The sequence below is a fragment of the Canis aureus genome, unplaced genomic scaffold (assembly GCF_053574225.1).
Source record: "Canis aureus isolate CA01 unplaced genomic scaffold, VMU_Caureus_v.1.0 NW_027326424.1_RagTag, whole genome shotgun sequence".
NCBI lineage: Eukaryota > Metazoa > Chordata > Mammalia > Carnivora > Canidae > Canis > Canis aureus.
The window spans coordinates 108,791-252,969 of record NW_027554415.1 but is presented as its reverse complement, the minus strand read 5'-3'; the positions used below and the strand labels follow the sequence as shown (position 1 = coordinate 252,969).

Here is a 144,179-nt window from a genome sequence, read left to right as displayed (position 1 = left end):
TAGGTGGAGATTTTTTTTTTCTGCTATGTAGACTGGTGCTAAAACTCTAAAAATGCAGAGCGATGACAAATGCACAGAATGTAGTGACTTTAGTACTTTCGACTGTATTGTGAGAGAAGGAAGTATGCGTTCACGTTTAGTACATTATGCTTCAAGATAAAATGGTTGCTTTGGTGTCAACAGATGGTTGTTTAATATGTATTTGTATGGAGCCATCTATGTTCCCATGTCCCCCTTGATAACAATAAGAAAATATTTGCTAGTTTTTTTCTCTAGCCCAAGAATAATTTAAATCAGTTGATAACCTCCCTTCCATCACTCTTTCACTCAGCTTCTTTTGTAGTTGACCAAGGAATTAACTTTATGTACCAGTGTTAACAGAACTAAAAATGTCAACATTTACAGATCCATATCCACACACGCACACACAATACATATGCACATTCATGACAGTATGCACATATATACAACATCATGGAATTCCATTTTGAGAGATCAAAATTTTAATTACGATAATAATAAAGAATTTATAGTTATGCAATCCAATAAGCTCTAAAATGTTCAATTTAAAAAATACTGCATAAAACTTTTGCTTCCAGGTAGGATGGAGTGAGAAGCTTATAAACCATGAGAACACAAAAAAAATCTACACAAAATGTAAAAAATAAACAATTTAAAGGCATCAGCACTGCTGAAACAACAGGCCTAGGATTCCAAAGAGGAGAAAACCCTGAAGAAGTGAGGGAAGAATTTGCAGCTGATTTTGTTGATTCTGGGCTGTGGTAAGAACCCAGACTGCCTAGGTAGAAGGCCACTGCTAGAGGTTAGGGAAGCCAGCCGAAAGCTGAGGAGTCTTGAGAGCCATATGTATAGATCTGTATACCACCGATTCTTTAATAACCAGCAGAATGCTATGCCTCTAAACACAAAAATCAATAATATTTATAGGTCCACAAGACTGTTTCTCTATATATCATGTTTGATGCCAATGACAAAATATAGACTTGAGAGATCTTAAACAGACAACCCATTATCCCATGATGACATCTGTCAATTCAGAAGCTGCAAGGTCTAGAGGCAAACAGCTAAGCTAAAACCCCTGAAATGCACCACAGGTTTTTGGCAGTCTTGCAATACTAGGAAGAAAAAACATTTTTAAAATATTGGCATTTAAGATCTGCCAAGAGGAAGGCCCCACATGAACACACGGGGCCAGGATTTGTCCTGTGGACCAAATCCAGCCTGCCTCTATTTTCTGTATGGTCCAGAAATGAAGACCAATTTATATACTTTTAAATGGTTGCCAAAAAAAAAAAAAATAATCAAAAGAACAGTATTTTGAAATTCAAATCCTGAAAGTATACAAAACTCAAATTCTCTGTTCATAAACAAAGCTCCATCAAAATACATCCATGTCCTTTAATTATATATTGATTTGTCTGCTTTTGCATAATGAGTAGTTACAAAGAGACTGGATAACCTGCAAAGCCTAAAATATAGGCTACCTACCCTTTATAGAAAATGCTTGCTGACCTGCAAATAGACTGTTAGTTGAAAACCTTGGGCAAACATCCTAAGCACAGGAACAAACCAGAGATAAATCGGGTCCTACCAAAACTCAGCCCAACCTCCTATTGGCTTAACTCCAGATTGGACTAAGTAATTAGCCTCCACTCTATCTCACTGGCATAAAAAGTATAAACCTTTGCTGGAGAAAGATATTATCATCTTGAGCCTCCATATAATTTTTTTATACACATTTTACACACATCCCAGCATTCAGAAAATTACTCTACTTTGTTTGGTCTGAGTGGAACATATAAAGAAACCTCACTTAATTGGCTAGCTCAACAGCAGTCCATTAACATCCAACATTTAAACACACAATTTTAACCTATGTCTTAAAGAAACGAAAAATAAAACAGAAGTAACAGTATTACATAAAAGCAATTTTCTTGGCAAGAAAACTTAAAATATGTGTCTGGAATAATAGTATTCTAACTAACTAGATGTTAATTTCCATTGTATAACATTCCAGTAATATACGGAATAAAATCTAGGAGTTATTTATTTTGTAGAAAATGAAAACAAATAGTAATTGACTGGTTATAAATCATTCTGAACTACAAGACTATATTGCAGGGCTTGTTTTTCAATGACATGTGCTCCTCAGACACTGGCATCATATTTTAGGTATTTATCATCCTAAGAAGACAGACAAGTGCGGATGTGGGAAAAACTGATAACATTGGAATATTAAAATTATGCAACGTCTTATGCCTACATCTCTCCCAGAATTTTAAAGTTTGATTTTAACAGCTTTTTCTAATAAAAAGAATAACTCAAAGGAACAAGACAGCTGAGAAGTTCAATGTGTCACAGCACTGCAAATCGTTACATTCATTTTAATTAGGATATACTAAGGTTTTTACAGCTGCGGCAAAAGTGAATTGTAACTTCCATATATAACAGATCAGGCCATTTTAATTTATAACTGATCACAATCTGCAGCATACGTCTTACTGGTGTCAAGGAAATATATAGCCTAATGGTGATCAAAAGTCCAGGTCACAGAATTTTATGGGCTTCAACCACAAGCAGTCATACTATTCTACAGAAAGCATACAGATATAGCTATAAATATAAAATTTAATATAGACAGTGGTTAAAAACTGGATATTTATGCATTCAAATATGTACATATAAACTGTACACTATAATTCTTAATTGAACTCTTTACAACTAGCTTGTGAACAGTTACAGAAATGAACGATGTTATCAAAATATTATCTGATAAAGCCAGAACTATTGTTACAAAGGACTTTTAGAATTAGAGACTTATAAAAAGTTGACTTTTCAAAAACTTTTTTAAAAGTTTAAACTCTCATCACTTTCTCCACTTTTAAGAGCTTCTCAATGATAGATGCCTGTGAACAGGGCTCTAATAGGTTGAGGAGATAAAGGCTTGATTGTAGTCAAATAATAAATCAAAGGAGAGTATGCTATTTATCATTTTAGCTAAATTTTAAGTGTTCTTTAACATTAAACTCAACATCTTTAAAAATTACAAGTGTCATCTGTAACAGACTTCATCTAATTTACTAATATCAGTGCAAGGTTTACACCCATCTAACCCCCAACATTGTTCAAAAACATTCTTCACATACATGAAAACAGTCAGTTTCTAAGCAAGTTAGTATTACTACACTAGAAACTAGAAAATACTAAGGATATCCCAGGACATTCATGCAACTGGTTATTTAATTCAAATATTTGATTAAAGGAAAGTAGCCATATGTATAGATCTGTATACCACCGATTCTTTAATAACCAGCAGAATGCTATGCCTCTAAACACAAAAATCAATAATATTTATAGGTCCACAAGACTGTTTCTCTATATATCATGTTTGATGCCAATGAAAAGATAAGAGTCCTCAGAGAGACATATTGCAAACAAAAAGTCCTTAGAAGGTGGTGGAAAGTCAGGCCAGGAGTCACATAGAACCAACAGAGATGACAGAGATGTGATATCCGGCAGTTTCCTCAGAAAGAGAAAGGAAAACCACATGGCACTGCTGAAAAGCCGCGTTAATTCTCTCTCCTCTCTAAGCATTAAATAATACACCTTTAAAATTGTCTCAACTACATGATTGCTCCTGTCGGTGAGACCCTCCTTTAAGAAACACAAACATGCTCAAAGCGCAACGCAGAAACATCATAGAAACTTAATGACCTACCATTCTCTTTGCACTCTTCTGGAGGTTTAGCCTTTTTCGCAAGTCGAGGATCCAGCCATGATGTTGTCTTTGTGTTATGGCTGAAAAGAAAAGAGATCACTCTGAACAGACACATACTGAAAGGAATCAAGTTTATTCCTTAAAAAAAAAGGGGGGGGGGCTGTTAGTCCAACAAAATTGCAATCGATACACTTAATTTGCTTACTGGTTCTAAGTAGCCCTGAAGGAGGTGTAAGAGTAATTGTGCAAGGCAGCTGTAAATTTGGCAACCTCAGCTCCCTGTCCTCAAAGCAGCTATTTTTATTAAAATCAACTAGAATGTTGCCAAGTTCACCTCATTGAAAATGCAGAACTCATCCAGAGCAAAAGGAATTTATTACAAATACTGGATTCTCCACTTGGAAGAGCACAGTTCGCAGGCTCTGATACTGTTTCCTCACTTTTGCAAAATGATTATTTTCATCTTAAACCTACCCTTTTCATAAACAGTTGTTTTGTTACTCTTTAACTACAGAGCTGGCAGAGGCAGTATAAAAGTGATGGAAATTACAGCATGTTCCCGGGATGCCTACATTTTCTCAAAAAGTGATTAATAGCAATTTCATTAACCCATATTTAGCTGTGTTGCATCTAAATTTTTTTAATCCAGTTAGGCAGGCATAGGATACAAATGCCTGTATTCTAGTGTTTCTAGAATGGAATTTCTGGGAATTAATAATAATTTAAATAACATTTGTGCTTTGGAAAAAAATATCTTCTGGAAAGCCTTTAGTCAGGAATTTTAAAAACAGAGATGTTCTTACAACAGTGTGTCTTAAAGAGGCCCTGGAATCACCTGCATTGGAGTCACCTGGAGATTAACAGTGCATATTCTGGGTCTTCACAGAACTACTGAATCAGAATCTTTGAGGTTGAGCCACAAAATCTCCATCATTGGCAAGCACTCCAGGTGATTTTTATGCACATTATAATTTGAGAACCACTCACAAGCTCAAAACTGCTCTTTGGAGCTAAAGTCTTTACTGTGTACAGCTGTCTCAAGTGATCCCCTCTACCAATGGACAAATTATCAAGGATGTGACATTTGTGAGGGCTTCAGAAAAAGAATGAACAAAGTCACAGGTGTGGAAAAGTGTGAGACATACAGGGAAGAGTCAAGAGGCCAATAAATGGAACATGAAAGGGAACAGTAGAAAATAGTTTAGAAATATAAATTAAAGCCAGATAATAGGGATATTTGAACACAGCTGTAAGAAAGTCAAATGATAAAGATGAAAGTCAAATGATAAAAATTTCACATATATTTTCTCTTTCTTCCTTGAAATTTAACTATGTTTTATTGTATCACAGACACAAGTATTAGCTAGATAACCTGACAGGCAAATCTCCACTTAGAGCAAAGGTCAAAAAATTCTTCCAGGCAGCATATTTAATAGCAAACTTATAGAGACCAGGTGCCTATCTAATGAAGAAAATTTTAAGGTAGGAAAGAGGAAAGATAAAGACAAGCTGGGAGTGGGCAAGCAAGTCCAGGTGTTAAAGCACATGGTGTTTTCTGGACGATGATCCTGTCTATTGTAGAGCCATCTCTGATTTGAAAACCGAGAGACATTAAGATTCTTGGGTCATGAAGTCTCTGCTCCAGAAGATTCCTTTTTATTTCTGAATTTCACTTGTGGTAAAGCGAAAATACTCTTCATCACTTCCTTCACATTTAGGACCTCCGCAATGATTGATGCCTCTAAACAGGGCTCTCATAATTTGATCAGATAAAGGCTGTGAATTTGGTCAAATTGTAAATCGCCAGGAGAGTGTGCTAGCTTCTGTTTACTCCCAATTTGACCTTTGTAAAATCTGATGGTGCTTTATTATTGAGTTTCAGAAGCAAGTACTACAGACACTTTTGTCTCATTCTGCTCCTCATTTGTAGTCATGTCAATATCATCTAGTCTTTTCCTCTGAACTAAAGACACCCATGGAAGGAGATTATGACCACCTCAAATATGTTAGTGAACTGGGTTCAGTGTTTGATGCTCTTATTTTGAAATAGGCAAATTCACTTAAAAAAAATTTTTTTAGGGCAGCCCAGGTGGCTCAGCGGTTTAGCGCCGCCTTCAGCTCAGTGTGTGATCCTGGAGACCCTGGATCGAGTCCCACGTCGGGCTCCCTGCATGGAGCCTGCTTCTCCCTCTGCCTGTGTCTCTGCCTCTCTCTCTGTGTCTCTCATGAATAAATAAATAAAATCTTTAAAAAAATTTTTTTAATAGACGTGACTTCATTACAAAGTGTGCATGCGCATACATGCGCATGTGCATTTGTGTGTAAGGCATGTTCATGTCTGCGTTTTTATGTGTTAGGGAGAAATGTTGGGGAGTGAGCAAGGAAAATTTATTTCCCAACTTTTTAAGTACAACTGCTTCTTCAAAATCCTTCCTTCATTTCGGAAAAAAGTCATTTATTTCTAGGTCTTTTAGACATATTCACAAAAGCAAACACATCTAGGACTAAGAGGTAAGGGGCCATTACTAAGCCATTACAGGGAGTCAAATTACCATTTCCATATCATTCCACCGTTGGTCTCAAATACCGGCTAATTTCATAGAGAACTGTGAGTCTCCTAGCTTTCCTGAGTTTATATAAAGCATTTCATTACAGGATGATTGTTTTTTAGGTTGAACTAGCATTAATGGTATGTCACTTTAATACACTTTGGCAGATGGAGTCTCTTACGGTTAACAGCATTTTTAGCTGATCCTCTGAAATGATTCTTAAAGAAATGTGGGTAGTAGTTAGTCTTAAACATCACATGAAGATACAGTACAGTATTTTTCAATAGTGGTTCTCCCCAGCCTTATAATTTGCATACTTCTCCAGGATTACAAAGGGGATATTTTTAATGCATTGGGAGACAACAACGGACCAAGTGGCTTTTCCATTTCCCTTAAATTATATATTTTTAACCTCGACAATTACCTTTGAAAATAGGATTAAATACTGGACAGGAAACTGTGTACAAAATGGAATCGTTGAGGGATTTTTCACAATCTACATAGCACTTTTCCTCAAGTTTGAGGATGTGATTTCCTTTTACTTCCACTGCTAAAGTAGATTTAAATAAAGCATCAGTTTTCTGGATCTAACCAAATGGTGTGTACACAAACGACAGGAAGGTTAAGAGGCTAATGCTATATGATCTTATATTGATACTAGTTTCTTAAACAGAGACACATACACACATATATGCTGAATTTGCAAAGAAATTTTTTCCCCTAGCTGGAGAATGGAATAAATGTTTTCTAGGAATGCTAAATCATAGTAGTCTACTGCTGTATGTATTCCTATGGATAAAGTTAATGTGATGATCTTGAAAAGTGAGAGATCAAGTGGAGTGAAATCAGTAGCTATTCAGGTTCAATCAATCTCAGATTTAAAAATCTGTATAAAAACCTTAAAAGTGGTTTATCCAAACTCTTCCCCGATGTTAAACTGTATAATGAATCTATCTGGAGGACTGGAAAAAAACAGAAGTGAAATTTCATTTAACTCTGCAATAGTAGTTTAAATTCATAACAGAATGGCCTTGAAGACATGATAGACTGACTTATAATGAATTAGAAATTTCTGTGTGTTTTTTTTTTTGTAAGTTTAACCTTTGCCAAACTGACAAAAGCTGCAGGTTAAATAATAACATCTTATCTTCCTGGGGAAACATTCTGCTCACATAGAAAATGCTTCACTTCGACAGAAAAAGCTGCTGACACTATGGCATACCATTGCAAAGTTATTCTCATTATCTCGTAACATTTCCTGATGGTTGACTCTGTCGGGCTATGCTAGAACCTTCATATGCATCACCTCACTTAATGCTAATGAGCCTCTGTGGCTATAGATTTTTAATTCTGTTTTACGGGAGAAACAAAGGTTCAGAGAAGGTGAGTAACTTGCCCAAGGTTACACAGCTAGTGCGTGAAAGTGAAAGGGCTGGCATTAAACACAGTTACATCTGATTTCCAAGTTCAAGTTTCTTAAGCTCTGAAACCAGAGGCATACTAAACCTAACACTTGTTTTTCATACTGAGTTGCTTTATTTCGCTCCCTCAGAGAATAATCAAAGATCTTTTTCTCAGAGCCTTTGCCAATAGTTTGGAAATAGAGACATTTATCTCCCGTTTGAGGAGAGTAATCACAACAAATTCCTTTGTGTTGAATGCCTTGTACTTAGTAGGTATTATATTAAATTGCAGGCTCATAGAGATGAAAAGGAGGACATTGTGATTGAGGTACCGATAGCATCACTGGAAACATTTTTTTCCTTATAAACTTGAATTTTCCATATCAATGGCTTGATTTTAGAAACTAGGGAACCAAGACTGCCTCAACCTTTTAGGTTATCTTTTCTCTCATCTCCAGTATTGGGTTCTCTGGAACCCTGACAAATATGATGGCCTTTAACTTGCCCTAGATCATGGTAACTTACTAACTTTCTAACTCCATTCTCTTACTCATTGCTTTTGCCTTCAGAGTCAGAGAGGGTCTTGACCAACCATGTAGTTCAAACTCTCATTCCAGATGTTCCAGTTATGTCTGCTTTTTCTGTGTTCATTCAGCCTCTGTTTTTAACATTTTCAATGTTGGACATTTCACTATATAATTACGTAACCCATTCCATTTCTGGGTAGTTCTTAATTATGAGACATTTATTCCTACTGCTGAACAGAAATCTTTGTTCCCTATTACATAAAGCTAATGATACTGGTTTTGGCTTTTGGAACAGAATAGAGTAAGTCTACAGGTTCTTCTGCATGATGCAGCTTTAGATATTTCAAAATTGCTGTCATTATTTTATTCTTAAAATGTAGTGTTAAATAGAATTGAATATGGTGTTGGAGATACGGTTTTATCAGTAATGAAAATGGGACTATTACTTTCTTCTCTGATTTAGATATTATCTAATTATCAAATAAAATTTGAATGACTATGTTGGGTTAGGTAGAAATAATTTATTTTTAATCCAAGTTGTAAGATGAGATTGCCAAAAAGAGTATGATGGTTTTCAAAATTTATGTGCCCCTTTATGATCCATGGACTTTTTTTTAAAGCATCAACTAATTCAAGAAAAAGGTTTCCCCTCTTGTTTTCTGTAAATAATTGCTGATAATTTAAAAAATATTTTATTAGCATCTTGTACTACAAAAGTGGGCTTCCCTTTATAAAGGACCAGTTTAACAGGGTCTCCTGGTAAACAAAAGTTCCTGGACTGTGTGTGAGAGAGAAAAGATGACAGATGAAAGCTAACCTAGAGCTATCAATTAGGTCTTGTTGGTAAGTGCTGGCCTGGAACTGACAGCTATACCTTGGTGTTCTTCTGCCAAACATCAACAATTTCTTAGCACACCAACTTCAGAGAAGGTCTCTCTATGACTGATGATATCAAGAGAAAAAACAGACCACTCTCTGCTGTATCTTTCCTATTGCAGCTTTAGCCTTGCTTCATCTTTTCACCTTCTAGGTAAGAATTACTTAGAAACCCTGTCAGAAAATCATCCCTGCCCTTCAGAGTATTTAATCTATAAAGAACTCTCACTTCCTTGAACCCTCTTAAAAAACATCTCTTGGAAGACCAAATTCTAAGGCTTCCTACTGAGATGTCACACCGTTCCCTGTAGGTGTGAGCTTTCCCTCATTGTGATGAGTCAATGAACCCACATTGGTTCAACGATATGTATGTTCCTGCTGATTTTGGCTGCAAGGTGCTGATATCTTGTTATGGAAGTGACAAGTAAAATGAGAAAGACTACCTAGAATTTTACCAAATGTAAACCTTCCTATAAATTTCTTATGGCCTATGAAACCAGGTATAATAAATCTACACACAATGATACCAATTTGGACACTATATCCTTTAATAAAGGCCCATTTATGCATGTTACCATGAACTGAATGAAAATCATTTTCTGATGGGAATCCTGCTAATGCTTTCTCTAGAGGCTCATTCTTGACATTCCTCAGAACAGAAAGTAGATGACCTTTTGTTCAGGCACCTGTCTTCTGGCACCTCAGTTTTTATAAGAGAATCAATCCTATCTTCCACTCAGCTGATAAAGCATTTAATGCTCCACTTGACTGGCAATAAGGGCACCAGTACATCAGGTACACGTCAGAAGGATGATCTTGGACTTATGGCTGTTCGATATATTTCAAAAGCACAGCACAGACCTGCATCCAATTCAAAACTAAATGCCTCTCCCCCATTTCCTCTTAAAATCATGTGAATCAGACACTTCTGAGCTAATAGTTAAAAAAAAAAAAAAAAAAAAAAAAAAGGAAGAAAGAAGAAGAGGAAGAAAAACCCACCTCTCCCCACTCCCCAGCCTCCTCCAGCTTCTTGACTAATACCTCTGGGCAGTTCACTTCAGAATGGAGCAGATTCCTGAGTGCACAATGGCAAACTGGCAGACAAGTCCCCTGTCACAGAAAGCACAGGCGACGCTTTCTTTGTAAAAAAAAAAAAAAAAACAAAAACCCCCCCCACACACACAGGAAAATACAGAGGCTGGAACAAAAGACAGGGTCCCCGCACAGCGAGACGAGGCATCGCGCGCCCGTCTTGCGCGCGCCTCCGCCCGATCGTCGGAGCGGCCTCGGCATCCGCCGGCGACGACCCCGCGTCCTCCCCGGGCGGGCGGGCTCCGGCTCGGGGGGCAGAGGCCGCGCCGCGGGCAGCCTGGGGCGGGCGCCCCGGGGGTCGGGGCCATTTCAAACTTAGCATATTTGGTCTCAATTAGGTGGAAAATGGAGATAAGGCGGGCGCAGCCCGAGGTCTCGGGGCGCCGTGGCAGGCCGGGGAGCGCCGGCTCAGCAGGTCCCGGGCGCCCGGCCGAGCCCCGCAGCCCCGGGGCCGAGCCGCAGCCCCCCGCGCAGCCCCCCGCCCGGACCCCGGCCCCGGCCCCGGCCCCGGCCCGACCCGACCCGCGGCGCCGAACAAAAGCCCCAGCCTGGCGGGCGGCCCCGCGGGGGGCGCGGCAAGTTGGGGCTCGCTCACCTGGAGCCGGGCGCCCGCGAGGCCCGGGGCCCGCTCGTCCCGCCGCACCTGGCCATGCTCCTCGCTCCGGCTCGCCGCGGACCACCTGTGCCGGCGCGCCCCGTCCTCCCGTCGGCGGCCCCGGGCGCGAGCAGAGCAGCCGCGGCCCGGCCTCCGCGCCCCCCGCACGCGCCCCGGGCTCTGCCTCGTCGAGCCGCGCGCAGCCACCGAACCGCCGCGGACGCTTTTGTTTTCCCTCCTCTCGCAGACGAGGCGCGCGGCGCTCGGCCCGCCCGCCGCAGCCCCCACCTGCAGCCTCCGCGCCGCCCGCCCCGCCGGGGGCCTGCCCATCGCCCCGCGCACCCCGCCCGCCGCGGGCGCCGGCCGCTCGCTCCGGGGCTCCCCCGCTCGGGAGGGGGCGGCCCTCGGCGCGGTCAGGTGACCCCCGGCGGGGCGCGGGGCGCGGGGGGCGCGGGTAGTACACGCGCGGGCACAGTCACGGCACCACGCGGCGAGGGCGCCCGAGCTCCTGCACGCGAAGGCACTCGGGGCCCCCTGTTCGCCCCGGAGAGAAGCTAACACAGGACCACGAGGTGTAATCAAAGTTCTCGGTGTGGATCCCGAGGCCGCTCACTTTCAGAACCGCCCGACTCAACAGTGGCGGCAGCGCTCCCTCCCGGGGTAACGGGCCCCGGGGCGGCCACGAGGGCGGAGGTTAGGGCGACGGGCCCCCCACCCCCACCCCCACCCCCACCCCGGCGGAGGGTCTGTCCCGCGGGGGGCCGCCCGGAGGGGGGCCGAGGGGATGTCTCTGCGGAGATGTCAGTGCGAGAGCAGAAATTTCCGTGCAAACCCCAAGAGCTCCAGAAAGCGGCGCGGGGGGGAGGGGGAGGGAGGCGGGGAGAGAGGAGCGCACCAAACCCCCTCCCTCGAAACGCAGGGAACACTTACCTGCCAGGTATGCGCCCCGACTGCCAGGTGGAAGGAAGCAAGCCCAGGACGCAGACGAGGTCGCGGGGGTGGGGGTCGTCTGAGCCCGGCTGATGCACACCAAGTAATCCACGTTAGGGGGTCCGGAGCCCCTCGCCCCATTCCCCGCACTTTCCACCCGAGGCCAGCCCCGGGCTGCGCGCTCCGGCCGCGCGGAGATGGCGGGAGCTCGCCGCGGGGGTTCCCAAGTGCCGCGTCCCGGAGCTCCAGGGCGCGCAGCCCCGACGCCGCGCCTCGCCTTTCTTTGCTGCGCAACGCCGGCGCGAGCCCGAGGTCCCCGCCGGCATCCCCTCTGCAGGCCCGGACAGCGCCCGGGGCAGCTCGGCCCGCGGCCCGGAGCTCGTAGGTGCGCGGGGCCGGGGAGGCGGAGGGAGAAGCGCGGAGCGGCGGGCGGGCGAGCGGGCGAGCAGCAGCCTCCTCCGGCCCCGGCAGCTCCGCGCTCTGCCCGCCGCCGGGCCATTCGGCCCTTATATACCAGCCCGCCCGGGGGCGTGGCCGGGGCGTGGCCGAGGCGGGTGGGGGCGTGGTCTGGGCGTGGCCTGAGCGGGGCAGCCAGGGAGCCGCACTGCTTCCTGGGAACTGTAGTTCCCTCCACCCCATCCCAGCTAATGCACAACAGCTGTCGGCATGGTTGCCGCTCGCCCTCAACAGCGGTGCCCCCTTGCGCCCTCCCTTCGCAGGGAAGGCTGGGATTCCCGCCTCGCTGTCAACTCCGTTAGATCTAGGCTGGTCCTTGATGCACAAGGTGGGGGACCTCAAGCCCCCTAAACGCCTCCCGCGATGACAAGCCTGGAGTCAGACAAACCGAGCTAGGTTGCAGTCCCAGCCTGCCATGAGCCGCCCGTGTGACCTTCAAGGAAGCGTGTGACCTGCGAGGCTGCAGAAACTGAAGTCTGATCAAGAGCATGGCAGCTCCTCAGATTCTTCATCTGAAGCAAAGGATATTAGAGTTTGCTTCATCTGAAGCAAAGGATATTAGAGTTTGCTTCCATCTGAAGCAAAGGATATTAGAGTTTGCTTCCACCGGACAGAGAGAGCACAAGCAGTATTAACCTCACGTTAGAGACAAAAGCAAAGCTGGGACAGGTGTCCTTACAAGAGAAAAGAAGAGGAAAGGAGACATGCTGAAGAGAAGAACATGTGGAGATGGAGGCAGAGATTGGAGCAGTGCTGTCCCAAGCCAAGGAAAGCCTGTGGCCAGCTAATGCTGCAAGAGGCAACGGAAGATGCTTCCCTAGAGCCTTCAGGCGGGGCATGGCCTTGCTGACACCCTGCTTTTGGATTTCTGGCCTCAGAACCGTGGAAGAATAAATTCCTGCTGTTTTGTCCAGTTGGTGGCAATTTGTCCTAGCAGCCCTAGGAAATGATCATATAACCAACCCCACCTCTCGTCAACCACGTTGCCCACGCATATGGCTTATTTAGCACAAAACGTGGCACTCTGGGCTTGAGTTGTGAGTTCAGTCATTCACACTTTTATTAGACATGCACTCTGCCCCAATGCCACCTCCTGGGGGTTTCCAGAACAACGCCACGAAAATGGTCCTTCCTGAACCTTCCACGTATCCCTCTCTCACTTCTTGCCCTGCTTTCTTTTTCTCTACATCCCTTACTTTTCATTATCGATTCATTTATCTACTTGGATATCATCCAACTGATATCCTTATAGATTCATTTATCTACTTGGATATCATCTGTCTGCCCCATTTGAATATATGCTTCCTAAGGGCAGATGATCGTTCTACTTATTTACCATTAAGACTCCAGCAAGGAGAATGCCTAGCACGTAGGTTCTTTTTTTTTTTAATTTTTTTTTCAATTTTTATTTATTTATGATAGTCACAGAGAGAGAGAGAGAGAGAGAGAGAGAGAGAAGCAGAGACATAGGCAGAGGGAGAAGCAGGCTCCATGCACCGGGAGCCCAACGTGGGATTCGATCCCGGGTCTCCAGGATCGCGCCCTGGGACAAAGGCAGGCGCTAAACCGCTGTGCCACCCAGGGATCCCTAGCACGTAGGTTCTTAAAACTTGTGGGTGGGATGAATAATGCCATAGTCCTTATCTTCAAAAGCAGAGAAAGTTTAGAATGTTCTACAATATTTTAATTCCAGAGCACTGTTGGCAAACAGAAAGGCCTCCTGTACCCTCCCTTCGGGCTACTGTGGACTTTTACACATATCACACTGGTTCCATGAGTTAGAAATCCATCATGATTTGGCTTTGGAAAAAAATGGGATTTTTCTCCGAAGGGAAATTCCTATGCTCCTGTTGGCTAAAGCACATCGCCTAAAATGCCCCTAAATTTTTAATGAGTGACCATGCTTTGTTTTTTGCATCCCCCACTGCTAGCATTTTCTTCAAGACATACAAGTTGCGATGCACAGGGAGTGATGATGTGGGATGCCTCAATACACAGAGGTCATGCTGACTGGAAGGCCAGTGCTCCCCTGGGTAGTCAGTGGCTCCAAGTAGGTGGTTGCCACCAAGGCTTGCCATGTGCCTGGCACACCTGAGGACATTCATGACACTGAAATCACACAGAGAAGATCCAGCTGGACCTCTGCTTTAGGAACTCTTAAGATCCAAGGACCCTCCGTGTAAACAAACTACAGCATTGCTCAACAGGTAGCTGTAGTTCTAATTTAGCCCAGATGAGTGAAGAGGATCTTTAATAACTGGAAAGCTCTGGTCTCTCTGTAAGGTATCAATGAGGCCCTCCCTATTCACTTTTTTTCGAGACATTCGTTCTGCTAGTAACCTCATGGAGTTTTTTTCAGGGCAGGATAGTAAGTAAACAGAAGTCATCAGGGTTTTGATGCAGGGGGGTATTAACAGGAAGGAAAAAATAAAAACTGGAACAACAGGGGAATTTGAAAATTTAAAAAAAAATTGTCCTTCCAAACAAAGCCAAAAATATTATTAGTACATTCATCTGCATTCCTGTGGGATGCTTGCAAGACCAGTTAGGATAGTGGCTCTTGGGACACCTGGGTGGCTCAGCGGTTGAGCGTCTGCCTTGGCTCAGGGCGCGATCCTGGAGTCCCGGGATCAAGTCCCACATCAGGGTCCCTGCTGGGAGCCTGCTTCTCCCTCTGCCTACGTCCCTGCCTCTCTCTCTGAGTCTCTTATGAATAAATAAACAAAATCTTAAAAAAAAAAAAAAAAAAAAAGATGGGGCTCTTTCACTTAAGCTTTCCGTCAAAAATGGCCCATCCCCTATTTTGTTCCTCTGGCCCAAGGACCATGTTAGGAAAGGAACTCTACCATCAAAGGACAGAGAAGACCTCAATGTGACAGAATAAGAAAGCTGATTAAAATGGTTGCAGATTTACACTGCAACTAAATTTAAAAAAGAAAAGAAAAAAGAAAGAAAAGAAAAGGAAGAAAACCAACCACTTGTCAAGTTTTGGTGAAGTATCAAAGAAGAATATCTACAATTATCTAAAAAGGCTATGAATATATCTGAGTGCAGCTGGATTTTCTACACGAACGCCACAGCAACACGTGTGCCTCCAGGCTGACTGCAGAAAAAGCTAACAATCCAGCCAGGCAAGGCAGAGCTTAGCAGATGCAGGAAAAAATGCCACTCTTCCCATTTTTTGCTTTGGAAAACGCAGTTATCTTTCATAAAAATATTTTAAGTTTGGAATGCAATGCCTGTACTGTCATTTTTCAATGAATAAACAACTTTTAAAAGTGCCTCAGCTTTCATTTCAAATACAGTAAATACCAACAAGCACAAACCAACATAGGAAAGTTCTTTGGGCTCTCAAAAGTCTAGCAAACAGGGAGTCCGGAGACTAAAAATGGGAGGACCACAGCTGTCGATGAATATGATTGCATGATTGCAATGAGGAGGAGGGAAAAATAAAATAGATTACCAAAGACAATGGCAAATACCAGCGATTTTATTTTCTTCTCTCGGTTCTTCCTCTACTTCTAATTTTCTGTGACTACGCAGTGCATATCACACGGAGCTTTACTCCAGCTCGTGTGTGCGATACTGTCTCCAAAATGCAAAGAACAATATCTGGAGCCTACCTCGGGCTTAGGTCCACAGTAACGGTTCCTAAAACGAAATTTATTTTCTTCTGGGACGAGGGGGGAGCGACCCAGTTCACAAAAACCGGTAATAGCAATATCAGATCGTTTCGACGAAAATGGGGTTTTTTTGTTGTTGTTGTTTTAGAGCCACAGGAAAAAAGTAGCAAAGTCCTAACACCGTGAACCCAGGCTGGGCGTGGGGGTTTCTACTTCAAAAAGAAGGTGGAGAGCCAAAGGCTGAATTTGTTTACCCTCTGCCGACAGGGAAAATAATCCCAAATAGCCACCGCTCCCGTATCATTAGAAGACGCTGGGAGAATAACTTTAAAAAGAGACCTGCCTGGTCTTTGGTCACCTGGCTCTCCCTGGGTGGCCTTTTTTGAGCAACCAGCTCGGGGACATTGGTGTTTCTGTGGCCGAGGCAAGAAGCTAATGAGCATTCCCAGGGGAGCAGTGAGAAGCAGCATGCGAAAGGCCAAGGTGGTTGGTTCTGAAGAATTTCTGGAACGGGCATCCTGGAATTCCGAAGCTCCAGGGGCCTCTCCAGCTACCGAGTCTCCTCCGTGGAGAACCTCCAGAAGCCCCTTTTGGGAAAGCGCTGCTGTGGACTTGCAAGCAGCCGGGGCATCCAGCCCCGCTTCCCGCAGGCCCAGCGCCCTCCCACCCCACCCCCTGCCCCCGGGGCTCATCCCTGGTCCAGACCCAAGGCACACAGACCCCTTCTGCGGTCCTGGATGACACCTCTCCGGGCTCCTCGGGCAGGTCCACGTGGCTCCTCGGGCTGCATAATTAGCGGGCCTTGGGCCGCCACCCCAAACTGCAGCCCCGGAGCCCCCTCCTACCGGCGCCACTCCTGTCGCCACGCCGCACACATCCCCACCCTTCGTGTCGCCCCCCCCCCGGGGGGGCCCCACCTCGCCAACTGTGGGTCCCCGCACGGCAGCCCCAGAGCCGCCACCGCCACCCTCACACCGACACGTTCCCTAATCCGCTGGCAAACGCAGAGCGAGTCTACAAAGCCCTGCTGTCACCACCTCGGAGCCAAACTTAGTCTCAACCCATTTAGAGACTTTTCAAAGCGACGGTGGGAATAAGGAGAAGGCGAGTGCGGCACCTCCTGCCGATCTCTCATCTGGATTCCGTCCTCTCCAGCTCATTCCCTCTTTCTGCTCCCACCCCCAGCCCCTGCAAAAATCACGACCCCATCACGGGAGAAGGGAAGGTCTTAAGAGGTCCTTTATTTCTCCCTCCTGCCTTGGGGCAGGGCCGTCCTCAAAAGAAACGTGCAAAATCGCCGTCTGTCTCTAAAAGGCTGAGGCCACGGCCAACCCCCTTTTATACACGTACTTGGGGCATGAATGCGGAGTCAAGCTCATACCCCTGCGCTTGACAAGCAACACGAAACACACAGCAAAACACTGTAACTGTCTCCAGGCCAACTGGGGACAGTCCCCTGGGCCACCACGGCCACCCCCCCCCCCCAAGCCAGCGCGAAACCCTCTTCCCATGAGCCTGGAAAAGGCAAGAGTGAACACACCGGTTGATGAGTTTTCCATTGTAAAGAATAGGGACTCGAGAAGCACACCCGTTCTTTGTGTTCGAAAGTTTACTTTCAGCTTCAGCAAGTGAAAGGATTTTTTTTAATATAATAAAAAAAAAAAGTTATATGACTTTAATTAAATGCACTTATTAAAAGGGTGAAATATTTGGAGAGGCTGTTTTTGTGCTGGAGGCACATTTTCCAGCGTGCTGTAGAGCGTCTGCATCCGTCCGCTCGAGGCAATTTTTAATGCACAAATAAATCCGCACCTGACGTGCTGACAGATTCTTATGCCGTGTGGCAGCCAACAAAAGTAAACACAGGGGCAAGTTTTAACCTCTTGTAGTCACAGAGCTTTCCCTGCTGGGCCCGGCTCAGGTGTACAGGACTTGCTGGCAGAGGCCTGGCTTCCAGAGAGGCATCTTCCTGCCCCGGAGCCCGTCCTGTCCCCGGAGACAGGCTGCTCGGGGTGTGGCGGGAGCAGAGGGACGGGAGGCGACCGAGGGAGGGGACGGAGAGGAAGACTGGCAACATGTGGTGCTCCCCTAAACCCTGCGTCCTTTCCATCCTGTTTATCCTGTGGCCCTAAGATCCCTGGGCCGCTGCACAGCAGGCTGGTCAGTGATCCTCCAGCGCCCGCTGCACGTCCTCCTCCGGCCAGCAGCCCTGGCTCTGCATCTGCATCTCCCAGCTTTGCCCAAAATGCAAGAGTCAGGACAGTTACTAGAGAGCTAATGAGGAAACCGGGGCAGTTTCCATACTCTGGAACCCTAACTTATGGAAGCGCCACTTAAAATTAGCATATGGCGAAAGGGATTTCCTGAAATGACACTTCTGTTGCTCTGCTTAGATGGGACGGATGGAGTGACCGTCCCAGGAACCCACACTTTGCCATGACCAGAGGTCTGGGTTGGGCTTGGCCGGCCCGTGCCACGTGGCTCAGCGGGCTCATCGGTCCTGCGTCCCATCTTTGAGCTACTTTGCTCCCCACCAGGGCTTTTAGGACAGTTCCTAGGGAGCTAAAGAGGAACCGCGCAGTTTCCTCATCTGTATAACAGAACTGTCGGGTGAGAGGGTGCGCAGGATGGAGGCCTCTCCCAGTTCCTCAGGCCCTCCATCCCGCCTCTAACCTGGTGGCTGAGCTCAGAGCAGGCCTTCTGCATCTGTAAGTCATCGCTATTGTTACTATAATTTATTGAGTGTTTACTACAAACCATACCCCCACTAAGTGCTCTAATGCATTATCTCATTTTATCTCCGAACCCTCCAGGGTCTGGATCACTAACTCATTCATTATTACCGCCGATCTGAACAGCTTCCTCACTGCTCCTCCTCTCCACGATCTTATCATCCTCATGCTTGTGAGGAAGACCAGGTTTTCCCCCCCTTCCAGTGAATCCGTAACAAAAAACACAAGTACAAAGAAGAAACCACATTAACCTTTAACAATCCTGAGCATTTCTTTTTAAGGATTTATTTTGAGAGAGAGAGAGACCACAAGCAGGAGAAACAGAGGGGGTAGGAGAGAATCTCAAGCAGACTCCGTGCTGAGTGTGGAGCCCAACGCGGGGCTCGATCTCACGACCTTGAGATCACGACCTGAGCTCAAAGCAAGAGTTGGAACATGCCACCCAGGCACCCACTGCCCCCCCCTCCCCAGCACACGTATTTTAAATATAGAGGAGCTCAGCTATGACCGCTGAAAAAATACTGTTTCCTCTGCGGATAAGTTTGGGGATACATTGATTTATTTTTAAAACAATAGAAAGGCTTGGGCACCATGAAATGTGATCAGATAAACACAGAAAATTCCTGCAGTGGGCGGAAGGCTTCATGAAGCAGGTGTCAAGAGATCCAGCTGGACATTAGCAGGCAGATCGTCATGCTGGTGGACATGCATCAACCTCCCGGGTTTGGGGGATGCCCCACTTCATGAAGCAGAGAGCTCGATGCTGCTACTGAGCCGAGGACGTGGGTCCTTCTCTTCCCGGTCTCTCTTGCATCCAGGGCAAGAGCAACAGGTGTAGGCTCCCCTCATCACTCACACCCACGGCCTGACCTTGAGCATGAATCAGTAACACAAAGCAGTGGAAGTCCTGAGAGACCCAGTCCAGTGCGGAGGGTCAGCCTCCTGTGCCTGGCGTCAGTGTCGTAGCCTGTGATGGACATGCCCAGTGGTAGAAGGGACACTGTCATCAGACCAGCCGTGCAGCATCTGAGACCTGTTCCTGGATACAGAGCCTCCAAACCTGGGTTCTCTCCCTTCACGGAGGTGCTGAGCTAATGCAATCTGCTTTTCATAAATGCTCGTTTCGGCTTAACTTAGCCAGAGGTCATCTCTGTTGCTTGCAAGCAAGAACTGTGATGGAGACAGGGTTCTGTGCAAGCATCCTAGCATTGGTACTTGGAAGCGACAACACCGTGTCTCTTAAACTGGGCTTTTTCCTCTTTTTGTGTCTTGCTTTTATTAATTTTAACTTTTCATTGCAATAAAAAAATGCAATAGAAAAAAATGTACATTTCCTGAGAGTACAGCTCACTGAATTTTCGCAAAGTAAACACACCCATGTAACCAGTACTCACGCGGAGAAACCACGATCGCCACCAGCACTCCCCGGGGGCCCGCCTTCCTGTTGTCATCACAACCAAACAAGGACAATCACTACCCTGACTGCTGCCACCGCAGATTGCCCTTGTTTGAACTTTATGCCAATGAAGTAATACGGTGTGTGTAGTCTTAACCTCTCACTCAGCATTTCACTTAGGAGATGCATCTTTCCTGTCGTGTGTAGCTGCAGCTCATTCATTTTCACTGCTGTATACTATTCCACTGAACGACTATACCGCAGTCTATTTACCTATTCTACTTTTTTTCTTAAGATTTTATTTATTTATTCATGAGAGACACACAGGGAGAGAGAGAGAAAGGCAGAGACACAGGCAGAGGGAGAAGCAGGCTCCATGCAGGAAGCCTGATGTGGGACTGGATCCCAGGACCCCAGGATCACGCCCTGGGCCGAAGGAAGGCGCTCAACCGCTGAGCCACCCAGGCATCCCTATGCATTCTACTCCTGACAGACATTTGGGTGCTTTGTAATTTGGGGCTATTTCAGACAAGGCTGCTATGAACATTCTAGTACATATCTTTTCACAGAAAATGTGAACATATTTTTACTGAATTAAAGATCAATGTATATAAAGTGTGTATACACACATATACGTGTGTGTGTGTGAGTGTGTTCCACTTTGGTGAACGCTGTCAAGTAGTTTTCTAAAGTGGCAGAGGGAGAGGTAGAAGCAGGCTCCCCACTGAGCATGGAGCCCAATTCGGGACTCGATTCCAGGACCCCAGAATCATGGCCTGAGCCAAAGGCAGCTGCTTAACCAACTGAGCCACCTGGGCGCCCCTAGAATGATTTTTAATTAAACTTCCAGAACAATTTTTGCCCCCAAGATATAAGACACTGGGGAAGAATGAGATGAGTAAGAATGATGTAGGAAAAAAAAAAATCGTACAGTAACATTTCCCTCTTCCTGAATGATTCCTCTGCAGACGTAGGAGTAAAGTCTTGGTATTTAGCACGCTGCCACTCGGCTTGACCTGGGTTAAGTGACCGCTGACAGGTCATCGTGAAAGTCAAGGGCACAGCTGGAACAAGACTTCTGAACTCACGGCCTTTTGACCCAGCAGCGCAGACTCGCATTCCTGCCAGCACCACTGGCCCCAGGAAACCTGCAGCCGACTGGTATCACCACTTCCCCCTGCATCTGAGAGGAGATGGCTTGCATTTGGCCTGCGATTCCGGGCCTCAACGCCTACGGGGCCAGCAGGAACTTCAATCAGGCCACGAGGGCCAGGCATGGTGGGGATCGGGTCAGGAGTGGCGGGGATTTGAATAAATTGAGAGCGAATGTCCAGTCTTAAAGGAACATTTATTACTCAGCGTGCTGATTTCTGCCATATGGGAAAGAAGACCCCACTGCTGCCAGATTTTCAAGGGAAGCTGGAAAACTGGATTTTTTTTTTTTTTTTTTAGGAGACACTGCAATTTGTAATGTTGGTAACTAACTTTAAAAACACACACGTACACACAAAGCAGCCCTGAACACCATCAGCCCAACAAGACACATCTAGCAATCCGATCTGGGCCGAGAACCAGCTCTGGATGGGACCATCTCTGACTTAGGTGGACTCAGCACAGCACGTTCACAAGGAGTGACCTTCAAGGGGCAGCACAGAGTGACCCGAATGGAAATAACGGACCATGACGGCTCTCCAGAGAGGCACAGAGAAGCACCAAATTCCTTCTCTCTTCTGTGGACGGGCTCCCCCCTTATCCACGACCCTTTCTGTTGCCCTGATTAAGGCCACATTAAACCTAAAACCCCGACCGTCATGAACACCTCGCACAAGGTGCCTCCCACCTGAAGGCCGTGAGCTCTCTGTGCTCTCCCCTCTACATCTGGCAGCGAGGTGTCGTGTAATTACTGCAGGTCGCCGGCTCTGCCCCCGGGCCTCATTGCACTTGGCAGGATCCATCTGAATTGACTACATCTGGTGAAGTTAAGCACAACCCGACAAACAGTTCATCCACGCCAGGAGTCACCGATGAGAAGACATGCGCACTTTCTGCATATCAGACCTACTTGCTCCTTAGCACAACCTCAACCTCAACACTTGGGTGAGTTCCCCCAAGCTGCCAACGACAGTGTTTAGGAAGCAGGTCACTGACCTCTTCTTTTCTATCTCTCCCCTACCCCTCCTGACCGTGGAGCACCTGAGCACCGACACCATCTCCCTGCCTCTGCCCTCCTTCCCTTTCCCCGACGGCCCTCATTAAATGCATCTCTTGCACACACATCCGTTCACCAATTCTAAGAGTGAACAGGTGGAAACGATCTAGCAACAAACGTGGGAATAAATCTGCCTGTTTACTCTCTCCTGGCCTCAGCACCCACCTTCTAGATCTTCGTCAGGCAGGCACACTGTCGGTGCTCAATATATACCCGTCGAACGTCCCGTATAAGTGGCAGAGTCTCACGTGTGCAAACAGCTGCTGTGGAATGACACGAGCACCTTCCAAGGATGCATAATCTCACCACACCCCATAGGCAGGCTGAGACAGGTGTCCCCAGACAAGGGAACAGAGGTACCTGGGCAGCAGGCAGGTGGAGAGGTGAGAGGCAGGGCCTGTTCCAGATCGTAAGCCTCCAAAACCCTACTTCCCGAGTGGCTCTGATGATTATCCAATAAGCTAATAACCTAAGTGCTCAATAAACATTAACGATGTACCAGACCCTTTACATCATGAGCTAAGGGAATTCCTCCAGCAGCCCTATAAGGCTCGACTGAAGAGCCCTAGGAAGGTGAAGAGCTTGCCCAAGGAAATCAATTGAGTTAGTCTCAGAGGTTCTTAAGCAGGGAAATCTGGTGAAACACGGTGTGGGGACATCTCGGGTTGTCACAATTCATGGTAGGCAGGTGGCAGGGATGCTGAATTTCTGCATCCAGCAGGACTTCCCCACCTGAATGCTAACAGCACTTCTCAGGCGAGAAACACTGTTGGGTTTTTTTGTTTTGTTTTGTTTTTTAGCAAAGGCAGAGCCAGTATCTGAACTGGGGCAAGTCGACCTCGAGAGCCCCTGCTGATCTCACTACTTCATTCTGCAGCTTCAAAGACGTTCTTTAAGCCACGTGGCCTACTTCCCCCTGCAATGACTGGTGGCCCCGTGGCCAACATGTTATGGTAACTTCAGCATGTAGAGAACAGATCTTGATCTAGGAGGAAAAGTGCATCTCTCCAACAGAGAAAAGATATTCAAGACGTATTCCGTACGGGGGCTATAGCTCAGAAGGTAGTGCTATGGGGAAGTGCTTTATTTTACTATTATTATTATTTTTTTTTCTTTTTTTAAGATCAAGGCATTGCTGCAAAGGCTGCCGTGTCATAGAAGAGAGAGGAGTAAGAGAATATGAAGCAGACCATGAGTAACACCAAACAACGGTTAGCGATCACATATGTTCCGAGATCGGAATGCCCTGAGAGACTCTTTGTGACTCAAGCGTTCGGAGAAGGCGTCACAAAGAAAGCAGGACTTCAATCAGGCTTCAGAGGTGGAACTGATTCCAATCAGCACAAAAGGAGGAAAGAGAATGAGCAGAACAAAGGCAAGGGTGCAGAAGTGAGAATCAGCGTGCCAGGTTGACGGGCACACAGGAGAGCACACTGGATGAATCGTAGGATTCATTTATTCAGAGCAGAAAGGGGCAGGGGACCGAAAAAGGTGGTTTGCATGGGATTGGGGGAAGATTTCAACTATACCCAAGGAATTCCAATCAGTCTTGTAGGACATAGGAGCCACCAGAGGCCGAGTGCAGGAGAGATGAAAGTGGTCATTTCAGTAGAGGACACACTGGACAAGAGCAGGTGAGGCGAGGGGTCAGTTAGAAGTCCTCCCAATAAACCCACCAGGACCAAGAGCCTCTGTAGGTGGTACCAACAGAAATCAGCCGACGAGCCCTACCAACTCCTCCTGGGTACCCTTTCTGTGCTCAGTTGGACAGGAAACCATGTCGGGAGGCTGAGAGAAAAGAAAGGGTTGAATTTCACTTTTTATTTTATTTTTTAAAAAGATTTTATTTACTTGACAGAGAGAGAGAGAGAGCACAAGTAGACAGAGGGAGAGGGAGCAGCAGACTCCATGCTGGGCAGATGTGGGGCTCGACCCCAGGACCCTGAGATCGTGACCCCAGCCAAAGGCAGACACTTAACGGACTGAGCCACCCAGGTGCCCCCCACTTCTTATTTTATAATCCCATAACCAGAAGAATGATGGCACGACTGCTAATTAAAAACAAAAACCAACAAAAAACACATTGAGGAAGGGGAGTTTAGCTATCGTATCTTCCAGGTAGAAATGTTAAGGGAACAGTAAAAGCTAATTGGAGAGTCACCGCTGTGGTTCAGAGACAATCTCTGATTGTCATTCTCAGATACAAAATGAGAGCTTTCCCATCAGACGGCTTTCGGGAGACCAGCATCCGTGACTTCCATGCTAACCGTGAGGTTGGGGGCTTGAACCTTAACACTATGCTCCTGTTGAGGCCCCTAGCCCTGAATTTAGGCTGGCCCTGAGACTTGCTTTAACCAACATAATGTGTCAGAAGTAATGTTGTGCTGGTTCCAGGCCGAAGTCCTAAGAAGATCCGTTACCCTACTGGAGGGATTATGTGGAGAGACCACGCGGAGAAAGAGAAGCCCTGAAATGATAAAGAAACAGAGAAAGGCCCAGTGTCCCAGGATCCCGGGGTCCCCACCTGAGCTCAGCCCGGGCCCACTCTCCAGCTGAATGAAGCTTCCTGAGTAACCACCACCGACCAGACAAGCCGAAGAACTGCCGGGCCAAGCCCAGCTCAGATTCCAGAATCATTAACAAATAAAAGAGTCGCTGTTGCTGCTTTAAGTCACTAAGGTTTGGGGTGGTTTGTTACGCGGCAATAGATAGCCACACCAGAGTGCCCCGCTGGTGCACGCGAAGCTCCGTGGTGCATGCTTAAGGTGCATGCTTATCGTGAGTGATGCGAAGCGTGAACCTAAACAGCGACACGGAATCACAGCCATCTACAAACTACTGGTGCCCAGGCTTTGCATATACTTGGCACCTGTGTACGCATTTGTAAAATGGATGCATAGCAATCAGTCCGATTTTAATAGATGCTAGAGAAGCGGGTCCAAAGCTTACTTATTCCTGCAAACCTTCCTAGGAACTTGTAGCCTGCAACATCAGGAAATGTTCTCGCCAATCCATCCGCCTGTCATCCCCGAGGCTCCTGAAGCCTGTTTCCTCTTACCCATTTGGATGGATAACAGCTGGTCACTGTCCCCACGTCCACCGACGTGGCCCCGTCCTCGGCTTAACCGAGTTCTCTTTTCATCAGGAAAGAAGGCTAACTGCATTTTGACTTCCACAAACTGATTTTCTGAACCCTTTCTGGGGCGGCACTGTTTAACAAGAAAGATCCTGGGGATCTTGTGGAAGTGCAGTTTCTGCTTCAGGAGGTCTGGGCTGGGGCCTGAGAGTCTGCATTTTTAGCAAGTCCCAACTAGATACCACCGCTGGCGATCCAAGGGCCACACTTTGCATGGCCCTCTTGTGTGGTAGAGGAGGAGAATGAAGTACAGAGAGAAGGTTCTATTTCTATCAGCAACTTGAGGCCCCCAGTCCAGACTGCACGTTCCCCAGGGAAGTGTTAGCTGGAAACCAGTGTGAGCCATCAGGGCAGGCCTTTCCTCGCCACAGAACACTGGTCTGGAAGCAGGTACTTCCTGGCCACCTAAGGAAAACCCTGATGCATTGGAATCAGACCCAGAGCTTATGAAATGCAGATCCCCAGGCTTTCCCGCTAGAGACTGACTCAGGGACTCTGGCACGGGGCTCCGGAAACTCCATGGGAGATTCTGATGCCAAACTGAGTTGGGGATTATTCATCCAGACTACTTGTGAGGCGGCGACCCCCAGAAAGTAAGACACAAAATGATTTGCTAGCCAATACTTATTAGGGGGCTTCTATGTTCCAGGCACTGTTCTTTTTTTCCTTTTTTTTTTAAGATTTTTATTTATTCATGAGAGACACAGAGAGAGAGGCAGAGACGCAGGCAGAGGCAGAAGCAGGCTCCCTAAAAAAAAAAATAAAATAAAAAAAATAAAAAAAATAAAAAGAAGAAGCAGGCTCCCTGTGGGGAGCCTGACGTGGGACTCAATCCCCTGAGGATCATGACCTGAGCCAAAGGCCGACACCCAGCCGCTGAGCCACCCAGGTGTCCCCCCACCCCAGGGACTGTTCTGATTTAAGTTGACACCAAATGATCCAAACCCCACCACAAGTCTATCTAGGAAGTACTATCATTCTTCCCATTTTACAGAAGGTAAAACGAAGGCTTGGAGCAGCTGTGTAACACGGCAAAAGCCACTCTCTTAGCAAAGGGGCTGAGCCAGGATTAGAACCCAAGTCCTTAACTCAAGTCTACATCGTAACCACCATGCTCCAGTCCTCTGATCTACAGCAAAAGTAAGCTCCTTGAAAAAAAAAAAAAAAAAAAAAAACCAAGGGTAAAAAAATGTTTGATCAACTGGGAGCTATGTCTCCTCCAAGGAGAAGTCACACACCACTAGCGCTCAAGAATATCAACACGTGTTCCTCGCGAGAGGAATGGTAGGAGATGATCTGAATCCAATGTGGTAAATCCTGAGTTCAAAGCAAACTAAAGAGATTTCTTCCTGTAGAGCTTCCCCGGCAACCGTGAGCACATTAATATCCAAGGGTGGAAGGCGCCTGTTGCGACACTCTCCAGACGCATCGACCACAGAATCCCTTTGTCCAAGAGCATCTCGAGGTAGGATGAGGATGCCAGGGACACCGCCTCCCCCCCTTTGGGGACCGTGGGCCCAGAACGGTGCTTTTCAGAGTGTAGCACGCAGGGGAAGCACCTGGAGACCCTGATAAAAGGCAGGTTCTCATTCACCAGGTCTGGGTGGGGCCCGAGAGTCTGCATTTCCAGCAAGCTCCCAGCTGATGCTGAGGCTGAATCACACTTGCCCCGAACAAGACCTGGAACAGGACGCTGGCTGGCTCTGCTCTGCGCTGCCTCCGCAGACAAGCCTTACTCCATCCAGCTCGTCCGCCCCATGAGGACACTCCTGATGGCAGATTTCGAGAGGGCCCGGCCACCGTGTGTCTCCCCAAATCCCACACGTGGAACTGGTCCACCCCCTGCAAGTTTCACCACAGCCCCTGGGGTTAAGGGGGGGGGGGGGATCCAGACTTTCTAGAGAGGCATCTGCCCCAGGGTCTGCACCCCAGCAGCCCTCCTCCCTGTCTGTCCACACACATCATACCCCTGCCCAGGCCTCGCGGAGAGCCCTCCTTCTGCAGGTGAGGTCCACTTGTCAGGGAGCTCACTCCCCCGCTGCCCCCAGGGCTGCTGGGGTCCCGCTGCAGGGAAGGAAGAGGAGGTAAAAGGAGGATAAGCAGAGAGCGAGGAGGCCCCGTGAGGTCTTGTGACCGACTGGGCCTCCTGGTGCCGCCGAGGTGGCAGTGCCAACGCGCACTGCTGAAATCCTTGGCCTGGCTCCGAAGCAAACTCCCAATCCAAACAGGCCCTAGTGTGCCTCCGAACAGACTGTGTAAATAAGGGGGGGGTGGGGAGGGAGGGGAAAAAAAAACCCCAACTGGCCACAGATCCCGCTTTCAAACACGTTGAAACAAAATAATCCCTCTCACTCCCTCCTGCTCCCTCTTTTTATTTTTATTTTTATTTTTTTTATTTTTTAAATTTCCACTGGTGCCGAGGCCTCAGTGGAGCCTGGCTGGCGGCGTGTTAGAGCCTGCAGCCTACCTGTCCTGCATAGGAATGAAGCCTGGAGGAGTTACATGATATGCCCGCGCTGCAGGCCCAAGGACTACAGCTACCGCATTCAGAGTCCAGGAAACAGAGAAAAAGCTGTTCTCGGAGCTCCGCTGGGAAGGGACCTGGAGGGGAGGGGGGTCAGGAGGGTGGGGGTGTGCAAGTCAGCAGGGGGAGCGAGCTGCATGAGAGCCAGTCCCATTAACCTGGCTTTGACCAGGGTGGCCCTGCCTCCAAACTGCAGACCCCCAAAGCAGGGAACGGACCCCACAGAACGGAGCTGGCAATACAAAGCCCTTGAGGAGCTCATCCAGGCCAGCCTCTCCCTCCCCAAGGGCTCTCTGAACTCCCAAGTGTGTGCACAGACAAGGGGGCAACTTGCTTGTGGTTTGTTGCTGGTTTTGTATTCGGTTTTGAACTTTCTAATGGCAGGGCGGGGCGGGAGGAGCGGGAGGGGGGCCGGAGGGGGGGCATGAGTCATCTTGCAGATGAGAACCCATCTCCCCCTCTCTGCAAGTTGAAACAATTGAGTTGTCTCTCCTGGTTCTTGCCAACGTCTCTTACTCAATCTTGGATCAAAAGGGCGGTGGGGAGGGAGGCCGGGAACGGGAATCCAGACAGTTCTGTGCCTCTGACATCAGGCCCAGCTGTTGGAAGCGCGCTGAGGATATGTGACCCAGAAGGGGAGCCGGGACCGGCTTGGCAAAGTGGGTGAAGAACACTGCAGAGGGCGACCCAGATCTGGGGGAGCCAGCGGGGACGGTCCCGTCCTGGGGGAAGGGGCGGCCTCCGGGGTGACCTCTCCGGGTCACAGCCACTCACCATGTCCCTCCTCACTCGTGTTCTTAGAATCAGGGCTGGGACTGTAGCCTGTGCACAGGCTAATCGCCTGTAGGCATTTCACTGCGATTATTTACAATCGTCGCTACTCAGAAGAGACGAGACTCAGCCGGGTGAGCCCAATAGCCTGCGGCTCGGCAGGAAGAGAAGTCTAGGTCCCACGTCCAAGAATATCAGCAAATCCTCATGAAGCATCCGTTGTTGTAACGCAATTGAAAAAGCCCTGGTTTGAGGAGCCCGTCTGACACGACCCAGGTCTGCGGGCAGAGCCAACGCCACGCCCATTGTGGGATCCAGGCTGCCTTTTCAAAATGAAAAAAGGGGAAAAAAAAATCCCTTACACATGAATCTCCATTTACCATGTGTTCATTTGGCGTGTTCGTTTGGTCTGCACTCGTAGACTCTATGCCGAACACAGAGGAGAGCCCAGAAAAATCAGACAGGGCGATCCCAGCTTTTAAGGCGTGTCTGCCTTTTGCTAGGGGGAGAGCCCAGTGACCCACCAGAGCGCGGTGGCTCTTGTCGCTTCCGAGGTGCACCTGTGAACATAAGGAGACTACGAGCAGGCCCTCCCGGCGTGGCATTCTGCACCGGGCACATGCTGAGGGCCTTCTAGGCAGGGGTTCTGGGCCCCACAACCGCCTTGTGAGGTGGAAACCCCTACTATCCCATTGCACAGGGGAGCACATGGAGGCTCTGAGGCTCAGCCCACATGCAGGGTCACAGGGGTGGCAGGTGACAGTGTGCGGCTGAAGGCACTTCCTTCCCGTGACCTCTCACAGCACCGGAAGTCAAGGCGCTCCCAGACAGAGCTCCAGAGGAATAGGCAGCAGGCCTTACATGCCTCCACACCACCCTCGGCCTCTAGGTTAGCACCGGGAACAGGAGATCCTGAGACCGTGTTTGCTGAATACATGGATAAAAACTTGCAAGGCGGGGGTGGCACCTGGGTGGCTCAGTGGTTGAGCATCTACCTTTGCCTCAGGTCGTGATCCCAGGGTCCTGGGATCGAGTCCCACATCAGGCTCCCCACAGGAGCTTATGTCTGTGCTTCTCTCTCTGTCTCTCTCATGAATAAATAAAATCTTTAAAAAAAAGAAAAACTTGTAAGAGGGAAAAGGCTACTCTATCCCTTTATTCAGATATTTATTGAGCATCTACTATGTGTCTCTCCCTTGGCTGTACATGGGGATCCAGCTGAGCTGAGAATGCTCAGGTCTTGGGCTCGGTCTGGTGACAAGGGTGCTGCTAGAGCCTCAGGAACAAGCTGTGCCTGCACAAATCCCCAAGGGGGGCCTACTGGGCTTCCCAGCACTGGGAATCTGGTAGGGACACATGCCCTACCGTGAGGGTAGGGGAGAGAACGGATCTACGAGAGAGACAGGATATAATCAGAAAGCTCTAATTTGCTAAGAGAAAGGAAGGCTCCTGAGGTCCCCAGAGGTCAAACCAGAGGTAAGCTGGCTCGTCGTGCTTCTTCGTGGAAGGCTCCCTCTTCCCACCATGACAACCTGCTCTGTGTCCAAGCAGAGGTGACACCCCTAACACACAGTGAGGACACAAGGTCCACCCTCCCACCCACCAATATGGCTAACCTGCTCAAGAGTGACCGCTCTGCATGCAAAAGAGGGGAGAAGCCACTGGAACATTTGTAGGCAGTCGCTGGGAGTGCAAAAGCGTGCGGGTGCGTAGGGAAGAGGGCTGATGGTTTCTTACAGAACCAAACTGGTAGCTATGCTATGACCCCTCAATTCTACTCCTAGTGACTTCCCCGAGAGGAAGACGTGTGTCCGCGAGAAGCCGTGTTCAAGAAAGTCCACAGCAACTTAATTCAGTGCAGCCGGAAACTGGAATCGAGGCAGGTGCCCATGGATAGGACAGTGGATAAACCATGGGTTAGTCAGTCAGCAGAGCCATGTGCAGCAGCAGAGCCACCAAGCCTAGGTGCACAACAATGGGACGAATCTCAGAGACGTCATGCAGAGTCCAAGAGTCGTCACACGATGGAATACCTATATAGGGCCTGACTCTGGCAAAACTAATCCAGACAGAAAAATAAAATCAGAAGAACTGATTAGTGCCACTATTATGGCTCTATCTATGGGGGTGGGGACGGACTTTGGCAAAGGCCACGTGGGAACGCGCTGGGCGCCGGGAGCATCCACACCCTGGGGACCCTCGAGGTGTGTGCAGCACCGTACACGCCGATGGTGCCTTCGAGGAAGCAGAAGGCCCGCAACCAATTACTGGCTTCTAGTTCAAGATACGCAAGCTGTGCTCTGGGAGGGAACTGACGTCTGCAGCTTACTCTGAATGGATCAAAGCAAAGGGGACAGAGAAACGCGTGGACATCAGGCTGGCTGTGTGATAAACTGAGTCCGGCAGAGGTCAATCACGGAATCGGGGTGGCGGGTGTGTGGGCGCTCGCTGCAAAATGCTTTCAATTTTTATGTATGTCTATAAATTTCCACAATAAAATAGGGGGCGTGGGGGGGGGTAAAACTGGAAGGCCACCCCGAAACTGCTCCATGTGACCAGCAAGCGGACCTGGTGGGTTTTCAGAGCTGCGGGCACAGACCCTTACAGATTCAGGAGGCTCCGGAGAGAGAGGAGGGGAGCAGAAAGCTTCTGAGGGCTCAGGGCTGGACCCAGGGCCTCCCAAGGCAGAGCTTCACTCTACACAGTCCGGGTCAGGACCAGTCACGGCGGCCTGGGTCTGCAGTCACCCCGTGCAAGGTGCAATTTCCTGTTCCTCGGGATGAAGCACCTCTTGGACTTGGAATTCCTCACCCTAAATAGCGTTAGGGTGAGTTACGTGTAAAATGAATCAGAAACAAGTGGATTAAGTTTCTCAGCACACATAGGGGCTTCAAGAACAAAATAGAAAGGGAGCGGGGTCTCTGTTTCCACCCGTGCACAAAACCACCGTTCAGGAGAAATACTTGATTGATTGGCTGATCGCAGTCCGGTAAACCAAGGGCTTCTGGGGGCCTCCCCCCCTTTAATATGCAAACGACTGTGAAAAATATTTCTCCTCCTGGAAAGCAGAGGGGAAAGGAAATGCTTTGAAGCCCTCCTGGTTATTTAGTTATTTTTTTCAAAGGTAAGGCGGTATATTTTTATCCAGTATTAAATAAACATTTTTGAAATGGTATGTTCAAAGCGCTCAAGCCTCTGATGTTGGTTTGGGATGTTTTTTGTTTTGTGTTGTGGGGGCCGAGGGAGGATGGTGCTGCTCTCTTGCCAAATGTTCTAGAATCATGGAACATTAGACCCAGGAAGCCTGAGTGGCCAGGATGCTATTGCGGAGGAGACCGCAGCTCCGACGGGCTCTGGGGACCCGGCTCGAGAGGTAAGCAGTGACCCGGCGTGGTGGACGCCGGTGGTGGCCTGGCTTCTGGGGCCATGTGCAGAGCGTTCTAGTCTCCGCAGGGAATCGCCAGCTCTGGCTCTGAGCTGACGATCCTGGGGCCACCCTTCCTGGACATGTGAGTTTATAGGAATCGGTCTCCGCTAGGAATGATGGCAATGACCATCTCCCCGGAGACACGCAGACACTCCACTAGTGCTTAGAGGTAAGGTAGGGTGAGGACATGGGAAGTCAATGAACCTTTATGAGAGAGTCGGGGCTCAGGAAAACAAAATCACACCTCTGAAGGATTTTTCTCAACTGGCCTAATTTAGACACAACATATACAAACACAACCCACAAAGATTATTTGGGCACAGAGCACGGGACAGTGGGATGGGAAGCATAATCATGGTCCTCAAATACTTAATGTTTGAGTAACAGCCCATAAATTCTTACTAAGTGAATTAACAAATAAATATAACGCACACTCGTCTATCACAGAAGTGGTAACGATTAGCATATAATCTTTCAGAAGGGATAGATTAGAGTAAAAAACAGCCAACACCATCAGCCGTCAGGGGCAGGGTCCCCTAGGGGACTGTGGCCTCCACTGTTAGTAACACTGTATGGACTTGGTTAGCTTTTGCCCATGGCCTTAAGAGAACAGAGTTATTAACCCCATTTTCTAGATTTAAGAAAACATTTTTTCAAAAAAGAGCAAAGGCTGTGCTCCGGGTCATGACATATCTTGCCTGCCTGGCTGTGCCCAGAAGAGTGAACTAGGGGCACCTGGGTGGCCTTAGTTGGTTGGGCGTCTGAGTCTCGGTTTTGGCTCAGGTCGTGATCTCAAAGTCATGAGATGGAGTCCAGCATCGGGCGGGGAGTCTGCTTGAGATTCACTCCCTCTCCCTCTGTCCCTCCCTGGCCCCACATGAGTGCATGTGCGTGCTCTCTCTCTCTCTCTCTCTCTCTCTCTCTCTCTCCCTCTTTCTCTCTCTAAAATAATAAATAAATCTTAAAAAAAAAGAGTGAACTAAAACCCTTACCCCAAAGTCTAATGGAGAGAGAGAGAGAGAGAGAGAGGCAATAATGCCAAAACAATAACAACAAAATTATATTGTGTTCTACTTTCTTTCCCCAAAGGGAATAAGCTTCCCTGATTTTTTTTGACATAAAATAATTCTCATCACAAAGTAGAAAATTAAAATCACCTATAATCACAGCACTCAGAGGTAATCTGTTCATCTTGTGTTAAAAATCCTTCCAAAAATTTTAAGTGTGCTCTTACGCTTTAAAAAACAAACAAAAACAACCTTTCATTTGGAGTAATACTAGATTCACAGACAAGTTGCAAAGATAGTACAGAGTACCTGTAGGCCCTTCACGCAGGGAAGAGCAAACGTCATGGGTATTTTATGTAACTACAGCACTTATGTCAAAACTAAGAAATTCAAAAAAAAAACTAAGAAATTCACATGGACATAATACTGTGAACTATGGCTTTCATGTCGGTTATCCCAGTTTTTCAACTGTCTTTGTTCTGTTTCAGGACCTAGTCTGGTGTACCATGCTATAGAGCTCAGAGTTTGCAAACAGATTTTTTTCACTGAACAGCACGCATCATGACGTATTTCGAAGTCAACAAAGAGAAATCTATAGCATTATTTTCAGTAGCTTCCTAGCACATATTCCACTCAACGGAGGGCCGATCCCCCCTCCCCTCAAAGGCTACTCCCATTTGCTTTTGGTTTCCTGCTGTTCCATAAATGCGAAAGCGCAAACCCATGCTGGGCATGTCTGATGATGGCCTCAGAATAAATTTCTAGAGGTGCACAGAGAGGGTGTCAAGGAGTGTGTCCTTCAAGGTGTTTCATCCATGTCGCCACACTCTCCTGCAGAAAGCCTGAGCCCATATGCCTTATCACCTTGTCACTTTAAATTCATTTGGACAATAAAAGATTCTTCTACACCTTACAGAGAAAACCATGGGACTGGAAAGAGTTAATGGACCCTCGGGATAGGCATTCCCCCCTCACACCGAAAACCAGACTCATCATTTCAAAGAGCCACTCAGAAATTAAACCTTCATTCCCTTTGGCTCAAGCTACTCCCACTCTCCCCTCTCCGGGTCTGACAGAGAGAGGGATCTTGGGATCTTTGGCATTTCAATCATGGAATTGCTTTTGGGGTGCAGGAGCAACCCCCACTGGGTTTAATTTCCTTCTCATCTCTCTGTAGTGTCTACAGGAGCTCCTGAAGCAAAGCCTGAGCAGGCCTGGGTAGTAATGCATGCAACAGGAAGGACAAAAGGATTTGGTAGTCAGCAAAGCTGTATGCCTTGTATTTTATTTTTATTTTTATTTTTTTAATGGTGCAAGAAATAGGGGGAGGGGTGGAGATTGCAAAATGGCCTGCATATCTAGCCCCGGCTGGGCTCTCAGTGAGCCGGACCAGGAACCTGCCCAGCATGCTAACTGGAGCCATCGTCTCCCTTTCCAAAAGAAGCCCATATTTTATTTTGAGACTCCTGTTCTTTGATGCAAAAACACTTTGTCCTCATGCTTTGCACTGTAAAATGTTATATATTTGAGAAGCCTGGAAAAGAGGGTGGCAGGGAAGGTTTAGAGAAACGGAGCCAGACCCCATGCTGGGGAATTCTTAAGTGCCATCCTGGCCTGCAAAAAAAGAAAAAAAAAAAGAAAGAAAGAAAAAGAAAAAACAAGCTACTGGTCAGAGGGAATGCTCTTCCATGCCAAGCTCAGCTTGAATTAATACACAACACAACCTCTTAAAGGGGGAAACGCTGCTTTCAACTCAGAGCTTCTTCGCCTCAACGCAACTGATTCTAAACGACAGGAAGTTCAGAATATTCTGGGAGGAAAAGGGGCTGCAACATGAGATACTTTCTTCCCCCCAATGTTTGCAATCTTGTCGCTCTGCTCAAGGCCACACCTTCAGGTCAGGAGGGATCAAGTCTTTGCGGCAAAGGATGCCAGTTCATTTCCCCGAGAACAATGCCCAAGGTCTCCCGCTTGTCAGCTCCCTGGGGCCTCTGTGGTCTGGTTGTGTGGCTGCTAAAACCCATTTCGCTTTTGAATTCTGCCCAGAAACTACAGAAGGATCTTCCCAGGGAAGAGAAAAATCTAATTGGTTAAAGGGATGTAGGAGCTGCCCAGAAGAAACCACCCCCTCCCACCCACCCTTTCCGTACAGGGTCCCCTGGCTGTTAGGGAGGTGAGGTGGGATCTGGTTGCAAGGAAGGAGAAAACAAAAAAACAAAAAACAGGCTTTAAGATGAAGAGGACACTTTCCCTTGTTAGCTGATAAAATACTATAGTAATTCAATAGGAGCAGGGAAGCGCACAGAGACCTAAGCCTTCAAAGCCAAGGCCCCATTATCCAGAGTGTGTCTTCCAGGGCGAATGAAGCCAGCACGTTACTGCTAAGGGAGCCTTGTCCGGCCAATTTGGAAATCTCTGACATTAGGTGACTCAACCTATCAACCTTACATTAAAACCCAAGCCACGACAAGATCAGACCTTGGATTTCTAACTGCCTGGGTGTACGTACGTGTGCCTTATCACGGAGCTGGAGTTTGTGAAGTGACCGCACATTAACCAGGGCCCTGAGCTGTAAGCAATACCCCTCAGTGTTGTGTGTGTTTGTTTTCTTTTAATTGTAAAGAGTTATGCATGCTCTGCAAGCACAAACTGTAAAGAGGGAGGATCCATGGACAGACCTTCGTACTGTAAATAAAACATGCTGCTGGAATCAAATAAAACTTGCAGCAAATTAGGCCTGACATTTAGGAATAACCAGGGTGTTACTGTGCTACATACAACTCCAGCATAAAAGACAAACCTCCTACAGAGGTGACTCAAAGTCAGCTCTGGTGTGGCATTGGGGGGAGCGGGGGTTGCGGAGGGCGGGAGTGGGAGGGAATGGGGGAGAGCAGAGAACTCACTCTAAGTCCCTCTAGAGACTGGATTACAGAGGCTTTAGCCAGGACTCCAGCTCGGGCAGCCTGGATTCAGAATGCCACCCCGGGGGCTGTGTCACAGGATAAACAAAACCACATGACTCCTTCTCTCAGGGTTTTGATTCCAGCCTCAGTAGGTGGCATGCTGAAGCCCACAGAGTTGGCCAGGGAGTGCCGGCTGGAAGGAAGGGGGTGGAGGACCTCAGACCCCTCCTGCCCCAAGTCACCAGGTCAGAGAACCCGGGGGGGGGGGGGGGGGGGGGGGGGGGCGGGTAATCCAAGGTCAGCAGGGCCCTTCCTCCTTTAAAGATGCTTTAAAGTTGCTTTCATATCACCTATAATCCCTCCAAGTCTGTATGCCCTTGCCTTTAAAGCAAACGTCTGTAGGGACTCTAGAACGTCTTCAGGACCTCAGAACTTGGTCTGGTTGTTCCATCCAGTGTACGGTTGACTTTCCAAGCCAGATCAATCACAGGAATGTGTGGAGTTATATATATGGACACGGGCTTCCAGAACACCCACCCCTGTCTCCCTTCACCTACTCTCAGGTTCCACTGCTCCCCACCACCCTCGCCCTGCCTGGCCTCGAGGAAGATGCGCCACTTCCCATATGCCAGCGCAGAAAGATCAGATGGCAATGTGGAACACAGGCCCCTTCAGGAGAGGAAATACAGGGGCAGCCAGAAGCCATCAAGTGGCAGCAGTGTTCAGTGCTCCCCGCATCCAGGCGGAGGGGAACAAGGAAGAAAGTGAAGTTGGGGGCAGGGGTCCTAATCCCAAGGCTGACTCTCAGTCTGTCCCTGCCTCTCGACCCTTCCAGAAGACAAGAGGAGTGATCTAACTCTGGGGTCCCTCTCATCAGCCCTCCTCACTGGGCCTACCCAGAGGTGGGCAGTGAGGGAGACAGAAGGGAAAGGCACGGCACCCCTGGATTGGCCACCCGAGCCTCTGGGCTACAGCAAAGAGCTGGTGCGAAGATCACAGCTAAGCCCCCCACGCCTGTCTCAAGACAGAGGTGAACTGGGCCACCCATGCTCAGAGGGCCTGACTCCACCTGTGCCCAGCCTAGGCAGGAGCTGGGGTCCACCACATGGCAGAAAGGCTGACTGCGGGGGCTCCGGGATCATTCATTTATGCTGGAAGATTCTGATACACTCGGACCCTCTCCCTTCCCTCATCCTGCTTGATTCCAGAGAAACCCCAGAGTGCTGCTGCTACTCTAGGCGGGGTCTCTTTAAGCAGCCACTGCCAACGCTGTGGGGGATTCATGGTGACTCAGCCCTGGCCCCGGAGAAGCTGGAGCCACTATCGCTCAGCCAGGATATGGCTGCAAGCCCACGAGCTGCTGCGAGGAGACAAAGCCATTCTCTGGAGCCTTCTAAAGCACCCTCCCTTCAGTTTGACAGGCATATTGCAGCCCCAGCCACGCTCCCCAAGTGGACATTCAAAGGCTGGCTGTGGTCTCTTGATGGCTTGAAGGCAAGACAATCGCCTGCCTCGGCCCCAGAAGGGAAGGCAGGCAGCCGCTGGGAAGGGCAGACGGGGGTCTCCGCTTCTGGGCCCCTCTTGTTTAAGGCAGCTCATCTGAGCGTGGATGGAGTTCTGCTTGTTTTCTCCTCAAGAGGCAGGGCCGGGGAAGGAACCAGCAAAGCGAGGGTAGGGAGCCTAGCACAAAGGTGGCCCCAGAAAGTTCAGGAGCCCCGCTCAGATGGCGACTGGCCTCTTTCCACCCGTTTCCAAGCAACACAACACGAAATCCACTGGAACGTTATCACTGAGCCGGTGAACTGGAAGGCACTGGGGGTCACTGGGGCTCACACCCCCACAGCACAGCGCCTAGAGGGCTCAGACACGGGGAGAAGAAGACACAGCCTCTGCCCAGAACCCAACGGCCCAGGAAGCTCCTTTTAGAGCTAATGAAGAAAATGAGGTCCAGTCTCTCGAAGGCAAGATGTTGTGATGGCCTGAGCCCCAGGCCTGTCCTTCCCATTTCATGGATCCCTGATGTGAGTAGTTTCGGGGCCTCCAGGTAAGCACTCACAGCCAGGGTCAGCCTCAGGAAGCCGTGGCAAGTCTACCTGAACCCAACCTGCTGACATACACGTTACGTCCTCCAGCTCAGCTCTCCGCTTACTATCTTCCTTAAGATGCCAGGGCAAACGCCCAGCAATTGTAGCTCATTTCTCCCCCAAGACAGAAATTCCCTTCGCCGGTCTTTATCGGTCTCCCCAGGACCACTCTCTAATTAGATCTGAAATAATTTCATCCCACGGGCTGGGCATCAAGCACTACCCTCCCAGTTGTGCAAATCTGCATGCGTACACGAGTCACGGTGCTCCCAACCAGATCTCAGGGATATTTTAGGAAAGGCGATTTGCATTAAAAATGAAAATCCAGGGATCCCTGGGTGGCACAGCGGTTTAGCGCCTGCCTTTGGCCCAGGGCGCGATCCTGGAGACCCGGGATCGAATCCCAGGTCGGGCTCCCGGTGCATGGAGCCTGCTTCTCCCTCTGCCTGTGTCTCTGCTTCTCTCTCTCTCTCTCTCTCTCTGTGTGACTATCATAAATAAATAAAAATTTTTAAAAAATGAAAATCCAGGGGCACCTGGGTGGCTCAGTAGTTGAGCGTCTGCCTTTGGCTCAAGGTGTGATCCCAGGGTCCTGGGATCGAGTCCCGCATTGGGCTCCTTGCATGGTACCTGCTTCTCCTTCTGCCTATGTTTCTGGCTCTCTTTGTGTCTCTCATGAATAAATAAAGTAAAAGATTAAAAAAAAATAGAAAATCCACTGAACAGCAAAGAGAGGTGACGTCAATTAGATCTCAATAAATCTGAGTTTATTGATATAAACCTGAGTTTAGAAAAGGTCTACAGAATAAATAAATAAATAATAACTAACTAAATAATAAAATAAAAAAAAAGAAAACAAAAGGTCTACAGGTTCATCCTTCCCAGAGAAAAAAATGAACACACATACACATACAATTAGGGAGAAAATAAGAAGGAAATCAAGCACCTCTTTGCTTGATTGAAATGTGAATGAAAAATCAAAAGCTCCCAAGAAGGCCTTCTGAGGAGCCTGCAGCTAGAACCCTGACCTATTTCTGCTCAGGTCTCCTGAAAGGCCCACGGAGCGCCAGCCAAGAATCAGGTGCCGTGCAAGGAGCATCCACGCCCTCTGCTCCTATCACAAGACACACACACAGGCTGAGGGCAAATGATTCACAGACGTGGGACCAAACCAAGAGGTTTCACAACAGCCAAGAAACAGAACCACCAATGCGCCCGCCGACATCCCCGCAGCCTGCCTCGCACAGTCACCTAGTAGGTGTTCAAGAAACTTCACAGGATTCCACTGGCCCCGTGTCAGGCTGCCATGTGAGGGACCGGGCGCTCGGGCAGCATCTCGACTCTCCCACACTTTCCGCAGGCCCTCCGTGTCACGTGTGATTAATGAGCGCCATGTCACCAACGTCCCAGGGGTCAGCCTACTGGAATGGAAACACGAATGAGTCGGGAATGGCCTTAGAATGGAGGAATTCCAAAAACGGTGAAGCGAGAGAAAAAAAAAAAAATGGGGACATTTTGTTTTGTTGCTGACTTGAATAGGAGCAAGGTTTTCTCCTTGTCACAGGCCAAGCCATGACCCGAGTTTAGAGCTTTTCAGAATCCTGAAAACCGACAAACGCACCCAATTAAGTGCTGCCCCAAAGCCCTGTGCACTTTCTAGAAGCCGCCAGAAGTCTAGAATGGCAGAGGTTGATGTGGGGTGGGGTACTGATTAATTTATCCTGGATTTTATTAACAATAACCAATTACTGTACATGTCCTAAATGTCAAGCACTACACTCGGTGTAAAGTGATTTATGGCCAGTGCCGCATGCAATCACCATGTAATCATCATAGCCCCAAAGGAAAGGCATTGTCATCCCTATTTTACAGGTGGAAAAACTGAGCTCACGCGGCTAAGAGATGACATAGGGAAGACGCACATGCCCGGCTGACGCTGAAGCCCACACCCCTAACGTCGTTCCCCTGACTGATGAAAAAGCTGGGGCTCTTCCGTGCAACGTCCTGCGCTCACTGCCCCGAGAGGGAACTGGTCCCAGGACCCATCGGATTCCTGATCCAGAGGATGAAAAGAGAGTAGCACTTGGCTGGGATCGCGAGGATGGAGGCTGCTCGAGAGAGGTCCCCGTTTGCACGGTCTTCTCCATGCCCTGGGTGAGCTCCGGACTCGCCTCGGCCCAGCCACACAGGGAGGGAAGGCCCCGTGGCCTCACTAAAAGTCCCAACGGCCCCCCCAAGTAGACAGCGAACAGCTCTGGTGGGAAGGCCCCGGAATGGAGAGATCAGAGGCTCGAGGCGGCCACGAACAGGACCCAGAGGTTTCCCAGCAACTGTCCCACTGTCCCTTGAGGCAGTCCTCCCACCCTGAGCAGAAGACAAAAGTCAATCTCCAGGACCTCGAGAACCTCAGGCTAGGGGAAGGAGCCAGCCACAAAAGGCCACGGATTGTGTGACCCTCTTTCCATGAAACCTGCAACAGCAACGGGAAAGGAGATGAGCAGTAGCCAGGGGCTCCTGGTGGGAGGGAGGCATGGAGAATTACTACCTAACGGGTACGGGGTTTCCTTCTGGGGAAAGGGGTGGGGTGGGTTCCACAAGTTCTGGAACTAGATGGTGGTGAGGGTTGCACAACTCTGTGAGCAAATGCACCTGATGCCACTGAGCTGTGCGCTTCAAAATGACTACAACGATACATTTCACGTTCTACGTATTTTCCCGTAACATCATCAACAATAAGTGACTCTCCAAAGGATCCTTGAATTTATTCACCACAGCGGGAGACCAAACCATGGGGGCCAGGGATTGGCCTGGAGGAGACTCAGACCTGGATGTTCCCCGAAGCCCCTCAAAGGTATAAACTCGGGGCTCAAGGAGAGGCTGGGGCGGACGGAGAGCGGAGGAGGAGGGGCGTCAGGCCGCCAAGCAGAGGGCTGGCTCGGCTGGGAGGCAACGTGGGGGACCAGGCAGTCTCCCCCAGGCTGGGGCCCACCCGGCGGGCATCCTGGCTCCCTGCTCGGGGCTGGGGGCCCGGTGTCCTCGGTCTGCATCACAGTCAACAGCAATCTACCCGCACCGGGCAAACCGGGCAGCGGTAAGTGGCGGAACTCCGACAATATTTAATGACTTCGGGGGGTGGGGAGGCTTTGCAGGGTGGAGGGGCAGCGAGCAAAGGAGCCAGAGAGCAAGCAGGCCACTCCAGGGGAAATTCCAGGGGGGGGAGATAAAAGGGGGCTGTAAAGCAATTTTGACAGGTTAACAGACAGGTAATATTCCAACGGTGTTTACTTAACCAGGCTAGCGCTCCATGCGGCAGCGATTAAGCCGAGGCACGGGAGCCTCAGCAACCAAGGGCTTCAGTGAAACAAAGATCTAGTCAGAGAAAACCAAATAACGGCCAGTCAGATGCTGGGCCTCCCCCCGCCCCAGCTCGGAAGCCACGGGAGATGCTTCCTGGAGATCAATCTGGAGAGATAGCATCCAGCAGGATGTGCTGCAGGGGCTGCCACCGGGGGCAGAGGGCCTGGCTTCTGACGCCTCCGTGGGAAGGGCGGGGCGCAGGCGACGGGGCCCAGATGCCTGTCCTCCCTCCCACTTCAAACCAGACCAGTTCTGCAGTCTCCTGGTCCTCGAAAGACAGCTCGCTGGTCCCACCCACTGTCCCAGGGCCCCAGCCAGCACTGAAACTCAGGCCGGCTCCCAAACCCCAAATACCGCCCGCCCCCCCCCCCCCCAGCCTTCAAAGGCCCCTGCGCCTCCTTATCTCCTCGCTGTAATCCATGGGGTAAGTTCCCTAACCTCCCTGGGCCTCGATTTCCTCATCTGTCGAATGGGACAGTAGTTTCCCACAAAGCCATGTAACGAATGCATTACTTTATCATCAATCCTGTGTTAATGTAGTTAATGCAAATATTAGTAATGTTTAATACATCATTAAATAACTACGAGGAATCAATAAACAACACAAGGGTTACATGAAGCACACTGCCGAGATCACAGTAGGTACTTGATACATTTTTTTTTAAAGATTTTATTTATTGATTCGTGAGAGATGTAGAGAGAGAGGCAGAGACAGAGGCAGAGGGAGAAGCAGGCTCCCTGCAGGCAGCCCGACGTGGGACTCGATCCCAGGTCTCCAGGATCACGCCCTGATCCAAAGGCAGACACTCAGCCACTGAGCCACCCAGGGGCCCCTACTCCATACATTTTAGTTCCCTGTTACAACTGCCGGTACCACCCACCTGCCCAGATGCCGAATACAGTAGAATAACTAACAGGCTAAAAGGTGCTTTTTTTTTTTTTAAACATGTTAAGGTTGTTCTATATTCACCCCTATTCTCATAGAATGGGGAGAAAGCTCCTCATGGGCACTAGAAGAGGTGTCACCTTGGCTTAGGTACCAGAGTGAGACACCTAAGACACTCTCTGCGCTCTGAGCGCTTGGCATCCACGCCGAGCAACTTGATAGGACTCCATGTGCTCTGTTCCTGGGAGGACGTGAAAGTGTTCAAAGCCACTGAACCACCACATCATGGGTGCCAAAATTCTGACTTCATTTCCTACAGGGTTCCCTGGCCTGTGTTACAGGACACTATTTTGAGGTTGGATTATATATTTTCAGGTTATTTGGAAAATCATTGTGGCTTTAAATAATAAAATTCGGAGTGACATCTGTCAGCCCTGATTACCATGAGTCTGCTAAGCAGTGTGTTCTTTCTTTTTCATTTTTAAAAGTGCAATGAAGTAAGTGTTACCTAGAAGGGTTCGTTAGAGTCTTCAGGGTTGTGTATTCAACACTCTCTTTCAAACAGGTCCCAAAGGCGTGTACCAGAGACCGTGCTACAGGCCGGAGGTGGTATGGCCAAGAGTTGAGCTGGAAAACACTGCCAGAACCATGGTGCGGGGATCAGACACCAAAGAACCATAGGGGCATCTGGTCAACCTCTTGCATTTCATCAATGGGGAAACAGAGGCCCCAGGATGGAGAGGCAGGTCTCCCCAAGGTGCATCCAGCACTTTCCAGGTTACCCGTCACTCATTTTGCCTTCTTGCATGACTTTGAGCAGCACCTCAATGAGGTTTGTCTCTTATGGGCCAAGAAATCATCCCACAAAAGGGTTCCTTCACATGAATCTCTGCCCCAACTCTTATTTTCAGGGTGCAATCAGTATCCCTATTCAGAAAAGTGCACCTTTAAGACTCCCTCTACCTATTGATCATGTGAGCTTTACCTAGTCTGGGACGGGTGGTCTGGGAACTAGCTGTGGCTGTCACCGCTTTAGTCCCAAGGGGAAGGTGCCATTTGCCAAAAGAACTTGGAATGTCTGGGTTCAGATAGTCTCTTTTTGTCAGAGAGCAGGGACCCCTGCACCAAAGATCTACCAAAAGCCATCTGCCCCATGTCACCGGTGTCCCCCCTGCCCCCACCCAAGTATCTATAACCTGTTGATCAACCACCAAGCCCTGAGTATCTATAACCTGTTGATATTCTCCTTTGATAGAGAAAACTACAGAAGCACAGAAAGATTGTTTGCATCCAGGTCTTGAAGTGATAATATCTGTGAGCATCAAGATTGCACTGGACACTCATCCAAAAGAGACAAAGAGGGACACCTGGTGGCTCAGTGGTTGAGTGTCTGCTTTCAGCTCAGGTCATGATGCCGAGGTCCTGGGATCAAGTCCCACATCAGGGTCCCCACGGGGACCCTGCTTCTCCCTCTGCCTATGTCTCCACCTCTCTCTCTCTCTCTGTCTCTCACGAATCAATCAATAATTTTTTTTTTTTTTAGGGATCCCCGGGGGGCTCAGCAGTTTGGAGCCTGCCTTCAGCCCAGGGTGTGATCCTGAAGTCCCGGGATCAAATCCCACATCAGGCTCCCTGCAGGGAGCCTGCTTCTCCCTCTGCCTGTGTCTCTCATGAATAAATAAACAAAATCTTCAAAATATATTTTTTCTCAAAAAGGGAGAGGACAAAGAGGTGCTAAGAGTCAAAACAGCTTCTTTCTTTCTTGCTTTTTGGTGGAGGGAAAGGGAGAGAAGGGGAGGCTGCATAGTGCAAATTGGCCTCTGAGCATGAAAATAATCTGGAGGTATGATTTCACAGAATCCTCTTTTTTCCCCAGAAAAGTTTGATCAACATACACTTAATCTGAAATTTTGTTCACCTCTCTCTCACTGGGATGCTAATGCATTGCCTAGAAAAAGGAACCCATTGATGATTATTTGATGAAGAGAGGAATGGATTTGGAAGGTAAGCCTTTCAGGGAAGACCAGGAGGTGGATTAGTGCACGTGACCCGAGCACGCATTTCCTTGTACAGATCAAGGGGCTGAAGATGGGCTGGGAGTTCCATTTGAACTGACAGGAAATCCTGTTTAAAAGGTTTCTGGGCTCAGGGACAACTGGGTGGCTCAGTCCGTTAAGCATCTGCCCTGGGCTCAAGTCATGATCTCAGGGTCCTGGGATCAAGCCACATGTCGGGCTCCTGCTTGCTCTCTCACTCTCTCTCAAGTAAGTAAATAAAATCTTTGGGGGAAAAAAAGGGTTTACGGGCTTTGAACCATCCTTCCCTATGAAGACCTCTATGACGTGGGAGGAGGGTAGGAATATTCTTCCCATGTGACCAAGGAGAAAACTAGGGAGTACAATGAAGAGCCTCTCTAGAGTCTTAAAATGAATTAACAGAAGAACTGGGCCTGGCTTTTGGCTTGTTCACTTTCTTTCTTTTGTATTTTCAATTCCCTTAAAATAGTGCTTTAGTCTCTCTCTAAAAAAAAAAAAAATCTATCTATATCTATATATGGATATATATCTTAAACATCACATTAAAAGTCTCCAGACAATATTTATTTAGGGGACAATGACCCCACATGCCACCAGCCTTGCCAATAGCCTACACCTAAGACACATCATTGTTTGTGCTTTGAAGCCCACGAAAACAATCCTAGTCATATTTCTATAAATCTAGGAAAGGTGGCTTGCCAAAAGAAGAGAAGTATTAGACCATACCTCAAAGCATTCTGTGCAACAAACGTGGGAAATGAGGAGTTTGAGGGGTTGTTTCCCCCCAAAGAGCTCAGCTTCACCCATACATGCTTCTGCTTCTCCATCTGAAACACAGAAGCCACACCTGGAAGCCCCCCAACAAGGTAACAGGCGTGTAGTCAAGAATGCAGTAGGTGCTCCAGACATGTGAGAATAAGAAGACTGGGTCTGTGATGTCCTTGCATTAAAAACTAGGTTCTAAATATGGTCTGTCGCGGGCAGCCTGGGTGGCTCAGCAGTTTAGCGCCGCCTTCGGCCCAGGATGTGATCCTGGAGACCCGGGGTCGAGTCCCAGGTCGGGCTCCCTGCATGGAGCCTGCTTCTCCCTCTGCCTGTGTCTCTGCCTCTCTCTCCTCTCTGTGTTTCTCATGAATAAATAAATAAATCTTAAATAAATAAATACATAAATGTCCATAAGGGAACATTATTCAGCCCTGAAAAGGAAGGGAATTCTAACACATGCTGCAATGTGGGTAAACCCTGAGGACGTTACGCTCGGGGAAATAAGTTAGTCACAAAAGGGCAAATATTGTCTGATTCCATTTAAATGAGGCACTTAGAATAGTCAAATCATAGAGAAAACACAGTGGAATGGTGGTTGACGGGGCACTGGGAATGGAGAGCTACTCTTTAACAGGGACAGAGTTTCAGTTTTGCAAGATGGTAAAAGTTTTGTGGGGGGATGGTGGTGATGTTTGCACAACAACGTGAATGTCCTTAATGACACCAAATGGTACACATAAAAAGGGTTAAAATGGTTCATTTTATATTAAGTATGTTACCACAACTCTAGGTAAATAAATAGTGAAAGAAAGAATCCTCTAAGCTCAAAGAGAAAGCTACATTTTTCAACCACCTTATTCCCGATAGGGCAAGAAGCAGGAAAGTCCTTCAAAAGACGCCAATTCCAAGTCTTGGTGCTTATACCCCCCGCGTCTCTAACATCACAAACACGAGACAAGGAGATAACACGCGGGGCACTAACCCCCTCCCGGCATCCTGACACTTCTCTCATTTCGTCAACCGATCACCTGCAGCTCACCAGAAAGCAGGCTGCAGAGCTGGACACAAACGGACCCATGAAGCTCAACAGCGATGGTGGCACATGAATGGTCCCAAGTCCAACTACCTGCCGCTCTTTAAAGGAGCCAGAGGAAAATCAATTAAAAACCAAGAAAGGAGAACAAAACAAGCGAGGACAAGCGACAGAGGTCAGGTAAAGCACTCCGGTGTCCAGGAGGAAGGCTTCCAGCCGGAGAGACGTGGCAACCAGAGTGGAATGAGCTGGAATGGGGCTTCCTCTTGTCCCACAGGGTGGGCAGGAGTTCTCCACAGAGGACTACAGATCGTCGGCCCCCATGGTCTGCCAAGTGGATCCAAGCAAAAGAAAAATGTGTTTAACCAGAGATACAGGATCGGAAGGGCGGCCGGCTCTTAAAACCTGGGCCATGAACGCACGCAAGGGTTGGTTTTGCCCTTAAAGGAAATAAAATTTATGGTTTGTCAGATAAGTAGAAAGGAAAACCATCCGGATAGAAACCCAGCCAGATAAAAGTCTACACACGAGCAAAACAGTTTTCTTAAAACAGTGTCTAAATATCTCAGCCAAAGAAAGGTCCTGGGATCCACCAAGATTCATGCGACCTCAAAATGTAGCTCCATTTTAATTTCCTTTTAGACACATCTCCACAAGAAGCCAATGCTTCTCTCTTTGTTGGCCGGGCTCATCTGCTGACCATCTAGCTGTGAGCGTGAGAGCCTTCCTTTCCACAACAGAACACTACAATTAACCACGAAATGTTTATCTGTGGGAAGTGGGGAGGGATTGGCAAGACAGCACCTTCCAGATTGCTGGAAATAGTCTGTATCTTGATTTGGATGGTCGTTACGCGGAGGCATGCGTATGTAAAAACTCATTAAGCTCTACATTTCATATTTGTTTATTTTATATGCGGTATTCTTTAATAAAAGGTCTACGCACAGAGATTTTTTATTTCTTTTTTTTTTCCACACACACAGATTTTTTTTTTTAAGCCCCACAGGTTTATTTCACGCCCAACGAGAGCCAAGCCGTTTGTTAGAAAAGGTTCCAATCAACAGTTAATGCATTCTCCCAAGCTCCTACCTCCCCTCCCCTGAGCCCCACACTCCTGTTATCCAAGCTGGCTCTACCAACAGGTCACCTGGACGAAGGAAAGTTAATCGAGACCGTAGTCAAGCAGCTTATTTCCTGTTTGGATGGGTTTTGCAAGGCAGTAGATGGAAGCACATGACAAAAGGAACTAGAGATTCTCACCAAACTCTCCCCTAATTCGTGCTGAAATCTGTCACTCAAGAACTGTAACAAAGGTGGTTCTCTTCTTGCGTCATAGGAGGACGTGGCATACACATTCTCTTCCCAACATGGCAACTTTTCAGGTAGCAAAATCCATACGTATTGTCTCATTTAGATGATTCACTCATTCAACACATAAGATATATCAGATGACCGCGATATGACAACTCTTTCTTTCGCAGTATGATTTATCACACACCCCCCCCCCTGAGCTGGCCACCCTCCTCCTGATACACTCCAATTTATAGGACCCCGAAATAACCAACTACCCTTAGAGCTCTGTGTGGCCCAGAATTGTTTGACTACACTTTTCATTATCTGGACACTGTTGACTCTCTTGATGCTTGATAAAAATATCAGCTTGATATATTAATCATATGACTAACTTCCAAAGAATCACTCCTTCTCCCTTATACAATTGTGTAGGACCTAACATTGCAGAGTTGCGTCTTTGTTGGTTTCAGCCCATGGTTTCTACCCTTTGTGGGCCATTTTTGAACCCAAACTCTGGTGTGACAGCTGTACTCTTAGCCTGGGGCCATCTTTGTCTATGAAAGCTCCAGCCTTACCAACCCCCCCCCCCCCAAAAAAAAGGAAAGCTCCAGCCTTCACCCAAGCAACACGCCAGCAGCTACTGCAGATGCCCACATGGTGGAAAACTAGTTCACCCATCTGCACAACTGGGGATGCAAATGCACCTGAGGCTTCTTACCATCCAGAAGCACACCAAAAAGAACCATCGTATTTCCTGAAATCAGGACACTTGGCTGCCTGCCGCATTTCTCAGCCCCGTACAACCGTCGGAAGTGTGAGCAAGGTTCCAGACTCCCTTTCTCCACCTCCATCACCACCACTCATCCCCCCGCCACACAACCAGGAAACTGTTGTCTTGGTCTCATGTACGTTCCTCTTCTGTGTGCCCGGTGGTCTTGCTAACGTTCTTTCCGGGAAATGGAATGCTTTCATTTTATGTAGTGACCATCCTGGTGTGGGTCACGCTCAGCGCTTGGCTCAGTACAAGCACGTGTCTGATTCAGACCCAGAGTCCGGCTCCAGGGCTGGGGTTCAGAGTTGGCTCCATAAGCATCTCCGCAGAAAGGGATGGGCCCTGGGAAGATGGGGAGCCCGATGCGGGACTCGATCCCAGGACCCCAGGACCACGACTTGAGTCAAAGGAAGCCAGAAGGCTGGCTCTGGGGTGTAGACACAGAGGTCTCCCTGAGACGGATCCATCTCATGCCCAGCTCCCTCTGTGATCACCTTTCATCTTGCCTGAACTCACAGGCCCCCCTCTCACGCCCGGCACTCCACCAACTACCTTTGCCCACTTTCCCGATGTCATCTTGCTTCTAAGTAGCCCTTGCAGTCCATCTACCTAACCTGGGAGGTGTCCCCCACTCCTTGTCCCCCTCAACTCCATACCCACCTATAGAACACACCTGCACCCACAGAAAGGAAACACAGTACTGCGCTGCCCAGGGGTCCTGGATCTGAGATCCTGCAGAGCTCGCCTCACCTTTCCCTCCGCGGTCTCAACTCCCAGGCCGCTCCCTCACAAACCCAATAGCTTCCATTTATTTGATGTGTCTTCAGCTCAGAGCCACTGATCTGGAGCCTCTTCCCCCTCCCACCCCACCCCTGCCTCCCCACCCCCACCCCACAGCCCTCCCGCCCCAGCAAAGTGTCACGCACTCTCTTTGCCTGGCATTCTCCCAGACAGCTAGGGAAGCAGCGTCCCTCTTGGGTTCACCCCATCTCTGGTGTAACAACTCTCTTAGAGGTCGTGCGCGGCCTGGATCTCTCTGGCAGGGCCCATCTCCCTCCTGTCACCCCCCACGTGTTGTCCCTGCCCCTGTGGCTCACCTGTGTCATCCTCCCTTCTTGGAAGCCCGACCTGGTGCACACCAGCCACCCATCAGCTGGTGCTCCTGTCTGCTCTCACCTCCCGCATGCCATCCTCAGCTCGTCACCCACCGCACCTCCTGGTAACCGTGGCCATCATCCCCCTAACAGCACCCCACCCAGCACCCCTGTCCCGAGTGCTTCGTGATCATTACCCCATTAATCCTCATAAGTGTGTGTGCTAACTATAATCTGCCCATCGTACAAGTGAAGAGACAGAGACAGAGAAGCTAAATACCTTGCCTAAAGGTGCACAGCTAATGTCTAGATTGTACACTTGGAGAGAGTGTTTCGACTTCTCTGACTTACGTAATATTTCATTCATTCAATGGGCATTGACGTTTCTGAAGGAAGGGAAAGGACTCCAGATGCATGCAGGCTCTGCACTGTGCCACCCCGGACTATTATCCCGGCCTTGCTTCCATCTGGGGGATGCTGCTTCCACGTGGTGGCCCTCCTGGAGGGCCTGTCTCTGCTTGTAAACTGGGGACAATCTGACCTACCTCCCAGGGTCCTCTGGGTGCTCAGTGAGATAACGCTTCTGAGCCCAGGGCTCAGTACACCACAGGTGCTCAAACAATGCTCACTCTAATTACTACAGCTGCTCACAAAGGCCAGTCCCCAGCGCAGCCCCTCCAACAGCGCAGCCCCTCCAACCCTTCTGGTGGCCTCAGAAACCTACAGGTGGGGCAGTCCAGTTGGCTGAGTGGTTTAGCACCACCTTCGGCCCAGAGTCTGATCCTGAAGACCCGGGATTGAGTCCCACGTCGGGTTCCCTGCGTGGAGCCTGCTTCTCCCTCTGCCTGTGTCTCTGCCTCTCTCTCTCTCTCTCTCTCTCTCTCTCTCACACACACACGAATGAATAAAAAAAAAAAAAAAAAAAGAAAGAAAGAAACCTACAGGTGTCATCCCTAGGAAGATGCATGGCAGAACGACCAGTCTGTGTTTGAGGCTCATACCCTGTTACCTTGGAGCATCAAAGGAGGAGTCATCCTTCAAGTCCATACAAGGAAAAGACACCCACAGGTAAACAGAGGCCCTGGGACCCCCCGCACCCTCTGCCAGCCCCTTCCCAGAGCTGCTGTTCCCCCCAGGCTTGGTCTCCTAAGGGGATTTGCGAGCCTCATTTACTGCATAAAATAGAAAGAGTAGCCCTCACGTTTTAGTCAAAGGCATTCATTTGGCTTTTATTTATAGTCTCGCACATGTTTGCACACAGATATGCCAGCCAGGAAGCATGGGCTCAGGTGTACACACACACACACCAGGAGCAGCAAGATTCGTGTGTAGATAGGCACCGTTAAAGATAAGTCCATTCATGGTTTCTGCAAAACAAGAAGCTATCAACCCGCGCACTTTCCATTCTAGAAACAACCTTAAAATAAATACCGAGTCAACTTCATCAACTCTCAGAGCCACCCACGGTAGTGGATGTGCACACACTCCAGCGTGCTTCCTCCTTTGCTCTTTTTTATTATTAAGATTTTATTTATTTATTCATGAGAGACACAGAGAGAGAGAGAGGCAGAGACTCGGGCAGAGGGAGACGCAGGCTCCCTGCGAGGATCCCGACGCGGGACTTGATCCCGGCACTCCGGGATCACACCCTGGGCCAAAGGCAGATGCTCAACCGCTGAGCCACCCAGGCATCTTTCGCTTTGCTCTTACTTAACCTGATAATTTGGAAAATGGAAGGACAGTGAAGAGAGTAACAGGTGGCCTCTGAAACATGCCCGAAGCTGCCCGACCCTGGCAGGACGAACCTCCCGCCCCTCGTCTCTTGTCCCTCTGCTATTTGGGAAATGCTGGGTCTGCACGGCCCACCGAGGGACCCAGTGAGACTCGGTGTTTAGATCATCTCACAGGGGGGCTGGGGGACAGAGAAAATATTCCCTAATATTTTTTTTTCTGCTGTGGACCAAGAGGCAGCAGAAGAGATACACCAAGCGGAGGGAGGACGCACATGAGGTTATTCTTTGTACTGGAAAACACGACTCCCCCATTGGCCCAAATCCTGATGCTTCAAAGTAATTCTCTGTCAATGCATTTGTTTCTTTCTTTCATTTTGATTATCTTGCAGGAGGTGGACTCCCTGGCCATCCTGTTCCTTGCATTTCCATCTCGCTCCTTTCAAGAGAAAAGGGAGGTCCTCTCCCTTCCACCCACGCAGGCACTTTATGAACAAACAGACAGACAGACAGACAGACAAAGTCTCTTTGCTGGAGCTAATCTGGAGCCCCAAGATGTTAAGAACGAAGCCCGAAACAATGTTGCCGGTTGCGGCCCATAAGTCACCCAAACGGTGGGAAGATTTTTGTTGAGTGGCAGGAGTCAGCTGAAAGAAAAGGAGAATGTTCTCTGGCTACGAGGGTCCCTGCCTTTTAATTAATTAATTTAATAGAGAGGGGAGGTCAGGAAGGAAGCGCCCTTTGCAACTTCTCAGGCGGGGCTGGGGTTTGGGATAAGAGGGCACTGGAAACACACAATGGGTATACTGTGAAATGTGACATTTCACGGGGGAATAGGTTGCAGAATTCCCAGGAATTCTGAGAATCAATAAAGGTGACTTCCAAGAAATAGCCAAGGCTGCAAAGAAACAGCCAAGGCTGCAAAGAAATGTCCGGGCCAAGTCGCTAGACATCCTGAGACGATCCCTGCCTGTCCGTGTCTAAAAATCTCCCAGGAGGCTTTCGATGTTAAAATTTGAAAATCAAAAAAAAAAAAAAATTGAAAATCATTTAAAGGAAGAGATGGTCTTCTGTACCTTGGCTGTGTGTCTCAATTTCAAGCTCCCGTCGGATCCACCCACTCTGGCCTGTCCCTCGACCTCAGCACCCCCCAGATAAAGCCCCCCCCACCGCCCTCCCAACCCTGAGATACGTAGGAACGCTTTCTGAGAGGTTATTAGCCTAACTCAGTGTGCGTGAGAGCACAGAAGGCGTGAGAAGCAATTTAAAAACACATTTCTTTCTTGCGTCCAAGCCCGCCGGTCATCCGTAATAATGCCACGTCTCCAAAACTCGGATCCCAGCCACACTTTATCACCATCGCTCTCGAAAGGGGACCTGTCACGTCCGTCCAAAACAACACACTCCGTGAACATGTTCAAAATACATCCGAAGTGTCACGAAAACAGTACTGATGTCAGGTTCTCCTTTGACAACGGTCATCATAACGTTTCTCGTGTTATCACAAAAAAGTACGTTAGGGGTCCAAAACGAAGGAAGAAAAACTCTGACGGGATGGCTCAGTGGCTGAGCGTCTGCCTTTGGCTCAGGTCATGATCCCAGGGTCCTGGGATCGAGTCCCACGTTGGGTTCCCTTCGAGGAGCCTGCTTCTCCCTCTGCCTATGTCTCTGCCTCTCTCTGTGTGCCTCTCATGAATAAATAAATTAAAAATCTTCAAAAAAAAAAAAAAAAACCTCAGACAAGTGGTGAAGAGGGAAGGGATGATGTTATTTTAATAGCAGAAAGATGGTAAAAGCAGACCTTTCTTTAGAGCATTACTTCCTAGGACTGCGCTGTGCACTTTACCTGCACTATTGCGTGTTCTCGTCCCCAAAGCTGAAGCTCGGGCGTTCCTATTATTCCACTCACTATCCCTTAACCTCTCTTCTAAGCCCCGGGGCCTCTGCACACGCTGTTCCCTCTGCCTGGAATGCCCTTCCCCTACTCAGTTCCTCCATCCAACACTCGTGGAACACTCTCGTCCTTTAGAGCCCATTGAACGAAACTCCCTGGCCGCGTCTTCCCGCTGACTGCGTCCCACATGGCCGGGCGGACCCCCAGGAGCCCCACACTTCCCTCCCCAGCCACTGACCACACACCACTTTCTGGCCCACAGGTCTGCCTACCGACTATCTGAGCCCTGCCCTGGAAGGCACGTATCTGCATGCATCTTTGTAGCCCGGGCACACAGCACCTGCCAGGCCGATAGTGCAGGCCCAACAAATATTTGTTGAATAAATTAACAAATGAATAAATTCCTCTCGTGGAGATCTGCGGATAAGAGGTTTTCTTTCTCAAACACAAAACAGGTATCCAAACTCATTCCAGGTGCGGATGTTTACAAGTGTCAGACCTGCACCCCCGCCCCGGGGCAGTCTGCGGGGTGGTGCTGGGCCACGAGTTGCTCAAGCAGAGGCTCCGCTGACAAGCTAGCTCGCCCCGCAAACAACTGCTCTGCCTTCCACTCGCGCTTACTTGCAGTCTGCAGAAGGTGACCTCTACTACGTGAAGGCTGAAGGAGCTCGGGGAGAGGCAGGCCGGGGTGCAGGCCCACGTGTATTCACCCGAGGCTTGAGTCCGAAGCCCAAGCAAGGTCATCTTGGCTTCTCCGTCCCTCGCTCCGAGGAGAAGAGAGGCTCCACAAGCAGGAGAACCCCGGGCAGGTGAAGTCAGCCCCCGGGACCCGAGGCAGCAGGCGGGAAGGAAGGCAGCGAACTCTTCCTGTTTGCGACATCCAGGGATGAATGGACTCAGGTATGTGCACATGGCTGTCACCACGAGGCAGGTCAGTGGGTTGTGTCTTAGACACCTTCCGGCTTGCAGATCCCATGGGGAAGCAGAAACCCCAGAGGGGTCTGACCACAGCACGTAGCTGTCCGGCTGGTTTTTGAACAACTGCCAGACAGCAAAGATCAGATCTCAGAAGACAACCACATGCTCCTCTGTCATCATTGCCCAGAGGGCTAGCTGACACTTCCCCCTTCCTCAGCATCCCCGGGGAGCAGGGCAGTGGGCTGCGGTGTCAGTCCCACGGGGCATTTCTAGCTGCAGCAGGCTCTCAAGGGGGTCAAGTTGAGCATATGAGCCCTTCCGGTGGGGGGGGGGGGCAGACCCCTGGCTCTGGCCCCCAGTGTCACCTGGCGCTGAGCAGGAAGGGCACTTTCTCTCTGGAGAGGCAGACAGATAGATGAGAATCAGGTTCTCAGTTCTGCCCGAAACAAGCTGTGTGACCTCAGGCCAGTTGCTTAACTTCTCTGAATATGCTTCTGCATTCCCACCATGTCAATGATACCTAGCCATCCGCCCGGAATTGTGAAAGGTCTCAGGAGAACCCATGCAAAACACCATCTGGGCACAGCACACGGGCAATAAACACAAGCTATTGCTTATGGGATTTACATGAGTGTTTGACTCTAAGCCCCAGGAGGGCAGCCTCTCACTGTTTCTATGAAGTACCGTTCTGGGCATCACACGCAGCATTACTGGAATACCCTGCATCACTGACACACACCTGCTGATGTGTGTGTCAGGGGTGCCCAGGGGTCTCCGGGAAAGGCCCGCGAGAGGCTCCTGCTGACACAACAGCAGCCTCAGCCTCACCACCCAAGAGCGATAGGAAATGCCAACATCCCCCCAGGACCACTTCCCTCATGCCTCCCCAAATTAGCACCGGTGGGGGGGTCATTTTTAGAGCTAAAAGAAAGGCCAGGAACTCCAACCTGGCGGTAAGTCCTCAGGCCAGCCACCAGCATCGTAAGGATGAAAGAGGTGATGGTCCCCACTGAGCAGAGTCACCTGTGGGAACATCAGGGGAATGTGGGGACCCCCTCCAACCCCGACGTGGGTTTTCAGGGTGGGACCTGGGGGTATGCAAGGGGCCATCTCCATCTGCCACCTGTGGCTCTCACAGGCTGTGGCCGCCTCCCATCTCAACTGGAGATGAATTGTGTTAACAACCCGTGTGGGGGTGTGTGTGCACACGTGCGTGTGCCCTAAAACTGAGCTCTCTCCCACACTTTGTCACACAGGATGGAGAGACCCCTCAGACAGCAAGTTCTAGGGAGAAAAGCACAGTCCGGTGGCCAGCTCTAGAAAGGAAACAGCTCTCTCACCGGGTCTATCAGAAAGTCCCTCCCCAAAGACACCTGGCCCAGCAGAAAGTAAATAACGTCACCCTGGCCGAGTCGGGTCCCCACGTTTGCCATGTGCCTGCCTTCTCTCTTGCCTTCCAGCGGGCAGCAGCAGCCCTTCATCGCCACCGTCATCCTTGCCACGGCTGGGCCTGAAGGCACGCATGCTCCCTCCACCAGAGACACTGCTTCAAGTGATACCCACTGGCACTCAGGTGTCACCGCAGGCACTGCCCTGGGGGGCCAGCCCCTGAGAGTCAAATGAAAGGACCTTTTCTTCTTTGAAGGGTCTGAAGGGTCGATGTTTCTGGACTTACTGGATAAGAAAACCACAGCAGCAAGGACACAAGAGGCACGTAGGCAGGGGAGCCCCAGAAGGCACCCCAGGCCTTTCATCCTGCCCTGGAAGGCTTGCTCTGCCGCCCTGCTTCTCCCCACCTGCCCCCTGCGCTCCCCCACCCCACCCCTGCCTGCCTTCTGGAGTGATGCTCCGTCTCCCAGCGTCGCCCCTACCTGATGCCTTGGGTCACGCCATCTGGCTCCGGTGCTCTTTCCACCTGCAGGGCTGAGGATTCCCCACCTACTCAAGTGCATGTTCACACACACACACACACACACACACACGCATCCTCAAAGGTTTGCTCTTCCTTAGTGGAAACGAGATACGGCGGAGACGTTTTTCATGTCTTATGACCACAAACGTGCATATCCACTACCGAATACGCTGCTCCTTTCTTTATTCAAAGCTCCAGGGTGGTTTCTTGTGGAGTTTCAGAAACAGGAAGTGGATCCCATGACTTCTGGAGGAAGAAACCCGCAAAGCTCCAAACCCGAGGTCCTTGGCAAGGGGTGGGATGAGCCGCCATCTGACTGGCTGCCTGCCACGCCGGAGCACACGGGGAAGGGGCATTAGAGGAGAGTGGTGTTGGGGAGGCGGCAGGAGGGGGGGCACAGCCACCAGGCAAAAGGTGTCAGGGTCGAGCTCGGAGGCTCCAGGGCCTGGCATCTGGGGGACTGTGGGCACAGCGACAATGGCCTGTCTGGGTGTCAGGTCCCCACCACAGGGACCATGATAACATGTACGTTGTTGGGGTCTTGTGAGGATTAACATAGCATGTGGCTCATGGGAGGCATCTGGTAACTACCAGCTTTTTTTTTTTTTTTTAACTACCAGCTTTTAAGAAGGGATTCTCCAGGGGCGCCCAGGTGGCTCAGTGGTTGAGCGTCTGCCTTCAGCTCAGGATATGATCCCAGGGTCCTGGGATCGAGTCCTGCATCGGGCTCCCTGCATGGAGCCTGCATCTCCCTCTGCCTGTGTCTCTGCCTCTCTCTCTGGGTCTCTCATGCATAAATAAATAAAATCTTTGAAAAAAAAAAAAGAAAGCGCTCTCCATTACTTCAGCTGTCCTCACATCAAACCTATGGATTGGTCGATGTTTCTGGACTTTCTAGATAAGAAAACCAAAGCCAAGAGGGTTGTGGGATTTCTCCCTGCCCCCGGAACACAAAGCTAGAGATGGGCCAAGCTGGGGTGTGAGTTCTGGTCAGTGTGGCTACGGGATGCTGTGCCCCCACCACCCCCATCACCCTGTCCTGCTCCAGGGCCACTGCAGGCACAGAGGACCTCAGTGTCATCCGGGCTATCACAGCTCTGATGACCACAGTGCTCTGTTTCCTCTATCCCTGTCCCCTGCGGTTTCTTCCCTGCGTCCTGAGAAACCACAGGACCCATCGTGCCTCCAGGGGCAGCCAGGCAGGGTGGCATAGAGGAGTAGGAGCAGGGGGAAAACAAAAAGAAAGAAAGAAAAAGAAAAGAGAGAGAGAGAAGACAAAATGAAATTTCACTTCTCCTGGAGCTAAGTGCCCCGCTGCCCTCAAAGCAGGGAACCAAGGGGTGCCAGCTCCAGCCTTTTCCTGCCCCTGCGCTTTGCTGCTGCTCTAGGTGGGGCACACAGGCCGGTCAGCTCGGGCAGCCTTGCTGCTGCCCCCGCCTGGGAGAGGAAGCCCGACCTGGGACAAGCAGCCCGACACCCCCTGCGACACACACACACACACACACACACACACGCACGCATGCATGCACAGGCACGCACACATGGGCCTCCTGCCTCTGCCCAGGATCTTCCAAAGGGACAAGGGCCTGAATCGGTGACCCCTGAGCCCCGCCCCTCGGTCCCCAGACCCGGGCAGCCTGGAGAAGCTGTGGCTACACACCAGACCCCGGAGGTTCTGCGAGGCAAGCTCAAAGCCCGGAGGCCTGGTCACCCCGCTCCGGGGGCTCTAAGAGCTGCTGAGTTAAGTGGGGGCAGCTCGCTTTGCAAGTCGAAACGGGGCAAGTCGGGCCTTCACCACGTGCCACATCTCCCCAGCTCTGCCCCCCGGAAGCCACACTTCCATCACCCTCTTCCAACCGTCTGAATCACGGCTTCAGGGAGATCTTCTCGCACAGACACCTAGCTGAGAGCCGTCTGCACAGAAAAGCTTCAAAAGTCGACCTGCTTGAGTTCAGCTTTCAAAAAAAGCCAGCTTGCCAAGGGGGGAAATAAAAAAAAATAATTAAAAAAAATTTAAAAATGTACTTGATGTATTACATTAAAAAGCAGACAACCAAACCCGGGAATCAATGGATCCAGTTTGGGGGATTAGGGAAGGCAGATCCGTGCGATTGACAATATAGCTGAGAATAAGATACTGAAATAGAAGTCCGTTCGGGGTGAAAAATCATGAAAGCTTTCTATTTCTTCCTCCGTGTTTTTCACGATTTTATAAAAGCGCCACTGCAGCATGTTTGGAGTCAGATAAAAAGTCCTCTTTTAAAAAGCTTCCTTTCTTCTTAATTTTTTCGCTTTGCATTCCACGCTAGACAGCTCGCTTGAACTTTATATTCAAACACCTTTCTCTCCCAAGCACCAGCCCTAAGAAGGACTTTTTTTTTTTTTTTCTCCTTCCTTGGAGCAAAATCAGAGCCACAGAAAAGCTTGAAAGGAGGAAATAGGCCAGCCCGGCCATTTCTTCCTTCCATTCCTCCACCCCAAATCAGAGCAGAGATTAAATGAAATTATAGTTCTTGAGCAGGCCCCGGGGCTTGGGGCAAGGGACCCGGTGAAGAGCTATTAGTGAGACCGCAGAAACGTGGTGCAAGGAGGCAGGTAAACAAAACAAGAAAAAAAAGAAACATGGTTTAAGGAGAATAAAAAGTCCGGGGTGAGCTGGGTCGTCTCTGCCAGGCCGGGGCCTGGGCCAGGGCACCGAGGCCGGGGCTTCTTGCCTCGCGGGGTGGGAGCGGGTGGTGCTGGGCCAGGCCCGGGTCCACGCCGGGAGCCCGCAGAGCCACCGGCCCCACCGCCCGCCGCCCGGTGGAGCCACAGCTCCATCAAGCGGCCTCCCGGGGAATGGCCACACGGGGGCCCGGAAAGAGGTCCCCGACGGGCCCTGGGGGAGGGTCTGGAGCGCGGTGGCCTGGGCCTGCCAAGCTGTCACTCCAGGCCCCGCAGGCAGGAGCCCGCAGACGGACACCAGCTGTCGGGGTGCGCTCCACACCCGGGGCCGGCCAGGAACCGGCTGCCCTGAGGATGCTCGGGGGCTGCGTCTGCAATCGCAGACCTACCCTCTCCTCCAGAAACTGGCTCCAAGTGACAAAGGATTGTTTCCCCCAGAGCGGCGGGGCCAGAGGAAAGGGGGAGATCTGATGGGCAGCAGGGCTGCCGGTCACACCCCTGGGGGTGGCGCAGAGGCACACAACCGCAGTGAGGAGGGACGTGGCCTCGGGCCTGTGCGACGGGCCACTTGGTACATGTGATCCCAGAAGTGGGCTTGGGTGGTCGCCCACCACCCTGCAAGGGCCACATGTCTCCTGCGAAACAGTGTGTGCCTCCCAGGACAGGATCTGACGCTCCCAAACAAATCATGGGGGAACACAAGAGGCCCTCCATCCACGGACCACAGCAGGACCCCAACACAGGAAAATTACAAATCCTGAGAACACCAACCAGGGAAACACATTTTTTTTTTTAAAAAAAAGATTGATTGATTGATTGATGAGAGAGAGAGAGAGAGAGAAAGAGGCAGAGACACAGGCGGAGGGAGAAGTAAGCTGTATGCTGGGAGCCCGACTCAGGACTCGATCCCGGGACTCCAGGATCACACCCTGGGCCAAAGGCAGTCGCTAAACCGCTGAGCCACCCAGGGATCCCCCAGGAAATACATTTTAACAAGAATATTCTATAACAGGAAATCAGAGCAAAGGCACGGAGTGTTTGCTATGTGCGAATGATGGCGCTAATTCCGTTATACACATTATCTTATTAAACCTTGCAAACCGCCCGAGGGGATGAGCACGTTCGTGATTTTTGTTTTACAGAAAAGGAAGCACGCAGAGGTTCAATGACTTGCCCAAGGTCTGCGGCGGGTGAGTGGCAAAGCCTCGCTCGCCTGGATCTCAGAGGCCAGAGCCCCCCACTCCCTTGCTTATTGCCTCCTGAACCCCCTCTTTCCACCCAGCCCCCGTCTCCCAGGGGTGGATTCAGGTTTTGTGGGACCTGAAGCTTGTACCGTGTTCTGGAGGGCGGGGCAGTGCCTTTAAGAGAAATAATGAGGTTTAAAATACACATGAGACGAGAGACACATAGTTCGGTGCAGGGCGTAGAGGGCCCAAGCAGGTGAGGGGCTGCTGCTTCACCACCTCCAGGGTAGGTCCCCCTCTGCTCCCCCCACCTCCCCTGCAACTCTGCATCCCCGCCTCCCGGCCACTGCTCTGGCTTCTGCGATCCACCGCCACGCCCCACCTGTCCCTCAAAGCACTTTGACTGGAGGTGGCCAATGACACCCCAACTGCCAAGTCGAGGAGTGCTCTGCCGCCCCTCCCCCTGGAAGAACTGTACCCCTGGCCTTTCCCCTCCTACACACCCCCTTCTCCTCCAGCATCCTGGACACTACATTCTGGTTTCCCTCTCAACGTCGCCCACTGTTTCTCTACGTTCCTCCCTGGTGGAGCTCCTGTCACCTGCTCCTTCCACACCAGGTGAGCCTGACAGAGGAAAGAGCACAAGCTCTGAGAGAGCCAGACCCAGGAGGCTTTGACCCCCTCGTCCCCACGTAGGAGCTGTGTGGCCATCAGCAAGTCGGTCACCCTCTCTGAGCCCATTTTCTGCTCTGTATAATTGGGATGAAACGCCGTAAGTTATTTAAAAGATCAGATGACATCATATATGCAGAGTGCTTAGTAGGATGGCCGGGCTCCATGGTCACTGAGAGCCAGTGTCACCCCGAGGGCCAGTCCCTCTCTCTGTCCAAGGAGCTAGATGACCAGTTCCAGGGCCTGCAGAGTCGCCTCATCCATGATCCCCCTGAGGACCTCGTCTTGCTGGGAGTGCTCGCGCCACCGCCCTCAAGCCTGTGGCCTCCTCCTACAGATTTTTGAATGGCACAGGTGTCACTGCGTGGAGACAAGAAGTCTAGGCTCCATCCTGGACCCACCTTCCACTGCACCCACAATGTCCCTGGCATTCATCAACCGTCCGAAGATGTCCCCCATCAGCCGCGCCCTCCTCTCTGGTGGGTGCCCAGGTCCTCCTGGTCTTGCCCAGACCTCTGCACAGCCTCCTACGTGATCCGCATTCCCACGGCCCCCGCTCTGCACCGCCCCCAACCCACCTGCCTCCCCAGGAGGGCGAGCTTCCTCAAACACATTTCAGATCATGCTGTTTCTCTACTTGAGTGAGATGCACTGTCTTCCCTCCTCCACCAGGGTAAGGGCCAACCCAGCCACAAAGCCCAGGATTATCGGACTCCTGTCGTCCCTGTGCCTGCCTCATTGCCCCCCAAGGTCCCCTGCACGGCGACGATTCCCTCAGACATCCCAAACTGTCTGCATTTCCCAAACATGGCACCATGTGCCTCTCCGCTCTGTGCCTGTGCACACTCGATTCCACCGCCTGGAAGGCTCACCCCTTTTCTCTGCCAACTACCGTCGGAGCCCGGTGCAAATGTCACTGCCTCCTGGAAGCCCTCCAGGATGCCTCCTCAAAAAACTAGACCAACTCCCTCTGTATCCTGCGCATGCCCCAATCACAGCACTATTCGAAACCTACAACATTAGTATTTATTTCCTGCTTCCCGGGCTACACGGTGAGCTTTCTGAGAGCAGTGAGATCTTGAAAGGCAAGAGAATGCAGTGGTCAGAAGGGTGAGTTCTGGAACCAGACACCCTGGGGACAAATTACAGCACCTCTCAGTGCCTCTGCTCTGTCATCTGTATCATGGGATAAGGGTGGGTCCCCCTCAGAGTAGGGGTGGGGGATAAACTGGCGTAGGAAGACCTCACATAGGCCAGCAGTGAACAGGAACAGCAGACCATGAGCCCCACACGTCATTTAAAATGTTCTAGCAGCCACTTTAAAGGGCTCAAAAGAGGGACGGCCTGGGTGGCTCAGTCAGTTGAGTGTCTGCCTTTGGCTCAGGTCATGACCATGTCCTGGGATGGACCTGGTGTAGGGCTCCCTGCTCGGCGGGGAGCCTGCTTCTCCATCTCTCTCTGCTCCTTTCCCCCCAATTCGTGCTTGCTCACTCTCTCTCGCCCACTCCCTCTCTCTCAAATAAATAAATAAAGCCTCAAAATAAAAAAGAAAAAGCTCAAAAGCAGCAGCCAAGGTTAATTTTAATAATGTTCATTTAACCCAGATATAATGGTATCTCACATCTTATCACCTCAATATGAAATCTATTTTAAAAAATATTCATGGGCTACGATGCTCTTTTTTTCATGTGACTCTGAAATCCAGCGTGCATTTTTGCACTGAGACCACCTCTCGATTTGCATGTGCAGCTCCTGCCTGCTGCCCTGGGCTGCGTGCTCCGGGTGGCTACCCTGGGAAAGGATGCTGGTAGCCTGTGCCTGGTCTCCCCCAGACTGCACACACACCCGTTTCCCTTGGCTGGTTTTGCTTTTTCTCCTTTCACTGAAATCATGCGTAGCTGTGAGTGCAGCTCTATGGTGAGTCCTGCGAGTTCCAGTGAACCACTGGGAAGGGGGTGAGGGGTGCCCGGGTGGCTCAGTCGGTTAAGCGGCTGCCTGCAGCTCAGGGCATGATCCCAGGGTCCTGGAATCGAGCCCTGCATTGGGCTTCCTGCTCAGTGGGGAGCCTGCTTCTCCCTCTCCCTCAACTCATGTTCCTGCTTGCTCTGTCTCTGTCTCTCAAATAAAATCTTAAAAAAAAAAAGAAGGAAGGAAGGAAGGAAGGAAGGAAGGAAGGAAGGAAGGAAGGAAAAGAAAGAAAGAAAGAAAGAAAGAAAGAAAGAAAGACAGACAAGGGAAAGGGAAGGGAAAGGGAAAGGGAAAGGGAGAGGGAGAGGGAGAGGGAGAGGGAGAGGGAGAGGGAGAGGGAGAGGGAGAGGGAAGGGAAGGGAAGGGAGAAGGGAAGGGAGAAGGGAAGGGAAGGGGGAAAGGAAGGGAAGGGGGAAGGGAAGAGGGAAGGGAAGGGAGAAGGGAAGGGAAGGGAGAAGGGAAGGGAGAAGGGAAGGGAGAAGGGAAGGGGAAGGGAAGGGAGAAAGGAAGGGAAGGGAAGGGAGAAGGGAAGGGAGAAGGGAAGGGGAAGGGAAGGGGGAAGGGAAGGGGGAAGGGGGAAGGGAAGGGGAAACCAGAGGTGGTCTAGGGGTCCTGGACTCAGCTCCCCTGCCAATGTCCGGGTACCATGTTCACCAGGCAACCATCCAACCCCCAGTGCAGCGTCCCAGGGACCCTGACTTTGGGGGAGAATCTGTACAAGGGAGTCTCCCCCTTTTAAGTGAATAGGCAAGAATCCTTCTCTCTTCCTTGGTCACTGCAGATTTAGATAGTTTTCCTTGCGTGTCCAGAGTCCAAGCAGCCTACAAGTGTGTGCAACGTGAAACACAGAGCATAATTCAACGGTCGTGGCAAAGTCACTTGCAACACTCACTCACTCAGTACCTCCTAAACGCCAAGCACACGAGTCCCTTCCTTCATCAAAAAACAGACAACTGGCTGATACGGTGTTCAGCTCTTAAAATTGCCTTATCTTCTACGATGTAGTAATAGAGTTGCTGCGTCATAGGGACCTTCCACGAGTTCCTCCGCGAGGACCAACCCTAAGGCCATGTGTACCTTCTCTGGGTATTCTCGAATTTGACAGTTCTAGACTTTCAGGGCCGGGGCCACCTCAAAGGCTAGCATGCACTTACGGGGCTGCATTCTGACGCTGGTACACACACTTCTGGCTCTCAGGGCCATCTCTGTCATTTAAAAAAATTATTTTAAAAAAACATTTTAATTGTATCTTATCACTGTGTTGGTTACATAAAGGTAATCCAGGTTGGCTGCATTACTACATATAATGTGCTATATTCACTTTTCCTCTGATTTTGAAAGAAACTGAAATATTTTTGTGGCCCTTGTAAAGTATCATGAGCCCTGAGCACCAGGCCTCCTGCACCTACGGGATGCACTGGCCTGCCCAGGTAAGGCCCTTCCCGGGTGGGGGACCCTCAGGTTGTCATCTGTGAGTCAGGTTTTTACAGATGGAAAAATGTACGTATTTCAACCTGCGTCCTCTTGCTTTCCCACCACACGGGAAGCCACAATCCTACCGACGTCCTGTGAGTCATACAGGAGCCCCGTGAGGCCACGACCCAGTCCTTCAGGCCAATACACTCAGGTGAGGCAGCGGGGGGTCACATCCCCCCATCCCTGAAGCCTGCAGGTGGACTCCTCACATTTGGGTTTTTCACGAGGATGGCATTTCCGTGCCGGTCTGCAAAACCAGTCGGTCCCTCCTGCCTCTGTGCGCTCCCCAGGGCTGATGCAGAGCGGAACCGCAACGCACACCATCGGGTGCAATAATCCAATTAAATATCTGCCTCCCCCACCAGCACGAGCTGAGCATGAGACACGATTTCACTTTTATTCATCTCTGCTTCCCAAGGCCCAGCCCACCATTCAGGAAGGAAATGAAATATTTACTACGTATTGATTATAAATGCTCTCTAATTACCTTTCTATGTGAAGATGTGATAAGTGAACAGAAAAGTTTTTAGCATTACGGTGCCATCAGCCAAAATGCCTATCATTTCTCTCCAAGACACACACGGCAGTCTATTTTACACCCGAGGTCTCTCAGTACATCCTGTCCAAAATACGTTTATTACGTGGCAAACGCTAATTACTCTTATTTTAAAGCATGCAAAAGGAGAGCATTTACTGTCTACTAGCTGTGCGGGATTCCGTGAACGCAGGTGCCAAGAACGCAGCCCCGAGGCTGTGGCTTCCATGGTGCTGCTCCTTCTCTCACGCTCTCTCCTGCTCCCTTAGCCAGCTGCCACAGTGTGACCAGACCTATTCAGAGGCCCGTGTGACAAGGACCCAGGGCCCTCCCTCTAACAGCTCATAACGAACCAAATCTGGCCAACAACCTTCGAGTGAGCTGGGGAGTAGATCCCGCCCCACTTGAGCCTTCGGATGGCTGCAGCCCCGGTCACTACCCTGACTGCAACCTCCGGAGTCACCCTGGGTCAGAGGACACAGCTGCACCACACCCAGATTCCTGCCCCATAGACACCTGAGAGGACACATGTTGTTTCGAGCTGCAAAGTCTGGGGTGACTTGTTACTCAGCCGTGAGGTTACGAATATAAGTAAGTACTGTGAACAGTGCCTGGCACATATGAGCCACTTGGATATTTGCTGAGTGAGTAAAGAGAAAGAAAATTAGATGCGAAGGTGATGACTTATGACCTCGACTCTCTTTTAGAGGAAGGTGGTTAACAATTGTAGAAATACGGAACTCTGCACCAGATCTGGACAACCCCCAACATGACGGCCAGCCTGCCCGGTTGCTACTGTCCTGGTTACGGTTTCACACTGCTGCGTGGCGACAGCAGCATCTGCCCAATTCCCTCACCTCTCCTCATCCCCAACCCACCCTCACAGACCGGGTGCTGGTTTATCTTCCCCAAAACCCCTTGTCCAAAGCCTTCCCGGTGCCTCCCAATACCAGCATCATCAAGGCAAAACTGTCACTCAGCAAGGAAGCCCCTCCCAATGCTGCCCTCACCGCCCTCCTCCCCGCACTGCCCAGCAGTGTCTAAAGCGTAAAATTCTACATTGTGCACCAATTCTTCTGCCACAACCTACTGTATACAATTGAATAAGTTATAAGTCTACTATATACTCACGGAGCCCACTTAACCATGGAAATCTGACTCTTTTCCTTGGGCTGGCAAGCTCACTCCCACTCCCACTCCCACACTGACCGTCACCCTTCGGTCCATAAAGTTAAGCAGGGCAGCTGCGCCTGACACTCCTCCCAGCTAGTGATCGTCCCTCTGCTCTTTGCAATCTGGCTCCCTTGCTCAGAATGGCCTAAATGAACATATTTTTATGGGCCCCTAGCCCAGGACACCCTCTAAACTGCTCTCCACCTCCTCATTTAAGTCTTTCCTGCTGGAAGAACAAATTCCTTGGTGAGGCCTGAGAGGCGACACCACATCACCTTGGTCAGTACTGGCCCTTCCACTGTTAGCCAAACCCTAGCAGGACCTTCCCTTACACTGCTTGCCCTAAACACCTTCCCGATCACCTCAACCCTAGGCCTCCAGTGTCGCCCCTAGATAAGTAGTCTTGGGGGATGCCTAGAGGACCATCCCTAACATCCATGTCCCTAACCCCACTGCACACGCAAAGGTCCCCGTTGAAATACACCAGCAGGCTGTGACTTGATTTCCCCTCCCATCAACCCCATAGAAGCTCCATACCTATTGGCTCCTCCTTCATCTCCCCACTGAGAGAGGTCAGCCCCTTCTCTCCAGCAAATTCCTAGTGCGTTTTACATGACATGTCTGTGACTATGTCGGCTTTAGACCAACCATCCCATAAGCTCCTGGGGAGCTTGGAATCCCTTTCCAACTCCTAAAGCCCCTGCCTCATCCAGTTCTTCCCTCACCCCCTCAGATCCACCTAACAGCATTTCCTCCTTTCACACTCACCTGCACGTGTGGGGGTGCACACGCACACACATGCACACCTATGCACACAGGCCCCACGCTGTCTCTTTCCCACAACTTATGAGCCAATCAAGAAGGACATTAGCATATGCCCATGTGTGTTTAGTAGAAGGGAGATTTTAGCTACAGGAAAATAACAGGGCTCGGGGTGGGGGGAAACACCTCTGTGTAAGTGACCCAAGAGATGGTCACAGGAGGTACCTCCCAAGAACCTTGAAAACAATCAAGAAGAAATGTTTCTGGTGAAGTCAAACTCATTAAATCAGCAGATGAAGAGAAAAGACAGTCCTCTCGATGAGTGGGATTACGACACCTGGGGGGTCACACGGATGCATCTAAAGAAGGCACCACGTGGAAGCGGTGGCCTTCAGACCACAAATCAGACACACGCAATCACACATATATGCACACAGCCCACACATGCACACGTCTACACAGCCGCAAGTATGCACACACATATACCTGCACCCATACAAACTCACACATGCATGCACCCGTCCCCATACTTGTGAACACGCCCCACATGCATGCAGGCTGGCGCACGTGTGCACACCTGCATGCTCAAGCACTCATACTCAAAGCACATGCCTACACATTCGCACATGTGCACGCACACACTCATATACCTGCACTCATGCACATATACTCATGCCACATATACAGGGACACACCCATGTACACACTTCAATGCGTATGCCTGTACATCCCCTGCACACATGCAATCACAAAAACACACCTGTGCACACGTGTACTCGTGCTCTACATACACACACACACACACACAGCTGCTCTCTGCACACATCCCCACCCTTACACACACTCACCCCTGGTTCAAAGAGTTGACTGAGGCAGTGCCTGGCCAGCTCCACCCAATAACAATGAGGCGGACTCCTGGACAGAGGGTCAGGGAGAAGGACAAGGGGAAGGGGGAGAGGTGGCCCACACTTATCCGAGGTCAGCAGCCCCCGCAAGTTGCCACTGTGGGTACCATGGAAACTGTTCAGGCTGAAATGTGATAAATGAGTGACGGTCCAGATCCAGTCCTACCGCGGTTCGACTGTGACGGTGCAGGGGCCCCCGAGCAGTCTGACCTATTGGCCCTCTGCCTTTGCGGGTGACAGAGCTGCAGCAGGGCGGTCACCCACCTAGAGGTACACTCGGTCGGAGCAGCACCAGGATTTCTGTGCAGGAGCAGGGCCCATGCCCTGCAGCCTCCCCCAAATGACATGGCCAAAGCCCTCAACCACTGCAGGGGCCCCGCGTCGCCTGCCACCAACAGACCCCCATACAAAACCTATTTCTCATTTTACCAAACAACCCCACAAGTCCAAATCCAGGTGGTAATTATCCATATACATTATCGTGAGTTTTTTAAAAATACGGCACTAAAAGAAATGCTAAAGCGTATTCACCCAAAATCCTAAAACCAGAGCTGGGGTTACTCTCTAAGCTTGGAAAGAGTTAATCCATGATCAAGACAAGGAAAAATGCGTTTCAAGAGGCATTCATGAGCCCATACTGGTCTAAAAATAAACAACCCAACAGATATAATAATGGGAGGGGGAGGACAAAATTCTCTTAGAGAAGATTTCCAAACAATATATGCAGGTACTTCCCCCTCCAGGAAACGAGCTGGCTTCCCCTCCTGCGGAGCGTGGGCTGAACGTGGGGACTCTCCTCTCATGGACAGAGTGTGGGAGGGAAAAAGAGCAAAAGTGCAGTGGAGGCACCTGGCCGAGCCGCCTTATCGAGTGATGAACGTCAGTGTCTCCAGGGAGAAATCACACTGATATCACGTACCCCTGATGGGAGGCAAGGAGAACACTGCACCTCTGTGCTACTCTGCCCCAGACCAGTCTATTGTTAAAAAAAAAAAAAAAAAAAAGAAAAAAAAAACGGTTGAGCCAAAATTGAAGGACATTCTTCAAAACGCATGACCGGCACTGTCCAGAATCGTCAAGGTCATTCGAAACTGCCCAGACCGGAGAAGGCTAAATGCAGTGTGGGATTCCAGACTGGATCCTCCCCCAGAAAAGGGTTATTGGGGCAGCCTGGGTGGCTCAGCGGTTTGGTGTTGCCTGTAGCCCAGGGCCTGATCCTGGAGACCCGGGATCGAGTCCCACGTCGGGCTCCCTGCATGGAGCCTGCTTCTCCCTCTGTCTGTGTCTCTCATGAATAAATAAATAAAATCTTTAAAAAAAAAAAAAAGAAAGAAAGAAAAGAAAAGGATTATCGGTGAAGAAACGAAGGAAATGCAGATCAAGTCTGTAGTTCAGGTGCTGGCACTGCACGGATGTTAGTCTCTTAGTTTGAGGACTACCCCAGGGTTACGGAAGATGTTACGAGAACTCTCTGTACTAACTTTTCAAATTCCCCGGGAAACCCAGAATCATTACAGGACGATTAAAAAGTTTATTTTAAACACTCTACTTGATCCGACAGGTGGATAACTGGCCCAAACCATTATCCACCCTACTCCCCACCCCAGGAATGATACAGTAGGATGGGGTCAGCAAGCTGTATACGCACAGCTTCACTGGCCCCAGGTCCACGGGCCATCACGAAAGGCAGTTGAACAGCTACTGTGTGCCAGGCAGTTTATTTCCTCTAATTCCCAAACCACGTCGAGCACCAGTTTGCCTATAAATGGGAACCGGGCGGTGGGGGAAAGTTAAGGAACCTGACCTCCAGGTCACAGGGCGCTCAGGGGTGCCTCGGATCCAGGGCTGGCCCTGAAGCACCGGCTGTCTTCCGTGAGCCTCCTGGCCCCTTTCAAGACCGGAACCATAGAAGACCGCCCCCTCGCCCTATCAGAGCCCTTGGGGTCCTCTTGTAAGAGATGAGCCCCCCCCTGGAAGGGGTCCCAGTCAGACAAGTTCCTCCCTGTCCCAAACATCCCGGTTATTTCAAGAGCCGATACAGCACAGGACCACTAGGTGGCGACAGACCCCACCCATGTCAAGGAGAGGTGCACAGGTGAGGACAGAGGCCACCCCTAGCTCGGACTCTCTTCTTTGCCTGAGACTTCCCAAGAGCCAAGCTTCTTATAGGCCACTCAGTGCACCCCCCTCACCCCTGAGATGACCTGTAGGCTCACCCTTCAGAGCCAGGGCTAGCAGAGCTCATCTCGACAAGCGTGCTAACCATCCCCACTGTGGGGAGCAGAGCTCCTGGCCCCCATCTTTTAAACCTCAGAGCTCCAAAAGCAAACAAACAAACAAACAAAAAACAAAAAACAACCAAACAAAAAAACCTCAGAGCTCCAGACAGACAACCCGACAGCCTGGGCTTGAACCTCAGCTCGGCCACTCCCTATATGCATGACCCCGGGGTCCCTGGCTTAGCAGAGGGCCTGGCCTTCCTCATCCAGCTCCTGGATCTAGTGATGCACAGCAACTATTAAGTAAGTTAACAGGTGTGGGGAGCCTGGGTGGTGCAGTCGGGGAAGCATCTGACTCTTGGCTTCGGCTCAGGTCATGACCTCAGGGTCGTGAGATCGAGCCCCATGTTGGGTTCTGTGCTCAGTGGAGAGTCTGTTTGGAATTTCTCTCCCTCTCACTCTGCCCCTCCTGCTTGTGTGCTGTCTCTCTCTCCCAGATAAATAAATCTTTAAAAAAAAATAAGTTAACAGGTGAAAGTCATTTAAACCAGTGCTTCAGAAATGGTCTGCCAATTTTTGGTGGTGGTTTCTCCCTCTCGACGGGGTATGCCTACCCACCCCCCTGAACCCCCAACCCCTATTCCGTTATATGGAGAGGATATGATCTTACTGTGGTAACCATGGAAGGAGCCCTAATGGACACCTGCCCTGGTGTGTATCCAGTTCCAAGAACTGAGGACTCTGTTTGTGGGAGATTATCTTGACCTCTAACCAGTTTCAAAGAACCCACATGGCGGACCATCCCCTTATGCAGGGAGGTCATTGGGCAGCCTGCATCGTGAGGAAGACACCAGGAGTCTGCATGGCAAACTTGCTTTACTGAGATGTGGGGTTTCATTTCCGTTTCTGAAAAGGTCAAGGTGAATGTTTAGGAACAACAGCTTTAAAGCTTTTTCTAGGCTCTGGGGGCACTGGGGTGGCTCAGTAGGTTGGGCATCCGCCTTCAGCTCGGGTCACGATCCCAGGGCCTGGGATCGAGCCCTGCATCGGGCTCCCTGCTCAGTGGGGAGTCTGCTTCTCCCTCTCCCTCTCCCCCTCCCCTTGCTCTTTCTCAAATAAATAAGGCTTTTTAAAAAATAAATTAATTAAATGAAATAAAATTTTTTTTTCTAGGCTAAAATACGACAGCCTGTAGCCAAACCTTGGCCCTCGAGCTTGTAACTCCTGTTACTCGCGTGTGCAACAGCTTTCTGGTGACCGTCAAGCTGCAGCACAGCAGAGACAAGGCCTCCCATTCTCGTGAGTCCCTCCATCTTCACATGAAGGTGGCAGCCCCATCTCAGCAGGGCCCTCCGCTTTAACACCCGCATGGAAGAGCCACCCTCCTGGGCCTGACAGCGCAGAGCTTTAAAAGCTTGTGCCAGCGAGTAGTCACCAAAAAGCTCTGCTGCCTGCAAGCATTCATGGAAAGATGTGGATTGACCTGTTCCCAGTGGGATCCCTAGACGGGCAGCATGAGCATCGCAGGAGCTTATTAGAAATGCAGATCCCCGGGCCCCACCCAAGAACTACCGCATCAGAAACTCTGGGGGCATAAAAAAAAAAAAAAAAAAAAAGGAAACTCTGGGGGCAGAAGAGGGATCTGTGTTCTAACAGCGCTCACATGGCCCAGATGCACTTAGGCTGGAGAACCACCACTCTGGATATTCAAGAGCATCCTTGGTTACACCGGGTTGGCCCTGCACCGTCCCGCCTTCCTCCGAGTCACAGACCTGCTCTCTGATGCTTACACCTCCGTGGAGAGATGTGACAGGAGATGAACCCAGACGTACCTTGAAGTTCCAAAGTCTCTGTAAGAATATGGTGTTTTGGGGGGTGGGGGGAGCCCAGAGGGCTGGGGCATCTCTACCAAAGCACGTAGACAATGTCATCTACCGAGAATTGACTGATCTAGAAAGCTCTAGACCACCCTAGACCATATCCATGCCACATTTAAGGATTATAGCAGACCGTTTTATCCTAGCTTTGTTCGTGGTTTCATCTTATTTTTTTCTACCTTTATTTGCCTTACTTATAAAAATAAGGTTGCAAGCAAACTGCCTTACGTTCATTTGGCGACAAGGCCAAGCGTACTAAGCCTGTTGAACATTCTGCAAAGACCCACAACGTCTTTAAAGCACCGTCCAAGCCGGGGGAGAAAACGCAGTTTGGATTTTCAGGTCTTCAGCCCCAGCCTCCAGTTGGTACAATGTGGAGAAGCGCCTGCGATACTCTCGATACCCTCGTCTACGCACTAGAGGGCACCCTTGCCCTAGAGTCGGGCTGGCCGTCACCAGGCCCTGGGCAGGCTCCAGGGGCCGAAAAAGCGGTAAGAAAAAGACCCACTCCAGACCCCAGAACCATCTGAGCTGCAAGATGCTGCGAGATGCAGGCCCCTCTCAGCCTGGCTCAGTAAGCAGGGACCTGGGGACACCAGGAGCTGCAAACCCGGGCCACTCGCTCTGCATTTGTAGAGATGCCCACGCTTGCCGAGTGCTATGAGGATAAAAAAAGACGGTACCGCTGAACATCTGAGATCACATCACTTTACAGAACATTCTCCCCCCACACGCAGACATGCACAGGTGCTCACCACCTCGTGACAGCAGCCCCAGCCCCCTGGATGGCTAGTTCCATCACCCCACTTGCAGATGAGGAGTGTAAATCCCCAAAGTGCAAAGTGACTTGCACGACCTGATGTCTGGGCCCATTGCTGGCAGAGCCTGGGGAGGTGTCACCCGGCCAGGGTGGTTTTCATGTTAGCACAGCACCTCCCCAAAGGCAAACATGAGCCTGTTCTCAGGAGCGCCGGCCTCAGTGACCCGGAGCTGGGATAAACCTGGGGTGAGTGTGGCTGACGGAGCCCAGGGCGCGTCCCCAGGAGCCCTGGCCCATTGCACACAGCGGTGGGGGGAGTCACGGCTGGGAGGTCTGCAGCCCCTTTCTCTGCCTTGAGACTTCCCTCCGCTGTTAAGAACCTCATCAGGTTATGCTCCACATTATGTTACAACTGCTGCTGTATCTCACCCTATTACCAAGTGAGGTAGGAATGGGTGTGGGCCTCAGAGCATGTTGCCGGTGGGCCCCGAGGGACCTGCCTGCACCCCCCTCCCATCCCGGCATCACCCAGCAGGGTCCTGCCCCGGAGGAGTTTGGAAAATACAAGAAAGAGACAAGGCACCTGCCCCAAATCCCCAGAGGCCTCCCCGCCCAGAGGACAAGCGACCCCTCCGGGTGGTGTTCCTGCCCCAAGGCCAACGGTAGAGCGTGGCCTCCCTGCCACCCAGCCCGACACCCCCGGCACCCCTGACAGCGGTCCCTCCAGGCCAGAACTGCCCTCACACAAATGGCCCAACAAGGAACAGCCGCCAACTTGCACAGCCACTTCGCATCAGGATCAAAAACATGGGCTAAATACACCAGCCCCAATTTTTCTCTGTACTTACCCCCTTTCTGTCCTGTCCTAATAAATATTTTATGTCAAAAGCAATCCCCAACAGGGTTTCTGGGCAGACAATGACAATGTGAGCCTTTCCTACATCCACAAGAAGGGGGAGTCTGTTGAAACCTATGTACGACCCCAAGGATACGTCCCCCCTTCATCACGAAAGCTGCCTCCGTTCCAGCCCCGGGTGTCTGTGAATTCCTGCCTGGTCCACACGGGCGGCCCGCAGCGCACGCTGCCTTCAGATTCCAGCTCCGTCGGCGAGGACACACCATCGTCCCTGCAAGACGGCAGCCCTGCCTCTCCCTGTGTCCCCCGTGGTGTGTGAATCCAAATGCTGGGAGAAAGGGATCTGGAAATAAGCTTTGCTTTGCGTACATAACTATATTCTCTGCCCCAGGAGAACATCCACCCAGTGAGTGAGCCATGGCTCAGCAGGGCTCGTGCGTGGAGCCGTATGAGCATCCCTTCCCAGCCACCACCCTCGGTTTTCCCCCCTCGGTTGTCCCTCCCCGAGGACGAGAACTGGAGGGGGGGCAGGCTCCGTGGCTGAGCCCCCGGGGGGAGCTGTAACCACTCCTTGGGGGACCTTCATCTCGGGGCAAGAGGCCTGGTCATGGTAACTGAGGCCGGGGGCACAGAGGCAGGCCCCATGGTATTTTTAAGGGCCATGAAAATGTTTTAATTTATTTTAAAATCAGAAGAGATAAAAAAGAACACGAATTTCTAGGCTGAAGGAAATGTCTTACTATATAATGTCAATGTGGTTGTATGGAAACCAACACAGCTTTTGGTTCTGTTATACAGTTTTTTGTTTGTTTGTTTGTTTGCTTGCTTGCTTGCTTTGTTTTGTTTTTTTTAGGAAGGAAGAGGCCCATGAAGGCCAAAGCACCTCGGACAGTCTGCATGAGGCCGGGAGCAGCCCCGGAGGAAGGGACCTGTGTCCCCAAGCAGGATCCCTTAGGCACCCCTGCAAGTGGGCCCCAGGAAGCCCCCCTCTCCGTGGGAGCCCCTTCTCCGCCCTGAGGGTCGAGCTTCTGCACCCACCACCCCAGGACGTGGGTTCTACATAGCTCACGTAGTTTCCCTTTGCCAAGAGACTCTTGAAAAATTGGGGGAACTTTGCAAAGGGCCTCCTCCTCCAATTCTGGGTCCCAAACGCTTTCCTACGAGGCACAGAGGGCACAGAGGGCCGGCCAGGTGCAGAAAGCCGGGTAGATGAAACTCTGAGCCTTTCCCTGAAACAAATCCTATGGCCAAGCCCCAGGCGTACCCTCCTTTCCGTCTTTCTTATGATAATATTCACCTAACAAAACTCTCTAGGATTCAGCGGCACCGAGCCTGGCCACACTGTGGTGCTGCCCTCCCCACTCTCTGTTCTAGAACATTCTCACCCCACTGAAAGGAAACCCCGCCCCCATGAAGCAGTGGCGCCCTCACCCCCACCCTATTCCAGGCCCTGGCGATCCTTACCCCGTTTCCTGTCCCCTTCATAGCCGCAGAATCATACAATACGTGATCCTTTTGTTTCCAGCTCCTTTCACGGGCATAATGTTTTCAAGACTCAACTACCCTGTAGCATGTCAGGACTTCACTCTTTGTAGGGCTGAGGAACATTCTACTGTTCCCTTCCTTTTATTTTATTTTTTTCCCTCCCCTTTGTAGGCAGGAGAGCACTCAGATGGGAAAGCGAAACCCTCCGTGACGGACACCGTCCAAGCCCACTGGCAAGCCCTCAGCTTGGGACATAGGGACAGGGACACAGGTCCTGTCAGCCCCAGGACGGCGGCATGCACAAAATCAGACGCACGTACATGCACCGCAGGATCCTCCCCTCTGCTCCATTCTCCGGGGCCCAGGAGTCCAGGGCTGATTCAGCACTGACATCAGAGGATTCTAGAAGCAGCATGGCAAGCAGGGTCTCCAGGGTCTTGGCCATCAACCCATCTTACTGACCCTCTGGCAAACGCTGGGGCCTGGGCTTCCTGTTCCCCCTCCTCCATGAGGCCAGGGAGGACCAGCCTTGGGTCCTGGGAGAGGCAGACTCAGGAAGGGGGAGGCAGGAGGGAGCCGAAGGAAGGGGACGGCCTCCCCAGGAGCTGAGGGAGACCAGGGGATGGGCAAGCGGAGGACCCGGCCCTCCTGGGGCTCAGTGTGCAGTGCTGGGGGAGCAAGGGCAGCAACGAGGCTCCACGCTTTGAACACTGCGAGAGCTTTCCCCGCAAGTGAAGGAGGGTGAAGAGAGGGAGAGGGCACGGCCCCGCGACGGACAGCCCCCCAGGCCTCTCCGGCCACCGCGAAGGCCGCTTCCCGTTGACCAGGTCCCACCGCCGCCCCACCTCCCAACGGCGAGGGAGCAGGGGCCACAGCTCTGCTCCTCTTCCCAAACTCACCACAGTTTCAAAGCAACGGGGACAAGGGATCTCGAATTGTCAAGTCAGGAGACTCAAGTCACTGCAGATGCTCGTTATTAAAAAAAAAAAAAAATGCACAAAAGTACAAAGATGTTCATGACAGCCTTGGGGTGAGAAATGGAAACCCAAAGACCCAGCACTGGGGACATGCTGAGGCAACAATGGTCCACTGAGTCAGTGGTCCTCGTGCCACGAAGGATCGTGAACAAGGTACACTGTGACGTGGGTACGTCTCCTGTCGTGTAAAAGTGACGGAAGAATGGAAGGGACCCGCTACTGTGGCTCTGTCACATTGCTGTGATACGGATATCCGGTCGAGCGCGGCAAGGGGACCTCAGACATATTTCATCCCCAGGCCACTGCCAAGGGCTCGAATTTTCTGACACCGTTTCAACGTGTCCCTTGCGTGAAAATGAACAGTAACAGCCTCCGTGCTCCTCGCTGTCACGTTTACCTCCGTGACGTTTCCCATCACCTCCCCTCCTTTCGGGACAGGATTTGGAAGAGCTTTCCTGGAAGAGAAGCTCGGCCACCCCTACCACAAACGTGTTCGTGTGTATCCACGTGCACATACACACACACACGCACATGCACACACGTGCGCACACGCACTTGCATCCTGCAGGGCCACTTAGCAACTCTCAAGTCAGGGCAGTTGGTGGCACTTGGGGCCAGGCCATCAGTGCTGGGAGCACACAGCAGCTCTCCCCTTTCAAGGGCTGTTTGCTCAAGGCTCAGAGCTGCAGGGCAGGGCAGGGCTACAAACAGAGGAAGACTCTTCGATGCCCAGAAGGAATCCCTGTTTTCCATCCCCTCCCACACGTGCCCAGTGGTCCTTGGAGGATGGGAAGGCAGGAGGAGAGGGGGAGAGAGGGGTGCAGCCAACATGGGAACATGGACAGAGGGATCCCCCCGGCGACGCGGAGCAAGGCTGAGACTCCAGTTTCTCCTCCAACTGTGAAGATTTCCACACCCCACCTTGAACCTGGAAATCCACTTATGGGGACCAACGGTCCTTCGGTGGCAGCTGGGTGCCAGGCAGGCCCAAGAACATAACTGAAGAGTCTCCAGGTATCTCCAGGATGTGCAGCTCGAGAGGAGAAAAAAAAAAAGTGGAAAGCGGAGGCCAGGAATGCACCTGCACTTTGCATCTTACGACTGAAATGCCCAGTCTGACCGAAAGGTAAAATGGAGAAAAGGCGGTTTACAGGCCTCGTCTATATGAGACGAAGCCAAAGCCGGTGGTCGTCTGCTGGGTACTGCCATTCAGCAAACCGTGATCCTGGGGTTTTTTTGCAGGTATTATTCGGGCGAGGAAACAGAACAAGACGAGAGATGTCGGAACAGGAGAGAGAAAAGGAACACGAGAGGCTACGCTGGAAGGAGGATCAAACCACCTGCTGTGAGATCAGGACTCTCCAGGATGTAACGTGGGCCTGGAACAGGGGCCGGAAAGTACAAGCTGATGGCAAGGAGGCAGGATGCTGCAGAGAGGGCTGCCAAGTGCCAGGGGGTTCGGAGCAGCGAGTGCTTGGAACGGTGCTGGAGAACAGAAGGAAACCCACCGGAGCACCCCCGAGGGATGGCAGCTGGGAAAAGCATGGACTGTGTGGCCAGGGGTGCTTGAGGTGGGGGTGGGGGGCTTCCCCAACAGCCCACACCCACCTCGAGGTTGCCACCAGGCATCTACCCCCCTGCCTTCTCCCCCCGATGGCAGCAGCCACAGCCCTGCGGCCTCCCTGTGGCACATCTGTGGGCCACCGGCCTCGGAGCAAGGGCTTGGTCACCTGCTCTGGCCACACTGTGGCTTTGCCCCCTCTCCCCCTCCGGCCAGCCCGCACCCCCATGCCCTGGCTTCTGCATCCACTTCCTCCTGGCCGTTCCGAGCAGCAGCACCCCGGTTGCTCCCCTATCTGGAGCGGGTGCTACCGTCCACCCAGCCTCAAGCTGTCCACCTTGTATATTCCCTTCCCTGCCCCTTGGGGAGCCTCCGAGAACCAGACACCCCAGAATGTGCTGGCTGAATGAATAAATGGCTCCTCTCTGTCTCCCTGCCTCCTTGGATTGGGGCTGGGGAGGGAGGAAGGGAGGGAAAACCCTGAAAATACATCTAAATGGGAAATTTAGAAAATACATCTAAAATAAAAAAAATTTATTTTATTATTTTATTTTATTTATTTTATTTTATTATTTTATTTTATTATTTTATTATTTTATTTTATTTTATTATTATTTCTTTATTTTATTTTATTTTTATTTTTTATTTTTTATTTTTTATTTTTTTACCTTTGCATAGAACAGCCCTGAGAATCAGCCAGGGAAGAGAAAAATCAGCTGCAGCCATGGGGAGCGTCGGAGAGAGGAGGGAATTTGCCAACATCCTCCCAGATGCTCTCTGGGGAGCAGGAGCGAGGCCATGGGAGGGTCAAGTCCTTCCTGGCTGGGAGGAGGGTTGGCACAAGTTCCAATCTTCCACTTGCTTTAATTGCCAGGAAACAGAGCTTCTCCGTCTGTCATTATGACTTAATTAAGCCGAAACCGCCCGGAAGGAGGAAGCCAGGTCCATTAAAGCTGGCTGGCAAGGTGGGGTGTACAGCTTGGGAGCCCCCGGCGGGAGGCACAGAAGACAGGGCTCAGACCCCCAGGTGGGGCCCCCGTCCCTCCCAGCACACCCCCCAACCAGGTGCATGCTTCTGATCAACCCGTATTGGGGCCCGCAGTTAAGTCTGGGGACACACACACACACACACACACACACACACACACACACGACTCAACGAAAAGTCAGTGGTGGCCCCTTGGCCACTTCTCAGAACCCCCGAGTGAAGGAAGCCAGATGTCCTATGACTGCGTGGACACAAGATGCCCCCATAGGGCAAATTTGCAGAGCAGATGACCCAGGGCTGGCCAGGCAGCAGGAAATCTGGGCCCGTGTGAGGAGGGAGACAGAAATGTCTCGAAACTGCACTGTGGTGATGGTCACACGACTCTACCTATCGACTGAAGTTCACGGAGTCAGACCTTTACAGAGGATGAATTTTGCTGGATTTAAGTTATTTCTCAATAAAGCTGTTCTTTTGTTTAAAGGTTGGTGTCCACGTAGGCGGCTCATAGGAAAGAATGAAGCTTCATGTTCGGAGCCACCACCTGCCCCCCAGGTGCCCAAGTCCCCCGCTGACGGTCGTGGGCTGCACAGACCGCAGGCTCCCAGGTCAGCTGTCTGACCTTGGGTGCGCTTCTGGGTTTTCTCAGCTGTAAAGTGAGGCTAATAATAGTCACCTGCAGGTGTAATGTCACCAGAAGGTGGCATGTCATACACACGCAAGTGCCACTTCAGTGCTTTTCCTTCCAAGTTAGCAGGTACTTAAAGAGATCTCTGCGGTGTGCCTGGCCCTGTGTCTGATGCTCCGGGCGACAGTCCTGTTAGAGAACGTGCTCTGGATTTTCAAGTTTGCCGCCTTGTAGATGCACTCAAAAGGCAACTCAAGGTAGCTGAGAATAAAACCTCGTAACCAAGGTCTAAGGAGTCAGGGCTGAAAAATCCAAAGGTCGAGCCACGGCCTGGAGGAGACGGGTCCCCAGGAGAGGCTCTCAGGGGAGCTGGGGGCCGAGCCGGCTCTGAACAGAGGCCGGAGCCTCAGGGAAGCACACGGCCTTCCAGTCCTGGTTTAAAATCCCCGCTCTGCCCCTCACCAGCCGTGACGGTGGGCAGGACAACACTGAACATCTCAAGCCACATCAGTAAAACCAGCTGCAGAGTGGAATCCCTCCCAACGTTGATGTCAGGAGCAGTGACGCTGCACGGGCAGAGCCCGACACGCAGTAGGTGCGCAGTTACCATCTGGCATCTGTGCCTTTAAGGAGAGGCAGCATGCGAGGGTCAAGGAGGCAGGGGGGAGGAGGAGGAAGGAGGGAGAGGGAGGACAAGAAAGGGGAGGGAGAAGAAGGAGGGAGGATGAGGGGGAGGAGGGAGGGAGGAGGAGGGAGGGAGGAGAAGGGAAGGGGAGGAGGGAAGGGGAGGAGGGAGAGGGAGGAGTTGGAGGGAGAGGAGGGAGAGGAAGAGGAGGGAGGATAAGGGGGGAGGGAGGAAGAGGGAGGAGGAAGAAGGAGGACCCCTTAAAACAGTGAAGGAGGCCCCCCCTAAGTGGGGCAGACTCCAAAAGATAGGGAAGACAAGACAATTTCCTTCAAGGCACAACGGGTCCCCCTCGGCACCGTCTCAGCCGCTTCATGAGGCGGATGCGTCGTCAGCAATGATGAAAACTGAGGGCGGCCCCCCAGGGTGGGGGCAGCGTGCCAGGCCCAGGGCTTGGGGCCTGCGGGGCCCGTGGGGGCTGGGCCGGGAGAAGAGCAGGGGAGAGCCCCCCCGAGCGAACCCCGTCCTCCTCGCACCACGCCGGCCTCTCGGTGACACGGGCAGGGACACGCTGGCTTCTCCAGGCCCTCTGTCAAACACAAAACATACTGATTTACTGATGCAAACTCTCCCGCAAGGTGATCTGCTGACAGGTGGCGGGAACCACACCGAGTGTCTGCGAGGGAGCACCCGCCTGTAGGGTCAACGGGGCCCCACGGGCCACCGGGTGACCCTGAGCAAGTCACTAGACCTTGCTGAGCCTTGGGCTCTGCTGCTGCAAACTGAGGACAAACAAAGCCCTTGCAAGGCTACGCAGCCTGGTGCTTGGAGCACGACGGCTGAGCCCAAGAGCTCGTCTGGGGCCCCTCTCTGCGTCTGACCTTGCTCCTTGGTAAAACCCAGATGATGGCTATGCCTTCCCAAGGGCCACCGTGAGGACCGTGAGCGTGCATGTCTGTGCAGCCACGTGTCTGAGCAAGCTTCCACGGGGGCCGATCTGGGCATGGGTGCCCGCGCACCTCACCGCGAGAGGCGCCTGAACACGGAACGAGCTAGTGTGTTAGCAAGTGCCCCGACCACCCAAGAGTGTCAGCACAGAGAACCGACGGCGCAGAAACTCCTCTCTCAGAACGGGGTGAACGGGCCCTGGTGCGATGCTGACCCCCTGCCTGCCCCCCGACGTGCCCCCTGCGAGGAGTGGCTCAGAGCCGAGTGTCCACACCTGCCACCAGGATTCTCCATCACGGCTCCCGCGGGCAGGTGGCTGGCAGTCCAGGTGACCCAGCTCCGGGCTCCTGGGGGGCCGTGAGGGCTGCCGTCCTGGGAACAAGACCCCTCAGCAGAGAAGGGGCTGTGCCACTCTCCCTCTCCCCGGGACTGCTGCACCTGTGGGCCCCACGAGCTGAGGTCTACAACCAGTTGGGGGTCTACAAGCCCCTGTGGCTAAAAACCAAAAGGTCGGGGTGCCTGGGTGGCTCAGTGCTTGAGCATCTGCCTTTGGCTCAGGGCGTGATCCTGGGGTCTAGGGATCGAGTCCCACATCAGGCTCCCTGCATGGAGCCTGCTTCTCCCTCTGCCCATGTCTCTGCCTCTCTCTGTGTGTCTCTGTGTCTCTCATGAATAAATAAATCAAAAAGAAAAAAAAACAACCCCCAAAAGCAAGAAGGCATTAGTTAGAAACCAAAGTGAGTCACTGGGTTTGGGAAGACCCGTCCACAGAGGACAGCAGGGCGTCTGCAGAAAAGACGCAGCTGGGCAAGTGCACAGGGCTGGCCGTGGAGGGTCCGAGGCAGAAAGCACTGGAGCAGGAAGGTCTCTGCACGGCCCCCTGCCGCCCCCAGACACCCGAGGTCTCCGGCACTATAGTGAGGACAGGTGAAGGGCGCCCCACCCCTTGTCCCCACGTCCCCCAGGGCCTGCCTCCACTGGGAGGGCTTCTCTGCTCGGTCAGACCCCCCCCCATTAGGCTCAGTGAAGGAAGCAGAACCGCAGCCCACCAGGAGCCCCCAAAGGAAGACAGAGCCCTCTCTCCATCCTCCCTCCCAAACCCCAGGGAGACTCTCATGCGGGATCTTCTCTCGGGCCACCCTCACGGAGCAGAGCAGATGAGGGATCGATTCCCCCAAATCTGGCCCAGAATGCAAACCATCAGGCCAGCCACCCCGCCAACTCCCACGCAGCTGGCCGTCCTCGCAGGGGCCCAGGACCCCGACACAGAGGCTGCAATCCGTCCGGCGCGGGAGTCCTCCTCGCACGCCCTCTCCCTGCCTCCCCGTCCCTCGCTCGCCCTGACCTTCCTAAACAAAGGTGCTTTTTTCCCCTGCTCCTCGGGGTCACCACATTTTCGTCAGACCTGTGCTTGTTTTCTTTCTGCTTGGGCCCATCTTGGCTTGCCTCCCCAGGCACCACCGTCCCCTGGAGACAAACCCCGTATTGTTTTCAGGGACCTAATAAATGACAACACTCTCCCACCCCCTGCCACTTACCCCACCAGCCCGCCCAGCTCCCCCTTTGCCCGGTGAAGCCTGCCTTGTACTACGTGTGGCCCTCCCCGCCGCCCCCCCTCCCACCCCGATGCAAGAACAGGAGGCTTATGTCCAGGGGAGAGCGAAACCTGCCCGGACTAAGGGCACCTCCCCAGCCGCGTGTCGTGCCGTGAAAGGTGCAGTCCAGGGAGAGGCCACGGGGGCGGGCAGCTCCAAAACTCAGCCCCCCGTCCTCCGGTTCAGGCCGAGAACCAACGGGAACACACAGACATGGCCCTTAACGGTGCGGATGATAAAACAGGAGGATGCGCGGTCCATTTTCCAAAATGCACCTCTCGTCACCCAGAAGGCTCCCTCGCCCGCTGAAAAAGTCAATGCCAGGAGGGATTAAACCGAGCACAGGCCGACTTTTTTCCTGGTCAAATTGTTGAGGTCGACCAGGCATGCTCTGGGAGGGTATGTGGGCGCCCAAGGAAGGTTGATCACCGGTTAAAAAAAAAAAAAAAAAAGGCTTCTGAGCTGCTTGAGTGTGGGCTGCGTCAAGTGTGCAAGAGCAATGAGCCAGTGACAGACACACATCATCCTGCTTGAACATAGACCCGCACGTGCGTTGTTCCAAGCCTCCAAAACAATCCCCAGAGCCTCCAGCCTTCCTTGGGTGTGAAAGAAGCCGGAAGGGGACAGCAGCCCCACCACCCTATGCCCTCAACCACGTGCTCTGAGCCCGGACCTCATGCTCGGTGCTGCCTCGTTGACCAAGCACCCAGCAGGGCCGACACAAGAGCTCAGCCACCCAGGAGACCGGCATCTTGACTTCTGACTCCCTACCCTTCCCTGCCGTTGGCCTGGCTGCCTGGGGCCAATGGGTTCTCGCATTTCCACTGGTGGCAAAGGTCCCACCCTCCTCTGGGCAGGGGTCGAGAGGTGGGATGACATCCTACCAGGGCAAGGGTGACCTGGGTCATGGGGAAATGTGCACGAAGAGCCAAGAGACAGGAGAGTCCGTGTGCACACCCAGGCACACAGGGCCGCGGGTATGCCCATCGTAAAACACGTGGTTGCATTATTTCTAGAGCAGGATGGACTCTGGGACACGTCCTGGTTCTCTGCCTACAACACAAGCCAAGGCTTAGAGAGGCACGGCAAGCTCTCCAAGATCTCCCTCCTGGGAGGCGGCAAGCTGATACAGAGACCCTGGACCCAAGACAACGTGCGCCCTCCTTTAGATGGCCCATCCGTAGACGGTGGCACCGAAACCTCTGTGCTCTACGTCCTGCAGTAAGTAGTTCCAAAACACTCACCTGTAGGAGATGAGGGCTCGCGTTGAGGCAAAGGTAAAGAAATAACCAGGGCACACCCACCAGCGCCGCTGCCCTGCCCGGAGTGACCCCGATCCCCCAGCCCCATCGGTGCTAGTTGTCACTGTGGTGTGAATGTTCCCTGGAGATTATTCTGGATCCCATGGCTGGTGGCGACTTCAGGCCGGTGATGCTCATTTTCTCCATCCAGTCCTGGGAGCCTGGTCCAGGAACACACCAGGGATGCAGAGGCCCACCCTCCGACTGTCCGAGATGGGGCTGTTGCTTCCCCTTCTTCCCCACCCCACCCGCGCCTGCTTCTGAGACCCACCCAGCCTCCTCTTGCAGGAAGTCCACCTGCAGAGCCCGGAGCTCCTGCTGTCTGTCCGCAGAAGGTCAGGTTCTCACCAAGGTGGCCCCTCCATCACTTTAGTCCCAGCGATCCGGGGCAACTGTTGCCCTCCTGGTTCACACTGTAGGCAGCCTCAGCGGGGAACCAATGGCCCATGGGCAAGGCAGGCTCTGCCATGAGGGGAAGGCCCAGGAGCCTCCGGCCCTGGGATGCGGGTCCCCTGATTGCCCTGGCAGCCGTGATTTGTGAACAGGGACCTCACCTGGGCCACGAAGCCCTGTTGGAAAGGCCTCTCCGGCTGCCGCTGCACCCCCACCCGGCCTCCCGCAGGCACCCACTCCTGGGGCGGGCAGACATGAGACACAGGCCACCTGGGAATTTCAGGAGCCGACCCTCCTGCCCTCCCCTCCTCTCACCCCGCCAACCCCCACCACCAGGGTCCACCACCCCGAGGAAAGAAAATGGGGAGACAGTCACAGATTTAGGGTTCAGGGGGGCGCTGGGAACGGGGTCAGGGATCCTCTCTCTCAAGACATTCGTGGGGAAGGTTCCTTCTCGACCACAGCTCCCTCCAGCAAGGGCCCTTAACTCAGCTTGTTTGCTGCAGCAGCCAGGTGGGCAGCAGAGGCTCCAGCCTCTCTGCTGTCTCCCCGCTAGGAGGGGGCACCCGTGCGAGACAAGCACTCCGAGGGCACGGGGTACAAGGGGTGCGAGAGGCTCTAACGCACAGCTTCGCTTTGCAGCGCTTCAGGAGCAGCTTTCCAGCCGGAGCCACGTAAAGGGAGCGAGGAACAGCAAAACCCAAACCAAAGCCAGGCCAGGAGGCGAGGGCCCGGCGGCACCAGCACCCTCATGCTGCTGTGACCCCGGCGCCCTCAGCTCCTCCCCTGCACCCCCTTGAGCTGTGCGGGGGGGGGGGGGGGGGTCCTCCTGCTGGGCAGCGGGCAGAGGCTCGAGGCACAGACACTCCCTTGGTGATGGGAGGCCCGGCGCTGTCCTCTCGGCCTACGTCCCAGGTCTGCAGAGCACTCAGTAGCTGTTCAACTAACAAGACTCCAATTCCAACAACCAATCACGGAAACGTCTGGCTTACATGACTGAGTGAAAACATCTCGCCACGCACAACAAAGGCTACGCCCGAGTTATGGCAACGGCCACACGTGAGGGGCCGGGGGTGCCCGCAGACCCCCAGATGGGGTGCATGCACGCAACCTCGCCCAGATGTGCAGGCGCATGCACACAGCTGGGGCCTGGCCCACCAAGTGCACAAGCGTTGCCCTATCCAAATAGGCTGAAGAAAGAAACCAGGGATTCCTCTTGGCACAACCAAGGCGAATCCGCCCAAGGGTTTCTCGGGGCGCTGCAGGGGACAGCCAAGGTGGTTCCAGCAGAGTCACAGCCCACTGTCCCCTGCTGAGAGTCCCCCTAAAGATAAGCTGATAAGATAATGGCCCTGGAGGCTCTCCACTCCCCCCAGCCCAGCCCCACCACAGACCCCTCCTCTGTTTGCTCAGACCCCTGCTCTCAGCACAAAGTCCTTATTGGTCTCCCCGCAGGGGTGAAAATAAAGGGGGTTTTGTCCTTCTCCCCGCGGGTCTGAGTGAGTTTATCTGACGCTGCAGCGGGCTTTGTAAGCTGAGTGTCCCAGGATAAACGCTCCCTTAAGAGTTGCTTGGCTTGGGACAGAGGGACCCTCTCCAGAGGAGAATGGGGAGCTTGTTCCGATGGTCTTTTAATATGGGGGGCGGGGTGTCACGGAGGACAGGCCTCCAGCAGACTCTCACAGAAGGGTCTCTGTCCCGGGGCTACAATGCAGGGAATTCTTAAAGACACAGATGCAGAAAGGAAGAATGATTTTTTTTATTTTTTTTTCCTCCCCTCCTAGGAGGAGGGGAGGGTGAGGAGGGCGGGAAGGAAGAGGGGGTGTGGCGAGGACTTCTCCCTCCCAGAGCAATTCAGGTTATTACCAGGCAGCTCTGCCTCCAGGACAACAGAAATGCAAGCAGGGGGAGCAACCGCTGCAGAGCAGGATTCTGGTGGCGGGGGGGGGGGGCTGTGAGCCCTGCAGCGGGGTCGGCCTCCCAAAGCCAGGTCGGGAACCCCCAGCAAACAGGAATCTCATGTTTTTTCTTAAGATTATATTTACTCATGAGAGACACAGAGAGAGAGGCAGAGACACAGGCAGAGGGAGAAGCAGGCTCCATGCAGGGAGCCCAATGCAGGACTCGATCTCAGGACCCCAGGATCACACCCGGAGCTGCAAGCAGATGCTCAACCACTAGGCCACCCCAGCGTCCCAGAAATCTTATTTTTACCGAAACGAAGGGCCTCCATTCCGTCGTCATACTAAGAGGATCAATCCCTCGAAGGCAGTTTGAGTCCAAATGTTGGCTGTGGAAAGCGGGGAGGCAGGACACCCCCAGGCCCTTCAATAAATAAAATTCTCTCCGGCCCCAGGGCGAGGGGGGTAATTTACTCCCCCCGTTGTTGTTGTTTTTTTTTTTAATAATAAATTTATTTTTTATTGGTATTCAATTTGCCAACATACAGAATAACACCCAGTGCTCATCCCTCGTTGTTTATTATGGCCCAAGGTCACCCTAGCTTACGTCTGAAGACATCCCAAACTATCATCACAAGTGATGTTTTATAAAGAAGGGCCCACGAGACGGCTGCGTGTTATTTCGCTTATAGTTTCACGGAGCCCTTGTCCAGGAAGCTGTGCGGTCCGTACGGCAGAAAGAGCTGGAGCGACGCGTCCGCCAAGAACAATCGGGCGTTTCTTCTTGCCCACCTTGCTCCCGCGCATCTGCCGAAGGCAGCAGGGGAGACAAGGAGACGCCTTCTATGCCGGGATTAATCAAGGAACCGAGTGTACACTCGAAGGTACACAGGCAGGAGGCTGAGGCCCCAAGATGTGGTAAAACCCGTCCAAAGCCACAAGGCAAATTAGTAAAACCAGCCCCCTTGCCGAAGCCACCAATTCTAGGCACAAGGGACGGAAGCGTGCAACGGCCAGGGCCACTTGGAGCAGAGACCTGTAACCCCTCCCCAAACCAAGATGCGTACCCATCTTCCCAACGCAACGTGTCTGGGGGGCCTTGCCAGTCCATGGGTGCAGCACCCAGGGCCACACACAAAGGGCAGAGTGGCGTGGGCCTCTGACCTGTCACCTCCCCAAGATATAAACTGCTTATACCAGAGTCGGCCTCAGGCCAGGTGCCGTGAATGGACGCTTCTGACTGTGCCGAAGGAGAAAAATCCACGTATGTGAACCAATCACCGGTACATGTTACATTGTCAGTCATGCAGACATGAGGGGAAGGGAAAGATTGGGTAAAAGCAAAAACAGAGAGTGAGTTTAACCCGAGGAATGACTGGACAGCAATATTGGATTCTAGGGTTCTTGCCCCCCCTCCCCGTGAGTGTCACTAAGTACAGGGAGAGGGACACAGCCCCTCGGGAAGGTAGTGACTAGCAGGTTGCAGGGAAGAGTGAGGGCTGAGTGAGACGAGCCCACTGCAGACCCCAGGAAGGAGGACCATCGGGGGCACCTCACTGCACCCCAGTGCTGTCTGTCCACTCAGGCCAACAGAGCTCGGGGGGCTGGTTACACTTGCCTGCACGTCCGAGGACACAGGCCACCTTCACATAGTCACCGCACTTAAGCCAATGGAAGCCCAATCTTGCGCTTCCCAAATCCTACCCTCTGCAGCCCAAGCTCTGGGCTTCCGAGAAGAAAACCCAAAGTGGACTGGAGCTCTGGACTAGAAAGTGGAATTTTTTTTCTCCCAAGTTATATCCAGCGACATTGGAGCAGAGAGACAATGGCAGCCGAAGCACATAGAGCCATGAACATGCTCTCCATTTCTGTAATGCTTGCACAGTTTTATTTTTTTTTAAGAATTTATTTATTTATTCATGAGAGACAGAGAGAGAGAGAGAGAGAGGCAGAGACACAGGCAGAGGGAGGAGCAGGCTCCATGCAGGGAGCCCGACATGGGACTCGATTCAGGGTCTCCAGGATCAGGCCCCGGGCCGAAGGCAGTGCTAAACCGCTGAGCCACCCTGGCTGCCCCTGTTTACACAGGTTTTGTTTTGTTTTTTGTTTTTTTTTTCACACAGGTTTTAAGCCAAGAAGAGGCAAGCAAAGAAGTGGGAGGAAGAATCCAAGATTCAGTCCACGCGATCCGCAAACTAGACACACCTCGACTGCCACCCCTCCCCAACCCCAAGGCCACACAGGCTCCATTCTCCACTTTCCCAATGACATCCTGTGAGCAAAGGACAGAGCACGTGGTGGCTAACGGGAGCGCGGCCCAGATGGCCAAGGGTCTCTCACCTGCCCTTAAACCCGGGCGGAGGTGACGTTGGCCCAGCCCTGGACGACTCTGTCCAGTTTCCAAGCACAACATCAGAAGGGCAGGCCGAGCCGCAGGTGTGGTGTGAAAGCTCAGCTCAGCTTTGAGCTCAAGGAGTAAAGCGCACAGAACACCATCCGGGGGATGAAGGGTCACAACCCTTCAACACAGCATTTCCATCGGAGGCCTCCATCGTGGGCCAGTCTGCCTCCCTGTCCCGCTCACACGTGTGCACCCAACCTCATAAGGTTCCTCTAGCGAGGATGCTAGACCACCCCTGAATCACCGCTCTAAATGCCAACGATCGCAGGAGATGGAAAATGCGACAGGACTCCACCTGGGCGGGCCGAGGCCTGAGCATCCCTCCCGGGATTTCAACAACACGGGGACTGATGACGTCGACGCACGCCCGGGACACGGGCATCTCCTAAGTGCACAGACTCAGGACAATACTGGAGGGAAATGCAGGGGTTTAAAAACGAAATAGACCTGCGTCCGGATCCCGACTCCACCCTTGCCAGTCGGGAGCTGGTGCGCAATGACTTGTAGCTCTTCCAGCGGGATTTTACACCTGCAGGGAGCAACGGGAGGATGGCAAGACAGGAGGGGGAAGGCGAGGAAAGGCCTGGAACCCGGGGAGCAGTTAGTGATCGTGTTTTCCTCGGGGTAACTCTAGATGAACCTTTCCATTAATTTGGTGTAAATTTGTTTTAACTCTTGACTTCACTGAGAAGGGAGAAGGAAACGCTGTTTTAAACTTGTCCGTGGTAAGGAGGAAGAGGGGAAGGATGAATCATCGCTATCGAGATGTTATCAAGTCCATGTGTGACTTTTGGCATTTTCCAAAAGAAGCTGGGACGCAAGCTGGCAGCCAGAAGCCAGGTGGATGCCGTCATGTGCCAACCTGGAAGCAGATCAAGGTTGGGCTCCAGGAGGGCAGGGTGACTTCGGACAAGTGACTTAACTCTTGGGAGTCTCAGCTTGCCCATCGATTAAATGGGGGCAATACTGAACGGAGCAGCTAGCACACGTCCTAGGACATGCATCACTTGAAGACACGACAATCACCCCTCTCCTCCACTGCACCACCCTTCCTAAAGAGGCTATTCACATTCCAGCTTCAGAGCAGAAATAATTTATCGCCATGATAATGAACCTTTTTCCTCGCAATAACAAATGAGGCCAGCTGGGAGCACCTGCCAGGACAGCATGGCTGCCTTTAAGAGCTCACACGACCCATGAGCATGAGTCACTGCTCCCCAGACAAAGCCTACCTGTGTAATGTGCGGACAAAGCAAGCAAGGAGGGCCCCCACCTGGAGCTCAACAGCCTGGAGAGCAAAGCCATCCCTCTAACACGGAGCCCCCAGAAGCTGGGCCACAAGCTGGCACCTGTACCTGTGAACACATTGGAGCCATCTACATCAGTCTACGTGTGTGGCTGCTCCAGGTCGAGCCCTCTGTCTGGTCTGACTGGGTGCTCAGTCTCCTCCCCAGGAGCTCAGCGAGAAGCCTGTACAAACCCACTAGCCCCTGTTCCCATCACTGGGCTTTTCACACCAGGAATAGGACAGGATTTGCCTCTGCCAGGTAGGCCAGGAGCAACATCCCTAGTCTGGAGGTGCTCAGAATGGGGGAAGGTGTTTTCCTTCATTTTAAAGGAATCTCAGGCAAGAGCTGCCATTCCAAGCATCAACTGGCTATGCAGGTAACAGCCCTTTCATGCAGGTAAATGAAAACCCAGCCGTGAGTGATCCCCTGCAAGGCTGGTCTTGGAGATCCCAGAGCCAAAGCCCTAGCTCCCTGATGGAGCAAGATGATGTCCCCTGAAAAAAAACAGACTCTCGGGTTCAGAGACTCAGAGGAGGGAAGAACTGGTAAGGTTCATCCATTTGCCACCTGTCACTGAGCATTACCATACCTTTCCACCCTCCTACGTCCCTAGCTAGACAGTGGGAAACACAATCAATTCCCTGCCCACCATTCATTCTGGTGGATTATCCACTGATCCAATTCATTCGTAGCAAATCTGATATTTCTCTGTATCCCGCCCTGCTCCTAAGGCCCTAATTTCCGTCTGCACATCCCAGTGGCTCTGGGGAGGGAAGCTGCCTCGACCCACAGATCAGCTGTGAGGCATGTGACCAAGGACAGCTAATCAGGGCATCCCACCTCTTGGCACACGGATGGATCACCTCCCAGGGGTGAGCTCCCACAGGGTCAGCCCTCTGGAAAGCTGCGATCAAGGCATTCTCTTACTCTGCGTCTGTGGAGGCAGGGGTCTGCAAATACTCCTGCCGTTCTGCTTCTACTGGGAAAGTAAAACACAAGAATGAAACGAATTGGAGAAGAGCACCTAGGTGGCCCAGTGGCTGAGCGTCTGCCTTTGGCTCAGGTCGTGATCCCAGGGTCCTGGGATCGAGTCCTGCATCAGGCTCCTTGCAGGGATCCTGCTTCTCCCTCTGCCTGTGTCTCTGCCTCTCTCTGTGTGTCTCTCATAAATAAATACATAAAATCTTGAAAACAGATAAAAAAGGAAAAAAAAAGAATTGGAAAAAAAAAAAAACCAGAGAGCCCAATCACCCCCCAAATCACCCAAAAGCATAATGCATAGACTCTCCAGTCAAATTAACAACCCAAAACTTGATTATTTAAGCCCATTAGAATTGGTTTCTCTGCAATTTGCAACCAAAATCACTCAACCTAAAAATAGATTCGTTTTTTAATGAATGAGGAATAGAGCCCAGAGGGGCCCGGTGACTCATACAATGTCACAAAGATGTTGGTGACCGGGCCAGGATGGGACCCCAGGGTTGGGCACGTGTTAAGACCCGAGTCTGAACCACGGCTCCATCCTGCAAAGCTCTGGCGTCTTAAGGACATTGCTTAAAGTCTCTAAACCTTTTAAACCTCTGATGTCAGAGATGATGATGCCCACCCACAAGCAGGCCTATGAGGATGAAGAAAGAGACGCTGGAGCCATCTGCTCCCAGCCTGCAGAAGGCGGGCTTCTCTCTCCTTCCCGACGTAACACTGCTGCTCTGGCAGCCGGCACGGGTTGGCGGCTGTATTTGTTGAACCCTCATCCAGGGAGGCAGAAGGAACAGGGCAAAGGCCTGCTTTAGGGCACAGGTGATATCAAATGGCCATTCTGACCACCACCCATGAAGGCAGCCACACAGGCATCTTCCCCAAGTCATCTTCCCCTACAGACAGATGCCAGGATGACCAGGACAGAGAGAAAGAATCTGGAAACGAGGAAAGGCTTTAATTCAAGTACAACATGAGGCGGGTGGAGGAGGAGGACAGGATACAAACAGGTCAGTGGAAAGTGACCAGAAAACAATTCCGGGAAAGGCGGAAAAGCCCAGTGGCCAGGGTGGAATTAGAAACTGGGACCATCTCAGCTCTTTGGTTAACCACATTCCTGGTTTCTACTTAAGAAATTTAATTAAAAACCCAAACATCTAAATTTCCCAGCTGGCTTGCCAGGGGCCACGGATGCCCTCAGATTCAGAGAAGCCTCCGCCAGGGTGACCCTGGGGCCACTAGACGTGTCCTGTGTGAAGTCAGAGGAGGAAGGGGTCACAGGCCGGGGCCGGGGTGGGGCGATGCCATAGGCAGGCACCTCCTCCCTTTCCCTCCGAGAGAGAAGAAAGCCTCCTCCTCGAGCTTGGGAGCACCCTGTTCTTTCACCCCATCCACAGGAGTAAGAACTTTGGTTCTTGTTGCTTCGTTTTAAAAAATAAAAAGAAACATCAGAATGGAAAAAAAAAAAAATTGAAATGAACTAGAACCACATTCATGATGCTTCCAGGGACACGAGGTCGCTTTCTGTCTGCAGACACAATCGGTCCCCAGGCCACTAAGACCACTTCCTGCAAACACCTAACCCCCGCTGAGGCTGGATGCACGCTGGGGATGTCCAATAACCAGCCGGAAAAGAGTGAGCTTTGGGGGATCACACACAGTTTCAGGAAAAAAAAACCCGAAGAGGGAGCTGGGCAGCTGGGCATTCTGACCCAGCCTCGAACCAGGGCTCTCCACGGGAGCCGAGACGGAGATCTATCACGGCACCACGGTGCTCCAAAAGATGTTTCTTAACCCATGTGGCTGTGCAGAAGAGTTTCATAGAAAAGTTAATTTTTTTTCCCAAAAACAAAACAAAACAAAAAACCACGGCCAGCAAACTTCATATATGAAATCTGGCCACCTAAAGAAGGCTCCCCCTGGAGTTCCCTCCAATGGAGACACCAATCTCCATCTTCCCAGCACCCACCCCCACCCCCATTGTACCAACACTTCCAAAATCCTCCCTGTGCACGGTGTGTGCCAGGTGAGGAGTCAGGAGCTGGCTCCTCTGGGTCAGTGTCCACCTCCGGCACATCCTTCCCTCACCTGTGCCTTGATAACCTCTTCCGTAAAATGGGGAGGACACCTGGCTGTTTCGCCGGGTTGGGGGTGGTACCAGACGCGACAGGGACACAAAACCACTTGTAAAAACTCCCATGGCAAATAATCAGGATGGAAAGAACTCACTAGATCATCAATCCTTTTAATGCACAAAGCCGACTTCGGCCGAGCGCTGCCCACGTAAACCCCACTGCTCCTCATTTCCCCGGGGTGCTTAGCTCCCAGGGAAGATTCTCCCTGGGAGAGAAAAGGAGATCCACAGGCATCCCCGAGTGTAAAACCAGGGTGGGAAACATTCTCACCGTGGGGGTCGACCTGCCTTTATAATTAAAGTGCCACTTCACACTCGGTGGGATGGCTGTGATCAAAAACAAAAGCCAGGGAGTGAGTGGGGAAATCCAAACTTTTCTGCCTCACTGCTGGTGGAATGTGAAATTCTGCAGCTGCTTTGGAAAACAATCCGATGGTTTCTCAAAAAAAAAAAAAAAAGAAAAAAAAAAGTAAAAGAAAAAAATCACACATGAGATGACCCTAGAGTCCAGCAACCCCACTTCTGGGCATAGGCACAGAAGACCTGAAAGCGGGGACACCAACAGGTTATTTGCACACCCATGGTCAGGGCGGCAGTGGTCACAGTGGCCACGAGGCGGAAGCAAATCCAAGTGCCCATCGATGGACGGGTGGATAAACAAAATGCGGTCTCCGCACGGTGGGAAGGTTTTAAGCTTTAAAATGGAAAAGAATTGGGACACCTGTTACAACATGGGCCAACCTGGGGGACGTGATGCTCAGTGACGTAAGGCAGACACGGGAAGGACAAATGCTCGGTCCCCGCACTTCCGCAAGGTCCCTATCGATGGAGACACCAGAATGGTGGCCGCTGGGGTGTGAGACAGGGGGACAGGGAGTTGGTGTTGGGAGGGCAGAGAGTCTCAGTCGGGGTCGGGGCTGCTCACCAAGCTCTGGAGACAGATGGATGGTGGCAGGACGGAGAGGCAGCGTGAGCGCCGTTAATCGCACCCATAAGAAATGGTTACCCTGGTAAAATCTGCCACCATAACAAACAAAAGGTGAAAAATGTTTAAATTAGCTAAGGGAGGGGGACGCCTGGGTGGCTCAGTGGTTGAGTGTCTGCCTTCGGCCCAGGGCGTGATCCCGGGGTCCCGGGATCGAGTCCTGCATCGGGCTCCTTGCAGGGATCCTGCTTCTCCCTCTGCCTCTGTCTCTGCCTCTCTCATGAATAAATACATAAAATCTTTAAAAAAAAAATGAGCTAAGACAGGAAGGTAGGACAGCCGAAACAGTCATGGTCCCGGGAGCTCCTGAGGCCTTCACCCACACGCTGAAGGTTGGGCCCCCGAAGGCCAGGCTCTCGGAGACCCTCCCTTCCACACCCAAGAAGCGCCGCAGAACCTTCCTCCGCAAAGTCAGCGAAATCAAGCGCTTCCCGCCAACCCGAAGGCCACGGGAGAAGGCGGCAAGGGGCTGCGGCAGTGTCCAAGGAGGCGTCCAGCAGGCACTCAGCACCTGCAGAAGTTGGGAGGGAGGCAGGGCGTGTGCTGGCGAATGACGGGCCACGCGCCGACGGTGAGGGTAATGGGACAGGACGGTCCCTCGGTGGCTCCAGCCGGGCGCGGGCTGACACGGGGGATCTCGGGCCGGCGGAGACGCTCCGTCCTGCCCCGTCCCTCTCAGGCTTCCCGGCCAGCCCAAGGAAAGCACAGACCACTCTAAAGTGGGACAAGGTCACCCTGCAGGACATGCAAGGGGGTGGAGACCACACCACCAGCTCCCGTAAGGGCCATTTCCCAAACGACGGTGGGGCCTGGCGAGGCGGTGGGCCAGGAGGGTTGGGGGGGGGGGGAAGCTCACAGACCCCAGGGGGAGACTGAAGGTCTGACTCATCTCTACGGACCCAGAACGTTATCATCCGTCCCAACGCAGCCACTTCTGTCTCAACCAACTGCAAAAAAAACACCTGGTTTCGAGATTTCTATGTGAAAACCTGTACCAACAAACCAAATGCGGGAGGAGGCGATGATTCACATCACAAACAGAATGCTTAGACAGAAACCAGCCTTTTCAGCATTCCTGCGCTTGGATGCTTCCTCCAGGCCTTTCGCATGTCATGTGACCGACCACGATTGGTTCCGTACAGACCTTTCTCCAGGTGCAAACCTAGTCCGCAAAGCACGTGATTCTGAACAGGGCGTCTCTAGCCAACGACACGGATCAAAGTGAGCACATTCGTCCAGGACCTTTGTCTTGCTCGTGGAAAGTGAGCTGGGAGCATGTGCCACATGAAGAACGGGGGCTACCTGGCCGCGGAGGACCCCGACCAGCTCCGTGGGGACGGTGGACATTGCCTAAGACGACAACGTCCAGAAACAGGAGGAGCAGTGGTCTGCGTGGGCCCGACTAACAGAAGCAGCGGGAAGCTGCCTATCGCGGGGCCTCTTCTTCCAAGCTCCCCGGGAACTCGCAAACCCAGGGGTAGAGCCTGCAGATCTAAGTCGTCCCCAAAACCCACAACTGCCCAACCTTTATCATCCAAACACAGCCATTCCTGTCCTAACCAAGCACAAAGGATACCTGATTGCCAAGACTCAGATTTCAAAAGATGTACCTACAAACCAAATAAGTGCACGTGAGGGCCCCAGCCCGGTGGAGGTAGGCCTGGAAGGCTTCCTGGAAGAGAGAAAAGATGGTTTTATGGCTGGGTAAGCTTCAGCGGGGAGGAAAGTCTCAATGCAGGGTTTTGCTGGCCAAGAAATCAGTCAACACCCTGATCCTTAAAGTGTCCATCTGTACTGGAATGGCCTGGGGAGCCTGTCAAAAATGCAGACCCCCAGCCCCCACACATACCCAAACAGAGCCTCTAAGGCAGGGGAGGGCAGGATGGCTGCTGAGTGCTCATGAAGAGTACTCCTTCTTCTCAAGTTCCCCAGGCAATCCGTTCTCGTGCAAACCACAACTTGGGGAGACTGGGGGAGCGGCCCAGCGAACAGTCTGGACCGGGCCCACGTCCAGCTAGGGGACAGCAGAGGCTCCTGAGAAGGGAGGGCCCACAAGGAGTCACTGAGGAGAGGGACAAGGCAGGTGTAGACAGAAGAAGCTGTTCCAGAAGTAGAGGCAACATCCCCAGCCCGTCTCCCACCAAGACTTCCTGTTATGCTCCTCGCTGAGCTGCCGGGTTACGGAAACCGTCTGGGCCCGTGTGTGCGCACCGGGGATGGTGGGGGGGGGGGGGACGGGGAAGGAGAGGATGAGTATCCTCCAGAGCTCAGGAGGTCTAATAGGAAGGCGGGAAGGGCTTCAAAGAGGAGGAGAAACATCCACGCTAGGCGACCAGACCCCCAACAACACCCCCAAAACTCTCTCTGGACAACTGAAGTCTGTTGTGTGGAGACTCAAGTAACTCAAAACTTCCTGATCCCGAACAAACATCACCTCCACTCGCTCTGGGCAGCCGCCCCCAGCAGGAGGGGACGGCCCTAACTCGAGCATACGTAGGCTGTTGATGACACTGAGGCTAACGTGGTCTCTGCTGGAGGCGCAGAAGGGCCTCTGCCGTGGGCTTCCTCACTGAACGCAGGTCTTCCTTCTCTCATGCAAGGACACTCGGGCCTCCATCCACATCAGCCACTTCCAAAACCCCTTCGGGCTGGCTCTCCGCAGCCCTCTTGGGTGAAAGAAGCCCCCTAAAGAAAAGGGGGATCACTCCCTGGCCCTTGGGGCTGGGCAATCCCCAAAATCCAGTCCGAGGTAAGAGTAGAACCCATTGTTCCTTCAAACCTGCCAAGATAACCAGGAAACACGGCCTCTGCTGGGTCTGCACACTTAGCAGCCCGGCACACCTGCTACTCGGGCCGGCGTGAGTCACCCACACAGGCATTGCACGCCGGACTTGTCAGCAGCGGATTCGGTGCTTGGCGGCTCGCTCTCACGCACACCGGATGTCATCCATCCACCTACCCCTTGGAAGACGTGTCCGGACAGATCAGGCTATAACCCAATTTTTACTCAACGACTCACTCCCAGTGGAGGTGTCGGGGGAAGGAAGGAGGGGTACACAGAGAAGTTTCCTGCCATTCCCGGCGGGGGCTCCCCTTTCCTCTGGGCCCCGTCGGGTCTCAGCGGCTCCGCTGGCCATAAATAGGGAGGGACGAGGGGCAAGTCAACCTGGGCAAGAAAGTGGAAGAAGTCTCGACTCAAAAACCTTCTCCGGAATAAAGACGCTCTGCTGAGCTGAATAAGGCCTAGTGTTCTCCTGTACAGCGCAGCGTCCACAGTTAACAATACTGCATTGTACACTTAAACATTTGCTAAGAGGGAAGATCTTCTGGTAAGTGCTCTTATCAACAAAATAATAATGATAATAAAGAGGGTGGGAGGGAACTTTTGGAGGCCACGCAGGTTTATGGCCTAGGCTGTGGTCAGGGTCTCACGGTGTACACTCATTACCGAGCTCATCAAGTTGTATACGTTAAATTCGCACAGCTTTGTGTATGTCAATCACACCTCAATAAAATGGTTTAGGAAAAAAAAACAAAGAGGAAGAAGAGCATCTCCTGAATCCCTCTCAACTCCCGCTTTTTTTTGTTACGTCAGAATTTTCTGCAATGCAAGATTCTGAATCGGCTCCTGAGCCCGGTAAAGGACATCAGCGGGACCTTAGGAGAAATCGGAATAAGGCCCAAAGAGGAGTTCAAAGTAGTCTGTGAATGTTAATCCCCTGGCTCTGACCACCTCGCTGTGGGTATGAAAAATGTTAACATTCAGGGAAGCTGGGTAAAGAGTATAGGGGAACTCCGTGTACTATTTTTGTGACTTTCCTGTAAATCTAGATCTCTATCAAAATCAAAAGTGAATTCTTTAAAAAAAAAAAAAAAAAAGGACAGCAGTTTTAATCCAGCCGCCTACTAAATCTTCACCTGTGGCCTTGCTAAAATAATTTACAAGGTAGTCGTGGACGCAAAGCATAAGTTACTCTCATGCCAATGCTGGCCTCAGGAAAACCGAAATGAACGAAACACTGCATTTACTCAGCAAGTGTCTTCCCAGCGCCCACTGTCTTCTGGCTCCCAGGTGCCAGAAGGTGTGTGACGGATTAAGTGGGGATCTCTTCCTCCAAGCCCAGCTCCGAAATGTCCACCCAGAGGGGCATTTCTCCAGCTTCAGACATGACTCTGACTTAAAGCAAAGACAGTGATTTCTGGTAATTTTCCAAAGGAAATAATCCAAAGGGTGGACAAAGCTTTGTGTAGAAAAGATGCTCACCGAGGCTCTACTTCTAAGGGTAAACATCTAGAAATACCTTCGTGTCCAACAAGAGGGGAATTGTCAGATTAGGATTTGATGCCGGCAGAGGAATACAGCCATTACCTGGGGAACTGTTCAAGCAAAATCGAGAGGAAAAAAGCAGTAAACAAAGTGTATACATTGCAGGGCTTCAGCAATGAGGAAATGCATCAAACTGCCAGCACTACTGGAACTGAGTATTTTTTTCCTGCTTTTTACACTTTTTTTGTGGTTTTCTTTTACATTTTAAAGACTTTTTTAAATTTATTCACTTGAGAGAGAGAGAGAGAGAAAGGCAGACAGAGCCCCAGCAGGGGGAGAGGCAGAGGAATAGGGAGAAGCAGACCCCACACTGAGCAGGGAGCCCGATGTGGGGCTCGATCCCAGGACCCCGAGATCATGACCTGAGCTGAAGGCAGACCCTTCAGCGACGGAGCCACCCAAGCCCTCCAAAGAAGAGAGAGAACACGGAATACTTTTAAAATCGAGTGAGGTGCAGAGGTGGAGCTGTGCGTGAATGGTGGGACAGTTTAATATTTCCTCTCTGGGGGCGGCAGGAGGCTGCCAGGGGGAGAGGGTGGGTATAAAGGCCACAGGAAAAGGTGCTGCGTCAACCTGAGCATTTCCAGGGACCTGGGTGCAGCCAGAGGCACAGGCTCCAGGGGGGAGGGGACAATACTAACACAGACCACCTCTTCTCCTCCTGCGGTGCCTGGCCCTCCCTCCTTCCCCCCACCCCCAGCAGGTGCTCACTGGAGGCACAGCACCTGAGAACACCCCCAGGGAGGCCCCCTTGACAGCTTCCAGAAGTTGTCTTTGCAGGAGGGACTTCTGGGCTGGAAATGGATCATCAGGGACAGGCTGCCAAGGTTGGGGGGGGGGGGGAGTGAATCCCACATCTGGGAAAGCATCACCAGGAAGCCCATCTTCCGGGTTGGGGGGGGGGTGTCCTGGAGTTGAGCCCTAGTGGCAAGGAGGGAGAAGGTAAAGGAGACCCCCGCTTCTCTGCACATCAAGACGGACTAGCTCAGTCATTCATTCAACAAACATCTATTGGGTCGCCCACTCAGTGACAGGCACGGGAGCTGCCCCAAACCGTGGCCTGGGCGGCCGACACAAAAGGACAAGGAGAGGATGCGGCTATAGATTAAAACTGGTTTGCTTTTAGCTCAGGGTTCAAGACTAAGCCCCCTCCCCACGCTGACCTGGAACCCGGTGCATGCACGGCGGACGGTGGACGCGGTGCCCCGGGATCCTGCCGTCTCCCATCCTTCGGGAAGCCTTGCCCACAGCACCCTGGGTGGGTGGCCCTGCAGTTAAGCCGCTCACCCAAGGCCCGGCCACAGGGACCTGGGGAGACGCCGCAGCCCCCACGCAGCCCGCCGCAGTCTGGGTCGGCGAGGCGGCAGCGCTCCCTCCCGGGGTAACGGGCCCCGGGGCGGCCACGAGGGCGGAGGTTAGGGCGACGGGCCCCCCACCCCCACCCCCACCCCCACCCCGGCGGAGGGTCTGTCCCGCGGGGGGCCGCCCGGAGGGGGGCCGAGGGGATGTCTCTGCGGAGATGTCAGTGCGAGAGCAGAAATTTCCGTGCAAACCCCAAGAGCTCCAGAAAGCGGCGCGGGGGGGAGGGGGGGGGCGGGGAGAGAGGAGCGCACCAAACCCCCTCCCTCGAAACGCAGGGAACACTTACCTGCCAGGTATGCGCCCCGACTGCCAGGTGGAAGGAAGCAAGCCCAGGACGCAGACGAGGTCGCGGGGGTGGGGGTCGTCTGAGCCCGGCTGATGCACACCAAGTAATCCACGGTGGGGGGTCCGGAGCCCCTCGCCCCATTCCCCGCACTTTCCACCCGAGGCCAGCCCCGGGCTGCGCGCTCCGGCCGCGCGGAGATGGCGGGAGCTCGCCGCGGGGGTTCCCAAGTGCCGCGTCCCGGAGCTCCAGGGCGCGCAGCCCCGACGCCGCGCCTCGCCTTTCTTTGCTGCGCAACGCCGGCGCGAGCCCGAGGTCCCCGCCGGCATCCCCTCTGCAGGCCCGGACAGCGCCCGGGGCAGCTCGGCCCGCGGCCCGGAGCTCGTAGGTGCGCGGGGCCGGGGAGGCGGAGGGAGAAGCGCGGAGCGGCGGGCGGGCGAGCGGGTGAGCGGGCGAGCAGCAGCCTCCTCCGACCCCGGCAACCCCGCGCGCGCCCGCGCCGCCTCCGCGCTCTGCCCGCCGCCGGGCCATTCGGCCCTTATATACCAGCCGGCCCGGGGCGTGGCCGGGGCGTGGCCGAGGCGGGTGGGGGCGTGGTCTGGGCGTGGCCTGAGCGGGGCAGCCAGGGAGCCGCACTGCTTCCTGGGAACTGTAGTTCCCTCCACCCCATCCCAGCTAGTGCACAACAGCTGTTGGCATGGTTGCCGCTCGCCCTCAACAGCGGTGCCCCCTTGCGCCCTCCCTTCGCAGGGAAGGCTGGGATTCCCGCCTCGCTGTCAACTCCGTTAGATCTAGGCTGGTCCTTGATGCACAAGGTGGGGGACCTCAAGCCCCCTAAACGCCTCCCGCGATGACAAGCCTGGAGTCCGACAAACCGAGCTAGGTTGCAGTCCCAGCCTGCCATGAGCCGCCCGTGTGACCTTCAAGGAAGCGTGTGACCTGCGAGGCTGCAGAAACTGAAGTCTGATCAAGAGCATGGCAGCTCCTCAGATTCTTCATCGGAAGCAAAGGATATTAGAGTTTGCTTCCACCGGGTTGTAGAGGGAGGTGACCCCTGCACAACGCGGCCTGATCTCTCCGCCTCTAACACGAACTGTAATTCTCTAACGCTTGTTAAGTGCTGGGCAATTTTGGTTTCGGGGTTCCGCTCCTGCAAACCAAATGCCACCTTGGGACCCTCCTAGAATAAAATTCTGGAGCTGCCATGGCCTTCATCAGGCTTCAGTTTCTGCAGCCTTCTCCTGGTGTATGGGACACCTGAGCAGCTGCACACCCTGGGAGCCAAAGGCGGAGTCTTCCCTCAAGGAGCGCACAGTCAAGTGAGAGGCGACAGCGACATCGCAGTAACTATGTGGACACGCAAGGGGCTGTATGGACCAGGGCACCTAACTGTGCATGGTGGGGGGGCATGCCAAGGCAGCCAGAGGGCTGGTGTCTGAGTGGAATCTGGAAGGAATGGGTAGGAAGTAGCCAAAGAGACACGAAACAACAAAGGCAGGCAGACAGCTGGCTGTGCGGAGAAACTGTGAGGGTATAAAAGAAGGAAACGGGGAGGGAGACTCACTGCAGAGGAGGGGAAGGGTCTTGTATTAATTTCCTAGGGCTGCTGTACAAACTGGGTGGCTTAGAGTGACAGATGTTTATCATCTCAGAGTCCTGGAGGATTGTTACAGTTTTGCATACGTGGGTTCCTATCCACACACATTCCTCCAGACAATGACCCCCCAGCAGTAATGAGCATTAGATCTGTGGTTTGTTTCTCATACCGCTGTCCAATAAGAGGAACCAGGGCTCCTCAGAGAAATGGCTGGTTTTAGGATTGGGGTAGGAAATATACAAGATGAGCCTGGAGCATCTGGAGTGCCAGAAAGTAAGAAAGTGTGAACACACACACACACGTGCACATGTATACACACACACCCTCACATACAAGGATAAGGGTGCATCAAAGGCATACAGAATCCCTATGAATTCGGCCTGAGATTTAAAGAGAGACCAGCTGGAACGCTACAGTGAGAAGAGTTCGTGCATCTATCAAGGTAGGAAGACGGGGAAAAAGAAATAAAGAAACAAAGGCCTCCAAGGGGGAGGGGCCCCGCGAGGAGCCGGGCTGAGGCCGGGGCGAGTGTCCCCAGGACAGGAGAGCCCCGTCCCGGAGGAGCAGGAGCTGCACCGACCTTCCCGGGCGGAAAGGGGCTCGCAGGGAGTTGGAGCAGGACCCAGGAGGGCGAGGATGCCCTCGGGCTCCCCGGGACAGTAACAGCAACTGCGCGCCCAGGAGAGTGCGCCGAGCTCCCTAAGGGCTGCAGCGCGCACGGCGGGACCCGGCGGGACCGGCGGGACCCGGAGCAGCTCGGGGGGCTCGGGCGGCGGCTCCGCGGAGGGGGCTGCGCGGCCCCAGGAGCAGCTCGGAGGGGCTCGGGCAGAGGAAGAGGCTCCGTGCAGAGGGGCCTGCGCGGTTCCAGGAGCAGCTCGGAGGGGCTTGGGCGGCAGCTCCGCGGAAGGGGCTGCGCGGCCCGGGAGCGCGAATCCACCAGCGCAGGCTCCGGAGCACAGGGCGCCGGGACACAGCCCAGGATCCGGCCTCCCCCGGGACAGGCAGAGGCCGGGAGGGCCCAGGACAGCAAGGACGCTCCTGCCCCAGCTGAGCAGATCAGCGGCCCCGCCCCGGAGCCTCCAGGCCCTGCAGACGGAGTTCCTGCCGGAGCTGAATCCAGGTTTCCAGAGCTGCCTCCCCACTGGGGCTGTTCCTCCTGCGGCCTCAGGGGGTAAACAACCCCCACTGAGCCCTGCACCAGGCAGGGGCACAGCAGCTCCCCCAACTGCTAACACCTGAGAATCAGCACAACAGGCCCCTCCCCCAGAACACCAGCTGACTGACAACTTCCAGGAGAAGCCAAGGGACTTAAAGAACACAGAATCAGAAGATACTCCCCGGTGGTTCTTTTTTTGTTTGTTTGTTTTTGTTTTTGTTTTTGTTTTTGTTTTGTTTTGCTTTTTGATTTGTTTCCTTCCCCCACCACCTTTTTTTCTCCTTTCTTTTTCTTTCTCTTTTTCTTCTTTTCTTTTTTTTTTTCGTTTTTTTTCTTTTTCTTCCCTTTTTTTTTCTCTTTCTCTTTTCTTTCCTTCTTTCTCTCCTCTCTTTTTCTCTTTTTCCCAATACAACTTACTTTTGGCCACTCTGCACTGAGCAAAATGACTAGAAGGAAAACCTCACCTCAAAAGAAAGAATCAGAAACAGTCCTCTCTCCCACAGAGTTACAAAATCTGGATTACAATTCAATGTCAGAAAGCCAATTCAGAAGCACTATTATACAGCTACTGGTGGCTCTAGAAAAAAGTATAAAGGACTCAAGAGACTTCATGACTGCAGAATTTAGAGCTAATCAGGCAGAAATTAAAAATCAATTGAATGAGATGCAATCCAAACTAGAAGTCCTAACGACGAGGGTTAACGAGGTGGAAGAACGAGTGAGTGACCTAGAAGACAAGTTGATAGCAAAGAGGGAAACTGAGGAAAAAAGAGACAAACAATTAAAAGACCATGAAGATAGATTAAGGGAAATAAACGACAGCCTGAGGAAGAAAAACCTACGTTTAATTGGGGTTCCCGAGGGCGCCGAAAGGGACAGAGGGCCAGAATATGTATTTGAACAAATTCTAGCTGAAAACTTTCCTAATCTGGGAAGGGAAACAGGCATTCAGATCCAGGAAATAGAGAGATCCCCCCCTAAAATCAATAAAAACCGTTCAACACCTCGACATTTAATTGTGAAGCTTGCAAATTCCAAAGATAAAGAGAAGATCCTTAAAGCAGCAAGAGACAAGAAATCCCTGACTTTTATGGGGAGGAGTATTAGGGTAACAGCAGACCTCTCCACAGAGACCTGGCAGGCCAGAAAGGGCTGGCAGGATATATTCAGGGTCCTAAATGAGAAGAACATGCAACCAAGAATACTTTATCCAGCAAGGCTCTCATTCAAAATGGAAGGAGAGATAAAGAGCTTCCAAGACAGGCAGCAACTAAAAGAATATGTGACCTCCAAACCAGCTCTGCAAGAAATTTTAAGGGGGACTCTTAAAATTCCCCTTTAAGAAGAAGTTCAGTGGAACAGTCCACAAAAACAAAGACTGAATAGATATCATGATGACACTAAACTCATATCTCTCAATAGTAACTCTGAATGTGAACGGGCTTAATGACCCCATCAAAAGGCGCAGGGTTTCAGACTGGATAAAAAAACAGGACCCATCTATTTGCTGTCTACAAGAGACTCATTTTAGACAGAAGGACACCTACAGCCTGAAAATAAAAGGTTGGAGAACCATTTACCATTCGAATGGTCCTCAAAAGAAAGCAGGGGTAGCCATCCTTATATCAGATAAACTAAAATTTACCCCAAAGACTGTAGTGAGAGATGAAGAGGGACACTATATCATACTTAAAGGATCTATTCAACAAGAGGACTTAACAATCCTCAATATATATGCTCCGAATGTGGGAGCTGCCAAATATATAAATCAATTATTAACCAAAGTGAAGAAATACTTAGATAATAATACACTTATACTTGGTGACTTCAATCTAGCTCTTTCTATACTCGATAGGTCTTCTAAGCACAACATCTCCAAAGAAACGAGAGCTTTAAATGATACACTGGACCAGATGGATTTCACAGATATCTACAGAACTTTACATCCAAACTCAACTGAATACACATTCTTCTCAAGCGCACATGGAACTTTCTCCAGAATAGACCACATATTGGGTCACAAATCGGGTCTGAACCGATACCAAAAGATTGGGATTGTCCCCTGCATATTCTCGGACCATAATGCCTTGAAATTAGAACTAAATCACAACAAGAAGTTTGGAAGGACCTCAAACACATGGAGGTTAAGGACCATCCTGCTAAAAGATAAAAGGGTCAACCAGGAAATTAAGGAAGAATTAAAAAGATTCATGGAAACTAATGAGAATGAAGATACAACCGTTCAAAATCTTTGGGATGCAGCAAAAGCAGTCCTAAGGGGGAAATACATCGCAATACAAGCATCCATTCAAAAACTGGAAAGAACTCAAATACAAAAGCTCACCTTACACATAAAGGAGCTAGAGAAAAAACAGCAAATAGATCCTACACCCAAGAGAAGAAGGGAGTTAATAAAGATTCGAGCAGAACTCAACGAAATCGAGACCAGAAGAACTGTGGAACAGATCAACAGAACCAGGAGTTGGTTCTTTGAAAGAATTAATAAGATAGATAAACCATTAGCCAGCCTTAGTAAAAAGAAGAGAGAGAAGACTCAAATTAATAAAATCATGAATGAGAAAGGAGAGATCACTACCAACACCAAGGAAATACAAACGATTTTAAAAACATATTATGAACAGCTATACGCCAATAAATTAGGCAATCTAGAAGAAATGGACGCATTCCTGGAAAGCCACAAACTACCAAAACTGGAACAGGAAGAAATAGAAAACCTGAACAGGCCAATAACCAGGGAGGAAATTGAAGCAGTCATCAAAAACCTCCCAAGACACAAGAGTCCAGGGCCAGATGGCTTCCCAGGAGAATTTTATCAAACGTTTAAAGAAGAAATCATACCTATTCTCCTAAAGCTGTTTGGAAAGATAGAAAGAGATGGAGTACTTCCAAATTCGTTCTATGAAGCCAGCATCACCTTAATTCCAAAGCCAGACAAAGACCCCGCCAAAAAGGAGAATTACAGACCAATATCCCTGATGAACATGGATGCAAAAATTCTCAACAAGATACTGGCCAATAGGATCCAACAATACATTAAGAAAATTATTCACCATGACCAAGTAGGATTTATCCCTGGGACACAAGGCTGGTTCAACACCCGTAAAACAATCAATGTGATTCATCATATCAGCAAGAGAAAAACCAAGAACCATATGATCCTCTCATTGGATGCAGAGAAAGCATTTGACAAAATACAGCATCCATTCCTGATCAAAACTCTTCAGAGTGTAGGGATAGAGGGAACATTCCTCGACATCTTAAAAGCCATCTATGAAAAGCCCACAGCAAATATCATTCTCAATGGGGAAGCACTGGGAGCCTTTCCCCTAAGATCAGGAACAAGACAGGGATGTCCACTCTCACCACTGCTATTCAACATAGTACTGGAAGTCCTAGCCTCAGCAATCAGACAACAAAAAGACATTAAAGGCATTCAAATTGGCAAAGAAGAAGTCAAACTCTCCCTCTTCGCCGATGACATGATACTCTACATAGAAAACCCAAAAGTCTCCACCCCAAGATTGCTAGAACTCATACAGCAATTCGGTAGCGTGGCAGGATACAAAATCAATGCCCAGAAGTCAGTGGCATTTCTATACACTAACAATGAGACTGAAGAAAGAGAAATTAAGGAGTCAATCCCATTTACAATTGCACCCAAAAGCATAAGATACCTAGGAATAAACCTCACCAAAGATGTAAAGGATCTATACCCTCAAAACTATAGAACACTTCTGAAAGAAATTGAGGAAGACACAAAGAGATGGAAAAATATTCCATGCTCATGGATTGGCAGAATTAATATTGTGAAAATGTCAATGTTACCCAGGGCAATATACACGTTTAATGCAATCCCTATCAAAATACCATGGACTTTCTTCAGAGAGTTAGAACAAATTATTTTAAGATTTGTGTGGAATCAGAAAAGACCCCGAATAGCCCGGGGAATTTTAAAAAAGAAAACCATATCTGGGGGCATCACAATGCCAGATTTCAGGTTGTACTACAAAGCTGTGGTCATCAAGACAGTGTGGTACTGGCACAAAAACAGACACATAGATCAGTGGAACAGAATAGAGAATCCAGAAGTGGACCCTGAATTTTATGGGAAACTAATATTCGATAAAGGAGGAAAGACTATCCATTGGAAGAAAGACAGTCTCTTCAATAAATGGTGCTGGGAAAATTGGACATCCACATGCAGAAGAATGAAACTAGACCACTCTCTTTCACCATACACAAAGATAAACTCAAAATGGATGAAAGATCTAAATGTGAGACAAGATTCCATCAAAATCCTAGAGGAGAACACAGGCAGCACCCTTTTTGTACTCCGCCACAGTAACTTCTTGCAAGATACATCCACGAAGGCAAAAGAAACAAAAGCAAAAATGAACTATTGGGACTTCATCAAGATAAGAAGCTTTTGCACAGCAAAGGATACAGTCAACAAAACTCAAAGACAACCTACAGAATGGGAGAAGATATTTGCAAATGACATATCAGATAAAGGGCTAGTTTCCAAGATCTATAAAGAACTTATTAAACTCAACACCAAAGAAACAAACAATCCAATCATGAAATGGGCAAAAGACATGAAGAGAAATCTCACAGAGGAAGACATAGACATGGCCAACACGCATATGAGAAAATGCTCTGCATCACTTGCCATCAGGGAAATACAAATCAAAACCACAATGAGATACCACCTCACACCAGTGAGAATGGGGAAAATTAACAAGGCAGGAAACAACAAATGTTGGAGAGGATGCGGAGAAAAGGGAACCCTCTTACACTGTTGGTGGGAATGTGAACTGGTGCAGCCACTCTGGAAAACTGTGTGGAGGTTCCTCAAACAGTTAAAAATATACCTGCCCTACGACCCAGCAATTGCACTGTTGGGGATTTACCCCAAAGATACAAATGCAATGAAACGCCGGGACACCTGCACCCCGATGTTTCTAGCAGCAATGGCCACGATAGCCAAACTGTGGAAGGAGCCTCGGTGTCCAACGAAAGATGAATGGATAAAGAAGATGTCGTTTATGTATACAATGGAATATTACTCAGCTATTAGAAATGACAAATACCCACCATTTGCTTCAACGTGGATGGAACTGGGGGGTATTATGCTGAGTGAAGTAAGTCAGTCGGAGAAGGACAAACATTATATGTTCTCATTCATTTGGGGAATATAAATAATAGTGAAAGGGAAAATAAGGGAAGGTAGAAGAAATGTGTGGGAAATATCAGAAAGGGAGACAGAACGTAAAGACTGCTAACTCTGGGAAACGAACTAGGGGTGGTAGAAGGGGAGGAGGGCGGGGGGTGGGAGTGAATGGGTGACGGGCACTGGGTGTTATTCTGTATGTTAGTAAATTGAACACCAATAAAAAAAAATAAAAAATAAAAAATAAAAATAAAAAAATAAAAAAATAAAAATAAATAAATAAATAAATAAATAAATAAAAAATAAAGTCCTTTAACTCTAAAAAAAAAAAAAAAAGGCATACAGAATCCAACTGAAGTTATTCCTATAATATCCAAAGTCGGGAAACAATCTGAGTATAGTTGCAGTGGATTTTAACCCAAAGTAAAAAAATAAATGTTCATGAATCTATCTTGATATAGATAATTGAATAACTAAATATAAGAGGGGAAAATAAACAAATCTGTGCTGAAGAATTCCAAAAATTTATGCAGGTATTTTTGCCCTCAAGGAAGTAGAGCATAACTTTCCACAGTAGTGTAGGCTGCCCATAGTGACTGACTTTCTTTCTTTCTTTCTTTCTTTCTTTCTTTCTTTCTTTCTTTCTTTGTCACCCCCACCCTTTCAAGAGTAAAGTATGGATGGGGGGAGTGGTTGTCAACTCCTCATCATCTAATCAAGAGTAGTATTCTAGCAGAGGGACAATCTACAAAATACCTGATCGGGATGCCTCAAAAATGTCAAGGCCATCAAAAAAATGTTAAGATCATCAAAAACAGGGAAAGTCTGAGGAAGTGTCACAGCTCAGAGGAGCCCAAGGGGACATCCTGGCCCAGAAAAAAGGATATTAGATCAAAACTAAGAAAATCTGAATAAAGTGTAGAGTTCATTCAATACTGTATCAATATTGAGTCACTAATCGTTACAAGTACACCACATTAATTAAAGATGTTAATATGGGGACTGGATGTGAGGTATATGGAACTCCTGGTATTATTTTTGTTCTGGAAGTCTATTCTAAAACTGAGACATGGGGATCCGTGGGTAACTCAGTGGTTTGGCGCCTGCCTTTGGCCCAGGGTGCGATCCTGGAGTCCCGGGATCAAGTCCCACATCGGGCTCCCGGCATGGAGTCTGCTTCTCCCTCCTCCTGTGTCTCTGCCAATCTCTCTCCCTCTCTCTCTCTCTCTCTCTCTCTCTCTCATAAATAAATAATAAAATAAATCTTAAAACAGACATTATTCAAAAAGTTAAAAAAATTTTATTTTTGTAATAGATTTTATTTATTTGACAGAGAGAGCACAAGCAGTATTAACCTCACGTTAGAGACAAAAGCAAAGCTGGGAACAGTTAGACAACTTGCTTAATGTCACAGAGCAAACAACGGAGTCTGGACTCGAACCGAGAGTTCTCTCAGAGACATCTCCACTTTCTCCACAGTTCCAGATGGTCTGTCTATAAATCCCCCTGCAGCAGGACTGAATCCTCTCACTCTTGTGCTAGCTGCACTAGGGTTCATTTCAGGAAGAGCGGGTGCTCTGCACAAGCTGGTATAAGAATGTGGCTGAGGGATGCCTGGGTGGCTCAGGGGTTGAGCATCTGCCTTGGGCTCAGGTTGTGATCCCCGAGTCCCAGGAATGTTGCATTTAAGATGCTACAGAAATGCTTAGGAGGGGCAGTCCAGTGGGCAGCAGTTAGAGATATGGCCCTGGGACATTAGAGGAAAGTGAAGGCTACGGGTAATCGACAGTATTTCAAGCTATGGGGCTGGATGTCAACTCTAACAAGATAAAGATGCCTAAATATAGGTGAGGTTAATGTCAAGGAAAGGTTTCCTGGGGATATGATTTTTAAGTATCAGTTTAAAGACAGATTTTCTAAGATGATGTAAAGCTGTATCATCTTTGCAAGCATTCGATCTAACACTGCAGCCACACATTCACTGAAGGACAAATATAACAGAATACAGTGTAATGAAATACACTGAGCTGAAAGACTGATTTTACCTTATGGAGGTCAGGAGTCATGCTGTCCTCAACATGGTTAACAGCCCAGCAAAGGTGATGGGGACAGGATGAGTTCGGGTGTTCCTGGGTCCAGATCTTAACACTGTTACTAAATAATTATTACCTTAGTTAAGTACCTTAAGCTAAGTTTCAGCATATTCTTTGATAAGTAAGCATACCATGGTTATGGGACAAGAAATAACGTATGGGCTATATGTCTAGCACATCTTATGCATTCATTAAAGGAGAGTTGCCATTATTTATTTTCATTGTTATTTTTGTGACTGTCAGTATTAACCAGGTTAAAGCTACATTTCTAAGGATAGAACAATACTGATTTCTATCATCAAAGTGACATATGTCAGAGAGAGAAACATTTCTGATCTGAGACACTGAAAGATCATCCCATGGCTTTTCTAGGTGATATGGGCTAACTCCATCTGTTTGATGTAATTCCAACCAAAAAAGGGAGCCTAACATTAATTATTCACTTAAAATACTTGACTATTCGTGGACAATGTTACAGGTCAGTAGAGCTTCATGTACACAAACTGTACATAAATATGGCCTGAAACTAAAAGGAATGTATAGTTCTAAGTTTAAGTCTAAAGGAGAAGCGATGAAGAAAACGAGTAGTAGAAGTAAATTGAGGACTCTTCTAAAACCTTTATTTACCTAGCGAGAATAATTCATTTCAGTAAAACATAAGGAGTTAAAGATTGGTAGGCTTTTTTTTTTTTTTTTAAGATTTTATTTATTCATAGAGACAGAGACACAGGCAGAGGAAGAAGCAGACTCCATACAGGAAGCCTGACATGGGACTCAATCCTGGATCTCCAAGATCACACCCCGGGCTTCATTAAACCTCTATGCCACCAGGGCTGCCCAAGATTGGTAGGCTTGATGCTTAAATGCATGCAGAATATTTTTTAAAAATACGATTTTTTTAATAACCACAGAGCCACATAAGTGGAGTTGTACATGATTTCCAGAAATGAAAGAAATAAGAAACTTGTAGTAGGTAGAAACTAATAATGCCACTTTTAAAGAGGTACAAGTAAAATAATGATCATGTACGTACATGTTGCTGAGAAATGTATTTATGCTTCTATTGGTGCTATTACACTCAGATAGCATAGCAGCTAAGAACATGCTTCTGGATCGATATTTCCTATAAATAAATCCCAGTTTCTGGGCAAATTACTTAACAGTAGTGTGCCTCAGTGTCCTATTCTATGAAATAGTACCTAACCCGTAAAATCTGTTAGGAGAAATAACTGAACTAGTACACATAATGAAGTTAAAGAGTTTCTAGAACATGGTTAGCATCCACAAGAGGTTAATTTTTACATTATTTATTATCGGTATTATCAGCATTTTTATGTAATGGAATAAAAGTACCTCAGTAAGCTTTTCTCACTTTCTAAATGCACCTCATCGATTGTACTATTTATGCTCTGAATTGACATCTGATGTTAATTAGTATTATAGGCTCTTAGTTGATACAGGGCGGTAACTAAAATTTAAGCAAGAATTTTCTCAATATTGTTTAAAGTGTCTTACATCTGGTAAACATGTATGGGAAGAAAAAAGGCAGGATAAAGACCCTATGCTAGAAAAAAACGTGACAAAGTTCAAAAGATGAAGATCTGAGTGAATATGTATGGGAAGGAGGCAATGTGAACCCTAAAGTTTCTATTGGATATTCTAATAAAGGATGAAGGACCAATTTCTGGTTTGGGGCTGTTTTCTCCATCTTTGAACACTGGGCAAAGAGCCGCCTAATTTACATATGTCTCATCTCCCATAAGGGACAGAGAAGTCCAGCCAGGCTTACAGAGCCACTGCAAGCATCTGTTGGCATTTGTGGCATCTATTGACTATCCAGACATCCCAGAGTTGGCCTGGGTAGTTGTTCTCTACCGTCCTCAGGCTGAGAGGTCCAGGGACAGACATACTGTTAGGGCTGCTTAAGAAGAGTGCAAACCAATCCATGTACCTTGGGACCCCTCCTGCCTAGCCCAAACTCACAAACAAACCAAACCCAATTCCTTATGTCTAATATATGAATTGAAAGGAATGGTGCTTTCTACATTTACTATGACGCCCAATTAAATAAATTTCTAATTTACAAATAAATGTATGTCAAGAATACTTCATTTGATTTGCCTTATACAGAGTAGAAATGCAATAGAAACCAACGATTCAGGCCCAACCAAGGGCAAATATTTTATGTTTTTAGCTGTAAGGTATTAATCAGTAACAAACTCTGTAACTGCTTTTTGATCTCCAACTTTGTTTTTTTGTGATTACTGCTTCCACTTGGCTGAATCATTTTGCTTCTCATATCAAAGATAGCTAAGAAAACTATGTACTACCAACTTAATTCAAAATCCATTACATAATGAAAAATAAATATTTTGACAAAGATATTTCAGAATCAGAACAGAAAAGGTATCTAATTGCTTGAAAATTACCTATAGACCTATAAATTGCTTTCCTCTCATATACATTTACTTAGTTCTTCACCTTCTGAACCGCATCACATTTTTTTCCGGCACAGGGTCTTTAGTAAGCAAGTTACATTATGTACAATAGTGATCTTTAGCATTTATATACAGAAATTGGTGATTGGTAGGAACAGAGCATAAGTTTTTCACCATTGCATTTATGGAGGAGGCTGTCCTCCTCTGAGAAATCAAGATGAAATCACTTTTTAAGGTTTTACACACTGATTGGAATAGATTAGATTTTGGTCTCCCTATGTTTGAGGAAAAACATTTTTGTAATTAATAATAATATATTAAATAATAATAGTATATTTCCTACAACTATTTTGATGTCTCTATTTTTAATTATCATTGTACAGTTTCTATAGTGACGTAGTATTTTAATTTTCATGCTCTATTATTTTTATCAACATTTCATAAGCTTATTTCTTAACCTTCCTTATTCATAATTATGAATTATGTGGGGCAGCCCCCGTGGTGCAGCAGTTTAGCTCCACCTGCAGCCTGGGGTGTGATCCTGGAGACCCAGGGTCGAGTCCCACATCGGGCTCCCTGAATGGGGCCTGCTTCTCCGCCTCTCTCTCTCTCTCTCTCTCTGTCTCTACGAATAAATAAATAAAATCTTAAAAAAATAATATGTATGAGAAGTTCAGGTGTTAACATTTTTTTCAAGAGCTTTTCAGTTCTTAGATTTTCAATGCCTACTAGTATGCTGTTATTAAAAAATAAATAACTAATAAAACTTTGGAAATTTACTCCAAGCTTAGAGGCTATAAGAATGCCATAGTTAGGGCAGCCTGGGTGGCTCAGCAGTTTAGCGCTGCCTTCAGCCCGGGGCGTGATCCTGGAGACCCGGGATCAAGTCCCACGTCGGGCTCCTTGCATGGAGCCTGTTTCTATCTCTGCCTCTCTCTCTCTCTCTCTCTCTCTTTCTGTGTGTCTCATGAATAAATAAATAAAATCTTTTAAAAAAGTATATAAAAAAAGAATGCCATAGTTTTGCTTTAACATTTAATCATAAGTAATGTAAGGAAAAAAAACTAATTTTATAATTATAATAAAATTTGGCACTCAGTTAGTATAAGCACAAGAAAATAGCAAAGCCATACCCTTGTGCAAACACACTTTATATCTGCCTGCTCTTCTTTATATATGTGATATGATAGATCATAAATAAAAAAGATAACAAGCCTTTTCCTTGTTCAAGGGTAGGTGCCTTTACGAAGTCAATGTCTAAAGATGCTTTCTCCACATTGCCAGATTAGATAGTAAGGGTGGAGAGAAAAATATACAGACATGGTGTAGCTCTAGTCATTTTGAGTACAGTGTTCATTGAAGTTGTTAACTAAATCACATGAAACAACCTCTTTTTCCAGAACAGTGAGTATAGTAAGATTTCTAAGGATAGATTTTACCTAATTTTAATTAGCAAAGATCCCAGAACTTTATACAATCATATTCATGACTTGTAATATTTTCTAAAATGTAGAAATAGTTCATTAGATTTCTATTAATACTGTGTATATGAAACAAAAAACCGAGGAACATAAACTAATTGGTTTATATGTCGAAATTAAAACTAATAAAAGGGATACAAGAATTATGTCCTTTCCATTTGATATTAGAATCCTCTCTCTCTGAGGTTAACTATAATCAATCATACATATAAATATGTACATATGTTAAATGACTAACCTGGTGTTACTACTACTCCATTTCCATTGACCACAGGCCTCTCTTCCTCTTCTTCCTCGGGAGGCTCTATACTGGCTTTCTCCATGTTGCTCACTGATTTATTCCTCTTCCGTTTTCCTTCAGCACTTGGAGTGGCTCCCGGAAGTATCTGGTCTGTTACATTTAATAATAATGGTGCTGGTTCTGCTGGAGGCTTTGGCGTGCCATAGTAATTGTCTGCAAATGATACCAAAACTTCATGGAGTTAGAGATTTCTCTTACTGTGTGTACAGTCTGTAAAAAATAGAAATTATATTGATAAATGTATATCCTGTTTCTTGCACATACGTGTATTTTACATGCATACAGATATATGGCTTTGTCTCCTTTCACATTTTTATATGCATCTTTATTTGTTGCTTTTACTATATTGGGCTTTAATGCTTAAATAAAGATACAGATTTATCTTCATTTTCACCTTTTGCCAAACCAAAATATAGTCTTATGTATTAGTCTCATATTGTTCAAAGCTATTTCAAAAATATTTTTAAAATTTGATATGCCTGATTATAACCTTTTTAAAAATAATTATGTCTGATTGAGGGTGCAGATAACTTTTTTTTTTAAAGATTTATTTATTATTTGAAAAAGAGAGAGAGAGAGTATGGGCAGGGGGAAGGGCAGAGGGAGAGGCAGAGAAACAGAGGCTGTACTGATCATGGAGCCAGATGGGCAAGTCTTGATCTCAGGAACTGAAGATCGTGACCTGAGCTGAAACCAAGAGTCAGATGCTTAACTGACTGAGCCTCCCAGAGGCAATTCGTAGTTTTTTTTTTTTTAAGCATATCTCACAACAGTCTGGAAAGGCAAAGTATATTGTGCTTTTTCTGTAGCTTTCAAAAGGCTTTGACTGTTTTCCTTGATGTCCACAGTGACCTGCCCAGAGGGGTATCACCAGGCCAGTTCAGTGGTTCTCATGGCTGCTGACTGTGGGCCTACTGCCCTAATCATAGCTCTCATGATCTGAGCTATGGAATATCTGTTCCTCCCATCAGTCTGTGAGACCTCTTAACAGGGGAGATGAATTCTTATTTCTCTCTGTAATAACAGCCTGACACATAGTAGCCACGGAATCAATGCTTACCAAGTGAGCATCTTTATATATTTAAGGAAATTATTTATAGTTTAAGATTTTGATTGGTAAAGAACATCGTGGTGTTTTGTAAATATATTTAATATGCTACTGGTGGAAGGAAAACTTATGCAAACAAAATAAAAACTGCCTTTAAAGTTGTGCCCTCAATTCTAACAAGTCAGACTATTCAATCCAAAGATAAAATAGATAATTATCTCATTATAGCTATTGAATATGAAGATCCTACCATGCTCTAGACAGTTGTGTCCACAGAGCTGCAATGAGAAATGTGATAATATTATTATGAAATTAAAATGGCCAAAGACAATTTTTAGAAAGCTATCGCAATGTCAATTAAATAATTTCTGAAGGCTTATTGTTTACATTTGGAAAGTGAGTTTATATTACCTAGTTATGTTGCTACCTACTGATAAAAGCACAGCACATTATTATTTATAGGATGTTAAAGAAAAAAAAGCTTACTGTTACCACATTTGAGAAAGTCAATAAACATTTTTCACAGATGGATTTTAAGTCAATGACTGCTCTTAGATCTAGCATTTTACAGTACTCAGTTCCAAATACGTTTATCTAAACACTCATCTCTACCTGCATATTTCTATTGCATCATCACACATTTTTACAACCTCTACCTCCATTCACATCGCTAACCACTGGTGGGTGGGGAGAAGCCTCAATGTAATAAGAGCGTATAATAATTGGAAATGTTTTGGGAAGAGTACTGCAATAAAACTAGTAAAGTTATTACTGTTTTAAAGAGAAAATCTAGCAACTACCATAAAGCATAAATTCAATATATGTGAGCATATCTGGAAAACTCCTTACCTGGCTTAGCACTTTATGTTTTCCAAAAAAGTTTCCATGTATATTGAATAGTTTATATTATGCCTCAAAAAAAAAAAAAACATCTGAAAGAGTCAAAGACAATATTGTCCTATGGAACGTGGGAAAACTGAATCTCAGTGAGACCAACCAACATACCTGAGGGCAGAGCTGGATAAGACATAAATACAGGTCATCTGATTCTTTGCCTAGCGCCATGTACACTTCGTTCACAAGCCTGACCCTCAATTCACCGAAGACCTACTAGGTGAATCTAGGTTGGAACATGTGTGATGTTTCTTGTTGGCACCAACATGGGCTGTTTTCATGGGCTTCAGCTCTGGATTCCTTCATTTACTTTGGGGCTATGCTTATCCTATCCTGAAGTTGTGATAACAACCCTAGAAATGCTTGGATTTGAGGCTTGTAATTGTCCCAAGATGCAGACTGAAATAGGAACATGTGTGGGAGGGAGGAGAGTAAGAAGAGGCAATGCCCTGGATTTGTAATTGGGAAGCTATTTGGAGACCGGCTCTGCAGGGTGCGGGGATGTCTACAGCCAAGGCTAAGGACAGACTGCTTTGCACCCTAGGCTCCAAATAACTTTACACATTCCTATGTCCATGCATTTCTTAAGCCTTTCCCCCTACAGATACACACTCCCTTCTCCTTTTCTCTTGAAATGCCATCCTTCCTCTGCTGGGAGCTCTTCACTTCAGCAAATGCAGGCCTGGAAGACTCTAGTCCAAGCCTCTTATTTTACAGCTGAGGAAATGGCATCTAGAGGATTTTTACTTGCCTAAGTACATACAAAATCAGAGTCTGGTCTCTTAACTCAGTTGTGTATGTCTTGCCGTCTCTAGTGAATTGCCAGTTTGTACACCCATCTTTCCTTTTACAATTAGTTTACATCTCCATATGTACTTTATTTTTTAAAAAAGATTTAGTTATTTATTCATGAGAGAAAGAGAGAGGCAGAGACACAGGCAGAGGGAGAAGCAGGCCCCACGCGGGGAGCCCAATGTGGGACTCGATCCTGGATCCCGGGATCATGCCCTGGGCTAAAGGCAGATGCTCAACCGCTGAGCCACCCAGGCATCCTCCATATGTACTTTATCTGTCCTGCCAGGACAACACGATTGGAAGTTCTCCAAAGAAAGCTACTTGATATGATACATCCTTGCATCTGCCTTTAGGGAGCTGCACAGCCTTCTGGTCATAGCATAATGAGATGGAATGCTAGCAAATGGCCATCTTCCTTCGAAAGCAATTTCAGAGGGAAGGAATTTCTTAGATATCCCCTCCCCCATCTCACATGAAACTATTCCCTTGTCTTTTGTGTCTTTAGCCCCATAGCCAAGTGATATTGTTATGAAATAAGAGTTTCCCAGGGCTTGCCTGCCCTGCCAGCAAACCCTCACTTCACCACTTTGAAACCACGCACAGATGTTGGGTTCTGAAAGCCAGAGATAAAATTAGAGGGGCATTTCTATTTGGAAATACTTACTAAAAACTCAGTTATGGCTATACAGATATGGGAAAAAAGTTTACTAACTATAGCCCTCTATGAAAAAGAGCATTAGTAGGTTTTTTTTTTCCTCTTAAAAATTATTCACATAGCTCAGAGCTGATTTCAGGGCATTCAGAGAGGTACACTTGTTATTTATTGCTTATGATAAAAACAATTGAACATGCATATGTAAGAAAAGGATTTCAAACTTTTAGCTCAAATCTCATTGTCTCCGTAACATCTCTGATTCTGGCAATTCTAAGGGGTCTCTTTCCAATGAACTTTTCTAAAACTTTACTAAAACTCTTAAGATTTTCCTTAAAAAAAAAAAAACAGTTTGTTGGTAGGTGACTAAATTCTCCTACTTAAATATGAATTATGTGGGGGTTCTATTCTTATTTATCTGAGTATCATCTACAAGATCATGGTAAACATGGCATATCCTTAACATGGGTCTGTTGAATATACTAATAAAATAATTACTTTGAATCTGCAATTATTTGTGTTATAAAGTCGGCATGAAATAAATGGAGTATAAGAGGTTTTTGGTCTAAATATATTTCTGAATTACCACATAAGGCCAACCAGAGAGAATATGCAAAGAGACAAACATTAATTTAAAAATAAATATGGGTATCAGGTCAGCTAAGTGGGCCAAAGCAGTGTGTAGATATCATCTGGTTCATTTGTGATCAAAACTTGTGGTAGCAAGAAAGGAAAGTACTGAGTTTTTATTTTGAATTCAAGTATTTCTGCTTTCCTCAGCATTATTGTGGTGTGTGTGTATGTGTGTGTGTACTTTCCAGATCTACCCTCTTAGCAACTTTCAAGTACATAATACAGTACTGCTAACTATAATAACCATACTCTATATTGTATATTAGATTTTTAGAACTTACTCATTTTATAAGTAAACGTTTATAATTTTCGATCATCTTCAATAATTTCTCCAAACTCCCTGCCCCTGGCAACTAACCAATCTACTTGTTTCTATTTAATCTTTTTTTATTTCACCTGTAAATGAGATCATATAGTACTTGTCTCTTTGTGTCTGACTTATTTCACTCAGTATAACGCCCTCAGAATACATCTATGTTGTCAAACATGCAGATTTCCTTCTTTTTATGGCTGAACAATATTCTATTGTGTGTATGTGTGTATATACACCACATTCTCCTTATCCATCCATCCTTTGATGGTCATTTATGCTGTTTTCACATTTTGCTTATTGTAAATAATGATACAACAAACACGAATTGCAAATATCCCTTCAAGATAGTGACTTTATTTCCTTCAGATAAATACCCAGAGGTAGAACTGCTAAGATGGTATGGTAGCTCTACTTTTAGTTTTTTTTGAGAAACTTCCATACTGTTCTCCACAGTGGCTGCACCAGTTTACATTCCCTCCAACAGTGCAAGAGGGTTCCCTTTTCTCCACATCCTTTCCAGCACTTATTCTCTCTTGCCTTTTTGATAAGCTTATCTAACAGGTGTTCAGTGATATCTCATTATGATTTTGATTTGCATTTCCTTGGTGATTAGTGATACTGAGCACCTTTTCATGTATTCATTGACCATTCGTATATCTTCTTTGAAAAAAATGTCTGTTCAAGTTCTTTACTCATTTTTTAATTGTTGTTGTTACTGTTGTTATTTTGCTATTGAGTTGTATGAATTCCTTATATATTTCGGATATATTTAATCAGAATATGATTTACAGATATTTTCTCTCATTCAGTAGGTTGCTTTTGTTGATGGTTTCCTTCGTTGTGCAGAAGTCTTTTAGTATGATGTAGTCTCACTTGTTTATTTTTTACTTTTGTTGCTTGTGGTCTTGGTGTCATACCCAAATAATTATCATCAATGTCAAAAAATCAAATAAAGAAATCAAGACTAATGTCAAGGAGCTCTTCCCTCTTTTCTTGTAAGAGTTTTATGTTTTCAGGTCCTTCAAATATTTCTTCAACATCACTTACGATGATAACATCTTCCCTAAAAAATTTACAATTGCCAAAGAGAAGAATGGCTCCTGGTGGCTCAATGGTTGAGCATCTATCTTCGGTTCAGGGCGTGATCCTGAGGTCCAGGATCTAGTCCCACATCCAGGCTCCCGCAGATATCTTGCTTCTCCCTTTGCCTATGCCTCTGCTTCTCTCTCTCTCTCTGTCTCTGTCTCTGTCTCTTATGAATAAATAAATAAAATCTTAAAAAAAAACAAAGAGAAGAATGAATTTTAAAGCTCACTTTTATTTTTTAAAGATTTATTTATTTATTTGAGAGAGAGAGCGAGCACTTGCATGAACAGGGAAGGGGCAGAAGTAGAGAGAGAGAGAGAGAATCCCAGACAGACTCCTTGCTAAGCAGAGAGCCCAACACTGGACTCCATCCCATGACCCTGAGATCATGACTTGAGCCAAAATCAAAAGTCGAATGCCCCACTGACTGAGCCACTCACTTTTAAAGTAATTTTTTAAAGTTACACTTTTAGCAAACACAAAACAGTGAAAGTGGTTGCTATAAATTCTGCAAGATGTTAGAAACATTGAAATCAACCTAAAGCCCTCTTCCAGGAGGTCAAAGTGTAGCTCTGTGATAATTTACAACTTTTCTTCCTTCACTGACTTTTCGGGTCCTATTATCACCAAGAGGACATATGAGAAGATTATCACCTCACAACTGTGCCAGTAACTGTAATAGTCCCAGCTGTGACTTGGTTTCAATAACTACCCAGTTGGCCCACTTGAAGGTATCATACAGTGCTTCTGCTGCTATTTTAACAATGGATCTTCTAGAACACTTTTCTTCTCCGCAAAGCCTTACAGTCAACACACCGAGTTGACTTTAAAGTGTCATTCATTTAATAATCAAGGTCATGTGCAGGGTGCTCTTACGCAGCCATTTAAATATACATAATGCTAATTTTAAATTCCCAGGACCCAGTTCCATTTTAGCAACTTAACAGAATGTGCTGTGTTCTCTGATAATAGAGGGACTACTTCTGTAAGTGTCCCTAAGTTATTACAGGAAATATATTCATGATTACAATTCTGCTTTTAGGACATTGCAATCTAAGTGGAACAAAAACCAAAACCAAAGAAGTAGTGGTTGGATCCAGGAGAGAGAAATGGCTTTTATTTAGTTTGTTTTCAGTTGTAAGATTTACAGGTATCTTTTGGAGTTTCTTCCCTCTACTTCTAGTTTGACTTTTGTATTAGGGAGTTTATTATCTGACTAATTTAATAAATTCTTCACATTCCAGAAAGAAAAAGGAAAAGAGAAGGGGATTAGTAATAGGTGTCTTAGTTCAGAAAATATTTGTTTTTTAGAAGTAATGGTGTTTCCTATACTGCTATGGGGCTTATTTAAAGTAGTTACTGACTTTTTAAACATAGATATCTGTGAACATAATAACTAAACATGGTATCAAATAATTTCCCATGATGATGCTCAATAGTATTAGGTTCAGCTTAAGCCTGTCCTGCTAAAAGGGAATCCACTAGGTAGAAAAGTACCTGAGGATCAGTTTAAATGCTACATCCCTCTCACACTGAATCTTTGTACTGATGCATCACTCTGTGCCTCAATTTCTTCATCCACAAAACATATGTGCTTCGGGGATCCCTGGGTGGCTCAGCGGTTTAGCACCTGCCTTTGGCCAGGGCGTGATCCTGGAGACCCAGGATTGAGTCCCACGTTGGGCTCCCTGCATGGAGCCTGCTTCTCCCTCTGCCTGTGTCTCTGCCTCTCTCTCTCTCTCTCTCTGTGTCTCTCATGAATAAATAAATAAAATCTTAAAAAAAAATATGTGCTTCATGCTTACTGTCACATCCAGTTTGAGAAATGTTTAGTTTTAATAACTCTGATGTGAGGAAACTTGGAGAGATTATAAATATAATTCTTACATATATATACATGTATACAAACACACATAGAATTTGCCACCTACAGTCACCTCTGAGCTATTTCAGTAATATTGAAAAACAGAGTACAAAGAAGAAAATGGAACAAGAGTGATAAGAAAATAGGGATCTACATAGAACAGTAAATAAGAAATGAGTAATGATATCTACTTGTAAGTAAAAGGAACTATTCATCCAGTTTGCAGCTTGAAGGATGGAAGAAGAGAGATGGTACATGCCACTCTCCACACAAAGTGGGGGTAAACAGGAGAATTCTGAAAGGAAGAAAAGGAAGTATAGCTTTGGGAGACAGGAAGAAAGAAAATGAAGATTAATATTAATGATTGAACTTGGGATATAGTACAGAAATACGGAAGTCAGCAAACTGAATTGGAAGGGAATAGGAAGGCAAATTAGTTTTCAACATCTTAAGGTTGAAGTGACAGCAGGATACCCAGGCACAGATGTCCAACTGACATTTGTACAGTTGAGAGTGAAGTTCAAGATAGAGGTGAGAGTCACAGATTGGTTTTGGGGAGTATTTTGGAGGTGATAATTGAAGCCATGAACGTGTACAGGGTTTCCAAGGGAGAATGAATAAAATGGCATGGAAAAATGCCAAATGTGATGTGAACACTTAAATGGTCATGTTCTAAAATAATTTGTGATTCAAGTTTTAATCTAGATATTTTTTCAGACAAAAATTTCTAAGAGTATGAAAAACAATATATACAAAATTCTTTGGCAGTTTCAGGAGAAAGGTGTTCTAGAAATCACTTCTTTCTTCCTATGTCAACATCAACAATGATATACAACCAGAAATTCTTCTGGGGTTTCAGACATAGACAGAATGTTTGAGTTCTTGTTCTTCCATTTGATAGCCTTTGTCTGCTATCCTGATAGTGTGCTCCTAACAATTCCACCACCGTCCTGCTCCTTATAAGGCTGGAGTATCTACTGAGAGGGTCAGGCACTGCCGTCTAGGAGAATGAGAGAGGGAGCTGCCGAAGCATAATGTACAGCCTTTGTGGTTGGTGGAGCGAGGGCTCAGGACGAAGATCTTGTATTTATGAAGATACGAGTTTCTCAGGCATCACACACTCAGCTGTTCCAGGGAAAGACAGAGGAGGCAAATAGTAGCATCAATTCAAGGTTGGGGATCTTGGACAGGTGCAACAGAAAAATAGAAAAGCAAGACTGAGACAGGGGTTCACAGAGGGGTAACAAAAGGCTCAGCTGGGAAGCAGTAGTGATGTGTGTAAAACTTTTGGAAGAGGTGAAGGAAAATCAAAGGGTTAGTGACAGAAGAGACAAGCAGAGAAACTAGGACGTTTCTGGGATCAAGAGATGAAGGTCTCTAAGAGATGAGAGATGACATGTGCTAGGAGGGAGGTCGTAAGAGAAATGGATTCATGTTTAGATGTCTGGAATTCTAACAAGTTCAAGGTCCTGAGCAGGTGAGGGAGTAGCTGAAATTGAATGGCCCATGAGACTAGATTATTAGCTGGGTCACTTATATGAATGTTGAAATCTAGGTTAGCATGAAGGAAGCCTGCAGTTCTGGCTCCAAAGTCTTTAATGAATAAAGGGAATGATCAGGAGGCAGGCTACTATGGCAGGTAGGGTCAGTGACAAGATGAAGTATAGAGCTGAGAAGATTCTAGATCAAGATGGAACAGCAATGTCTAGAAGACGTGGCAGGGATACAGAAGACCAGCTCATCCTCCCCCTGGGATAGGGACCACACGGTTTGAGGGAATGGGCAGTTGTCTCTTGGAATGACTACGGAAGCAGCAGCCTTCTCGGGGGGGATATTCGGATTTCAATCAAGGGAGGAGACAAAGAGATCACTATATTAATTATTAACTAAGAAATAAATATTTTGGAGAGAGCAAGAAGGTTGCAGGGGATAGTTTAACGTAGGAGCAAAGAAACTTAGAAAAGGACATGGACGTAGGTGAGAGACTAGAAGAAAAGGATGCGGGTGGGGGTAGCACTTGGGGATGAGGATAGCAGACCCCAGAGCTGAGAGGCAGGCTGCCTCTAATGTCACTAGTCTCAGGACACACCTGCTCCCTTCTCTGGAAAGTGATGATGGCTATGATGAGGTCTGTAAAAGATTGGCATGGGCTCTCTTAGGTAAGTGCCACCAGGGGTTTCACTGAGGGGAAACAGGAGACCTGGTCCAAAAGTGACAGTGAGAGACATAAAGGTACCCTCTGTTACTGAGAGTTGCACATACACATCCAACTGTGTTCCTAATACATAAACAACAACAACAACAAAAAATCAATCACCATGAAGGTGCTATTTAAAAGGAGTTCTATCTCAGGCAGCCCAGGTGGCCCAGTGGTTTAGTGCCGCCTTCAGTCCAGGGCGTGATCCTGGAGACCCAGGATCGAGTCCCACGCCATGCATGGAACCTGCTTCTCCCTCTGCCTGTGTCTCTGTCTCTCTCTCTCTGTGTCTCTCATGAATGAATAAATACAATCTTTAAAAAAAATAAAAGGAGTTCTATCTCTATTATTTTTCCTGTTTTGTTCATTTATGTTCCTTCTTCCTTCATGTTCTATTCCTGATGTGTCTCTCTGTAGCGGACTCAATGTGGCACAGATGTCCCATACACTGCAGTGAAAAGGAAATGGTTTCCTTAGCAACAATAACCACACAAAAGACTGAAGAATTTTCTTTGCTACTCATGTGACGTTTTAACAGTTTAAGGAATCCAAACAGTAGAAAAGAATAATAAACATCCGATTGGAACATATTGCAATGGGGATACGTAGAATGAATGTAAAAAGGCATTTACTATTTATAAACAGTTGATGGAGTGATTTTAAGTGACCTGAACTTTAGCATCAATGTTTGATTTTTTTTTTTCTCAGCAAAACAGGTAAAATCACACCATATCTAGCTAAGCAGTCTGAAATATATTCTTTCAGGATAATTTCACTGTCACCTGAATCTGATAATCATAAACAAATAAGTGTTTGATCCATTACACAATAATGTCCTGAGCAATAATGGGATGTATGTCAGAGAGAGCTTTTGAAGAAAGATTTTGTTGTTCAAAGAGCACTTCTATGAACTTATCGGTCCTAACCACTCCCCTAGAAGGGATTCTTAGAATTTATAATGCCTCCAGGCTTCTGCTACCAAATTTTTGCTTTTCAGTTTTCTGTTTTAGCAGCTCTAAAGTAAAGTTTAGAATCATCAGAATTGCATCTGAAAATACACCCACTTTCCTCCAGCTCTCTTTTTCGGTAAGTTTTTTTTTTTTTTTTCCAATGATCATTTGTTTAGAATTTCTTGCCAGAATGTTTACCTGCTGACAATATGGTAGTAGTGTATTAAGACTGTGGGCAAGAAAATGAGAGAGTCTGCAAATATGTGCAATTATTAGAATTTGGTAGGAATGTTTTTAAGTTGTATTTAAAGTCAAAATGTCCTGTTAAGACATCCTGGCAAGAGGATGGGGAGTATAATACACAGTTTTCATAATTTGACGGAGGAAAAGTTCAAAGATAATTGCTAAGCATGCAAGACAATTACTAGTTTAGGGAGAAATTTCATTTGGGTTCTGAAGGGACTGCTGCCAGGAGACCATCCACGCTCTGTTCAAGCCTCTGTGAAGCCACGTGGGGATCACACACCTCCCTGAGCCTGGCCACTGTGACAATTAGTGGAGTCTCCTCAAGCATTTGGCCATTAGGTTTATGATGCAAAGCAACATTGATTCTAGGATTATGAGTTTTGAAAAACTAGGAGCATGAAAAAACGATAAACTAGAGCCACTCAAGAGAGTCAGGAAATGAGCCAGAGCTGAGGACTTGAATAAAAATTAACTTGGTGCCATATGACCTCAGCCATCCACGGCCATGTTTTAAGTTCCCGGGCAGATGGCTTTTCTTAGAGGCAACTCTAAAAGCTGTGATAAATTCTGTTGGTAGAAGTAGTAAGTGCCCCTTCAAAGACAAAATGCCCACATTCCTTTTCAGGTCACACCTTTCAAATCAAACTACCCATGCCCATGTCGAATCTGATCTCCACAGATGTAGTCACTGGAAAGAAAGTGTGTAAACTTGATACAATGACCAAGATTATAGTTAAAATAGTAAGCAGTAGTGCATTAAATCCACGGTTTCTCACCACAAATACAGTACTTGAGACTGCAAACAAGTCTAAGTCTATAAGACACAAATTCAATTTAATTCATAGCACTTGGGGGTTGAAATTACATGTCAAAGTAATATGTTAATACGTGGTGAGGTTTTTTTTTTTTAATTGGCAACATTTAAATTAGCAGAACATAATTCGTATGATGAAAAGGAAACTACAATTTTTTTTGTCAAATTTTGTAGATACGGGAGATATATTACCTCTAAAAGATCACCACCAAATATGCTATACATAAGCCAGGGGAGTTGGGCTGAGTTGCTGCAGAAGGACACTGCATACTTGCTGGTCATCTAACCAGACGCTCTTCTAAGAAGAGACTAAGCTCAGGAAAACTAGCTCTGTTGTGGCGGCTGGGTGGCTCAGTCAGTTGAGCATCCAACTCTTGGTTTGTCTCAGGTCATGATCTCAGGGGCACGATCTCAGGGTCATGACATCTTGGCCTGCGTTGGGGGCTCTGTTCTCAGTGCGTGATCTGCTGAAGATTCTCTCTCTCCCTCTCCCTCTGCCCTACACCTGCTCACACAGTCTCTCTCCCAAAATCAATCAATCAATCTTTAAAAAAAAAGAAAAGACTAGCTTTGTTTTCACTCTGCCCAATATTTCAATATTATAGGAATTAACCCTATTAATCTATGGGCCTGAATCAATTCTGAAAATCAACATCTTACATTTCACATGTATTAAAATATAAGGGGAAAGTTTTGCTCTGGATCAACTTACATTAGAACAACTAAATACTTGGAAGTTTTGTGATGATGACAAGAACTTTAAGTCTGCCTAAGGATGCAGTTATTTAACAACTTTAATGCTGATACAGTTTCATTTACCAAAGGAATCTGGCTCACTTTTTTTCAGTTCTTTGAAGTAAACATATCCTTTGATATGGGATTTTTAATATAAGCAATTAGGAATAATGGTCCTTATTGTCATTAAAAGCCCTAAGGCTATCTCCACTTTTGTAAGGGAACACAACTCAAAACACAACTCAAAAATATGTTATCCTTTGTCTACACAATTTTTACCATTCAGTTAAATCAGTGACAGCACAGACTGCTGTCGTTTATCTTGGAGTTCCAATTATAATGCTAATACTAACCCAGGGCAAGTTACCTCAAGCCTTTGGCCCCCTTTTCTTCAAGCATAAAATGGTTGTGGCAATACTTAACCTGCAGTATTGGTGTAATCGCTAAATGAAAAATTAATAACGTAAGAGCTCCCAAAATAGGTGCCCCACACTACGTTCTTAATAGCTACTCTTCCAGGTTATTTCCAGATGTTTATTTTCTTACACTGCATCATTAAAACATTTAGCAGAAAGATTTAAACATCTGTTTTTCAGTCTATTTTCTTGTCACAGACAACACGGCCTTACTGTTGGCCTTCTTTCAGAAATTCCTCATATTTTCTCATTTTTTCAGCTGATGTCACTAACAATCTACTTTTTTCCTAGTCCTGCAAGACTGTTAGTGACAGAGAAGCACCATTTAGTACTACTCAATTTTGCATTAAGAAAAATTGAAAATGACAAATTAGTTTACTTTTTCATTCAGTCAAAAAACATTTAGGAAGCAGCTGAGTGCCCTAAAACAGTATGGCTTTGGCATCCCGGGCTGCCAATATTAGCTCTGCGGCACAGCCAGATCATTAAACCTCCCGGAGCCTTGGTTTAGTCATCTGTAAAATGAGGATAGTGCTTGGCTGGGCAGTGCTGAGAACACCCGGCAAGGGAGGTGATTCCAGGATGGGACATCAGGCTGAGAGTGAGCTGACACGTGGGATGGCCCTTCAAGGATAAGGAACATTTAGAAAGTCAGAGATGTGGGAGGAGTCCCCTGATGAAATCAGTAGGAATTGTCCTTTGATGTCCCACTTGTGGTTCTGTGAGCAAAGGCTTGGAGGTAGGAAAGTTGAGAGCATGTTCTGGAAGTGGTGAAGGGTGAAGACCAATGTTTTTGGGCATACAAGGTGAAGAGAGAATGGAGAGAAAGCGCGCTGGAATATCAAGCAGAGGACAGGATGGATCCTGTCCTGACTTTGTTCTTTTCTTTTTTCTTTTTTTTTTTGCTCCAGAGTGGGAGAAAAGGCATGGGAGCTAAATGACATAAAGGTATGAAAAGTCTAAACAAGATTGATCCTAACCTAGTAATGGTAGTTTCACAGGTGAGAGAAAACTAACAAGGTTTTCCAGTCAGGATGACAGAAAGGAGAGTACTATTATCAACAGCCAGAGTAGATAAAAGGAGGATAATAAAAATTGAAGGGATTTGTCCTGTAGGTACACCTAGAGGTCAGGAGAGAGGAGACTCCCAAATTAGCAAGCTATATATAACAGAATCCACGCAATATATAATACCGCACTCGGAACACCTGAAGACTTTAATGAGAAGTTTCAGATAACATATCTTCACCATCTTTTTGATAATTTAAATGACACAGTTGATTTTAAAAGTTTTTTTCATTGATAATCAATCATACATGAGTCTACTATTTGCAACATCAGGGCCTAGAAAAATTTATGCAGTCAAGCAAAAGAAGCTTAAAAATAAGGTGTAATGACTGAACCCCAAGGCTGAGATTTAATGCTACTTCTGTCATAGGTTTCTTGTGTTAGATATGGAAAGTAACCAACTATTGTTCTGAGGCCACTTCTCCTTTTTACAAGATGAATTGAAGAAGTTTGACGTAATATGAAACATACAGTTAATACTACTGAAATAAAATTGATATAAAAATGAGAAAACATGTAGTTCACAAAAACAAAGGTTTTTCCACTACCCTCCTTTATTCCGGCATTTCAAATAATTTGCTCCTTTGAAAAAGTAAATTCAGAATTGATAGACAACCCTATCAAGTTTTTATTTTCTGCATTGTTCTTCTATGTCCCCTTTTATTTACCATCTCAGAAGAGTGAAATATCAAACAGACTCTTGAATATCAAAATGCCAATGGAATTGTTTTATTCTAGGTAATGAGTGAATGCTACACAGAAAGAGGTACAGCCACGTTATCCAAATGACTTGACAGTCTCAGTAGGGGTGCCTGAGTGGCTCAGGTGATTAAGCATCCCACTCTTGATTTTGGCTCAGGTCATGATCTCAGGGTCATGAGATCGAGCCCCACATTGGGCTCTGTGTTCAGTGTGGAGTCTGCTTGAGATTCTCTTGCTCTCTCTGTCCCTTCTCCCCCCTTGTGTTCCTCTCTCTCTCTCTTTCTCTCTCTCAAAAGCTGAGAAGAAAGGGGGGAAAAGTCTCAGTAACAACAAACAGTCCATCAATAGAAACCAACCACAATGCATGCCAAATGAGTTGCTTACATTTTTCCTCTTTCACAGAAATTTCTAGTTTAATTGGTAGCTTATGCATCAATTATCCAATAAGTCACTTAGGTTTAAAGGAAAAGTAATTGCAGAAAATCAATCTTTTAATTAGGTTTTATGTTCATTTGTAAGAGTAAACATTTTGTAGATGTCCCTGACACCCACCTTCCTTCTTCTTCCAACCTCAAGAGCATCACCCCACCAAGTGCCTCTAGTTTTCTTACAGAATCAGTTCTACTGCTTTACTGCACCATTTCAGCCATATTCACATATCTCAGAATGTCTGCCATCATTTTAAAAAGTCCTACTTCCACCCCACACCTCTCTCTAGCAAATACTCAATTCTCTACTTCTCTTAGAATAAAACCTCTTAAGAGTAGTTCATACTCAGTTGTCTCCAGTTCTTTTCTTCGGATCATGTCAAAAACCTACTCCATCAGGCTTTTGTCCACACCATTACAATATAGTTCCCCTTGTTCTGGTTACCAAAACATCTATAAGCGTACACAGTCCTGGTTCTCTTCTTCCTTTATTCATTACTGCTTTTCAATCACTTTTTCTGCTTCCTTTTTATCTTCTCAAACTCTAAGTGTTTAAGGTCCCCAAGGATTGGTTCTCAGGCTCCTTCATTTCTTTACACTCATTTCCTATATGATCTCATTCAGTCTCACAGCTTTAAATGCCATCTAGAATGTAACAACTTTCAAATTTATATCCCCAGCTCCAACCTGTCCTCTGAACTCCAGATTCATACATCAGCTGTCAGGTTCAAGCTTTGCGGGTCCCAGACCGAGCACTTGATTCTCCACATTCCACCTCCACAACCTGCATATTGCAGTGTTTCCCTTCACTAAGTAATAACTATAATCCATGTAACAGTACTCCATCAGGCCCCAAACACCAGGGCCATCTTTTGATTGCTTTTTTCCTCATATACCTCATATCAGTATATTACCAATTCTGTCATTTTACCTTTGAAATAGATCCTGAATATGACCACTTCTCCCCTATTGCACACCCACCCTCCAGGTTACCAGAGGATTTCTCACCAGTCACCCTACTTCCACTCTTGTCCCCACTGCCTAGTTTGTCTCCACACAGAAGCAAGAGTGACCCTTGTACACAGTGGGTCAGATTATGTCACTCCTCTGACCCAACCCTCCAAAGGCCTCCCTTCTCACTCCAGGTGGGAGCCAAGTGTCTGCTCCCATTCTCCCCTCTTCTTGCCCCAGCCACCTTGTTTTGCTTGCTGTTTCTGGAACCAACAGCACATGCTCTATCCTCAAGCCTTTCCACTTGCTGTTTTTGCTGTCTAAATTTATCTTCCTCTAGATATGGGTCTGGTAACTCCCACACTTCTTTCAGGACTCTACTCAGATATCTCCATATCAGAGAGGTCTCCCCAAACCAGGTACTTAGACCATAGAAAGTGATCTCTTAAAAAACCACACACACACACACACACACACACACACACACACTATCATCTTACTCTTTTATTTTCTTAATATCACTTAACCCTACCCAGCATTTTATTGTTTTTGTTTGTTTCCATTCATTTATCTATACAGGGTTTCACTTCTCTCTCGTTTGCCTAAAACGCAAGCCCATAAGATCTGGGACTGACTCTGTTCTGTTCACACATATATTTCCAGGGCCTAGAACAATCACTAAATGAACAAATGAATGGCCAAATAAACTCTATCACTTATTCCCATATAGTACATGAATTCATTATACACATACACATACAGGCACACCCACACACCAATGGCAAGTTATTGTTAGCTCTAAAATACATGTGAACTATCTCGGCATATGGAAAATAAGACTTTTTAGGGGTAGATTTAATTTAAGTCATGTTCAATATCATGTGTATTAAAAAATTGGAGGGTAAAAAGGAAAGAAATATATAAAATTAATCATTCTGATAACACTATAAAGATGATCTATTTAAACTTTTAATTCATTTAAAATTGCTTTATGATTTGTGTGCATATAGAAAATTACATAATCATTAAATGTTCAATCTGATGAATTTTCACAAAGCAAACACCCAAATGAAGACACAGGATTCTATCAGAACCTCAGAAGTCTCCTCTTGACCCTTCCTAGTCAGGACACCCTGCCCAAATCACTACTGTGATTTCTATCACCATTGGTTACTTTTGTCCTTTTTCAATTTTAAACTATCGAAATGGATTTATACAGTATATATTCTCTGTGTCCAGCTTGTTTTGCTCAGAATTTTGTTTTAGGGTTTTTCATATGTTTGCAAGTAGTAGTACTTCATTGTTCTCACTGCTATGTACTATTCTATTGTATAGATATTTCACAATTTATTTTTCATTCTTTTGTTGATGGATATTTGTTTTATTTCCAGTTTGAAACTATTAAGAACGGAGCTGCCATGCCCATTTCTGTTCTTTGAACATACATGTGTATATTCTGACAGAGTAGAACGGAAAAGCTGGGACACGGTGTGGGCATATGTTCAGTGTTAGGAGATACTGCCAGTTTCTCAAAGCGTTTATGTCGTTTGTTTCCTTTTCAATTTATTCTCACCCAATTCACTAAAATCTGGACTCTGCTACTTCTAAGTGAGTAAATCTTGAGAATATTCTTGAAACATTAATAACTTTTTATAGCTTTGAGACTTAAAATCATCTATACAAGCAGGATTCCTGAAGTGTAGCCGGGGGTATTAATTCTGAAGACAGTCACTGGATTATTGGGGGGTGGGGAGGGAAGAAGAAAGAAAATAAGTTTCACAGACAAATAAAATAGGGAAACAGGATCAACTAATAAAACAGAAGTCTTTTAAGGCAAGAGTTCTCAGATTTGCCAATGTCTAATGTGTGTTGACAGTTACAAGAGTGGACTGCCGTGTGCAGTGCTAGGATAGGAACTCTATGTGTGACAGAAAACCTTTATTCTCCATGGAGTAACTTGTGGGGCTGTGGTTCCACAGAATACACTGTGAGAAATACTGGGCAAGAGTGTTTGCTTAGTGATTACCAGAAATATCCATAAACCTTAAAGACTGCTCTGACTCAAGCACTAGCAACACAGAATACGCAGTGAAAATCTTTGCTACAGATTATTTATATGTCATTATCCTTTTGGTTTTGGTTTAATCCAACTTTGAGTTCCTTTTTCCATTGTTCTGTACCCCGAATCAATTTACAGAGTCAACATCCATGCTGGTTTTTAGTTTTTGACGTTGCAAATCTGGTTGCAACAATTCGATATGGAACTTTTTTTTTTAATGAAAGATAATAAGACTGGAGCAAAATTAGGTTACTTAAGATATCACATATTTTAACTTGAATAAATAAAATTGCTAAAGATTTTGTCATGTATCCATTTATAGGCTAGTCTTTAAAAATCAGCATTATCTCCTTGATGTGAAATGAGCTTAGTCATGTTGATTAGTTTAAATGAACTTGTTATTCTGATGTGTATTGAAATTATTATCACCTTCACTCTTCACTGTGTAAATTATAGATAAAGAAGTCTCCTAAAGTTTAGTGCAGAAGTAGCATCACAACTGAGAGAGAAAATAATCTAACCAAATGTGATCTCCTGGATCTAATTCTTTTCATTAATATAAGAAGGACTGAGGCAACAGGGGCCCTTCTGGCTCCTATTCTCAGTTAACTTGAATTCAGTGTAATATACTTTGGAATGAATACTGGATTTCAATAAAGAACATTTGGGGAATTTGAAACCCAGAAAGCAAGGAAGGCATCCAAATTTATGATGGCTCAAAGATGCTTGAAATAGCAATTTATGCCAGATCAAATTCCATTTAAATGGGTTGTAGACTACTGGGAAAAAGTGTTTATGGAACATCTTATATTAGCAAAGTGCTTTCTGTCATTTTTTAATAGTCATGTTAGGTGGAGGGTTATAATTGCCACTGACAAGGACAGCTCAATATGACAACTGACATTAAAGAGACTTTATAAAAAAATCAAATTATTTTAAGGTGTTTTATTTGATCATGAAAATAATAACAATAACAAGGGGAAAGAAGAGGGAGAAAATAAAGTATAAAAGGAAAAAAAACGAAAGAAGAAATGTATGGGGGAAGCAAGGATAATAATTCTTGATATTGAATTTTCTATCTGGCAAAGTCCTGGCATGTAATTAATGTCTGATATATATTAGTTATTTCTACTATTAGCCCACTATTCCTCAAATTTTCTGGAACTGTATATAGATTGCAAGTTAAAAAGACAGAGTGTTATAACAAATGGTTTCTAATACAACAAATCAAAAGAAAATAAGAGACATACTCTTAACACCAAACAAGAGGTAATAACAAATGATCAATGGGAAAAGTAAATCTCTTTACTTTGCAGCCTTGGGTCATTAGTGGTTCAGCAAAGATTTTTAGTGGCTTTCATGTTGCCTCTCGCTGAGCTCCTCCAAGCTTATGGCTCGTCTAATGTATATAATTAATTATGAAGGGAATCAGGATATGTGATATCCTTTAAATTATGCCAACTCTAAAGAATATTCATATAAATCAAAGATTGAAAGTAGTTTAAGTCTCATTAAGTAAGTTTAACTTTAATCCTGGTGGAGAAGATAAAACATGTTAGACTGAGGCAAAAATCTATAAGGTGCTATTTTGTTACACTGGTGGCCCCCAATGAACCACGTCTCCTCATATTCATATACTGGCACTTACCCACACGACTCTGGTTTGGCCATGGGACTTACTCTGGTCAATGAGGTTGGCAAGCGTGCTGCAAGCAGAGGCTCGGTAAGTGCTTGCACGCTGGGACAGGTCTTCTCAGAATACTCTGTCTTAGATCTAAGCCAGGATGCCAAAGGAAATCCAAACTATCCTGCTAGACTCTAAGAAGGCATTCTTCAAGCCACATAGAGGAAGACTAGGCTCCCCAGCCAATCGCTCCTGGGGGATGTGATTACATGACTGCCTCCCGTCAAACAATATTGAACAAACAACTGTCCAACTGACTCCAGCCAACCCACAGAATCACGAGAAATAAAATCTTTGCTTTAAGGCACTGGGTTTTGGAATGGTTACATTCACAGCAATCAGTAGATAAAACAATAATAGTCCATGAAAATCATAGCATTGGTTTATCATTATACATCACTCAAACTGTTTTAAATTTTTTTTCTGAAAGTGATATATTCACATCATTTAAACAGCCAAATTGTCCTACAGTGCTAATAAAGGGGAGTCATTTCCTTACATAGCCCTAATTCCCCTCCCTGGAGGCAATCATTAGCTCTCTGATTTTGCTTTTTCTATTTACTTGAATATATATCGCCATTTCTTATATTATCTTGATTTATCCACTTCAGACATAGCATACTGACAGCATATTATGGCAGAAGAGTGTCCATCCCTCTTATGTAATTCGTCAGTATTCTTTCACATTTCTCATTGAATTAATATCTTGTATTTTTATACTATGAACATATAAATATTGTTCACTACTGGGGAAAGTAGTTTCATTGTGTGAGATTTCCTTTCTTGAATAATCAAGTTTTGTTTTACCTTTTTTGTTTGTTTTGCTATTCTTGTTTTTTTACTACTAATTGTTCTTTCTTTCCAAACTCTTTAGCAATACCTTTCAATTGGGTCCCATATACTCAAACTTGTCAAGTAATTCAGAAGTTCCCTTTTTTCTCTTGGAGAATGCTTTGCTAGAGCCTTCCATTCTCTCTTCTTCTGATCTGAAGTGTTCTTGATCTGCTACACAGCTGAAATCTCAGGACTTCCCTTTACAATTACCAGAGCATTTCCTGGACTCATTCCTTCATTGAAGGCCCCATTTCCTAGAACTCCTGGTTCTACTTCTTTTGGAGGTTCAATTTTTCTGTAGTTTCTTAAGAAATGGTATTTGGAGGCAAATGTTTACATCTTGTATATCTATCTGAAAATTTTTACTTCCTTTACATTCTATTAATAATTTTATTTGGTTTAGTATTTCTAGGTAGAAAATTGGTTCTTTTAGAGTTTAAAAGGCCTCACTCTAATGTCTTCTGTTTTTATTTTATTTTTTTAAGATTTTATTTATTTATTTTAGAGGGACACAGAGAGAGTATGAGCAGGGGGAGGGACAGAAGGAGAGGGAGAGAAAGAATCTCAAGCAGACTCCACACTGAGTATGGAGCCCAATGCCAGACACCATCTCACAACCCGATATCATGACCTGAGCCAAAATCAAGGATTGGATGCTTAACCGACTGAGCTACTCAGGAGCCCCTCTATTGTCTTCTTATTTCTAGTACTGATCAGAAGAAGTATGATGACATTTTATTCTGATTTTTTTGATATATGCCCAATGTTTGTCTCTCTGGAAACTTTAAGACTCTTTTCCTTTCCTTGTGTCCTGAAATTTCATAATGGTGAACCTCGATGTGTATGTATGTGTGTTTCATTCTTTTTGATGGACAGTGAATCTTTAAGTAACTAAACTTAAGCTTTTAATTTCTTTTTTGACTCTTTCTTCTTCTGATTTCCATATTGTCTCTGGGACTTCCAAGTCAAATGTTGACTTCCTGGATTATCCACTCACTTTCTACTTTTTGGTAAACAGCACTAAGTTTTATCTCATAATTTTTAAAATTTTAACTTTCTAAAGTGTTTAATTCCTATGATCTTTATTATTCTGAAGCTATTGCTTCTTTTTTATAACATTAAGTATTGCTTTTTAAAAAATGTCTCCATCATTTGCTTTCAATCTTTCTGAGTTTCTGTTTGGAGTTCCATTTTGTTCCTTTCAGGTTTGAGACTGATTCATCATATGTTCAGTGGTCCTTGCTATGCTTGAATTTAAAGTTGGATTAGGGGATCCCTGGGTGGCTCAGTGGTTTAGCACTTGCCTTCAGCCCAGGGCATGATCCTGGAGACCCAGGATCGAGTCCCACATCAGGCTCCCTGCATGGAGCCTGCTTCTCCCTCTGCCTGTGTCTCTGCCTCTCTCTCTCTTTCTCTGTGTCTCTCATGAATAAATAAATAAATCTTAAAAAAAAATAAAGTTGGATTAGATAAAAAGTTGATTCTATAGTTTGTGTGAGTGGATGGGGCTTGTCGTTTGTGGGGTGAGCTGGCTTTTTACTGGGGGTGTGGGGGAAAATCCCCCAGTGCCAGATATATGAAGCTATTTTCTTCTCCACAGAAGAATCCTCCAGTTTTCTGTATGACTTCTTTTAAGTCCAACTGGAAGCTAGGCTATAAACCTTTCCTTAAACCTATTTCCAACCTGGCACCAAGCCCCTGCCATGGCTCTGCCTCTTGTTCCGGATTCCTGTGTCTTAAGTGAGATTTCCCATCTAGTATTTGGATAGATTGAGGAAGAAGAGTAGTTAATTGGTTATATGTGGTAGGTATGTATACCTGGGAATCAACTTATCTCTTTTCAGATTTCTAACCATTCCTCCTGCTTTGAGCTCCAGATTTCACCCGGTCATCGGCAAGCCCTAGTGCTTCCAGTTTACATGACTGTCCAGGATTCTGGAAGGCAACAGAATGGAGGAGGCTGACTTGTTCCTACCTGGTATCCCTTACTACAGGCTTTTACATTTCATTTCATTACTATTTCTTTTGCTCTCATCAGTCAGATACTCTTCTCTATCTACTTTCCCAATTCTGAAAACGTGTGGACCTCGCCAGTCTTCTAATTCTTTTGCCATCTTCCTTTTCAACATGAGTTTATATATTTTCCCACTTATACTATCATCTCAGTGATATTGGGGGAGTAAAAAATTAAAATACATGTTCACTGTGTCAAATGAACGGCAAGACCTTTATTTACTTTTTTTTTTAAACAGGTAAAATTTCCTCTGGCAAAAATGGAGTTTTAATGGATTAGGGCTACTTAATGGAATGCCTGACTTGCTTAATATATAGTCAAATCTTGACACTGGGTAAATACTAAACTTCATCATCGAGCAACTGGCAACAACTATAGCTTGGTGAAGAAGAAAGCATTCTGGTTCAATTTGAATTCCTGCTAAAATAGAATTATAGTCCTCACCACAAGCGAAAGAGATAAATGGGATCTACAATGAAGTGTTATGAGGCACGTTGATTACAGGGAGGAATGTGGTTCCAAATACAGTGTTAGGCACTGGTAAGATGATGATGGTGAATAACTGCTTTGTATGCAGAGAAGGCTTATCAATTCCAATATTCAACTTTAGTAAATGTATTAAGTGCTATCTTTAAAAAAAATGTTCAAAACCATGCTTAAATCACACTTTTTCGAGAACGTCATCTCCCAGACTTGTCAGCCAGAAATTACCTTACCCTCTTTTAATAAACATTTGCTATCAACACCTGTATTTTCTAGTATTTTTAATTTCATTGAATGAAAAACGCATCCCTCCTGGGTCTCTCTCCCCTAACTGGAATAACAACACAGGATTGCCAAAACTGTTGGCCCAGTAGGGATGTTAAACAAATAAACAAAAACAAACACAAAACAGTAATAAACTATCACTATCATTCCATTTAAAAAGGGCTGTTAACTGGAACAATTTGAAAAATTAAGTAAATATCCAAGTGTTTAATTATAGCTCAAAGTATGAAACAAATATCCATGAGTCCATATTGATATAAATGTTTGAATAAAATAAATTAAGGGGAAGAGACAAATTTGCACAGAAGAATGTTATGTGACATTCCCCTCCCTCAGTGAGGTAACGTAAAACTTCCTACCCTCTGAGTATGGGTGGCACATAGTAACTGTCTTCCAAAAACTACAGTATGAAAAGGGGATGCGATGGGAAGAATAACCTTGTGGTGGAGAAATCCCAAAACAACCACCACTCAGTTATATGATCAAGCATAACATCAATAGTGATAGGGCACCTGGGTGGCTCAGCAGTTGAGCCTCTGCCTTTGGCTCAAGTCATGATCCCAGGGTCCTGGCATCAAGTCTTGCATCAGGTTCCCCATAGGGAGCCTGCTTCTCCCTCTGCCTGTGTTTCTGCCTCTCTCTCTCTCTCTCTCTCTCTCTCTCCATGTCTCTCATGAATAAATAAATAAAATCTTAAAAACAATATAAAAAAACAGTGATAAAGTTAAAAGTCATGTTGATCATATGTACCCTAGATATGGTGTGATAAAAATAGCACTTTATCTCCGTGAACTTCTTTCTTAAAATCTATAACCAAGTGTAAGCATGAGAAAAATATCAGACAAATTCAAATTGAGAGATACGGTTAGAATACTGGACCAGTACTTCTCAAAACTATGAATCATCAAAAATAAGGCAAGTCTAAGAAACTATCATAGCTTAAGGAGATATGACAACTAAATGTAATGTTGTAATGTAATCTGGGATGCGGTCCTAGAAAAGAAAAATGATATTAGGCAGAAAGTAAGGAAATATGAATAAATTATAGACTTTAATTAATAACATACATCAAAATGGGTTCAGTAGTTATAATAAATGTACTAATGTCATAGCAAAACAGACATTAGACGTGCGTATATTAAGAACTTTTGTACTATTTTTGTAACTTTTCTATAAATCTAAATCTACTCTAAAGTTAAAAGTTTATACAAAAGCTACTACAACAGGTACTCCTGGGTGGCTCAGCAGTTAAGCCCCTGCCTTCAGCCCCGGGCGTGATCGTGGAGACCCGGGATTGAGTCCCATGTCAGGCTCTCTGCATGGAGCCTGCTTCTCCCTCTGCCTGTGTCTCTTCCTCTCTTGCTCTCGCTCTCTCTCTTTCTCTGGTCTCTCATGAATAAATAAATAAAATCTTAAAAAAAAAAGCTACTACAACAGTAAAATAAAGACAATCTTTTAAATTCAGTAGAGGCCTTTTATGAAAAACAAAGCAAAAAACAAACAAAACAAAACTCTCCTCTATAATGCATTTATTATTTTTTGGATAACATTCTGGCTTCTGGGACAAAGAGATCTTTATCATTCTGGGTACCTCAATTGTGATACTCTTGTGACATGTACAATTTTCTCCTTCCCTTATGAAGTTTACCAATTAAATGGGATTTTATATTTGAATCTATCATTTTCAATATTTAACACTATGCCTTCAGAGGTGGGAAGCAAAGGCAAAAGAAAAATTAAATTCCCTTACTACTTACAGTCCATTGACAAGTCCTTGAAACAGGCAGAGTGACATTCCCTTAGGAACTCAACTGCCTGGATATTGACACTTTGCTAAGGACAAAAGGCAATTTCAGTCCTACCCACCCAGGACTCTGTAGGTCTTTTTTAACATATAAAACTTCCTTTGGAAACTTCCTTTATCTCTACCCTCCCAAGATACGTGTTAGCAATCATCCCCCAAGCATAGGGCCCACCATATACATCTGAAGGGTCTAATGACTAAGGTTTTGTTAGACATAATAAACGACCTTATCCCAAAAATACCTAGGCCTCTTAAGGTCCTGGAAACCTTGTTTCCAAAATATCTTAGAGGTCTGTGCTGTCCTTACCCCCTCCGAACTTCAAAGTATATAATCAGTCACCTATCACAACCCCGGTGCAATTCTTTCGGCCCACAGTCCTGTCCCTGTACTTCAATAAAACCATCCTTTTGCACCGAAGACATCTCAAGAATTCTTTCTTGGTCATTTTCTACATCAACTTCCACATTATAGATTCTGAAGAAATAAGATATCTTCGATGCAACTTATTTGTATTGTTTTATCCCATTAAATTGGACAAATAAAAAATACACCTTCGAATGTGAGTAGGTGCTCTTGCTAATTGTGTGGAAAACAAAGTTCAAAATGACAGATGTGATAAAAATCTAAAACATGAGAAAGCTAGAAATATGCAGTCATTTCTCTTATCAAAATAGGAAAACAAAAACAACAAATAAGGGTTGTTTTGATAAATAATGGGGTTATATAAATGTTTTTTTTGTGTTACCTGCTAGACTCAAGATCTGACTTTTACTGTTCACTGGACTATACCCACAGACCGTTGTCCCATGTTACTCCTTTATCTAGTCTTCCAGGCTTATCTCCTAACTCATGCCAAAGACCCAGGAGGAGTACCATCCTGTGATGGAAACTGAAACTACTCCTCCAGCATTAACAACTATTCAGATGAGCTCTGGCCAGCCTAGACCACCCAGACCAGTTTGAACTTAACCTCTAATTCATATCTGTGCAGATGGACCACAGAGTGACCTCTGGGATGATCTACGATTACTTTTACCTCATTATAATACTAAAATCTCTGCCCCAGGAGGAGCACAGGCCTCATTTACATAACACACAATGCCTTTATAGGCATGTTTCCTTAAGAGGCATGCGTGACTTATGCCTGCCTCTATACATGATGACAAGGCTCCTCTATCTATATATTCATCCTAACCCTAAATGAAAGGAACCTATTCACCTTTGCTTGGGCAGTCACGGCTTTGAATGTTATTCCTGGTGATCTTATTTATTTGCACCAAATAAAATTTCCTTTGTGTGACAACTCCAGCTGCTGTAATTTCTATCTGTGACTCACCAATAAGCAAACTCACATTAGTTTGGTTACATTAGTTGTATATAAGATTAATATGAGTCCGTACTATATTGTTGCTAAGAATTAGTAATAGGTAGGTGCCTGGGTGGCTTAGATGGTTAAGCCTCTGTCTTCAGCTCATGTCATGATCCTGGGGTACTGGGATTGAGCCCCACATCAGTTTCCCTGCTCAGCTAGGAGCTTACTTCTCCCTCTGCCTCTGCTCCTCCTCCTGCTTGTGCTTTCTCGCTCACTTTCTCAAATAATAAATAAAATCTTTTAAAAAAGAAGAAATAGCAATAGGCAATATCATAAAGACTGAATTAAATTTTAAAAGGGAAAACAATTGTTGATTTTATGGGTGTTTTGATTTTCTTCACTATATCTTATAAATTATCTATACTGATCATGTAATATCTCCTTAATTAGAAGATTTAGATTTAATTTAAAAAAGAAAATAAATCATATCACAAGGAATTTTTTAAATTGAAGTTATGTAGAAGAGACATTTTTATTCGTGTTTCTTGTTTTGGGGTTCACTAGTATGTTGGGAGCCAGTTATCATTGCACATAAAGGTCCAAAGAAAAGGGTATTCAATTGCATTCTCTATATTTGTATAGTATATTGGTTTTCATCTTAAGCATGGAAAATTTGGCATATGGTAGGTAAATTTCTTAGGATGATCATAAAACATGGTTAAATATTACTAATTTTTATTTATGGTTGTGCTTAAGACAAAAATGAAAAACTCAAAATCCATAAACCCCAAGAAAGAGGCTGAAGACCTAAGACCTTGGGTTGGGGGAGCTGTTTGGTTTAAGACAAGAAAGAACTTGAAGATAAAAATATTAGATATAATAAAAATAGGACTCATGCATGCACACACACACACACACACATATATACATATGTATTATACAACAAATGGAAACCATTTGTTGTGACTGTAAACATAGTCACATAGTAAGCATATTCGTTCGGTTGGCAAACGGATGCAGAAAGAAAAGAAAATACATTCTTAAAATAGAAAACTAAAAAAAATAGAAAAAGTAAGTGATGATAGAGACAAAAGGGAAATAATTGAGGAGAAGGAGAAAAAGATGGAGGATTTATGCACAAAATCAGAAAAAGATACAAAGGAAGAAAGAAAAAGAGGGAAAAAAAGAGGACTCCTCTGGAGATTCTAAATTGAATGTATTGTCACACTGTTTCAGGAACTGTAGATGTAAGGGTGTTAACACCTTTTATTCCTCCATTTGAAATGTTAATTAGCTCATTAACCACTGTTCCTTGCCTCTCACTAGGGGAGCAAGCAAGGCATTATCCCTCTGGGCTGAGTAGTTATAAGAACAGAACAAGAATGCCCCCGAGCATCCAAAGAAACCTCTTTCCAGACCCAATAGCCTCGTCTGCTTGGTTGGATATTTATATATTTGGTTTTCTGGAGATTTTTCCAAGTAACTTTTTGTCTCCACTGTAGGTTGTACTGCTTGGAACATCCTTACCAGAAGGCTCATAGGCAGGCTTCTGCTTATTATACTTCAAGTCTCATCTCTGTGGTTAACTCCTTTTGAAGTTTTCCCCAGATTCCATAATGAAAACTTCCAAACTTCCTGGTAAACCATAAGCTCCATGGAGATCAACAATGTTGATCTTGTTCACAGCTATATCCCCAGTAGCTGGTATAATGACTGACATCAGGAAGGTGTCATTCATTATCATGAATGACAAGACGACTAGCAGATGGACCGACGTCTCTTTCCAACTAGATTGTGATGTAGGGACCAACTACTTAACTATGAATCTCCAATATCCAATTGTACATACAGCAAATAATTAAACTTACAAGTGAGTGAATAAACTAATGGAGTTACTACTGATATTCTCAACAAAATAATTTATAAAATATAATTTAAGATTAACATTTTCAAGAAATATATATTTTGTAAGTAATACAGTAGAGAGTGTGTGTGTATTATGTAGGTATGTGTTTTACAATGAGATGCTTCTCAAAAACTCTCAAGGAAATTATTTTTCTTTTTGAATTTTAAAATTTAAATCAACAGATTATGAGATTAAAAACACATATGCCACCTTAAAAATCACTTACAGTGTAAAGCAATATTATCATATAACTATTTAAAAGGAAATAGATGAATTCTATTTAAAATAGAAATAGATGAATTGAAAAATAAGGGAGGTAGTGATTACTGCCTCTTTCTATTGCAGTGCTAGAATAGGTCATTCAAAACAAGGTGACGAGTTGCATGTTCAGTTACATGTTAACTCATAGAACAACCTACAAATGCTATTTGACAATTGTTTCCTATTGGTGAATATAATGCAATCCAGACAGACTGTCAGGACATAATAATAAGAACCGGGATATTTCATTCCAAATGGGGCACAGGTAGTGTTCAGAATATCAAATTTTAGAGTAATCCACATATATCATAATGGGAATGGTCCAATACCCTTATGATCATCCTTAGCTGCCAAGTGTGGTTAGAAAACACTTTAGTTCAGCAAATGACTCTCAAAGTACTCTGTAGGAATCTTAAATGGATTCTGATGCCTACATATAATGCATTCAGATCAGAAATACAAAAGAGGCTGGGTTTTATCTATTTCTATCAAACATCTGATGAGGATAAACTTTAATAACATTGTTCATTCTTGATTTGAAATTATTTTTAATCAAAGACATAAAAAAGATCAGTGAGGACTGCCTATTGATTAGACAAACATCCCATTTCCTTCCCCATGCCAACCTAGGTAATGTCAACATGAGTGCAGATGGTGACAATTACTACTAATTTCAACAGGATTCCTACTTTATTGCCAAAAACAAACAAAACAAAACTAACCCCCAATTATAGTGTTTTGAATTGTGATAGTGGGTGGCGAGGGATACATAATTTCAACTTTTACTTTTTTCAAAACATGTTCAAGAAAACACACAGAGACATGAAGTTATATTAGCTGAAACACTTGGTATTTAACAAATAGTTGGTGAAGACCAAGAGAAATATCTACTAAGAGGCTGTGAGGCAGAGCTGTAGGCCCAGGCTTGAGTGTGGCAGATGTACAAGCACCTTGACTACAAACACGACCTCAGGGACTTCTGGTCTTCTCCAAACAGAGAAGGTAAAGATAATCTCTTGTTTCTCTCCATCCATAAGAAAGTTGCTTCCTGATGCTCTCAGGGCCATTGTACGCCTACATACCCTCACTGCCACTAGTATCCTTTTCTATTTATTCAAAGATTCATACTCCCCAGAGTATGAATTCATACTCCCAATTCCACCCAGAGAGGAGAGATATACATAGCTAGTATATGGTCAGAACTTTGGCTATAAGTCATCAGCCAGAAGGGCAGAGACAAAAGGGACTCTTTAAGAACACTGATCTTTAAAGAGTAGTAACTTTTCACTTAAGTATTTTTTTTTAAGATTTTGTTTGTTATTTGAGAGAGAGAGAAAGCAGGAATGAGGGAGGGGGCAGAGTGAGAAGCAGATTCTCTGCAGAGAGGGGACCTGACTCAGGGCAGATCCCAGGACTCTGGGATCCCAACCTGAGTCAAAGGCAGACGTTTAACCAACTGAGTCACCCAAACACCCCCACTTAAGTATTTTTCAGGAGAAAAATTACAAACTAAATACTGCAGTGATGCACTTCCTTCCCATATTTACATGACTAGGTAGCAAAAGCAGAGCTTTCTTGCTCAGTTCAGCAAGATAACTAGACTTAAAAAAAAAAAACGGCTTGACATTAGAAATGTAGCATGGAACCAAATCCCTCAACTAGGCTTCAGGCATAGGGCATGAAAAGATTCTAAGAGCAACGAGGTGGAAAGTGAAGGTGAACAGAATCATTAGTGGTAAGCAAACACTAGGTATGAAAACCTCACATAACAGAAAAATGGTTCTGTAAACTTAGGACCTGCAAAATGGTTTTATACTTAAAAAAAAAAAAAGGAAAGAGAAAACGATTGAACCCTTAGTGTAGAAGACAAGCATCTTCTGGAAATGGAATGTGGATGAAAGTAATGTATGCTATTTCCAGGCCTTATTCTTTTTTTTTTTTTTTTCCTGGGCCTTATTCTTAACAACTTCCCAGGCAATCCTTACTTCTCTTTTCCCTGACAGCCAAGTGGAGAAAACTCCAGATTGGAAGGCATATGCTGTAGATGGTGAAGATGCAGGATGGAAAGTCTGATCTCTATGTGAACACTGGAGAGAGTGCAATCTAACCAGGAACACCTGTATTCAACTACTGCCTGAGCAAGAAATAAATTTTTATTGTGCTATTTCACTGAGATTTTAGGGCATATGTATTATAGCAGTGAGCACAATGTTAACTATACTACCTTATATAGAAGCCTTGGGGAAAAATAGGGCCAGTGATGCTGTTAGATTTTGGAGGAGGAAGGGGATGGGGAATATGATACTTTAGACCGATCTGTTTCTGAACATTCTGTAATTGCTTTGCTGGGATGTGAATAAGTCACTTATAATCCAAGAGTGTGTTTCCTTTTTGTTTGCAACAAGTTGCCCTAAATTAGTTGCTGTTTCTTTCTTCAGACTTGAAATTCTGTGATTCGTTTATCAGAAGTGAGAACTCCAATATCAGATATCACTCAAATCAGCAGTTAAAAAGTGTGAGTATAGAGAAAAAGTAGGGGATATTTTCAATAGCCCATCTTGAGTTGACTTGTTAAAAGCTTTGTACCAAAACACATGTGAATCAGAACT

The 144,179-nt window shown here is 47.7% G+C and overlaps 2 protein-coding genes and 2 long non-coding RNA genes across 7 annotated transcripts in view; 2 read left to right on the top strand and 2 right to left on the bottom strand.

Moving 5' to 3' along the window:
* LOC144309484 (uncharacterized) overlaps positions 1–12,210 on the bottom strand; it is a 109,152-nt gene extending 96,942 nt beyond the window's left edge. Inside the window, exons 1-2 of the mRNA XM_077890575.1 lie at positions 11,712–12,210; positions 3,740–3,819 (exon numbers count right to left, since the gene is read on the bottom strand). Of these exons, the coding sequence (XP_077746701.1) occupies positions 3,740–3,819; positions 11,712–12,210 (579 nt within the window). The remainder of the gene's footprint in view (positions 1–3,739; positions 3,820–11,711) is intronic.
* A 26,510-nt stretch (positions 12,211–38,720) lies between these two features.
* On the bottom strand, positions 38,721–100,217 carry LOC144309489 (uncharacterized). The gene is made up of 3 exons (XM_077890580.1): positions 100,210–100,217; positions 98,882–99,553; positions 38,721–39,400 (listed from the first exon to the last, which is right to left on the bottom strand). Exons 1-3 carry the CDS (start codon positions 100,215–100,217, stop codon positions 39,097–39,099), a joined length of 984 nt encoding a protein of 327 aa, XP_077746706.1. The 3' UTR covers positions 38,721–39,096.
* On the top strand, positions 41,713–47,004 carry LOC144309483 (uncharacterized). Its single transcript, XR_013375466.1, has 2 exons — positions 41,713–45,124; positions 45,891–47,004. It is a non-coding gene; the product is annotated as an uncharacterized LOC144309483 (long non-coding RNA).
* Positions 70,352–77,173, top strand: LOC144309482 (uncharacterized). Of its 4 annotated transcripts, XR_013375463.1 has the most exons (5): positions 70,352–71,079; positions 71,312–72,110; positions 73,574–73,769; positions 74,377–76,308; positions 76,425–77,173. It is a non-coding gene; the product is annotated as an uncharacterized LOC144309482 (long non-coding RNA). The 4 variants fall into 4 exon arrangements; XR_013375464.1 differs by having other exon boundaries at positions 70,360–71,595; XR_013375462.1 differs by having other exon boundaries at positions 70,360–72,110.
* Positions 100,218–144,179: the final 43,962 nt, after the last annotated feature.

Bases quoted from the DNA above. Each gene is read 5' to 3' on its own strand.
- LOC144309489 (XM_077890580.1), bottom strand. The intron at 39,401-98,881 runs GTAAGTGTTCCC...TTTCCATTCCAG, and splicing joins TCGGGGCGCATACCTGGCAG to TAGGCTGACCCCTGGGACGT.